General features: G+C 42.4%; 4 protein-coding genes across 12 annotated transcripts; all 4 read left to right on the top strand.

The window, feature by feature from the left end:
- The first annotated feature begins 33095 nt into the window (after nucleotides 1–33095).
- SIKE1 (suppressor of IKBKE 1) lies at nucleotides 33096–47524 on the top strand. Of its 3 annotated transcripts, none has more exons than XM_048498007.1 (6): nucleotides 33109–33249; nucleotides 33529–33697; nucleotides 33806–33911; nucleotides 38826–38968; nucleotides 41192–41305; nucleotides 45329–47524. In XM_048498007.1, exons 2-6 carry the CDS (start codon nucleotides 33539–33541, stop codon nucleotides 45446–45448), a joined length of 642 nt encoding a protein of 213 aa, XP_048353964.1. In that variant the 5' UTR covers nucleotides 33109–33249; nucleotides 33529–33538; the 3' UTR covers nucleotides 45449–47524. The 3 variants fall into 3 exon arrangements, with proteins under 3 accessions (XP_048353965.1, XP_048353964.1, XP_048353963.1); XM_048498006.1 differs by having other exon boundaries at nucleotides 33110–33276; XM_048498008.1 differs by lacking the exon at nucleotides 41192–41305 and having other exon boundaries at nucleotides 33096–33276.
- A 2459-nt stretch (nucleotides 47525–49983) lies between these two features.
- CSDE1 (cold shock domain containing E1) lies at nucleotides 49984–93861 on the top strand. 4 transcript variants are annotated; one of them, XM_048496211.1, is made up of 22 exons: nucleotides 49984–50118; nucleotides 54413–54800; nucleotides 55406–55565; nucleotides 57601–57750; nucleotides 61117–61315; nucleotides 61969–62078; nucleotides 62441–62533; nucleotides 62954–63051; nucleotides 63513–63594; nucleotides 64048–64176; nucleotides 64351–64476; nucleotides 64725–64937; nucleotides 71127–71267; nucleotides 71354–71512; nucleotides 73028–73135; nucleotides 73757–73932; nucleotides 75489–75601; nucleotides 80255–80374; nucleotides 80632–80810; nucleotides 83621–83784; nucleotides 88553–88685; nucleotides 92591–93861. In XM_048496211.1, the coding sequence occupies exons 3-22, from the start codon at nucleotides 55440–55442 to the stop codon at nucleotides 92636–92638; spliced, it is 2667 nt and encodes an 888-aa protein (XP_048352168.1). In that variant the 5' UTR covers nucleotides 49984–50118; nucleotides 54413–54800; nucleotides 55406–55439; the 3' UTR covers nucleotides 92639–93861. The 4 variants fall into 4 exon arrangements, with proteins under 4 accessions (XP_048352168.1, XP_048352170.1, XP_048352169.1 ...); XM_048496213.1 differs by lacking the exons at nucleotides 49984–50118; nucleotides 57601–57750; XM_048496212.1 differs by lacking the exons at nucleotides 49984–50118; nucleotides 62441–62533.
- Nucleotides 93862–96131: 2270 nt separating this feature from the next.
- Nucleotides 96132–108065, top strand: NRAS (NRAS proto-oncogene, GTPase). Of its 2 annotated transcripts, none has more exons than XM_048498057.1 (6): nucleotides 96132–96944; nucleotides 97886–98012; nucleotides 100351–100529; nucleotides 100868–101027; nucleotides 102229–102352; nucleotides 103726–108065. In XM_048498057.1, the coding sequence occupies exons 2-5, from the start codon at nucleotides 97902–97904 to the stop codon at nucleotides 102346–102348; spliced, it is 570 nt and encodes a 189-aa protein (XP_048354014.1). In that variant the 5' UTR covers nucleotides 96132–96944; nucleotides 97886–97901; the 3' UTR covers nucleotides 102349–102352; nucleotides 103726–108065. The 2 variants fall into 2 exon arrangements, with proteins under 2 accessions (XP_048354014.1, XP_048354015.1); XM_048498058.1 differs by having other exon boundaries at nucleotides 96599–96652.
- An 8658-nt stretch (nucleotides 108066–116723) lies between these two features.
- AMPD1 (adenosine monophosphate deaminase 1) lies at nucleotides 116724–139504 on the top strand. Of its 3 annotated transcripts, none has more exons than XM_048498336.1 (16): nucleotides 116724–116826; nucleotides 119456–119467; nucleotides 123668–123842; nucleotides 126200–126365; nucleotides 127211–127376; nucleotides 128116–128335; nucleotides 128769–128898; nucleotides 129984–130178; nucleotides 130923–131054; nucleotides 131168–131331; nucleotides 131908–132034; nucleotides 132920–133083; nucleotides 134527–134647; nucleotides 137893–138066; nucleotides 138197–138307; nucleotides 138973–139504. In XM_048498336.1, the coding sequence occupies exons 1-16, from the start codon at nucleotides 116805–116807 to the stop codon at nucleotides 139129–139131; spliced, it is 2238 nt and encodes a 745-aa protein (XP_048354293.1). In that variant the 5' UTR covers nucleotides 116724–116804; the 3' UTR covers nucleotides 139132–139504. The 3 variants fall into 3 exon arrangements, with proteins under 3 accessions (XP_048354293.1, XP_048354292.1, XP_048354294.1); XM_048498335.1 differs by having other exon boundaries at nucleotides 116747–116826; nucleotides 119453–119467; XM_048498337.1 differs by lacking the exon at nucleotides 119456–119467 and having other exon boundaries at nucleotides 116750–116826.
- The last annotated feature ends 3339 nt before the right edge of the window (nucleotides 139505–142843 follow it).

The following is a 142843-nucleotide window of genomic DNA, read 5'->3' as shown; positions in this document are numbered from 1 at the left end:
TTTTACAGGTCAGATTTTTCTCTTTCTCTCTAATATAGGACCTTCTTTTCTTGTCAGAATCATCATCAGCTACTTGATTTCTGGTCTGGGTTGCTCCTCTCCTGCTTGTGGCACTCATTTATTGAATTATATAAATTGATCTATAGTGGCTGGGCTGGGGGGGGGCGGATTCATTGACTTGCTCTGGGGCAAGAGGTCAAACAACCCTAAGTGCTACCCAGCTGTTTGATTCCATGAACCATGCTGTCTTAGAGCATATATCTTTACAATAAAATTTGGGGCTAGATATGTCATTGTAATTTGTTATCAAGCATCTTCTACAATTAGGTTATTAAAATATTATGTTCAGATCACTTGCTCTTGGACACTTCTGTTGATTTAGTTGGGTTAGAGGAAATGATTAAAGACTAGTATCAATAATTAATCTTAAAAATTATTCACCTTATTCCCTCTATCCAGTCTTACATGGGACCGAGCAAGCACAGGCCAACAGGAGGGATAAAAAATATAAAGCTTTCTAAAACATTCAAAAAACTGTGTGCTCCCCCTCCCCTCCATTTTGCCCCAGCATTTCCCACCCAAACCAACACATGATGGAGGTGGAGAAAGAGAGTTCCCACAGTTCTCTCTTTGCTGCATTTGAGGGAGGATAGTTTCAAAAGCTTTCTCTTCAAGTGTTTCTTCTCAGTATTTTAATCAGAGAGTTTTTGGTAAAGAGTCAGGTCAAGGCACTCTTTAAAAAGTGTAGAGTGTGTGGGACTGATGGCTCAAAACAGCAAATAAAAATATTGTCTATTCTGTTTGGGGGGAGGTCACAAAACTGCAGCTTGTGAATTATGCTGCCAATTTGTCCCCAAAGATCCATCACACAAAAAATGCTTCGCTGAAAGTTACTTTGTGGGAGAAAGCACTAGGGACTCCTGATCTCGAGCCCAAAAAGCGCCCTGCTCAGCTGGAAAAATGGGCCTAAGAAGACAACAGGAAAACATAAAGTACATTCTATCAGCATCTCCTCAATGCCATGAATTGCCTTCCCCTCAATGTCGAAAGTTGCCTTCTCCTTGTCTCCATCCAAGAACTTTGACCTCATATCCCTTCTCCAATAATGAGAGCACCAGACTCCTACAATCTTCAAACAATGAGGTTTTTGAAGTATCTCTGCCTCCATCTTCATTGGTGCTGGTCTACAGAAGGCACTGTTTTGTATTAACAGCAAGGATAGCTGTCTGTCAGGAGTGCTCTGATTATGTGTTCCTGCATTGCAGGGGGTTGGATTTGATGTCCCTTGGGGTCTCTTCCAACTCTATACGTTCTATGATTCTAAGGAGCTATGCCTAAGAAGCTATGCCCCTCTCCTTTGAGTTGGATTCAAGAGGCCTCTGGTTCCCCTACCTTCCTACTTGGGGGTCAATGGGATCAGAAGCCATGTTACCATTTTATGCATATGCCTACAGTTTTCACATCCAAGCAGCGTCCTGAACCATCAACAATGATACAATTTTTTAGGCCCATGACACCGGGCAAACAGCTTCTGTCAGATTCTAAGAAAGGTCTGGCTCAGGGTTCTGACACAGATTCTGAATGGCTTCTTATGCCATCTCCAGATTATACTGTTGGTGATCAATTACCCATATTACCAACAGAGGTCTTGAAATTATACTCTGAACAGCTAATCAGGATATCCAAGGTATATCCTTCTGATTTGATACTCAATGTCCATTACAACTCTAATATGGGTCCAGTAGCCTTCCCCATGCTCTAGGCCAGGGGTCCCAAATAGGGTGCCCAAGGGTGCCATGGAGCCCACTGACACCTTTCCTGACACCTACCAAATTTAGAACATAGGTGGGGCTAGAAGAGCCTTTTTCCCAGCAGGGCTTTTGATTGGTTGTGCAGATTAAAAGATATCCTGTTACAGAACTTTATGTGAAATGTTGGAGAGTTTCTATAAAAGTTGCATATAATCTTGATCCTTGACTTTTTGTGGTTGCCCCCACCTCCTGCACCAGCCATTTTGTGTTTGGCTCTGCATCCTGTGACAGCCATTTCTGATTATTTCTATCACTCTTGGTCAGAATTCTAATGGGACCCACACTGGCACAAAATGTTTAGAGACGTCTGATCTAGGCAAAGAAAGCCACAAGCTTGACACCTTGGGCAATAAAATCAGCTCCTCTGGAGTATTAGTTCTAAGGGTTGCCAACTTCATTGCCATAATGGGCCATTACCTAACGTTCCTGTGGAAATGCATGGCTGAGTATATCAACTTACTCCAGAAGACAAGAAAACTCTCACTGAGGTTTTACATGTGGAGAAGTCAAGCAGGATAAACAGCAGTTCAATACTTCTAGACATGCAGCTTGTTAGCTGTAATTGAGCCATGGCATCAGGTGTAGTGATAAGGTATCAGTCCTACTTATGGTCTTCTGCATTATCCAATGACACCATGGCTAAGGTTGAAGTCCTACCCTTTGAAGCAAAGGAGCTTGTCAATTTCCAAACAGATGCTGCATTGCACAGAATCGGTAAAAATAAGTTAACAGCAATTGGGTGCTGTGTGGTTTCCGGGCTGTATGGCCGTGTTCTAGCAGCATTCTCTCCTGACGTTTCGCCTGCATCTGTGGCTGGCATCTTCAGAGGAAACCACACAGCACCCAAGTGATTCCGGCCGTGAAAGCCTTCGACAATAGTTAACAGCAATGTCCGTAGGGATAACCCTATTCTGTTCCCATGTACAAGGAGAGCAATTCCCAGGGCACTTCTTACCAATACCAAAGACCTTGCAGATACCAGTCTATCCAGCAACAACAGCAGTAGCTGGACATAATACTTCTGGAGATATTCTGAACTCAGCTTCACAAAAACAGACTTTACACACACTAAATGTTAGAAAATCGCTACTTTTTATTTAGAACTTACAAAAAGACTTTAGGCAGGACCACAGTTTTGCTCTCTGGCTTGACCAAGGAAAGTGCCCTGTTATCTCAAACATGTATTGTTGAAGGCTTTCACAGCCGGAATCACTGGGGTGCTGTGTGGTTTCTGGGCTGTATGACCGTGTTCTAGCAGCATTCTCTCCTGACGTTTCGTCTGCATCTGTTGCTGGCATCTTCAGAGGATCTGATAGATCAGATCCTCTGAAGATGCCAGCCACAGATGCAGGCAAAACATCAGGAGAGAATGCTGCTAGAACACAGTCATACAGCCCTTATCTCAAACACTTTGCTCTGGGTTACTACTGCAGTTAGATTGACGTTCTTGGTGGCTGACATGTCCCAGTCAAAGCTCACTCCACAAAAGTGCAGGCCTCTTCAGCCACCCTTTTTAGCAGGGTTTTTTCAAGACATCTGCAGGTCTGCTACCTGGTCAACTCAATCCACAATCATAAAGGACTACTCCATTGATGTGGATTCAATAAACAAGGCAACTGTGGAGAAAGCAGTGCGGCAGTCACTTTTTCACTGATCAGCCCACACCCACCTTCTCAGAAAGTGACCTTCCTATTCTCCTATGTGGAACTGCACAGAAGTTACCAAGATGAAAATGGGATTGTTCTTACCTGTAACTATTGTTCATCAAGTGGTCTTCTATGTAGGTCCACATCCCTCCCTCCTTTCCCTGCTGTGGGCTACTTATTTTGAGGGCCAAGAGAGGACTTTCCTGCCTTTATCACTTGCTGGTTGTGGGTGGGGGGGATGCTAACACAAGACAGAGAGGAGGGGAGGGGAGAGCACTGCTAGCACTTCAAATCTTCTTAAAAGCTTTGGATTCTTCATCTCCACAGCTGTGACTGCACAGTCACATGCGTGCCTACACAGAAGACCACTCTGAGCAACAGTCACAAGTAAGTCCAACTGTTATAAAACCTTTACATTTCATTTATTGTTCCATCTTCACACAGGACACTACAAACAATTGTGTGGATGGTATTTTACTGGACTTCTTATAACATAATGCAGGATTTGTAATAATTTCTTCTTCTGATTGCTATCTAGCACAGGATTTTTTTGCCTGGACTTGCATGAACCCCCAAGGGAGAATCTCTTAGCATTGGCTGTGTTGGCAGCCAGAAGTGGGGATGCAAGTCCCTGGGACAAGAGCTTCCAAGGAAGGTCAGTCTTCCCTGCCCCTTAGATATTGCAGGTGGGACACCATCACTACCTGTATGGACCATTGCTGTCCCTAGACTTCAGTAATTGCCAATGGGGTAGTATAAGCCTAAACATCACCATGGTCACACCATAGCTGCACTGTCCCTACCACCTCCTTGCATTGGAGTTCTCTCAGGACAGTCTTTCCACTCCCTAACCACCTTCCATCTCCTCCACTGCCCAGAGTAGGGTGGGTCCATGCTCTGAGGGAGCAGCCTATATGGGCCACTCACACCAAATGTGGCCAGTGTCCATGGTAGAGAGATTTTTCTCCTTCCACTGGAGCCTGCAGCTGTGGCTGTCTTGAGGAAGAATGCCTTGGGATCCCCTTGTCTCTACCAGCAGAGGTCCAGGGCTCAACTCCCATTGAACATCTTGAGTACATGGGTACATGACAAAAGCCAAGTGGGAGCGAGGGCACTGGTTTCCTATGCTATCACATATTTTCCCATCAGAGCAATAGGCTTGGCCAAAAGTTTTGGTTCATTTCAAAGCAGCCAGTGCCTTCCCAGGTTCTGTAGAAGTGCAGCATATAGCTCCAGCATAACAAGCCTCACCATCTGCTATCCAGGTTTGATCTGCAGTTCCTTGATCTTCACTTTTCGCCCTTGCACTGGGAGATGAAACTCTCCTCCCACCAAAAGTTTTCTCAATTGCTGTTGGTATGTATCATCCATGAAGTTCAGCATTTTCAGCCACATCAAGGACAGTCAAGGCAACAATGAGATCTTGGACAGGGTCTGCTAAGCAGGGAATTAGGATCATAACCCACAGTGTGAGGGTCAATCAGGCCATTGTGGCCACTGGCTCAAAGGTATTTAGGAAGACTTAGTTGGACCTATAATTGCAATTTGAGGATAAGGATAAACATTGGTTCTTACTGTGGGGAGAAGATACACATTCTCAGTACCAGTCGTTGGGGCAGTAGTCCAGGTCTTCCAGGCCTGCTCCCACCATTGCCTCTGCATGACCTGCCATGTTCATCAGTTGCTGCTGCTCCTACTCTAGTTGTTGCAAGAGCACAGCTTGTTCTCCATCCTCAGTTTTTGTCAGGGTTACACCCACTCCAACCCAGTACCAATATCCACCAGTTGCCCTGACATCTTCACCCCTGTAACTGGGGCAGAAGGACCTGGGCTACCTGAATAGGTACAGAACACAGCCAGCTAGGGTGAGGTGCTGATCCCCCTCATCTCCTTCCCTCATACTTCATTCAGGTTGTCAAGTAACAGTCTTTATTCAGTCTTTCATAATGTATACACAAAGAGTTCTACAGTGTCCTGCCTGTCAAGGGAGCTTCCTCATTCTTGCTTCCAACAAGGCAATGTGGCCCCAGTCCAGTATCACTCCACCCACCCAGACTTCTCCAAACCACCCCCTTTTAAAGCCTTCCCTGGCATCTGGCTCCCCTGGGGATGGGGTTCATCACTACCTCAGTATTCCCACACCCAGTTTAAGCCCAGAGGAATGCTTTACCCTTATAGCAACAATGACAACCAACCATCCTCAGTCCACTCTGCTGGTCCCAGGTCATAGCAATCCCGCAGGTTTTTACTAGGGTTTTAGTCCCTCTACTGGGGTCAGCAGTTCCTCATCTGGCCCTGCCTCTGTCCTCACTATCTGTGCTGTCATTTCCTCTACAACCATAGTCTCCACCAGATTCTCCAGCTTGCTGCCAAGGGCCACCAAGCGATGGGGCCCAAAGTGATTACAATGTTGTTCCCCCCTGTCCTCCATTTTATCCTCACAAGAAGAGCCCTATGAAGTGCATTCAGAAGTCACTCTAACTGAGATTACCCAGTGAGTTTCTATAGCAGAGAGGAGATTTGAACTTTGGTCACTTAGATCCTAGTACTTTAACTGCTATGCTACAATGGCTATTAATGCTGCGGGTTATCTTGTAATAAGCAATCTAATTGCTTCTGGAAATGACATAGTAGCCTAGAAGGCTGTTATCCTTTAAATAATCTCATAAAACCCTACAGTCTAGTACAGGGGTCTGCAACCTGTAGCTCTCCAGATGTTCATGGACTACAAATCCCATCAGCCCCTGCCAGCATGGTCTCGTAAGACTTAATAGTGTTCTAACATTGCTCTGGTATCCTAAAAGCTGAGCCTTTGTGGCTAAAGATGAATTATCCAGCCTTGCGGAGGGGTGGGGAGAGCTGACCTCTTCGGTACCCTCCTGGACTTTCTTGAACACTAATCTTCAAATACCTGGTGTAGTTGCAAACTCTTTTCTTACTAGTGCATATTTTATCCAACGCTATAATGAAAATAATTTTTGCAACTTCCATAATATTCTCCCAGCATTTTTGGTATAAAAATAGCTTGAGTTTTCTTGAAAACTGTAATGCCTTACCCATAATCAGTACCTGTTTATTCCTGACATTTTTCATCACTACTCTTGTATGAAGGACCAGATTTAGTCATTCTGATTTTCATTAATTGATGTATTTAGTAAGAAGATAAATAAAATATATATCAGGGAGATCTGTGTACCTCACCCTGAACTAACTGAGGGGTGGTCAGCTCAGTGAGCTTATACGGGGCTGAAGGATAGGTGGGTGCAAAATGTCTTTGGTGGTCTTTTTATAGCAAAACAATTTGGGAAGAGCCACTGATTTTATTCATGTCATATTACAAGTATGACTTAAAATGGAGATAATTAAATATACTGAGAAAAATGTTGGAAATTCCTTAATTCAATACAAGCAAACATAGCATGTGAAATGTAACATAAATATACTGTGTTGGATCCTATGATTCTATTTTGCTAAGTCTTCCTTCCAGGGAGAAGGACTTCCTCCAGTGGAGAAAGACTTCTTTGAGTGAATAAAGGCATCCTCTAATGGAGAAAAAGTATTTCTTTGTTGAAGGAAGTCTGTCTCTGTTGGAGAAAGATTTAGTGGAAGGGAGCCATAGGATCCAACTAATTTTCAGTAAACTCCAGAGATTAGACCTCTATATAGGAAGCTTTTCCATTCATTGTTTTGTTTTTTGCTCTTTGGAAGCATTTAAGAAGAGAAGACGACTCTGGATTTATACCCACCTTACTCTTCTGTAAGGAGACTCAAAGGGGCTTAGTGTAAAGGATTCAATGGTGTTGATGGTGAAGTAACCTTGAGTGCATTCCACAGCCCGGGCGATGGGCCAGATGCATCGGCGGAGCCTTTATCTTTGCGCGGGAGATGAAGCCTCTGTTCCCATGGGAAGCAGGAAGGGGGGATGGGGTGACTGGTATTATAACCTGTGCTTCTGGCGGGAAGTGTCATTCCTGCCACTGCGTGTACTTGAGCTTTCTAAGATGTCTTAATAAATGGACTTTTACTCCCAAAGCCTTTTATTTCTGCGTCTATGGAATTCCTCACACTTACAAACTCGTTTTCCTTCCTCTCCCCACAACAGACATCTTGTGAGGTAGATGGGGCTGAGAGAGTTCCAAAGAACTGTGACTAGCCCATCAGGAATGTAGGAGTGGGGAAACAAATCTGGTTCACCAGATGGGAGTTCGCTGCTCACATGGAGAAGTAGGGAATCAAACCTGATTCTCCAGATTAGAGTCCCTCTGCTCTTAACCTCTTAAGCCCCACCCTCATTCCATGGATCCCCAATACCATCGGGGCTTATCCTTGGGATCCATGGGTCTTTAATATCATCAAGACCCCCTTCCTTCTAGGAAGACTGAGTTTAAGTGAGATGCCAATCTTGGGAAAAAATTGCTGCTTTTATCCTATTTATAGAAGCTGTATTTTGATGATTTTATATATGATTTTATGTTGTACACCGCCCAGAGCCCTTTGGGGATGGGACAATATATTAAATAAATACATACATACATACATACATACATACATACATACATACATACATACATACATACATACATCACACTGGCACTACACCATTGCTGTAGAAAACATCCAGACAATGTTAAAGAGGCAAACAACAGCATGGTTCATCAGGCTGTTACTTTCCCTGGTTGACAGCAGCTCTTCAGGTAGTAAAAAAGAATCTTTCTTGACTACAGTTACCTGAGAACTATTAAGGGGAATAATCTTCATGCAAAGCCATTGTTCATTCACTTCCTCCTCCTTTGGGGAGTCTAGGAGATTCCCTTTGAATCTGAACTCATCACACATTATGTTCTAGAATGGAGGACTGTTCTTTAATTCCTGCCTTACAGTTAACAAACAGAAGACCAGAGGCACAAAACCAAGTCAATGCACTGGGTCTTATGGGTAGGAGACTTTTACCATTGTAACCCTATGTATTACTCACTTGTAAATTCCAATTTATTCAGTGGGCTTACTGCCAGGTAACTCTGTGTAGGATTTCAGCCTACATCTGTTAAAATTGGTATTCAAATAGTTAATTAAAATCCTGTTCCCTCCAGCTGGATCTTCTCTGCACAATTGACCCTGCCTGCCAGATCCGGTAGTGGACTGTTTATGCCACTTTGGTAATTAACCACTATCAGCCTCATTAATGCAACATAAACCACCTCTCCTGCTTATTTATAAAGCTCTTGTCAAACATTTAAACGCAGGGCAAAATCTCAGGCCTTTCATAGCTACTGGGACTCTGATTGCTGGTGGTCACTTTTGTTGTTGTTGCTTTTCATTAGAAATAAAATTTAAACCATGTAGTAATCTATTGGTCTTGGCTAACCCTCCAAAAATCCATCTGTGATCTGTCATTTAGAAGAGGAAGGCTTGGACTTTCCTCCCACTACCCCCCATGCAAAAGACTGACATTTCATCTTAACTATGAATCATTGTTTGAAAGCAAGAACAAGACCTCAAATAGGCACAATTTCTTAGAAGACCCCCTCTTAACTTCCTTCTCTGTTACATGAGATATGAAGTACATGTTTAGGCACTGTAGTAGTAGTAGTAGTAGTAGTAGTAGTAGTAGTAGTAGTAGTAGTAGTAGTAGTAGTAGTAGTAATTTTATTTATACCCTGTCCACTCCAGCCAGGACAGGCTCAGGGTAGCTTACAAAACATAAAAGATACAATATAATGTACACATTCAATTTAAAATCACAGTAAAGTTAAAATACAATACAATAATCTTAACACTTCTAGACTGGTGCATTGCTAAGCGCACTTACTAGGGTGTAACCATTGAATTGAGTGGGATTTTCTTCCAAATATACATGCTTACAATGTCTCTTGACTCTATGCGTCCAGCTTGAGCCTGGAACCTCACTGTGCCAAGACACCACAAAAGTCCAGGCAATAGCGTTGTAGAGTTAGAAGCAAGGCAGCCAACTTTACATCCCAACCCTATGCATTTTTTCTCCCCGACAAGACCTACTGCATACAATGGTAGCTTAAGTCTAAGTAAGTGTGGATAGGATTACATTCGTAAACATCTAACTGGCAGATTTAATCAACAAAACACATTTTTATCATACATGTGTCTGTTTTTTGGGAAAGTTGCTAGATTTGCGGAGCAACCTCTTAAACAGCAAACTTGTGGTTAGTGATATGGTGGTAAATTATGAAATGCAAAAGATAGTGGTGATATTCCATAGTCAAACTGCCACACCCCATTAAGGCTGTGCAAAAATGAACTGCAGATTTATTTGTTTGTTTGTTTGCCTTAGGATTCCTTTGTTTCAGGCTCAAATCTACCAAAGGCATATGAGGACAATGCTCCCTCAGATAAATGCTATGACCCCATCTAAATTTTCAACATTTTTTAAAAAAATATCTGGACCTTCTTACATTGTAGATAAATATGGGAAAACATGCAACCAGTTTTTGTCCTGATTGCCTGTAAAAGGGGGGGGGGTGTGCACAGGATGACTAGCACTGAATCAATTAACTCTTTCATGACCAAATGTATTCATCTTTCCCACAATCAATCTTTCTTTCTTTCTTTCTTTCTTTCTTTCTTTCTTTCTTTCTTTCTTTCACTGTTTACAGTGACAAACAGGAAAAATATTAGGCAACACTCTGATGTGAGATTTAAACTATTTTGAGGTTGCCTCTTTGCACGTAGTAGGAAATTTGCCTCTGGACTAAATTAGATCATAGAAGGTAGGAACAGAAAAATGAACACCTAGTTTCACTCTGCCTGTTTTTTCATCATTTGTTGCAAACCACCTTGCTGGAACTTGCCTGTGTGAAAGAATGTAGGCCTCTGAATAACCACTGTGCTCTTGTAATCACACCTCCTCCAAAATCTAGGATTACGACTGAGGGACTGAAGTAGCAGGATGCTCAGGCGGGCTTAAACATCACAAGTTTTTATTACAGAATAAATTCTATACTTATGAGGCCAAAGTGCTGTGAGGAGGCATAATATCTAGGCAACCTTAACATCCACCATCTTTTCTTACAATATAGCAACATCTTTAGAAGGATTTAAAAACATTTGCTTCAGGAATGATTTCTTCTCTGAGGCCCCTTTTACACGGGCCAATAAACATGGATGTAGGACACAAAAAAACCCATGGGGGGGTGGGGGGAACAGAAGGCCAGGGTTACAAAACTGACCCACAAACTTCACTATACATTTCTCCACAAGTCAGGATGGAGTTCTCCCAATCCACCTCATCCTGCAGTCACATTGCAGTTGCATGGAACTTATTTTCCCAAGCATCACAGGCAGTGGCGTAGCATCAACAGGATGTGGGGGGGCGCCATGGTGGGGGCTGGGGCATTCCAAGGTGGGTAGTACCGCAGCAGGGACGCAGGGCACGCACGTGCCCCAGGTGCAGTTCCCCCTCACTCCACCCCTGTCACAGGATCTTATTCACATTGGGACTGTGGCATGGGGAATGGACTGACTCTCCCAATTTGTGGAGAAATACATCGTGTGGATCAAGCCTAAGAAGGTAAGAGTTTTTGTGGTTGCAGTGAACAATTCAATAAAAATGTCAACTTATTGTATAACAGGATTGAACAAGGCAAACTCCAAGCTGGGTAATATTAGGAAATGCATTAAAACTAGAACAACCTATATTGTAATGCCCTGCTTAACCTCACTTGGAATACTGTGTATAGGTCTAGTTCCCCCATCTCAAAAAACAGGCACAGAAAAACAGGCAACCAAGAAGGTTGAGACACTGGGCCCTTATCTATAAGGAATGTCTAAAGAGGTTGGGACTGTTCAGTTCGGCATAGAGAAAACGAAGTATTCAGCAAGTAATAAAATTGTATAATTCACTGCCAGTGGAAACAATGATGGCCATGAGAACAGACGGCTAAAAAAATGGGGATAAGGCAGATTTATGAAGGTATAAGAATTTATAACCACCATTAGTTTATTGTTGCCTTCTTGTTGCTTGTTAGATTTCTCTGAAATATTTGATGTAAAACAGAAGAGTTTTATATAGCCAGCCCTCAGTGGCTATTAGCCATAGTGAATAAACACAATAGTCAGAGGCAGCTAACCTCTAAATAACAATGCTTAGAAGGCAGCATCAAGGGAAAGCCTTAGCTTCTAAGCTGTTTGTTGGTCCGCTGGGCAACTCTGTTTACCACTGTGTGAAACAGAATGCTGGACTAGATTGACCATTGGTCTGATCCAGCAGAAACCTTTTTTGTTCTCATTACTTAGCGGTTACCTACTTAGTATTAGGATTAATTTCTCAGTGAGAAATTTTGAAGGAGACATTGTGAACCGCCCTGAGCCCTTCGGGGGTAGGGCGGTCTATTAAATTGAATAGATAGATAGATAGATAGATAGATAGATAGATAGATAGATAGATAGATAGATAGATAGATAGATAGATAGATAGATAGATAGATAGATAGATAGATAGATAGATAGATAGATAGATAGATAGATAGATAGATAGATAGATAGATAGATAGATAGATAGATGATAGATAGATAGATAGATAGATAGATAGATAGATAGATAGATAGATAGATAGATAGATAGATAGATAGATAGATAGATAGATAGATAGATAGATAGATAGATAGATAGATAGATAGATAGATAGATAGATAGATAGATAGATAGATAGATAGATAGATAGATAGATAGATAGATTGATTGATTGATTGATTGATTGATTGATTGATTGATTGATTGATTGATAATAATAATAAATCAAGAAACTCCCATTTTAGCCATTAAAGCACTAATTAATTACCATCCTTCCCCACAGCATTTGCAGCACAGTTCTACATTCTATCTTACAATCTTATGCCCTGATAAGAACTGAATATATTCCAGAAGTGATGGAATGTTGACAGCTGACATAATTCAGCTTCTGAAGTAGACAAATTTGACTGGCATTTGGATTTCACATTAGTGTTCCAACCCAGTATCCCTAATTCCAGTCATAGTTGTGATGGGGCTGCTTATGGTTACACTGGGGTCAATGAAAGACTCTGTTCAAAAACAGACACTCAGCATATTCATGTCATGAAGCTGCCTTCCACTGAGTCTAACCATTGGTCTACCAAGGATGGGATTCTCAACTCAGACTGGCATTGACTTTACTCAATGGGAAATACATTAATACATCACAGAATGAATCACAACAGTTTCAAAAGTCAGAATTAACTGACCTAAACTGCTGCTGTGATTTCTGGCTCCTGTTGGGAATACATTCCCTTTTGCATTGTCTTGTCACTTCTCTGAAAGCTTTCAGTCATCCAGTTACTTTGCAAACAGTATTAAAAACATGACTTCAGCAATGCCTCATCACTGATCAATAAGCACTGTAGACTCCTGGGTTTGCTAGCTTCATGATAGCATCTATTTCTGTTAGAATGCCAAGGAATCTCTAAGTACTTGAGTCTCATTGCTGGATCTCTGCCATAAAAATTGAACGTCACTGGATTTGAACAGATTTCGGGGAGGGGAACAGTTATATAATGGAAAGAGACAATTATGAGAGAGAACAAGCGGTTCCTGGCTAGCACAAAGGGTTGACCAATCTTCTTCCAAGAGCTGGTTACGTACAGGATATCATAATGTCTTCTGTTTTATGTCAAATATTCCAGAGAAACCTGACAAGCAGCAAGAAGAGAGAAATAAACCAGTGGTGGCTATAAATTCTTGTTCAATTTTCATATGCCTTGTTTGAAAGAAGTTGTGGAAAGGATCCATGAACTCTACTGGGGAATGGGTTTATAGTCTCCACATGTCTTATAATCTTTTGTGCATAGGAAAGCCAATTGTATCAGCTATTCACCCAATAGTCTGACAGGCAAGGACTCATCAAGCTCAGTTCCTATTGGGTTTCACCTGGAAATATTTGGCCAATAATTGCATAGGCATGAGAAAGAGAGCTGGTATGCCTTCTGTTTTCACACAGAGTCTTGTTAATGTTTTATGGGATGGCCATGACAAAACTATGTTACAATAAATCACATAACAGGAACAATGACTTGGCTCCTAATGTTGGGGCTGCAATGGCTTATTTTTTGTTTCAGTGTTGTAGCTGTCTCTGAGGTGAAGGTTTTTGTTTCCTTTCCTTTTATTCAGTGGGCCATGCGACATTCAGAGACTAGATGAGATTAGAACATCACAGCTGACATGCTTATCAGATGAACATACCTTGTTCAAACTCCCTCATTTACGTGTGGGGTGAACTTCTGATTAGATTCCCTTGATGTCCCCTAGCAAAGTTTGTATCAACCATAGAACCAAGCCGAGCATGGTAGTTCCATGGTCACTGCAGCCAGGGGCTAGATTTGCCCAACCCAACACCTAAGTGATCTTACTTCCTAGGAAACAGACAGCATCTCTTAAGATTATGGTTTGGGTCATGGGCAGAACAATCTTTGGGTCATGGGCAGAACAATCCTGTGGATTTGGCCACAGTGTAACTGTGGCACTGCTAGACCTTTCCCTAAAGGGTTTGGTTATGCAGCAGCTGGCAGGAAAAAAGAGAAACTTCCTGGGTTTCAGTGGCCACAGCTGTTTTAGTGTCCCCAGCAACAGTGCTGCAGCATTAGTTACACATGTTGTAGCAAGGCAGCACAGCTGATAGGAACAAGGCAGCCAGAAATAGCAAGTGTCTCCCCCCATATCATCATGGCTGAGCCAAGCGTCCGTCAGGCCCCAGAGCAAAAAGGAGTTTGGCCAGGGATGCTGGCTCACTATCAGCAGCACTCCCCTCCCCATTAAAGAGGTCCAAGTCCTGGCACAAGTCCTTGGGTGCCTGCCAGTATTGGCATGGACCCCAACATTCCCTTACAGTACCCCAAGCTGGCCCCCTGCTCACATGGAGCAGTGGGCACCATGCCTTGGAAAGGGAAGATATTGTCAGCAATCTGTACAGATGCAGATGGCCTCTACTTACTGTAGGCTGCACCTTCCAGCAAGATGCACACGTTGCTGAGGGCACCCCAGAGGCGTAGCTCCAAGGGGACCGGGGTGTGACGCACTGGGCACACACCCCTGTGGGGGTGTGGTGAGGATTTTCTGGGGTGGGGCAGGGCGGGGGCGGAGGATGCACCAGCGCAACAAGCTCTTTCCCCCCTTGCTATGCCTCTGGGGCTCTCTCATGCCAATCCCTCCACTGCCCCTCATGGTGGCAAAGCAGGAGGGAAACCATCAGACTGGTGCATTGTGTGGAGGCCTGAAGTTCCTCTGCCACATCCCCCAGCAGACTCTTGTCCTACATGTCTCTCCCCTACATCCCTTGTGACAGCAAACAACCCCTTCAGGTGCCTGGCAGGGGGATGCTGGCCTGGGTCATTGACTGGAATCTCAGAGAAGCACCCCAGTGGGGAAGATCAGGAAGCCACATTGACGTAGGCCCCCTCCCCACTTTGTCCTGAGGTTGGGGCCCAGCTGTTCTGGCACCTCTGTAGATCATCCAACAAGAGCATCCCCTCTTTGAGAACTGCCTGCAGGAGAAAGGAAGAAGTTTACAGTGTTGGGAATATTGTGGGGCAGTAGGGGGAGGGCCCCCATGCTGGGCCCAGGAGGTCGCCAAACCACTTACACTCACTGCACAACACCTTGAAGCTGCAGCTGCCCACTACCACATGATGGGCTCAATTCTAGGCATACCTTTTATCATTGCGTTCTCATAAGGGCTTCTCATAAGGGCTCTTCCTGGTCTACAAGGGCAAACGCATGTTTCAGAGCTGGCCCAAAGGAATTGTTCCAGTTCTACAGGGTAGACATGTTTGGGTAGTATGTCCTAGGGCAGAAATTCTCTCTGCTGCCATGTGCCAGAAAACATAGTGGCATGCAGTGGCAGAGCTGGTACTGGCAGTTGCTAGGGCTATGCTCTCATGCTCCACTACCAACTGATAAACAGCGCCTTCGCAGTGTTGGCCCAGTTAGGCTGCTAGTGGCTGTCATTGCCAGATGTTGATGCATCTGTGCCACCCACACACAGTGGAATATGTGCCTCTGGTCTTCTGTTTGTCAATTGTAAGGTAGGAATTAAGGAATGTGGAAGCAAGGCACTGTGGGCAGGCACAGAACCCCTGGTCTCACTTTACCTCCCTCTGTTCTCACAATGGGCACCAGGTATCAGAAGGAAGTCACACACAAAGGGGAGACCTCCACAGGGAACAGGGGATAGGTTAAGGGTGGGGGAGGCAGGACTATATCTGGACCACAGGAACCCAAGCCCCTTGGACCATATTGAATGGATCAGTGGAAGTTAGTCAAGAGATTATAAGTGATTGTAAAATTAACTAGATTCATAGATAGACATGGAAGTCATACAAAAGATACCAAGTAGTAAGTCTCAGCTTTAAAATCTCAAATGTAATTTTTATTTTTATTATGAGTCTTTTAAAATTGGAACTTCTGGTGGCAGAGATGGGGACTGTCTAATTTTGCAAGACAGCAATATGCAAATGGAAGCATCTAGATTCATTCAAATACATCTAAAAAGTTCACTCCCAGCTGATTCCTTGCTTACAACCAGCAACAAGAATGTGAGCTGAACCCCTTGAGTGTAATTATCAAAGACCTGGTTTTATCCCTGAATTTGCTTATCTGTGGATAGTCGGATGTCTGGATTTTTTAAAGAGCAAGTGGTAAATCACAAATTATAAAGCTATTTAAATCACCAAAGGGCTTTTTACGTAGATGAAAAGAATCTTCAATTCCACACTTACTTTCATGAACCAAGTGCTGCAAAATAGTTATAGAGGCATACTCTATTAGAATTTTATCGGAAACAGAATGGAGCTGTCAGTAGGCTTAACGCGCTGGATGTTTAATTAATCCATTTATCAAAGATAATGTTTCCCCTACCCTTTCCTTCCAGCCTGGTATCTATCTTGTAGAAGTTTGTTTGAATAATACAAGGAATATTAGACTAACAGCATGGTGCCATAAGAAGTTCTGGCAGATTTATCAAAAGTGGCTAATTAACATGAACAATGGGGCTGCCTTCTTAGGGTCACTGAGTAACATTTGCTACCACAACAAAACATAATCTTCATAAATAAACTTAGGTATGGCTTCCAAGAAATGAGAAGAAACTAAGGAGTGTATTCACCTTCTGTTTTCCATTAGCAATAAGCACGTGTACCTCTAAACAAATTAGTAAGAGCTTGTGGATGGAGCCACAGAAAGGGACCCAGTGCATATCTCTTTTGAAATTCTTCATTCCACCAGCTCTTCTGTATACTTTGAGGAATGTGAGTAAGTAGCTAGGGCAAAATACACCGTGTTGGTAAGCCACTAGTTTCTGACAATAATTTGGAGGTGATAAGATTCTGCAACCAATGTCATTACAAATTCTAAATGACACTAACAGGACCCTACTATCCATGTCCAACTGGAGGCTTAATTACATGTCATACAGTCCTTGAGTTATGACTGGGTCCAGCTCTGCCATGAGGACTTTCAATCAGATGTGCACTTTGAGTTTGCTTCTTCTAGCAGCTCAGTTCCCAGATACACAAGAACCCGATTCTGACTGGCACTGAGGCACATGGGAAGAAGGTGCTTCACCCTCACCCTTGCACCATTTTCTGACTTGAAATGGACAAAAAGCCACTGTTTTCTCTAGTGGAAAAGCCCATTAGTAGACATAAAGCCTCCAATGGAGTAAATGTTTGAGGTTGGGAAAACAGGGTAAAACGAAGGTTAACGTATTCTGTTCCTAGGCTCTGTTGTCCTGATCTGCCCCATTCATGAATTCCTTGTAAGAAACATACAGAACACATCTGATAGAAGGACCTTGTGATGGATGCACACACAACCCAAGTTCAACATAACATGTGAAATGTAGCACATCTTTCTTTCTTTCTTTCTTTCTTTCTTTCTTTCTTTCTTTCTTTCTTTCTTTCTTTCTTTTGCAAAGCACTCTTGGCTTTTTTCCTTCTTATGACAAGAGGAAAAAAGTGTAGAGTCGCAAAATATTATCCACAAATCAACTTAAAAATCTACTTCCTCTTCTTCTGCAATTTTTGAAATATTTGCTGAATATGTGGCAATACCTGATAATTTCTATATTTGGTATTAATACCTTCATATTTGGTTTTATTTTTTGACATTTGATGGTAATTTGGAAGAGCATTTAGAACCTAACAACTTATAAATTCTGACCATATTTGGAAAGCAACAAATTCTTTTGAATTCTCTAAATGTGGTTTCTCAGGAAATTTTCTGTTGTGCCTAGAAGGGCTTTTGAACTAAAATTATCTTTAAAAGCAGGCTGATGACACAGAATCAATGCATAATTTCAAAATTCTCTAAACAAGCCAAATTCAAAATGTCTTTTTTAAAACTATATTTAAGCAGCAACTTTACTGGAGAAACTATGTTCCAAATTTAAGATAGTTCAGAAAGACGTAGGCTTTGGATAACAGAGGTGGCAGTAACAGTTGTCAAATACAACAATATTACATATTTCCATTATATTCTTTTTATCCCCTGTCCAAAAGCTGTTTTTGAAAGTTGGGGAGATTTTAGAAACAGAACTGGTTGGCCCTGGCAATGTGGAACTTGCTTACCCACCAGTCATGGACACATTTGTAAACTATGAAGTTGCTTTATATGCAGTTTGAATTTATAATGTTCTTTCTTAATTATTTTACCCACAAAAGTGCAGAGTTACAGGGGTGGTAAGTGGATATAAATGATTCTGTTTTAAACAGCACTGTACATTTTGTAAGACAATGTTGCTGCATACAACAAACAGATATGATGACGAATTTCCCATGGAAAATCAGAACATGGGATTTTATGTGAGTTTTAACTAAAAAGCTGCATTTTAAAAAATCCTATCTGTTCAAATTGTGATGCTTTCACTAAATGATGTGCCCATGGGCTAGGGCAAAATACACCATGTTGGTGATATTTGGCTATTGTGAAATTGCATTTCCAGGAGTTCTAGGATAGCAGTTTTTCTGTTTAAAATGTAAGCTGCTTAGGAGAAAGACTTTGTCCTTTTAGACCCCTGTACACTAACAAAAAACTCTAGAAAGCCGTTTAAATGCTGCCAGTTTAAAAGTAGCCTGGAACAAAGAAAAATACTGTCAGACTGTTCAGAATTAAACCACGCTCCCAAATCTTTACTGGTTTATTTTTAGTGTTCTATCAGCAGGGCGTTGGCTACTTTAACTGAATAGGTTACTAAACTCTAGGATTTCTGCAAAGAATTAGTGGTCTGTTTCCCCAAGTGATGCTGAAAATAGTTTTTAGTTGTTCATTTTCCTTTTCTAGAAATTGAATCAAAAATCTCCCAAACTAGAATGAATGCCTGTATTTGACTTTTAAAGGCTCTTTTTGAACAATATACATGTGATCCTTTCCAGATTTTTAAAAAACATTCTGAAAGCCTGATTTTTTGCATGTTTCTTTGGGAGGAAATTCTAGTCAGTTCAAAGGGACACACTCCCAAATAGAAGCAATGCAATATGGTTACATGGTTTTATATAGTTTTTGGGGTTTAGCTCAGAGGTGGGATTCAACCAGTTCTCACCACTTCTCTAGAAGTGGTTACTAATTTTTTCTGAGTGCCGAGAAAGGGTTACTAAAGCAACCTCCCTGCCCAATAGGGACTGGAGGTGCGTGTGGGCAGCGGTGCCACTGTTTGAATCCCACCACCATCGGAACCTGTTATTAAAATTTTTGGATCCCACCACTGGTTTAGCTATGTGGTATCTTCTAGCTTTGTCACACATATGACTTAAGTCACTATTAGGTCCCTAAGGCTAAACAGCTGGCAATTATGTATAGTGGAATCCTGATGCCTTTTCTATCTTTTGGTTTTGTTTTATTTTAATAAAAGAAACATTGAGCAGAAGTGATTGGAAGGCAAGATTCTCAGCCTATTTCCTGAGCACTCTTTCTTCATTGTGAGTTTCCCACCTAAGAATTTTCCCCTGTGCAACCTGGCCATGCATTTCAATCATACTTTTTTAAAAAAAAAATGGTAAGTATGAAAGGAGTTAAGCATCCTCTTCTTCCATGTCACTTCTCCATTCAAAATCACTCCTTTCCAAAAAAAAATTGTTGCTTAAATTATCAGCACTTTTCCATTTTCAGCTTTTTTTTAGTCCACGAGGCTTTATTTATATATAATACTTTCTGCCATTTTTCAAACATCTTATATTAAAGCAGAGGATACACATTTGGGATGGGAATGAGCAGTCTGGCCTGCATACATTTTATATCAATATCACAAATTAACTGGAGCAAGAACTGCCTCTGTTTCCTTTTAGGGTAGACTCATTTTGCCAATATAATTGGGTACCAGTGCTAGGGAGAATGGGGCTGCTGCTGCAAGCTTTAAGAGTTTGAGTTACGGATTCTATCTCTTTCTCCACTTACAACATAGCATTGTATCAGGATGTCAATGGGATATAAAATGTTTTTACCAAATATCAAACCTGTCCATAGTCCCCTGAAATAGTTTTTTTCCTCTTTATAGTAAAAAATTGATGTTGATTTTACAATGTGTATGCCTAATAAAGGTTAACTGACTGACTGATTTTACAATGGAAGAAAGGACATTATCAAGGTTAATTATACTGTATGACCAAGTGAGTGTGTATGAGTTACACTGTTTGCCAGCTAGAACTTGCTGTACAAATTCTCTGGCCAGCATTATTAGACATCCCTCTTGGCTTAAGTCATATAATGGCTTAAATCTTTGTTAAATATATTTGGTTTATTACCAGCCTACTTTTTTTTTTAACCTAACATGTAACATTTTCCCCCTTTGGGGGAAAGCATTGGTTAGTTTGTTCCTATCTGTACTTTTCCTGCTGGGACAGCTCCATGCTTTATTTGACAAAATGCAGCCATGTGGCTAAAGAGTTATTAAAAGCATTAAAGCATTAACCTTTCATAACCCCATTTTTCATTTTGTACACATACATAAGTGTTTAATCGAACTAGAGTTAAACACAAAAAAACTTGGAGAAGAAACTTTATACATCCCCTCCAGTTTATACAAAGCCAGCATGATAAGAAGCCAAAAGATGTAGTGGGAAGACAGCGCTATGCAGAAACACTCATCATTTCATTCACCTTCTGTACAGCTACTATCATATTAAAAAGCCTGGCTTCTAGAGTAATTTCACATGGGTCAGACTCCTTTCTATAATAAATGATTTTTCCCTTTCTTTAAAACTGCTAGAGAAAGCATAGCTCCATTTAGAAAGAAAACTCTGGAGAATGAAGGAATGGAAATTAATCTTTTACCATGATACACAAGTCAATCCTAAATAGAGTTACACCCTCCTGAGCCCATTGACTTGAATAGAAATATATAACTCTGTTTAGGATTGACCTGCAATTGTATTTTAAGATGAAGGTTGCATGTTGGAATAAATGCACGGTTATTACTCAGTTGCTTCCAGGGAACATATCTTTGTTGGGCATTAATCACATTTTTGTGGTATTCCAGATTCAATTTTTGATTGCTTAGAAATGCCCTTCTCCATCACATACAAGCGTACAGTACCCCTTTGGTAGTAGCCAAATACTTTTAGTATGACTGCAAGGCAATTAAAGAATATTTAATTGATCATTTCCATTTAACTCATTAACTAATTAAATTCAAATAACTATGCACATTATCAAAACCTCACTTCACATTTTTGAGTTATTGTATAAGACATGTTAACAGTAAAATAAGCAAAATAAGCAAAAGTCATTAGTGATGTAAGAAGGAATTAGTTTCCATTGTCTATTAGGATAAGACCAGAACCAATACAACCTTTGAAAAGAAATGGGCACCTTTAATTTTTTTTTGTCACACACTAAAACTAAGCCCCAGCAATTAATCAGCTAAAACGTCATTTAATTACAATAACAATTAAAGCTTGCATCTGTAAAATAATGCAAAAATTCTGCTTAACACTTCATACCGTGACACTTACCGGTAATTATATCAATAATACCTCATATTTGTATACTTCACAAGCATATACCTGGACATTACCACAAACACATACAATTACTGTACTTTATGAATCTTTTTGAAAACAACAAAGAACAGAAAGTCAAACAAACTGCTGAGATGTCCAGGGTGAAGAAAGGTGGCAATAGGACAAACTGCATTTTCTTGAAACAGCAACCATAACGACATTACATTTCCCAGCACTGCTAAATGTTTCTTTCCAGTGAATTATTGAAGTATTTTGTATATTTTCCAAGTGTGGGCGCTGAAACTACATTGAGCAGGCTTACTTGAAAAAATGAGGACATTCTGTGGAGATCTGGAACAAGAACAATTCTTTGCTAGACTCCTGCATGTCATTAAAAATATAGATTTTGCTCACTATTTATCTAAACTATTTTTCTGTCTATAAAATATCCCTTTAAATTGGAAATTAATTCTCACGTCTGTATGGTTTAAAAAGAATGTCTTACTAAATTGGTTTATCATTTTAGAACTCCCCCAATACAATTAATGCCAAAACAATATTTGTTACATTTATATCCTACCCTTCTTTCAAAGAGCTTCAGGCAGTGGCCATAGTTCTCCCTTCTTCCAGTTTATCTTCACAACTATCCTAACAGGTTTATAAAGATATAACTCTGTTTAGGATTGACCTGGAAAGCTGTGACAAATCAGAATAGACACTACTGACTTTGGTAGACCAGTGATCTTATACAGCAGCTTCATGTGTTCATCATATGCATGTTTACTTTGCAAACTGTTATAAATGCTTTTTGGAATGCTAAACCAGAGCAAGTAAAGCAAAGTATATTGCTGAAGTCTTTCACGGCCGGAATCACTGGAGTGTTGTGGGGTTTCTGGGCTGTATGGCCATGTTCCAGTAGCATTTTCTCCTGACGTTTCGCCTGCATCTGTGAGTGGCATCTTCAGAGGATCTGAAGCAAAGTGTTTTGTAGGTTAACAGACGGAATAGGAGTATCTCCATGCCTAATATCAGGCATTAGTATTATGTTTGGCATCTGGTTGCACTGATAGATTGGTTTCAAACTGCAGGAGAGGAAATCTGAGAAAGGTTAGAACGCTTGCCGGGAATGTTTTCAATTTGAATAGACAAAAGAATAAGGTTATATAGATTAAGAATGACAGCTTTTTCCTCTCGATATTAAAATTCTGTAATACAATACATAATAAATTTGAGCTCTTGGTTACCTCCAATGAATTTTGTTCTATGTCATTTTAATAATACCAAAGCAGTAAGTAGTCACTAGGATGTACATTGATGCTAATTTTGTACATTAGGAATTTAAATTCTATAATTGATTTTCAAAAGACCTTGGAAAAATTTTTAGGATTTAATGTAATCAAACCAGAAACTATGTAAATGGACTGAAGCTGGCCCCCCCCACAAAGAATGTCATTGAAGAGGAAATAAACCATTAGGAAACCCCCCTTCACACACACACACACACACACACACACACACACACACACACACACACACACACACACACACACACACAGCATAACAGTGTGCTATTTTTGAACTGTGGGGTTATTAAAAAGCTTCCTGTTCACATACTCCTGAACCTCTATAGTCTAGTATGCTGTAGGATAATTTCTGTATAGTATTTAATGCTGAGATGTATGGCTACCCAAACAGGAAGCTGCATGTCTAGTCCTGAAATTGATCAGTAAGCAGAGGAGCATGGTATTGTTAATTCACCCATTTAATATTAAATGGGAAAGTTCAGAGAGAAAATTGAGATGGGCAATTCATACCTCAAGGCATCATTCCCAAGCTTGAAATATATAGGTCTCTCCTCCAGAATGTCATAATCTACTGGGAGGTTGTGTTGGCCAGTTTCCCTTCCTTTCTGTTTCCCTTTTTTCTTTTCTTGGAAATTCAATGTTAACACATTTCTGAAGGCTCTTTTTTCTGCCTGCCATGTATGGCACATGTCCTGTGCTAATCTAAAAGTGAAGTGTAAGTAAATGTGAAACAGTATATTACCAGCAGTTCAAAATATAATTCAGCAGCTACAGTGCACAAACTAAGAGGCTGTTTGCTGCAGGATGCCTTAGTTTTCATGCATACGCATTGGCATAATCATTGTGCATTAAAATCCAGCAGCATCCTTCTGATAGGAGAAGTACCTTCCAAACACTGATGATGGTGGAAGACAAAGCCAGCGCTAACAAACCTGATTCTTTATTGCAAGCAGAAGTGTCTTTTGTCTCCTGGACAAGGAGAAGGAACAGGAAGACGAGGGCTGGTCACATATTTGGTGGGTTCTTCACCTACCCCTTTGGCTGGTCATTATGACAGTTTGAAATGTGGACTGGCCAAGTGAACCAGAGAGGAGGCTCCTTTCTGGTCCAACCTGCACATTTACAGGGAGGAAAAATTGTAAGCCATCCTCAAAACTCCAAAAATTGGATGGTGGTTGCCAGAGAGAGATATCAGAATGTTGGGACTTTCCCTGGTGAATAGGAACAGTTGCAATATGGTGCTCACTGATCTAAATACTTTTATTTCAGTCAGTCTTTGAAAGAATGTTAATGAAGCTGTATTTGGTATTGCATGCCAAACGGGATTATGCATGCAAGTAGTTCAATAACTGCTGGCAGTGTGGCTTTGTAGGACCATACCAAATGTATGTAGCGACAAGATTAAGCTAAAGATACAAGCACAACATTTGTAATGTGAAGAATCTAGACAACAACTATTACATTATGCCCACAGCCCAAAATCCAAAACCATTAAGTACCGGTAAACAATACAGGTGATTTTAATGTAGAAAAGTGCAAAGGGCAGCACCAGTTTAAAAGAACAACACACAGAACAAAGCGAGAACTTGAAAGACAATCCTCTATTCCTATGAACAATCTATATATATTAAAAGCTAACAGTGTTTTTGTTGATGACAGTATACCTCAGTAACTGCTGGGCCAATTCCTCTGAAAATTCCCAGCCACTATAGTCAGCCAGGCGAGAGTATTTTTAGATGTTCACATACCTGAAATTTCACACCTGGCCCTGGTAAAACGCCTTTTTCCTGGCGCTCCATGGTGAAGGACATGCAGCTGCCTGTGTGTAACTGTCACCCCTAGAATGTTCGTGCTGCTTAGAATGTTTGCTCAGACAGCCAAATACGAGCAGTGGAAACAGTACATAGGCAGTCACTTGAGTGGAAGTGAAACACACACACATACACACGAGGGAGGGAGGGAGGGAGGGAGGGAGGGAGGGAGGAGGAGGAGGAGGAGGAGGAGGAGGAGAAGGAGGAGAAGAAGAAGAAGAAGAAGAGGAGGAGGAGGAGGAGGAGGAGGAGGAGGAGGAGTTTGGATTTATATCCTCCCTTTCTCTCCTTCAGGAGACTCAAAGCGGCTTACAATCTCCTTGCCCTTCCCCCCTCACAACAAACACCCTGTGAGGTAGGTGGGGCTGAGAGAGCTCCGAGAAGCTGTGACTAGCCCAAGGTCACCCAGCTGGCGTGTGTGGGAGTGTACAGGCTAATCTGAATTCCCCAGATAAGCCTCCACAGCTCAGGCGGCAGAGCTGGGAATCAAACCCGGTTCCTCCAGATTAGATACATGAGCTCTTAACCTCCTACGCCACTGCCACTGAGAGGGAGGGGTGGCATCAGAGGTGGGATCCAGCAGGTTCTCACAGGTTCCCGAGAATAGGTTACTAATTATTTGTGTCTGCCCAGAGGGGGTTACTAATTGGTGATTTTGCCACATGATTTTTGCCTTAGTTATGCCCCTCCTCTCAGCAGTAGCACGCAGAACTTGAAGCAGTCTAGCAGGAGGTGCACCGGCATGCATGGCAGCCTGCGCCTGCATGCATTTGTTTCCCGCCCAAGGACCAGTGCAGCGGCTGCGTCCCTGCCACAGCCCCGCCCAGGAATGCCCCGCCCCTGGAATACCTAGCCACGCCCCTGTCGTGCCACGCCCAGCCCCATTGGTGCTACATCACAGTTTGAATCCCACCACCATGGGAACCTGTTACTACAATTTTTGGATCCCACCACTGGGTGGCATGCAAGGGAAGAGAGAGAGGGAGAGGAAAGGGACAGAGGGGGAGGCATGTAAGGGAAGAGAAGTGAGAGAGGGGAGACAGTGAAGGGTGGCATGCAGTGGAGGGGAGGCAGGGGGCCCAGCATCTTGATATGACCCACCCACCCTAGCGGAGGGAAAGGGAAGGGAGGGAGGGGGAGGGGTGGCATGCAAGGGAAGAGAAGTGAGGGAGGTAAGAGAGTGAGGGGCTACATGCAAGGGACGGGAGGGAGGGGCCAGGCACCCTAGATTACCTGAATACTGCGGTTACAATTAAGAAAACCAGGCACACATTACTCAGGAGTAAGCTCGGTACAGCAACCGTGACATACTTTGAACGGCTGCGTCGCGCCCCTCAGAGGGTTTCCTCGGAAGCGACACCCATTGCCACCAACCAAACTTACTCCCAGGTAAAGGATCATGACCAGCCAGCCTAGATGTGTGGGAGGGGTGCCTTTCCATCCCCTCCCCAAGGAATGCAGGCACACACATCACTGACATCGCACAGTATCAGGCTGCGTGTTTGCATGAGCACGTACTGCTGGCCTCTGCAATTGATTTGCTGCTACTGTTCCTTTCCCATTTCACCACAATAAGCCACAGCAACGCGTGGCCAGGCCATGCTAGTACCTAATATTACTTAATTCCTATGTAGTTGTATATTGTCCATTTGAAGTTCCAAGTATCAAGATAGAGAATAAATAATGTAAGCTCACAGTCCAATTTTATAGCTTCCTCGAAGAAGTCTCTTTTATTGGCAGTCAATGCCTATGTGATGACTTCTAACTGTCCTGTGATAAGATTAATAACTTGGGATCTCTCCCATCCAAAACTCCCATCTAATTTGCAACTGGATCAACAGGACATGTTCCACGGCTTATACACATGTTTCATAGTCTTCATCACCAACAACATATATGGGGCTAGGCTCAGTTTAGGAAGGTAAATATCAAGGAGTTAGCCTGTATAACCTCTCCTCTGACTCACCACCTCATGTAGTGTTAACTGCAGTTAATACCTGTTAAAGGACAAAGAAAGAGCAAGCCATGTTGAGTTTGTGGGGATGTTAATTACAAATATAGGCTACATATGATTGAAGATTTGAAATCAGTAATTGCATCTTCAAAAAAATTAGTGACAATCAGAAACAATGTATATGAACTGACTGTTAGAAACAAATGAGAGAAAACTGACTGTTCAGTGAGAGACATGTGTTTTTGTTTTGAAAATGTGTGAAAGTGTGATGGAGGCACAATGCAAGAAAAGGATTTGAAGCTGCAGGAAATACATTGTCTTTATTAATTCATTAACATATTATGTAATTTCTTTTATTAATGAAGTATAAATTAAAAAGAAATTAATAGTTGAGGTGTCAAAAGTCAAATGGTGATTTTGCCAGGTTCTGAATGATTTTTAAATGGCAACAAGCTTCCATAATTAGACCAATCTGAAAATCTCATTGAGCAAAGTCAAATTAAACATCAAGGACACAAAGTATCATTGATAGTACCTTCTCTTAGCAAATAAGTAACAAAGAATCCAATCAGCATAACAGAATGTCAGCTTTAAAAACAAAACTTGAGTAGGGAGTGTTTACTGTGAAAAGGAACAAATAGGAATATTAGATAAGATGACATATTGACAAATCTCAGCCTGGAATTCATTAAACACTTTTTAAGGTGGTGTTTAAATAGATAACCAGGGCTTGTCAGGTCAAGGATAAGAGTACATGTGCCATGCAAATACACCAGTCCAACAGTCCAGACATTTACAACATAGTAGGGATAGGACACCAGGTATAATCCCATTAACTTGGTGGATTAGTATAGGAATGAATTCAATTTTTTGGGTGGGGGTGGAGGAAGATATAGTTTGGTAGAGTTCACCTTTGTAGCTCAAAGGCCCCTATCATGGTGCTTGTGAGCACTATAGTGCCCATAGAAATCTTTCCTGGCACTAACCAAGAATATTTGAAAATAGGTATGATTAGTTGAGGCTTTTGCCCAACAGGGCTTATGATTGGCTGTTCAGATTTAAATAGCATTGTTTCAGCAGCGGCAGCCACCACAATATTTGTTTTATTCTCCCTCACTCCTCTTTCCCTATGTATTTTTAAACTACACCTCTTCTCCCTTGTACTTTGGCTTCTTCCAAATAGATGTTCCATATGGTTGCTTGGTGTGGTTGTATTGGGCAGCAGCCATTTTGTGGTTGCCCGGCAACACCTTCTGTCAGAATTCGAAAGGTGCCCACAGGCTGAAAAGAGTTGGAGATTCCTGTGGCCATTTTCTAGAAAGAAGTTGGGTTTGCCCACCTTGAGTTCTCCTGAGATGAAAAAGAAAATCTAATGCAATCTGAATTAGTCCAATTCCTTGTGGAAATATGCCCAGAAGGTTATATACCTCAGTCTTCACTAAAATCTGAATAAGGTTCTGAGATTCAAATATAAGCCAATGAAGTTGAGACGAGAAGATGCAATCCTCCTGTTGAATGTATGCAGCAGCTAAGTAGCAGAGGGGAAATTTATTTTACTGGTTGACACATGAACACATTGTTCAGCCAAAAGCAGGTCTATATGGGCAAACTTTGAGCTAGCGACAGTAATGGGGGGGGGGGGATATACTGTACAATTATGCATAAGGGCATATCCAATGAAAAAAAATCTTTAAAAGTAGCATGGTATGCCATCTTTAAAAATTCTGTGTTAGAACAGCATGGTTGCACCACATTTATTATGGGATTGATGAGAGCTCCAGGACAAGTTCAGGCCTGATTTTACTGTTGTCTGTATTTGGAGTCCCAATACTGAACTGTGAGTAGCAATCTTTAAAAATATTGGTATAAGAAAATTCCAAATTGGTTATACCACTATTATTTCTTTATTTATACCCTGCCCTACCCCCAAAGGGCTCAGGGCAGCTTACAATGGCATAAAGCTTAAAATCATACATTTTATTGTTTATTTTATTGTTAAATTTATATACCACCCTTCCCCAACTTCCTATAAACTCCCTATAAATAACAATCAATAAAAACAATCATAAAACCATTTAAAACAGTCCAGCTAAAAATCCCAGATGGCGAGACATATTGTTTCTCCCATGGGAGGCTCAGTGGAGATATTGTAATTAGGAAACATCTGGCTGGCTTGATGGAAAGGCCTGGCAGAACAACTCTGTTTTTCAGGCCCTGCAGAATAGGGTAAGACAGTATGAAGAGTTACTCAGCAGCATGTTCCACTAGGCCGGGGCCAGGGCCATAAAGGATATCCCTCTGGCCTAGGACCACCAGTAGATTCCCCTCTGCCAAGCAGAGAGGTCTCTGAAAGCAATATTGGGAGATGTGGTCCTGCAAGTATGTGGGACCAAGGCTGCTTATGGTCATACAGATTAACACCAAAACTTTGAAGATGATCCGGTACTCGACAGGCACCCAGTGTAGATATTCGAGAACCGATGTAATACGGTCTCTGTTGGCTGATACTGTAAGCAGCCTCATGGCTGCATTTTGGACGAACTTTAATTTCTGGATCAGCGACAAAGGGAGGCCAGCATAGAGTGAATTGCAGTAATCTAACCTGGAAGTGACCGTCGCATGGATGACTGCGGCGAGGTTAGATTAGGAGAGATATGGGGGCAACTGCCTAGCCTGGCAAAGGTGGAAAAATGCAGTCTGGGCTGTTTTTGTGACCTGGTCCTCCAGCAAAAGGATAGAGTTCAAGGTCATGCCAAGACTCTTCACTGATGAGGCAGGCCCGATGTAGAGCCTCACTATCTAAGGCTGGCAATTGGAAGTTCCCCAGCCTCTCCCAGCGACCCAGCCACAAGATCTCCATCTTCGCTGGATTAAGTTTCAGTCTGCTTGTTTTCAACCAGTCAGTCACAGCTTCTAAACAATGCTGGAGAGCATCAGAGGTGGAGTCTGGCTGACCCTCCATTGTAAGGATGAGTTGGGTGTCATCAGCGTACCAATGGCACTGTAAACTGTAGCTCTGTACCAACTGGGCCAGGGGGCGCATGAAGATGTTAAATAACATTGGGAAAAGGATGGCTCATTGCAGCCACTATCTTATTTCTGACGGTATTGCCATAAAATTGTTCTTCTTCCTGTGGCTAGATCAGATGTGATATCCAAGTGACACCCCATCAGGTGTGGGGTGTCACTTGGATATCATGTGCAGTCCCTAGCCACAGGGGTGGGGTGGCAGTTTTGTGGCAGTGTACCGTCAAAGAATGGGGAGTCATGGAAAAGACAAGAAAAAACAGACACTCAACAAAAGTCCCAAACTCACCATTGTTTTCCATTGGGCTATACATAAATCTTTTGGTGGTATGAGTGACTGAAAGGGGCATTCCCAGGCTGAAAGCCCTCAGGAAGCTGAGTGTAGGCTCTTGTGATGGAGGAGCAATGGTGCAGTGGCAGCTTCTGCACTGGGGTGCCACAGAGCCGCATGGTGCCTCGCCACCAGTGTCAGTGGTCATCTCGATGGTGTAGGTGCCACATACACCATCTAGACTGGCAACAATACCAACAGTGGGTCACACCAGCTCCACCACCTACCATTGCTCTGTAAGGCCCAGCTATCACCATTTCAACCAACTTGTCTTAAATCCCCTGCCTTTATTTTCAGAAGAATCTTGATTATTGTCTCTACTTACTGGTCTTGCCTTGCCTCTTTGCTGTCCTCTTACAGCCATGCCATGATGGTGCCTGTTATAGCTTACAGGACTTCTTCAAAAAAATGAAAATTACCACTAAGTTAATGACACTGTTCAATTCAAAGCTGCAATGTATTTCTTTGACCTTTGTACAGGGGGAAAAAAGATCCTAAAAGTTTTCTGAGAAACATTCAGTTGTTTAGAAAATGCATTTTTGGTTGCAGAAAGTCATTCACAAAACATGAAATATTTGTACACAATCTAAGTCACAGAACTGGAAAACTGTGAGAGCTATCTTTCAGCAGGATATTTGCCATCAAATTTACTTAGAAGCTATTGCAGAAGATGACAGAACTGCAGAGTTAGTTTAGTTTATAATTTTTTGTTTACAGAAATGGTTAATTTGCCCATGTCCTAGTTTGTTGGGATACTAATGGTTTATAAGAAACATTCCTTACATCATCAAGCTCCCATGAAGGAGCCACACTCAAATAAATTTATTTAGAACACAACAAAATAAAGAACCATATTGGATGGAAGATAGTGTAAATCTATCAATGTCTGGTGGTTAGGGCTGCCAGCCTCCAGGTGGTGACTGGAGACTGGGATTACAACTGATCTCCAGGTGATAAGAGATCAGTTCTCCTGGTGATGGCTGATTTGGAAGTTGGATTCTGTGGCGTGAATTGAGGTCCCTCCCTTTCCCAAACCCTGCCTTCCTCAGGCTCATTCTCAAAATGTACAAGTATCTCCCAACACAGAAATGGCAATCCTATTGGTGGCAAAGAACCTCTTCATCACTTCAGCTCAAGTCACAGGTTTCCATAGGTTTTGCAGTACAATCCATTGTATACCTACAGGAGAATAAGCACAACTGTTCTCACAGAGACTTGAATTCAAGTAAATATGCACAGGCTCAGACTACACGTGGTTTGCTACTCCTTTATTCAGGGGCAGTTCTATATTACATATTTTTAGCCGTTTGGGAGCCAAGCTGTCCAGCAAAGGAGCAAGGATAGCATAGACATCAAGATGTGCAGTACAGAACTAATTGGTCCACTTGGCCATGGCAACAACCTTGGGATAGCGTAATAATCTATAGATTTGTGAAAGGAAAATGAAGGTGGGGAAATGGAGAAGAATCATGTATGTTCCCCTGAGCTTGTTACAGGAAGAGAAGAAGAGTAGAAGAGCTTGGATTTATACCCTGCCTTTCTCTCTTGTAAGGAGTCCCAAAGTGGCTTACAAACTCCTTCCATTCCTCTCCGCACAACAGGTAGGTGGGGCTGAGAGAGTTCTGTGAGAACTGTGACTAGCCCAAGATCACCCAGCAGGCTTCATGTGTAGGAGTGGGGAAACAAATCCACTTCACCAGATAAGAGTCCACCATTCATGTGGAAGAATGGGGAATCAAACCCAGTTCTCCACTGGTCTTAACCATGCTCTTAACCACTACACCAGTTTTCACCACTAATTTTAAACAGTATCTAAGTTGTGAGGGATGTCAACAGGCCTGGAGAAAAATATTCCATCTCTTCAATAACAGCTTAATGCATGGAAATGATTTGACGTAGTACAATCCATCTCATCCCCTCATTGTATTCATATGGCAGAGCGTGCATTCTGGTGGAGATTCCATTGGCTTTCTTCAGAATAAGCCCCAATGAATAAAATGGGACTTACTTGTGAGTACACATTTATGATTACTCCTAACACTTACACACAACTTATACACTGTTGCTGTAAGAAATTTTAAATGTTTTCTTCCACGAACGAGCTCAGGGAAACATACACGGTTTTCCCCATCTCTATTTGATCCTCTGTAGATTATTAAGCCATCCCAAGGTCGTTGTCGTGGCCAGACAGAAAATTGAACCCGATTCTCCCTCCTTCGAATCACTACACTGGCTCTAGCTTTCTCCAATAAAAATACGCTGAACGATTAACCCTTCCGGCCTGTGCCGTTTTCCCACCCAGAAAGGATCCCAGAACGGATCCTTTAGGAATCACGCACGAGAGATTTAAGGGGGGTGGGAGTAAATGGAAGTCCGAGCGTCCCTTGTTTCACCGAATTGGGAAGCGAAGGCACATGAAGGGATGTCCACGCACATGGCTTCACCCTTCCCAGTGCGCATGCTCGCAAAATGTTCAGTAGCATTCTGAGCAAAGAGATAAGTACTGACCCCCGTCACTTCCAGCTCCCAGTCGATTTCTTCATGCGCGAAACACAACTATGGTCACTGTACAGCACTTGCCGTAAAACATCAAACAGCCCATGGCTGGGTTAATGAAAGATTCCTTTACTCTCTATACTAGCAGGTTTGTCCTTGGTTGTTAAAACAGAGTTCTTTAAAAGGTTTTGCAAATGAAAAGGTAGTCAGTCAGGTTGATGGCCGTTCCTAACTCCGGCGTCCAATCTGGTTTCACTTCGAAATTAACGTCTAGAAATATAAATACTCTGGTCTAACTCTTCCCACTCCTTCGTGAAAGTACATATCGTGCCTTGTTCTAGCGTGTGAAAATGGTTCAAAATGGGCAGTTTCGAACTACCAGCAAAAAGAGTATTTTGCCAGAAATCGAAAAGGGTTCTGTTGAAGAGGCGCTAATGCATAGCCTTTGGGTGTCCCTTACTGGGCAACAGAACCGGGCTTTAAAGCGTACCTTATGTTTGACGCCTGGGCCGGGTCAGTACCGAGCATGCAACTGCCAGGCTACCTTTCGTGCTGCGATTTAACTGGGGAAAGAGCCCGGCGTAAATCAAAACAAGTATCCCATTAAGCAAAGCCGTCCTCCGCCACCGCTGCAACTCCACGGTGGGCGGTGCCTGTTAAATCTTTGCAATGAAAAGGAACCGGGGCGGGAGGGGGGGGGGCGCGCAGGTGGTCCATTTGCAATTTTGTCTTCGGTCCGTCCACTCTATCAGCAGTTGCACCGGCTCTTGCTCCGCACACCGACTACCCAGGTGAACCGGAAGCGTTCGTGGAGACATCACGGCGGAAACTGTGACGCTGTCTCTGCGGGCTCTCAGTGCCGCTTCCCGGCACCGCACACGGAAGAAGAAAGAGAGGCGAGAGGGCCGGTGCGCAGCAACAAGGTGGGTGCAATGGGGGTAGTAATGGGTTGTATGTGTTGTTCCCCACCTCCTCTCTAGAGCGCACGCAGGAGTGTGACGGTGCTGCTCTTGTGTGGCTGCTCAAGGCGTCTCTCCCTACAGAAACAGTGCCCTTTATGCTGGACTGAGTAGAGGGGTCAGTCCTTCTTATGTTCTAGGCTAGGGGTACAATCTTCCATCTCTCTCCCCTGGCACTTCTGGAGTTTTGAGTAATTCTTTTCTCCCATCTCTCAGTTCTTTGGAAATGGCCTGTACTATAGAGAAGATTCTGACTGATGCAAGAACACTCTTGGAAAGGTTGAAAGACCATGATAATGCTGCTGAGTCTCTCATAGACCAGTCCACTGTTTTGCACAAGCGGGTGGTGACCATGAAAGAGGCAGGCGCATCTCTTTCCCACAAGGTGAGTGTGGATCAGGCACAGGCAGGAAACAGCTGTAAATAGAAGGGAGGAGGGGAGGTATGCATTCTCTAGTTGTTAGGAATCACACAGAGTTCTTTGCTTTACAAGTACCAAGAAGATGCAGCTGAGATTAAAGACACATCAAAATACAAACCTCACATCCTGCTGTCTCAGGAGAACACACAGATCCGAGACCTGCAACAGGAAAACAGAGGTGAGGAATTTTGGTTATGATGCAGTTGTGAGCTGTCAGGGCACTTCTTGGGTGCTGTTGAGAGCCTCTCTCTCTAGACTGCAATTTTGTTGATTGTTGTGAACAAAAAAGCTTCACTTTCTGTAGGAACAGAACACAACTACAGGCAGGACACAACAATAGACAGGCCTATTGTTGTGATGTCAGGAAGTGCCTGCATGCAGCCCAGCCCTATAAATGTTTACTGGCAAGTGAGTTCCACTGAGACTTGCAGGGCTAATTCCTTTTGCAGGGCTGTTTCTCTTTGTATGCCACTTGTGGCCTTTCCAGCAGTTTCTCTAGTGCCATCTCATGGGGCTGTGTCAGATCTGTCTCAGCCCACTTTGAATTTATCAGCAGTAGCTCCAATCTGTTGATGTGGGCTCTCAGAGGAGGAGAGGAAGCTGCTCACATGTGTTAGCTTAGTCATTCCATGCTAGCTTGATAAAATTTGACATATCAGAGTTGCACCGTAGCCAAGGATTTTGTTGAAATTTTCTAGAGGCCTTCTAAATGTTAAAATTTACTTTGAGAATTTTTGAAATTTTCACTGAGGGACTGGGCCACACCAGAATTTGTTCAAGGTGACATGTGTTCATTCTTGTTGCTAATGAGCGAGATGTTATCAGCCTGCAACAGTCATCTTCATTTTATGCTTAAATTCTATTTCAAAGGTAACAGAAATGCAGCGGTAAATAATGGCCAAATGTTTATAGGAAATCTTCAAATTTTCCGGAATTTTTGCACCTACTCTGTGCACGTAGATCTGGTGAAGACTTTGGTTACGTTGATTTACTACTAGTAATTAGATCACTGAGAACATTTAATAACATCATTTTCATGCACACATGATATTTTTGATTGTCAACATTTTGAAAAATGTCAAAATCCCTTACTGTTGTACCCCTCAAATTAGCACAACGTTCACATTGTTATGTAGTTTAGGATGTGTTCACATTGTTAGGTAGTTTAGGAAATGAAGTGCCTTGGATCCACTGCAGCCAATTGGGAATTTCTGAGTATGTAAGCAGGCTGCACATTTTTCAGGGTAGAGGCACGAAACGTTCAGAGTATCTTCAGGAGACTCTCTTGATGACACTACCCAGGTTTGGTGACCTTTGCTTCTGGGTTCAATTTTATGAGTCACCAAAAGGGTAGGGCCTATCTCCCACCACCCCCTGAAGCAAAGTTCACTAAACCTGGGTGGTGTCATCAAGAGAGTCTCCTGAAGATACCCTGAAAGTTTGGTGCCACTAGCATTAAAAATGTGCACTCCACAGATACCCCATTGGCTGCACCTCAGAGCACAGAATCTGCCAGGCTCTTCAGCAACTTTTATGGTGGGAAAAATTCATTGTTTTTTTCCCACCATAGACTTCAATGGGGCTTGCTGTTATGCCCAGCTGGCTCTGTTCGGGAGATTTTATTGGGGAATGTAGAGGGGGGGTTGCTCTGGGTTGGGGCACCTATTTCCCGCAGGGCTGGTGATGTGTCTCCTGAAAGGAACCAGCCAACTTTGCTGAAGTTTGGATAGCTGGGCATTCATTCTGTGGGCATCAGGTTCACCTTCAATTGGATGCCCCTCCAACGCAAACTTCAGCAAAGTTGGCTGTTTCCTTTCAGGAGATTCACCAGCAGCCCTGTGGGAAATAAGTGCCCCCACCCAGAGCAAGACCACCCCAGAGCCCCCAATAAAATCTCCAGCACAGAGCCAGCTGGGCATAACAACAAGCCTCACCCCATCCCACACCTCCCATTGCTTTTTTATGATACTGCAGGGCCATGGAGCATGGGACGTGTGGCCAGGGGCATGAGCTGTGATGTGATATTGATTTTGGGGTGACAAGAGTGAAAATCAAGAGAATCCATTAGGATCTGTGCTTTTTACTAAATTTTTGTGCCACTGCGGTGCCATGGAATGTAGGATGTGTGATTGTTGTGGGGGGTGGCAAGCAGGAGCACTGGGAGACGAAGGGGGTGGCTAGCAGTGGCAAGGGGGTGGACTCCCTTCAGTTTGACAGAGAATCCACCCCCTCCTTTTTCCCAGCAAGTGCCTGCAAGCCGTGAAACTTTAAAGAGACTCTGGCTTGCAGGCACTGGCTGGCGAAATGTGGGTTGGACTCTGTCAAACTGCAGAGAATACACCCCTTTCCCCGGACAGCACCTGCCAGCCACTGTCAAACTGCAGAGAGTCCACCCCCTCCCCCTTTCCCCGCCAAGCACCTGCAAGCCAGGAATCTTTAAAGGGACTCCTGCTAGCAGGCGCTTGCTGGGGGAAGGGGGGAAGTGGTGGCATTCGAGGATCGTTTAAATGATCCCCAAATGCCACCAAATACATACAAGCCAATCCGATTACTTTCTATTTGGATCGGCTTTTATTCGGGCAAAATATATTCGGGCCAAATATGGCCTGAATAGGCTGTGATTCGGCCATTTTTGGTGATTCAGATATCCGAATCATCAACCCTATTTTTACCATTGCCTTCTTCTGTGCCGTACTGACTTGGGTTATTTGTAGTGGCACTGCTGTTATCTATGAAAAATCCTTGGCAGTGTCAGAGTCCACTGCTGCTGCCGCCCAGTAGCTATACATCCTCTGTTGCCATCACCATTGGAACTGTCTGTTTTCTTCTGCTGATGTGGCCATTGACCCTTGAAGAGGGTAGGCACATCTTAGTCTGGTGTCTCAGCTGTGACCATTCCGCAAGGAATTCAGCCTCTTGTTGGAGTCTAGATTCCTTACGGTGTTGCTCTCAACCCTGCTGACACACATGAACCCCCTCACCGTGTGAGGATGTGTGTCCAAAAGGTTCATAAGCCATTTGGACACACACACATTTAATCTTGCATAAACAAGATTAAATTAGAGGAGTACAATGTCTAAATAGCAGTGTCTCTGTAGTCTAAAACTATGCCTTACAACTTATAGTTTCTAGCCTGACAATCCTGTCCATATACAGATTGTCAGTACTAACACATCTGTACAAAAAAAGAACACAACTGAGATAGATGACAAAGGAGATTTTGTTAACTCTGGTGTTTTTTTGAGTGCATTTAGCAGCCATTCTTCATGGAATTGCATTTTGATTAAAGTTATCTTGAGAAAGAAACAATGTGAGACTGAAATGCTTAAGACTTGAAAATTGTTCAGTATTGATTGTGTGCAGATGCTTGTTTTTAACCCATGAATGAAATTGTTTCTTTACTGGCATCTGATTCAAATCCTTGACCTTAAGTCATTTTCTTCTTTGTTTCACTGCCTCCAAAATACAGTCTGCTGTTGAGTAACACACTCTTTGAAGCTGCTCTGATAATCCACTGAACTGATTTAACCTATCACTTATAAATACAACAACAACAACCTTTATTAGGCATTTAAAATAGGCTCTAGAGCGTTACCAGACATTTATGAAGTACAAATCAAGACTACATTCAAAACGCAGACAGAAAGACTGTATATAGCAGTATACATTACTTAGAAAGTTCTGTCACTTGTAAAAGAAATTTTGCTACTTTTTCCAAGAGCATGACATCTGTATTGTTTAACAGAAGCTCCACAACAGAATTGTCAGAGTCTCTTTCAGATTTGTCTAGGGCTGGCCTGGGAGAGAAATTCCTAATGCCTACATAACATGTATAAATTTAAACCATGCTTACTGGATTCTTTGAAATAAATTTCAGACTTCATGGTTTTGTGGCTATTAATGTTTCCAGTATATTGTCATTTCAAGGTAAGGGGAGGTAGCATAATATAGTCCAATCTTGTCAGATCTCGGAAGTTAAGCAGGGTCAGTACTTGGATGGGAGACCACCAAAGATGATTCTGCAGAGGAAGGCAATGGCAAACTGTCTCTGCTTCTCACCTGTGTTGAAAGCCCCTTGGGACTCTATGACACTTATGTATGTACATGTCAAATTCTAGAGGGATAGCCATGTTCGTCTTAACCTGAACCACAAACAGGATTATTCTCATAATGAAACAAATAATTCTTGTATAACTGTTTGTGTATTCATTAGCTTTCATCTGAAGTGGGCTCTAATTCACAAAAATTACACTAGAATGTTAAAAATGTCATTTTTAAGGTGCAACAAGATTCATGTTTGTTTGTTTTGTCTCTCTGGAATATAACAAATTATCTATGTTTGGGTTGATTAAACAGCTAAGTTATTGAAAAAGCAAGATTTAACCTTTGATATACAACACTTAAATTTTGCTGAGTGAATGAATATAAATGTACAGAATATAAAGAGTTTTACAATTATCATTCATTTGCTGGGCTCCAGATCATATGCGTATATGGGGACAGGTGTACTCCCCTTCCCACCATCGCTTGCTTTGGCTTCCCCTGCATGGCAATGGGGGAGATGCAGACAGTGGAGAGCAAGACAACGCTGTCTCCAGTCTCACTTGCTCCAGGTGGCTGCTGTCATGTCTTTGTACTCCATTTGAAAGTCCAAAGCCTGCCTGCACTTTGGATATTTGGGAGGCAGGGGGGATAATGTCTATGCAGCTCAGAAGTCACTATTGACTTTTTTGCATGGTTTACACCCAAAAATTAATTTTTAAGAAGATAAGCAAGATTTGATAAAAACCTGTACTGTAGCTGCAGCTTGCTCTGTAATGCGGATTTGGCTGCATACCCAGTGGCTAAGCCTTGGCTATTAAATATATACTGTGACAGATTGTGTATATAACTGTGCACATATTTGAGAATGAGTAGTGATTAAATAGGTCAATGTACAATGGGAAGGTTGTACAGTCTTAGTTGTGATGTTCTTATTCAGTAATTTTCCATTTCCAAATACTAGAATTCTTCCCCAGGTCAGCAGGATCTTTGTCTTTGTAGTCACTCCGTGGAGTCTGTGCTTGCCATTTGTTTCTTTATTTGTTCATAGACCTTTGGATCTCCTTGGAGGAACACCAGGATGCTCTGGAACTTATTATGAGCAAATACCGAAAACACATGCTACAGCTGATGATGAAAAGAAAAGATATAGATGCTCAGCCGGTTTTGAAAGTGCATCAAACTCAGTCTGCTGTAAGGAATTATTATATTATCTTCTCTTAGGGGGTACTGAGAATAGGAAAAAAAGAGAATTCTTGAAGTAGCTGTTTGGGGTATGGTGATCTTCACCTGTGAAGCTGCTGTTTTGTGTTTCCCTCAAGAGCCTCCTCTTGAAACATCTTTTTTCTAGTAGTGCCCTCAGCTCAGAAATGTATTTGTTTCCTAAATTACAACTCAGGCAGCAGGTACCTCCCTCAGAATTCTTAATCAAGCAAATGATCTGGTATGGCAACAGCTGTCAGCCATATTAAATTTTTGGTGACTTCAGCATTATAAAACTCCATGAGACAGCCAACAGTTGTTATAAATTTGTTGTTGTACTGTTCATGAAAATACATATAAGACCCAAGAGAGTCCTCTTCTTTCCCTTAAGGCATTTAGTGTGCTCTAACTAGTTCTGTCAGATTGCAACCCAGAGATCCTGCCTGGCCCTTTAAATTTTCTAAGGAGGTGGAACAACATGCCTGTCCTGTTCCTCCTCCTGCTTTTGCCTAACCACTTCCTCTTGCCTGCTGTAGTGAGCATAAATCTAACCTTATTTCATAGTTGGTAAAGGGAGCCAGTGCGGATATATGACCCAAGAACCAGCTGATGTTTGAGTTAAAGGCATGAGTATTTCTGAGCTGCAAGAGCCAATGTGATATAGTAATTATTGTCTTAAACTAGGATCTGGAAGACCCAGATTTTAATCCCTATTCCACCATGAACGTTTGCTGGGTGACTTTGAGTCAGTCACACACTCAGTTTAAATTCCCTTGCAAGGCTGTTGTGACAGTAAGCTAGAGAAGGGAGAGTGTTGTAAGCCACTTGGGATCTCCCTTAAGAAGAAAATGTTTGTTTCTTTTGTTTATACTGTACCTTTCTCTCCAGTAGAGGAGTATAAACATGGAATCTAAACAAAATTAATACAGTGTTCCTCACTCCAGGCAAGGGTGTGACTGCTTGGTCCATCTCCTGTGAGTTGTCTATGGTGAAATGTGGACTACAGTACAAAAGAAAGGGTGAACAATAACTTCAGAATAAGCAATTCTAAATGATAGCCTAGTATTTGTTAACGATATGGTTAAACAAAATGAATTCATATTAGTCATCAGTTATAGGTTGAATTTGTCAAGTGTCTCTTGCCTATTTATTTTACTTATTATGTTAAATTTCTATACTGCCCCTTCCCTTTTGGGCTTGGGGCAGTTTCCAACATTATGTACGCATGGTAAGTTCAATAATGATAATTAACTACAATAAATTAAAAATATTAGAAAATGTACATACATCTACTAAAAACAAAGTGGTGAAAATAACCAATTCCATTGAGCCCCTCTAGATCTTAAAGGAGAGGCAGATAAAATACACCTGTTATCCAACATGGGTGGTCGGGGATATGGAGGGGAGGGAGGCCAATGGTAACCGTTGCTGCCTCAACCATATGCCTGGTAGAACCGCTCTGTCTTACAGGCCATGTGGAATTGCATTAAATCCCACAGAATCCTGGTCTCATTGGACAAGAGTGTTCCACCAGGCTAGGGCCAGGGCCCCGGTTGAGGCCAGCTGGACTTCCTTTGGGCCGAGGCCACAAGCAAGTTTTCAGTAGATGATTGAAGTGTCTGCCGAGGAACATAACAGGAGAGACAGTCCCACAGACCCGTTGTCGCAGACCATTTAAGACTTTGTGCTATAGGTCTTCATTGGAAGCTGACATGATATTTTAAATGTTGAGACTAGGTGGGTGGGCCAAGGTGGCGGATAAGTCTTGAAATCATAACCTAGTAGTTTAAAAAAATATTCTATTTTATATATCTTGGCATATCACACACTAGTTGGATTCACAATTGGGCCTTATAGTAAAGAGTCAAATATAATTATCAGTGGTTCATTTTTAGTTTTAACTCCTTTGGCCCAGAATCTCAGTTTTTGGAGCTTTGCCTGGCTAATGATTCTCCATTCTGTAAAGACACTCACTTTCCAAGGTTTGCCCCTTGCTAACCATTTATATAGCCAGATATGAATGAAGTTTTCATTTACTAGCCTTTCTTAATGTTTCTTGCATGAGAATAGGATAAATGCCCTTGTGAGGCCTAGCTATGTTTCTCTTGTTGAGAAAAGCAACAAAATGATTAACAAAAAAATCTAGCATGCCTTGGTTTTTTTTTCTTCATTCTCTGTGCTGGGAGAATAACTTGTCCTAAAAACTGTTCACAGGAAATCGTGAATGAAATAGACAGAATCTATGAAATGGGAGAGGTGATGAGGAAAGCTGTACAAGCAGATAATGACCAGTACTACACTGTACAGGAAAAGCTAGCACAGTTGGAGGTAAGAGACAGGGCAGCTTTCAAGTGTGATTCAAAACAGCAAGAAATTCATGCTTGTATTTGTCACAGGAGAGTGTGGAAGCTTCATTCTCCTGTTCTGGCCATTGGTTAAAAGCTGTTGGCCCTTATTTATTTATTTATTTATTTATTCATTCCACTTTTATACCGCCCTCCCCCAAAGGGCTCAGGGCGGTTAACAACATAATACATACAAGTGGATAATAAGATAAAATACTAAAATTTATACAAGTTAAAATGCAGCGCTCCAAACTTATAAATATTTAAAACAGATGGCGTCTAACCTTTCACTCCTCTGACTCTGAGGGGGAAACAGCGGATCTCAGTTGTTAATGGGCACCTATCAGCAGCCGGCCTCCCCAAAGGCCCGGCGGAATAACTCGGTCTTACAGGCCCTGCGGAATTCACTGAGGTCCCGCAGGGTCCGGACAGCTGGTGGAAGAGCATTCCACCAGGCAGGGGCCAGGGCCGTAAAACCCCGGGCCCTCGTGGAGCCCAGCCGCATCATAGAGCGGGCAGGGAGCTCCAGTCGGTTGGCCCCTGCCCAACGCAGAGACCGACGTGGGACACCTGGGGCCAGACGGTCCCTACGGTACGAGGGTCCCACACCGCGTAAGGCCTTAAAGGTTAACACCAATACCTTGAAGACGCATTCGAACTCAACAGGGAGCCAGTGCAAGCGGTGCAACACGCGTGATGTGATCTCTGAAGGCACTCTCCCGCGGAGCACCCGAGCCGCCGCATGCTGGACCAGTTTCAATTTCCGAATCAGCCTCAAGGGTAGGCCTGCGTAGAGCGAGTTGCAATAGTCTAACCTGGAGGTGACCGTTGCGTGGATCACTGTGGCCAGATCCGCCTGGGAGAGGAAGGGGGCCAGCAGCCGGCCTGGCGAAGATGGAAAAACGCGAACCCGGGTTACATGGGCCACCTGGGTCTCCATGGAAAGAGACGTAATCCAGGTGGACTCCCCAGGCTGCTTAAACCGAGGGGCCGGTGCCAATGAGACCCCTCCCACACCGGGCGACTGGAAAACCTCCCGCCACGCCCACGGCCTAGCCACAGGATCTCCGTCTTTGCTGGATTCAGTTTTAACCTGCTCTGCCAACCAACCAGCAACCGCTTCCAAACAATGCTGTAGAGCTGCAGGGGCGGTGTCCGCCCTCCATCGACAGAATGAGCTGGGTATCATCAGCATACTGATGGCACTCCAGCCCAAAGCTCCGTACCAGCTGAGCAAGGGGTCGACATATAGATGTTAAATAACAACGGGACAAACAGCCCTCCCTGAGGCACACCACAGTGAAGCTGGCACCTCCGGGAAGCTTGGTCCCCGCACTACACTTGCTGACTCCGGTCCCGAGAAACGAGGCAATCCATTGAAGGACAGTACCCCTGCACTCGAAACGGCCAGGCGGTGGGTCAAAAGGTCGCGGATCAACCACATCAAACGCCGCGGTGAGATCCAACAACACCAGCAGCGCCGATCCGCCGTCGAGCTGTATACGGAGCGTATTCTGTGACGGGCGACGGTGAACAGTCTCCGTCCCATGCCCAGCACGGAAGCCGGACTGGAAGGGATCGAAGGCCGATGCGTCCTCCAGAAAACCCTGAAGCTGCTCCAACACCACTCTCTCAATTACCTTCCCCAGAAACGAAAGATTCGAGACGGGGCGGTAATTGGCCAGATCACTAGGATCTAAAGATGGTCTTTTTAAGAGTGGGCGGACCACTGCCTCCTTCAACCCACCCGGGCAGACTCCTTGCTCAAGGGAGCAGTTGATAATAGCCAACAGGTGGGGTCGTAGCTCCTCCCGGCATGCTTTAATAAGCCAGGAGGGGCACGGATCCAGAGGACAGGTAGTAGGTCTAACAGCAGCCAGGGCCCTGTCAACATCGTCTTCGGAGAGCAGGGAAAACTGGGCCAAACGAAGGCCAAAAGACGGCAAGGGAGCCTCCAGTTCGCTCATTGTCTCCAAGGTGGCAGGGAGGTCCTGGCGGAGCGACGCGATTTTATCTGCAAAATAGCTCATAAATGCCTCACAGCTGATAGCCAATTGATCATTTTTTGAACCCTCTGATAAAGAGGTAAGGGATCGAATTATACGGAACAGTTGCGCTGGGCGAGAGCTAGCAGACGCGAGAGAGGAGGAGAAGAACACTCTCTTCGCCTCCTTCGTCGCCATCTCATAGGCCTTCATAAGCGTCCTATAAGATGTTCGCGCAGCCTCGTCACGAGACTTCCTCCACACTCGCTCTAGCCGTCTAAGCTCCCGCTTCAAACAGCCGTAGCTCCTCAGTGTGTACCACGGAGCCAGCCGAGAGCTGAATTCGAAGAGGGCGTCGGGGGGCAATAGCCTCAATGGCATTTGAGAGGCGGACATTCCAATCCGCTACTAGTCCATCGAGGGTGCTGGCGGGTTCAGGATCCCGCAGAGCATTCAGGAATCCATCAGGATCCATAAGTCTCCGCGGGCGAGCATAAATTCGCTCGTCTCCTAGACAGGGTGTTGCAGCATGCTCATCCAAGCCTTCAGGGCATAGTGGTCAGACCATGGCACTCTGTCAATAGAGGATATGACCACATCAACCCCTGACCCAAAGATCAAATCCAGTGTGTGACCGGCCTCATGAGTGGGGCCAGAATTTACCAAGGAGAGGCCCAGCGTCGCCATGGATGACACCAGGTCCGCAGCCACCGTGCATGAGGTAGCGTCGACATGGACGTTGAAGTCCCCCAGGACAATAAGTCTGGGGTACCGCAACGCCCAGTCCGCCACCACCTCCAGCAGCCGCTGCAGGCCGTCTCCCGGGGCGCTAGGCGACCGGTACACCAGGAGAACAGCCAACCTCTCCGATGCCAACCACTCTAGGCCGACACACTCCATACCAATGATCTCGGGGACAGGGATAGCCCTAAAAGGGATAGAATCTCGGACTAACATCGCCACGCCACCCCCCCGGCCCTGTGTTCGCGATCGGTGGAGGCACGCGAAACCTGGTGGCGTGACCTCGCCTAAGGCGACGGTCTCGCCTTCGCGCACCCAGGTTTCGGTGATACAGGCCAGGTCCATCTGCTGAACTCCAAGAAAATCCCGGAGGACAGCGGTCTTATTATTTATGGACCTGGCATTTATCAACACCAAAGACGAAGCAGGGTGTCTCTGAACCCAACCACCTTCGTCCCTTGGGATAGGTCGGAGGTCAGAAGGCGATCGAGCATAACCATATCTCGTCCGCCTTCTCTCATATGGCCGCCGCCTACCGCCATACCTGCCCTGTCCCTTCCCTCACAAGAAAAATGGCAGTGTGCCTTGCTTTATCAAGTCAGCAGTGGAGTAGTGGGTTAGACCTCTGCTACTGAAGTCAAAAGCACAGTAATGCAGTAGATTAGAAAAATGTTATTAGGAAACTTGAATCACAGAACGCTGGGGCTGAACTAGACAAGATGTTTGCTATGAATCGGAGTCTGGCTTCCTCCTGACCAACTCTAAGCATTTTGCAGGCAGTCAGCACCTGTTGGGGACTAAGTTCCCAAATGCATGGGTTCCTGATTTGGACCATGGTGTGCGAGGAGGGAAAACACTTCAGCTCTGCCCTCCATGTGCCATTTTCCCAACGCAAAACTAGCCTGTTGGAGAGCTGCATTGGCAATTAGAGATAGTTACAATGGTGTGACATCTGGTCTGCAGAGGTCTTGCTAGTGTGGCCACATGCATCAATTTGCCGGCCCTGGAGAGTGGAGGAAGGACTACCCCAGCAGTTTTGAATTTTACTCCAATTTGTTAAAGTAACCAAATTTTAAATGCTGCAACAGACTGTTGATTCAATCAAACACTTCCTAAAACTGGAGGTTGTTTCCCTCCTTCCCCATCTTGACTGTCTGCTGGAAGAAAATTCATCAGTCTGAAAATCAGCAGGGTCATTCTTATTGCAAACAATCTCTAGTTTGCTTTGCAGCTGCTGTCTTCACCAGTATATCTTAAAATTGTTCTCATTGGCTTTGCAGCTGGAAAACAAGGAATTGCACAAATTGTTGTCAATCAGCAGAGAATCTATTGAAGTGCGACAAGATCTGCTGCCTGATGATGCATCTCAATCCACAGAACAACTGCCCTTGAATACTTGATCTCAGAAACTGGAAACTGGCTTGCAGGAAAATGTGCAGTGCTTTTCCAAGGTGTTCTTTTATTCTTTAATCATTTCCTCTTGTATATCATTCCAGCTATTATAGACTTGTGTCCTTTGTGTGCTGATTAGGAAGTCATGCCCTCTGCTGGCCAAGATTTGCCTAGCATAGTCACATAGCATTTACATTCCTAGCACACTCTCTTTCCCCCACCCATTTTTAGAACCTCAGCTATGGGCAGTTGGATCAGCTTTGGCTTTTCCTTTGCAAATGGAATTAAATTATTTTACTTCAGCATAGCAGTAAAATAGTCTTACAACATGATATACATTTACTGATTTCAGCAAGTCTTCCTTTTGAGTAAAGATGGTTCACTATAAATCGTGTAGCTTGAATACAACTTTCCAAATCATCTGCATCAAAGTGTTGATCAATATAGAAGATTTTTACAATTTTCCTGTGAAAATACTCTGAAATGCTGCGGGTGTGAGCCTTTTCCTACAGCAGAAAGTTTGCTGCAGATTTTGATGTTTTCATACACAGTGTATATATGGCTACATATTATTAAAGTTACCTTAGAAATATAAATCTAAAATCCTTTGGAAATCCAGATTAATGGTTTCAAAAGTTACCCTTTGTGAGCAACTAATGCCAAAGAGTTGATTTGCTTTCTGCTGGGATTCTGATGAGTGCTACATGAGAATTTCAAGCATTGCACCCTTGACTTGGAGAAATGCCTTGTCTTAATCCTAAACATTTTAAGGAAGACATTCCTAAGACACATTTGATGGCAAATGTTAAGCAAATTAGTAATCAATTGGATGGGAACCAGCAAAATCCTGTCTTCATTTGTAGCTGCCTGAGTTTAATGGCTAATGTTTTGGAACTGGGGGTAGTTTTTTGCTATCTTCTCACATGTAGACTTGCACATCTTCATACCTGGAGGATTCCATGATTGTTTTCACTGTTCTGCTTACAAGAAAGTGAGATGCCGCATGTCTAATCTGTGTGATCATTTATTTGTCTCTGCTCTCCTTGCACACTCCCATCTTGTATAGCTTGTTGCTATAGTGTTGTAAACCCCAAAGAAACACTCCCCTGTTTCCAACTCCCTACTAAGTACAGAGGTGTTTAAATTTCCTGTTTCGCCATTAGTAAAGTTTCAGACTAAGATCTGTGAGCTTCATGCATGTCGTTTTTACAGCTGTCGATGCTGATCTGAATTTGAGGCACAAAGATAAAATAGCCATACTCCCCCTCCCCTTGTTATATTCCTATCCCATGGATATAATGTGAAGGACAGTTGGCCTCATTCTTCACATTCATTTTTTTGATGTCTTAAAATTCTCAGACACAATTTTTGCTTATGCCACCAAGACTGCAGATGACCAAGCTACTGCTTCTGTGCTCTATGCAAATGTAGCCCCTTCCACAGGACAGGCCCGCTGCTGACCATCCCTTTGCAGAGTTAAGCCTTAAATATATGCCAGCAGTGCCACCTTGAGAATCAGACAAGTTTTGTAAGGAGCAGCAACATGTGCTCAGCCTCTGAATATGTCCTGGGTTACACTGTAAATATCAATAGGATGTTATGATGCAAATATGTGACTGGTTGAGGTGTTGATGTGCTGTGTGTCCTGCCTGCCACTCTGATCAATGGGTTTGAAACTTTACCTCTCAGGTTACTCAATATGGATATTGGCTTATTATTTTCTTGAAATAAATGTTCTGAGGCAATATCACAGGCTGTGGCCTTCTATATTGGTGATAATTTCTGGATACAGCTTCAGCTTTGAATAGATCACTGATTACCTGCTTTGATGGTTCCAGATATAGTTCTGTGTATTTATCTGGAAGTCAAGTTAAGTCAAAGTAGTACTGTGCTTTCCATATGTTGAAAGAATTTGTTTACTTTGAATGGCTGGCTAGTGAAGTAATTCTGTCTGGACTGTAATATGTCCAGACATGAGTTGGTTTAGTTTAGTAAAACTAAATTGTATTGCACCTGGTCATTGTCACAATAAGGGTTAAAAGAGAGGTTTTTGTTTGCCATGCATTAAACAATTACAAACAACAGCAAGCCTTTTAGTTCATATTTATTATATTTTTGGTAATAATACATGCAAAGCCATAGTAAAAATTACACAGCTAATGCTTAGAAAGACCAAAACAGCAGCAGCATAATCAAAGCTCACCTTCTAATTGCTGCTCCCTTCTGGTAGGAAATGCCTTCATCTACCAGTGCAAGTTGTGAAACAAGGCTTCTTGGAAGACTTCTCCAGGCAGGGAGTTTCAGAAAGTGTGAGTCCCCACAGGGAAAGAGCCCTACTTTGTGCCATGTAAAGATCAAGCAGATATAATATCCCCTGCAGCGTAAACAGGGCATAATTCACACAGCTTCAGCATCCATAATTGAATTTAGTCCGAATTTAGTCAGTGCAAAACAGGTTGCATGTGCATGTTGGAACTATTGTCTAGCAGGAAAATGGGTTTCAACAATAACAAATGTGGAACATCTTTTTCCAGTGCTGCAGTAAGCCATTAAGTTCTAATTTTCAAACACAGCTATCAATCCAAGACTCAGTGACAGACCAACCTTGGAGAAACTGACGGGACATATCTGGACTTTTTGTAGCAACTTAATATCTTGGCCCATCCAAAATATTTGTTTCTGGGAGCCACTGAGGAAATGTCCTTTTCCTCTTTCAGAAAGTTAACATACAAATGATTTCCTTCTCTTCAGTTTGTTCTCACAGACTTTTCTTGTAAACAATCTGTTGCTTCCTTCTTTCCACCCATCAAGTTTGTCTACATTCTTCATAAGTGTGCTGCCTGTAGCTGAACCACACATTGTAATTATTAGGCCTATTCTGGAGTAGTGTTGCTCCTGTAATTTGGAAAACAGTAATTCAGTTAATAGTCCAAAATTGCACTGGACTACTTTACAATTATAGTCATAATGGCTTGGATCTAGAGTACAGCACAGTAGCTTCTATTTATGGAAGGGATCTTGTGACTTCTTTCTTGTGGTGTTCACTCCTCTGCCACCCTGAACCAAACCATCCTAAAAGTTAATGGATCCTTGAGCAGCTTTTTAAGGCAGTACAAGGAGCTGCAATGTGTAGCTCATCAAAGCCATTGTTTATTGAGTAAAAGCTATACTTATGAGTCACTGTATCACTAAGATAGCAATCCAGATAAAGTACCATGTATTGGTATGGCCCTTAACATCATGATCCCTGGCACCCCAACATGCCCAGAAATTTCTCACTGGCACCAGAAATGGGTTTGAAGTTTGCACCTATATGTATTTTCTGTGCAGGTGTACTTCTTGAACAGGGTTAACTGTCCTCTGTGTCATTTTGTTACTGCAGTTTTGCTGTTTGGAGGGCAGAGAGGAGAAATGATAACACAAGTGTCGTTTCACATATATTACATTGTTTCAGTAATCTTTACATGAATACTGCAGGGTAAATCACTGTTATTGGCTCTATAGTGCAGGCTGAAATAAGAAAATAGGAGTGTATGATTCTACTGTTGCAGTAGGACTGGGGAGACTCGCATTCTAATTCTGACTCAGCCAGGAAGCTTGCTGGGTGATTTTGGACCAGTTATTCTCTCTCAGCACAATCTACATCACAGAGTTGTGGGGTAACCAAAGAGGTGGAGGAGGCCATGGGAACTGCACCGAGCTGCTCAAAAGGAGGACACCATGTACATCTAATAAATGAGCTCAGTTATTCTGGAGAATAACACTTGCTGGAGATATCTTTTTTAAAATATACATTTAGCTATTAGCTATTCTCTAATTCTCTCCCTTTTGAAATAAGAGGTGGCCTGAAGATTGTCATTCACAGTTCGGACATCAACATCTGATATGTTATATATGTTCAGATCATATTTTAAAATCAGGTATGGAATAAATATCTCAATGTTGGAAGCTGCCCTGTGCCTGTGAAGGGAAGGGCAGCATATTAAACCAATAGATGAAATGAAACTTAATTTTAGTAGCCAATGGCATGCGGCTTTCAACATAACTTTTTGCACCCATCAAGAATTTCCAGCAACAGAAAATTGGGGGGTTGGAGAGAGTTTACTTGCAAGAGGTAAGGCTTTGTTGGTGGGGAGAATTAGAAAACATATATTTACCTCATGGAGTATGTTAATGGGAGGACAAAAATTAGATGAATTGAGGTTAGGGCTTTCCTGCTACCAGGCTCCAGTCCCTTTAAGTGCAGCATATATGACAGCCACTCAACAGGTGAAGCTGTAAAGCCGGGTTAAGTTTCTCTGTTAAATAAATTCCTGCTTGTTATGCTACTAATGGAAAAGTGCATGAGCCTTGCCAAAAGCAAAGGTAGCCATTCTAGGGTAGGACAGTTCACGTGGACGTTTTTACACCCGACAAACGGGGCAAGGCTCAAGGGATTCTGCAGCACCTTTGCTACCTAAAAATGCGCGCATGCGCAACACACCCATACTCAGCAGAAACTCCTTAAGCGCTTATTGTCCCAGTCCGAGCCTGGCGGCGGTACCTTTTCTGCGCACGCGCGAATCCACCTCCGCCCCATTCCTCTGCCCGCGAATCTCGCGAGAAGCCGGGATTTATTCCTACGTGCTGTGCCGTGCTGCTCATGGCGGCGCTGGAGCGGGGGCGCTGAGCTGTTGGGGTAAGTGAGATGCCTGAGGGAAGGCCGCAGCCTCCCGTGTCCGCCCTGGGCGGCTCTGAGAGCGGCAGATAACGGGGCTGTAGTGGTGTGGGATGTCTTCTGTCAGTAGCCCGGTGGCCAACGGTCTTCAGTGGGGAGGACCCCTCCCCCACCCGCTCGCCCGCCGTGTCTGCTCCTTTTTTACCGACGGGCATAAAAGGGATGGAAGGAGGACGCTTTTGGATCCGGGAGGTCATGTCGGGTTTCCTGAGTTTTACCTCCCCGTTGCCTTAGTCGGTGCAAAGAGAGCGCGCTGGTGGGCCCGAACCCCATAGCACTACGTTTCCCGAGATGCACTGCGAAAATTGCTTTGCCGCAGGGGCCGCCGGGGGATTGAGTACAGGGGCGCGGTACTTTGGATGGTATCGGAGACGGAAAGCACTACAGTTCCCAACGTGCCGCCTGTCAGATGTTGGGCCCCTGGGCTTTCTGGGGGATGGAGTCTCGATGTCTTTTACGGCGTGGAGCAAAGGCCGTGATGTAACTACTTCTCCCAGCATGCAGCGTAAAGATGTGGGGAGGGGAAGAGTAGGTCAGTCTTCCTTTGTGTGAGGGGGAGCAGCCGCCATTTTCCTGCTTCCCCCCCACCACCACACACACCTTTAGTCTGGGGAGAGGGGCAAACAGTGGACACGCCCCAAGCGCCGGAGGGTGGTAACTCCCCGTTGGCATAAGCGGCAGTGAGGGACGCCCAGGGCTCACGTCTTCGCTGCCGTCAGTGGCTTTAGGGCTCGAAGCTGGGTTTCCGCATCCTTTGCTGTTCGGAAGCGGACCCCTAGACTTATCGCCCCTCAGTAGCAAGAGCCACCATCTTGCAGCCTAGGGACCATGTGCTGTGTCTGCTGTCTTGAATCTGATGCTGCGGTATGGGGTGGGACAGCCAGCCATGTTTCTTTTCTCTTATATGTTGATGGAAAGGATAATAGCGTTTATTCTCTGGCAGGATTTGTAGGTCTGCCACAATCACTTAAAGAGATCTGGAAGTTTAAAACAATTTTAATTATACCTTCAGGTTTCAATGCAAATGTTTTTTTTTTTAAAAAATCCTTTAGACAATTTAAGCACACCATTTTAGTAAAGCACCTTTTGTCATGGCAGATGATAATGTCTGAATACAGTCTAGACTCTAAATAGTTACAAAAATAAATCATTTTTCCATTTGTTGTTCTATTGGGTTCTGCCTTGGTTTGACTCCAAAAAATGATTGTGTACTCAGTGGCTTACTAAGGATGCTAATGCTATACTTTTCAAACCAAAATTTAGGTATTGTGTTTTCATTCTCACTTCCATGATGTGATATAATTATTCTGGCGTTGCATGTAGATTCTTGTAATAAAGAGTATTAAGTTTACACGTTACCAAATACCATTTGTGGAATTGCATTTCTTAAATGCCTCCAGCAAAGTTGTTCAGAATTTTTTGTAGGAGACTCTGGAAACACAGTAACCAAGAATGTTGTTAAAGTTACAGTGCCATAATGTGGCTTCCATGTATTAAACCAACTTTGCAGACATATATTTTTTAAATTACTTATGTGTCTGAGAAGAAAAAATAAGGACAACTGTTAACCTTCTCCTTACTGTCATTGAGATAATCCTTTGTGAATTCATGTGTTATAGCCGAGACTGCTGCATTGAAGGTTTGGCAGCTGCACTGGGTGTTTACCATTGGGAGGAGTATTTATAGCAGCTGAGCTGAAAAGTAAGGAATTTAAAGCACAGACATACACACTGATTTCACTGAGGTTCAGACTAAGATCTTTGCTGGTAAAACAAATGACTTTCTATAATAAAATATATGAAATATTTAAATTTCACCTTAGTTAGACTGCAGTGCTGTGCACAGTTTATTTAGGAATATTTGGACTTGTTGAACATTATACAGTCAGTGTGTTGTAGTTGTTGAGAGTGTTGGACTAGGATCTGGGATGCCCAGAATCAAACCCCTGTTCTGCCATTCAAGTTTGCTAGGTGATCATGGACCAGTCACATACTCCCAGCCTAACCTATCTCACAGGATTGTGAGGATAAAACAAAAAAGGAGAACTATGTAAGCCACTTTGGGGAGAGGAACATGATACAAAGCAAGTAAATAAAAATAAGGAAACATGCATAGTATTGGGTCATTAGTTCATGTTGGATTCACTATATGCTCTGTCCTCCCCCCCTGCTGTATAAGGTCCCAAACATCATCGGGACCCATTATTCTCTTGGGAGGGTTGCATATGTGTTTCGTGGGGTACTGTTTTAGAATGTAAACTTTTAAACTTTCTATATGTTTTTATATATGATAGTATATTGTTCACCGCCCTGAGCCCTTTGGGGATAGGGCGGTATATTAAATCAAAAAATAAATAAATAAAAATAAATAAATAAATAAAACACAAGTCCTTTGATTAAGTTGCTATAGTGTGTTCTTACAGAAGTACTCAAAAAGTATTTTTTCTAGATTTTATTGGCGAGAAGGAAAGTTGGGTAGCCTCCAGTTTGTCCTGAGTTTGGGTGTTGGTAAAGCATTTAACTTTATTGTGTCATTTTTGCTCCAGTAATATAAAGTACTTTCTACTGTCCCCTATTACATTTTCTCAAAAAAAAAAACCCTCTGAAGAAGTTAGAGCTTAAGGGAGAGTCCAATAGTATAGCAATAATCCTATAAAAACTGAAACAATTCTCCCTCATTCATTTCTGTTTCCCAGCTCACTAGCTCTCCTGATCAGTCCTTTCTCTATGTAACAATCTTAATGTGCCCTCCTTTCCTTGTGACTTAACACAGTACACATCCACTGAGGACTGGCTGTTGAGAGAGCTCTTCTAGGAGTGAGAATCCTTTGCTTTTTACTTCATCCTAACTATGTATCGTCAAAAATGGTACACAAGCCTGAATTAATGAGCAAATAGAAAGAAAAGAGATCAATTTGATACTAGTGACAACCTAATCCAACCGTATTGGACTATACAATATAAAGCATTTTGAAGTTCTGTAGTACATAGAGTCTGTGGGGAATATATAAATCTTTGAAATTATGTATAAGTAATGACTTTCACTTGGGCATTGCCCTACAGTTTCAGGTTGAAAAGTGGAACGAAATGGTTACATTTCAGTTCTGAAATCTTTTGAGTGGGAATATTTGGTTTTGGCCAGCAAATTGTAAAGATTGCAAAATATGAATAATCAGCATAGTTACGCAGGATACACAAGGCAACAAACCAGCCACGATTGGTTTCTCCATGACAGTGTCATTTTATTTATTTATTTAGAACATTTTTATAGTGCTGCTCCAGGAACCTGCCCAAGGCAGCTTACAAAATAAAAGTAGTAAAAACCAAATACTAAAATATTAATTAAAATCCTGTGGTAAAAACACCTGTCCCAGTATAAAAACGTAGGTCATAAAAACAGACCACAGACAACTTAAAATAACAGTTTGCATGCTGGAATAAAGCTAAAAATCACCACTTAATTAAAAGTCTGGGTGAAGACAAACATTTTGGCGTGGTGCCTAAAAGAAAGCAAAGCAAATACAAGATAAGCCTCAAGGAAAAGGGCATTTTACAAGTATGGTGTCGCTGATGAAATAGCCCCTGGTTGCCACTTACCTATCTCTGAAAGCAAGGGCATAGAGAACAGGGCTTGTGAGTCAGGTGGGTCTTTCACAACAATGTCTGTGAGCCATTTAAGGGTTAGAAGAAATAAAACTTTGAGTTATGCCTGGAAACAAATAAGTATCCAGTGCAAATCTTTCAGTACTGGGGTGACACTGTCCCTGTATCCTACCCCTCACAATAGCCTGGCTGCTGCATTTTAAATGAACTGAATTACAGCTTGCCTATGTCAAAATGTTGAGGTCAGCTGTTTTTCAGGAAAGCATAATTGAGATGAAATTCCTTTTGTGATAGAATAAATATGATTTTGAATATTGTACTTGAAACATGTTTATGAATTATTTGAAACTGGGGAGAGCCCTGGCTATTGTTTAACCATCGCAGGTAGTCTGGATAAGTAATAACGAAGTTTGCAGTAGTTGAGATCTAACATTGGAGTTTGTTCACTGGCTGTGGAATATACTGTTTTTAGCTGGTGTACAGTCTGTGAATAGCTAAACAGAATTTTTTAAAGCGTTAATAACATTTCTAGAGCCAATTGTGAGAGGCTGACTCTTCTGCTAGTTGGGGTGAGGCTGTCTTGTGTCAAATGTCCATAGCACATCTGTAAGCCAGTGACATATTGAGTTTACTTTGTTTGTTTCTTTCTCCAGTATGAAGTGTAACAGAACAGAATTTACCACCTGAAACTGCTGCTTCAAGTTCAGATCAGGAAAGGAACATACCACATCGTAACAACAAAACAAGACCAAAGAAGAGTAAACTTTACACTGAAGACACAACACTTGATCTGAAACAAGAAGTTTGTGCCTACTCAACAGCTTCAAAAGAGCACGTCCCAACGCTGCTAGTAGTCTTTGTTTTCTTCAGTGCTGTGCTGAAACTGCCCAGCACCAGTTATTCCTTATTAGGTTGATAGATCACTTTTCTCTTGCTATCTCTTTTTTTAACAATAGCAATCTTCAAACTTTGAAACGTGTGCTGAAACGAAGAATCGGCGAATATACTACTGAAAGTGCAATATTAGAATATCACTGCGAGGTTGGTGCATGTGCTCTGTTTAATAGCAGCATATTGTTTTAATGGTAGTGTCTGAGAGAACAGTTGTTTTGTTTAAATCTGTACTACTGCTGTTGGTCAGAATGTCAAATATGGCTATGGCACTCCTCTTAAATTATTCCAGTGTTTCAACATTACCGTTGGTTGTACTTGTTGAGCTAATAGAGTACAGTTTTTTAGCTATCTTTCAAAGCTTTCTGCTACTATTTTCCAGTTTCTCACTTCCAAAATCAGTTTACTCTAATGCTATGAATCTGGTCTCAAACTTTCTTCATATCCTTTTCCCAATTACTGGTATCTGTCAGTGAGTCTCCATTTCATAAGCTGGTAGGCTAAATGTGAATTATCTGCTGTTGTAAGGGTAGCAAAATTGATAGTAGCCATGGGTTCATTTAGCAGTCAACTTCTTTCTCCATTTCAGAACCCCTCAAGTAAATAAAGCTAATAAATGCTTCCTTAACTAGCACATCGGTCCCTTCTTGTCTAAAATGTTAGGAGGCTGCCAGAATGGCAGCTTTTTTGATGACGCTGGATAAGTGGCAGATTTACATTGACAAGGTTGTCTTGTTTGATTTTGTTATATGCAGCATTATAAAATTAAGTTGAAACAGGCGTAAAAATATGGCAAGCACCTGGAAAGAATTTGTTGAATTTTCCATGCCGTCTTCTCCCCCTACTGCATACGTTAGTGCCAACCTGGGCAATGCATCTCCAGTCGGACTGAATTTATCACCTTATGGCCAATCAGTAAGTTCTTTTGCCATATTAGCAATATTCTTAAAGGTAAATCCAAGCTAGCTCAGATGGTGTGATGCAACAGCCTCCTTTGAGCAAGAAATATGTGGCCAGTTTGCCAGTTATTAGCAGAAATGCCTGCTCATTTGGGGGCCTCTTACCAAAGGGAGGCATCTTGTAAACCTACCAGAGTGCGGTGAACAGACTAAAACTCTCTACTTTTGATAGTTGCAGTTTGAAAGTCATTTCACACTCTTCCCCCTCATTCCCAATCATTCTCTTCATTGGTCATTGTACCAGGCCTAGTTCCTATAGCAGGGCAATTGGTTACCTCTCCAGCTGTTCTTAAAAAAATAAAACCAATACAGACAGAATTTTGAAATTCTGCTGTCACTTCTGTAAAAAACGTAAGGATCCATATTCTTGAAATCTGAGTTATCTGCCTTTGAGAGTATTTAACAGAATCTCCTGATCTGTTTGTGGGAACTCCACCTTTAGCTGGGACATACAGTTAATAACTAGTTAATTGAGGCTATACCACCACTGTGCTAAATTAGCAAAGAAATGGTATGGTGAGTTTAGGAAAGAACTATTTGATTAGTTATGTTTATAGCTTAAACTGATACCATGTGCTTTCTCTTTAATAGTGTGGCAGTTCTCATGACTGGTATATTTGAGTAGGAGATGACTTAAAGCTTTCTAAGACTTGTCTAAATAAACAATAAATAGTTACTGCAGTCATGACCATCTAAAACGCGAGTCACGTTTCTCAAAATCATTTTTTAAAATAGCTGAGGATGTCTGAAATGGGACTTTCAGTGTAGTATGGGGTGGAGCTATCCCTTTCTTGTAGAGCATATACTCTACATGTACAGTTCTTAGGTTTAATTCCCAGCCTGTCTAATTAAAGATGTTAGGTAGGAAGAGTTTCATCTCCAAAGCTTGGAAAGCCACTGCCAACCCAAATAAACACTGGCTAAATGAACCAATAGTCTGACTCAAGGCAGCATTAAATATGTAAAATAAGGATTGTTCCAGGGTATAAGATTTTAAAATCTCCTTGTCTTCAAAAACTAAAAGTTACCCATTAATGTGATATTTTCCCTGCATTATGGCTTTGGCATGGGACAAAAGTTAACTAGCAACGGTCTGTAAATATGAGTGACATACATTCAGTAGAATTTACACTTCAGATAAATTGTCCGCAGCATTTTTTCTGTTGAGTTCTACTCTGTGCAATAGCATATGCCTAATGTGTTTAATAAAGCTGTGGTAGATCTCATGCCTTCTGTGAACTTGCTGCCACTGTTGCTGAAATGATGCTAAATTGAATTAAGGATCAAATGTTGAACTGATCACGCATTAAATTCAGGTGGTATGTTGTGTTCTCCAAGTCATGAGAAGGCAAAGATAGAACTGTCTATCTTTCAAAGTCTGGAAGTGTTGCGAAAGATAGGTTAGCTATCTTAAAATGGAACCTTAGTATATGAATGTGCTTTCTAGAAGGTTTGTTGAATATGCCATGGGCATAAATCCTTGAGCCTCTTACTCAAAGCCTTGGCTACAAAAAAACAGAACCTGTGTAACAAGAAGCAGTTTTTTCTGGCTCCTACTTAAGTACCTATTATTACTCTCTTCAGAGTGAAGGGTTCTGTTCTCCATTTAAAGTGGGAAAGAGAGAAATATAACACTGTCATATTTGGGCAAGTTCTTGTTGTAGTGCAAGAACATGTATAACATGACAACCATTGACTTTGTCTACTGTGCATATTTTTCTCCAGTGACATCTCTCCCTTATTACTCTTGTGCAAGAGTCAGGGTTCTGGTAGTTTGAGTTATCTCAGACATTATTGGAGAGGAATTACTGACCTAGAAATAGAGCTTTCTCATACAATTGATGCTGTAATCATATGAAATGCGAAATTTGGATTGACTACTTTTCACTTCCAGCCAAGTCTCTTGAGACATGGAATTTGATAGTTACTTGGATGTATTTTAAAGATGTGCTAACTATTGACTAGTTATACTGTGTACTATGTTATCACAGCTGTATGAGATGGAGAACCATTATACTGTGTCATCAGATCCTCTCCCCCCTCCTGCAGCTCCCCTTCCTTCTCATCCTTTACCTTTCTCTTCATCTTCTACATCATCTGGGTCTAAAAAACAGAAGAGGACCCCCCTTTATCAGAGATCTGTAAGTCAGGGTGTCAGTTAACAGACATGTCATCACAGCATGGTGATCTTAGCTGTTAACTCTTAATGTACTTTTGTTCTCACTTCTAATGTCACAGGTATTAAATCTCCGTAACAACTTACCTGATAAAATGCCACCTGAACCAGCTGGAAATGTTGCTGGATTCTCAGATTGTGCATTCCTGTATCTGTTTCAGAAACTTAATGTTTGTGTGTGGTGTCTGATGGGTGGGGATTGCCACTTTATTTTATGCCTTATAAAATGTTGGTTGAATTTATTTTTTTCTGCTTGTAGCAAAACTAAAGTTTAATTGGAAAAATGATAACACAGATCTAACAGAGAAGCTTTCCTTGATGCATTTACAGTATGACAGGATCTCTGACCAACCAGCTTAAGAGTTGTGAGCATCCTCTCCAGAGGGATTGCTGCATTTCTAATGTTGCCAATTTTGTAATACTGTATATACTCGGGTATAAGCCGACCCATTTATAAGCCAAAGCACCTAATTATACCACCAAAACCTGGGAAAACTTATTGACTCACTTATAAGCTGAGGGTGGGAAATGCAGCAGCCAGCTTCCCCTACTGAGTCTCTGATGGAGGTGGGCAGGGGATCTCTGCACCTTGCTCCTCACTCCCGCTGCCATGGCAGCTAGAGCAAGCCTGCTGCAAGGCTTTGACAGTCAGGGGGAGGGAGGGGTGTGCGGCACCCCGCTTCCCTTCTGTCGGCATTTACAGTAAGCAACTGACTCTGTCTCATTATGCAAACTCACTACACCTTCCCTTCGAGGAGACTCTGCCTACTCGCAGGAAAGGGAATGGGCAAGGGAAGCGGCCGCCTCTGGAGCTCCACGCACGGGTGTCCCACGTTTCCCGTTTCCTAACAGCATCACCTCAGCCAAAGAAGTGCAGGAGGTGTGTGTGTGTGTGTTCGCGTGCACAGGGGGGATGCATTTTTCCCAGGGCAGAGCGCCGAGGGCGAAGGCATCCCTTTCCCTCTGCCCACTTGGCTGGCTGCCTCCTCACCTTTCCACCAGCAAGGATCAGAGGAAGCCACTGGAGCAAACCCAACAGACGACTTGCTTTTGCAGGGAGGGCTCCTCTGGGCAAGATCTGGATTTTTTTCAGGGCAGGAAGACTCCCTGCAAAACTGAATTCGCGGATTTTGCTAAGCGCACCAAGCCTAGGGACCTATCAACATCTCTCCTCCCCGCCCTGGGCTCCCACGCACTAAAAGTTCCATCGCCCTGTCTCCCAGGGGAAGGGGAGATGAGAACTCGCGTGCCCACAGAGAGGGCTCTGACTGCCACCTTGGGCAGGAGTGCCTAGGATTTGCAAAAGGAGGCAGGGCTGGGGGGGTAGGATAATCCCGCAGAGGATTAATAATTTGCATATTCAGCAAAGGCTCATGGGTATGCTATAAACAAAATTTAAAATTCATTTTTAATTTTAGTTTTATACCTTGTCCATCCCAAAAGGGCTCAGGGCAACAACAACATGTTAAACCTACATTACAGGTAAAAATTATAATTTTAAAAATACTCACCATAACTTTAAAGATAGCCCAAAGGCAGGACCTGTCTGATAGCAACCCAGCTATATTAATATATGGAGCCAGTATGGCTTCGTGTAGCCAGGGCTTTCTGGAGCACTTGCACCCATGCTCAGCCTGGCAGGGGTGTGTGGCCACGTTGGGCCATTCTGTGCCCTCCACCTGGTGATGCCAGTGAGGCAAAGCCTCCCCTCTCTTGCTGTGGGGGTCTTTCAAAGTTTCCTCTCTTCCATGGTGGGAAAAGAGGGAGCTGTCAGATCTACCAAAGCCTTGACTCATGTATAAGCCAAGGAGGGCTTTTTCAGTACAAAAAATGTGCTTAAAAACTCGGCTTATACGCGAGTATATACGGTATGTTAATATGTTTCTTTCGGGTGATTTAGGATTTGGGGAGGGGGAAGAATTTACTTCAGAGATAAAAAGTTCCCACTTTTCAACGTGACATATTATCACTTTTGAGTCTCAGTTTAAAAAGCCTCTAAAGACTTTTTCAGTCCATAATTATACATGCTTACATGCTTATCCTCTTGATCTCATCTGGAGTTACTCCATAGTTAGTGTGTTGAATATTGCAGTTTTTGACTTCAGACTCTGACTGTGAACTTCATATGCAACATTGTTCTTGAAGAGTAGGTCAAGAGCTTACTACAGCTGATGACATAGCTGTTTCTATCAGATTTCAGTGCAGTTGAGCAAATGATCGGCTTAGTCATAAAACCTGGCAGTTTTTAAAGTTTGGGATTTTTATATCTCTGTGGTTGTTCAGCGTAGCAGAAAATTGTTTTTCTTAAACAGATACACAGGGAATTGCTGCATGCGTAAAATATAATATCAGAATGCATGATTTTGGCAATGCCTTGTTTTGAACTTGCATGGTGTTTTCAGTTGTTGCTAATAACACCTTAGGGGGGTGCCCTAATAATAACTGTACTGGATTAATTTTGTTAACAAAGCTGTTGTAAAAGTCCCATATGATTAAAGACTTGAAGACTGTTTTATCTACATGTTGAAAAGCTATGGAATATTCAACATTAGCCATTCATCTGTAATCATTTCTCTCCATTTTATGGAGTTGACAGATCCATTTCAGTTGCTGAAGGAACTCTTGCAATGAATGAGTATGGCAAGTGACAATACCTGGCAGTCCCAATGTTTTGTAAAATTTTAAGGGTAGTGTAAGGACTGAAGCAATTGTGGAAGTCATTTTGAGGTTAAGTTTGTAATATTTTGGCTCTGGTTTTCAAATATTTATTTATTTATTGGATTTATTATGCCCCCTCTTCCGGGCTCATTGTGGCTCACTACATATCTATATAAAACTTTTAATAAAACATAATAGAACCAAGTGACATTTTAAGTTTCCAGTTCAGTAAAATTTAAATAAACGTTCACAAGAACAACACCAAGGGGTCCTGATAGAACTGACTAATAGAGTTGGTAATCAGAGATTGGAAGGGGATGCAAGGTGGTCAGCTGTAGCTGCCTCAACCATATGCCTGGTGGAACCACTCTATCTTACACTTGATGACATGTGTAAGCAAATGCAGACAGTATATAGACTGATTTTGATTGCAACATGACACATATATAGTAAGTTGAGTTACCTGTGTGAGGTTTGTTAAAGCTGAGTTCTGCAGCTGATGGCATGTATTTCATGTACCCTATGCCTCAGTAACTAATAGAAGTCAGTTTTCTTGTTTGATAGTTTTTAAACATTAGTAAACTCAGTAGTAGTTCTTCATTTTATTAAGTAAGACTAACAAAGGACTGGGAATTGCTCTTGCAAGAGCTAACAGTTTTCCTTTTGGTTTCAGATGAGCTTTGATCCAAACCTCCTCCATAACAATGGACACAACGGGTACCCCAATGGTACTTCTGCAGGACTGCGTGAAACTGGGGTTATTGAGAAACTGCTGACCTCCTATGGATTCATTCAGTGTTCAGAACGGCAAGCAAGACTGTTCTTCCACTGTTCACAGTATAATGGCAACCTACAGGAACTTAAAGTAGGAGGTAATTAAGGGACTGGTAGAACTTTCTGAATTTGAATATGTAATTTAGTTACAAAGCTTAACACCTTTTCCTGTTATGGAGACATCTGTATGTAGCCAGTAAACTGTTCTCTTGCTATGGTATTACTCCTGAAGTGCTGCCTGGTTGAAGTAGTGTACTACAGAATGGTTTTCAAACTGTGTTCCTTGGGTGTTTTTTGGGTCTCCTCTTTGAGACAAGCTTCCTTGCATGTTCATTGATGGTAGATTAGTTTGCGACCAGATTCAGTAATGGTAGACCGTGTGCAACTGCAGGAGCCTGCAAGTGTGTTCTAATGGACCACTTGCAGGTTGTCCATGGCAGAAAGGTCAGTGTGGAAAATGTCCTTTAATGGTAGAAAGGATAGGGTATAAATGCTGTATAGAAGGAGCTGAGGTGGGTATGATACATGATCAGAGTCTGTTCCTGACTGAGGTCGAAAGAAGGTCTTTACAGTGGTTGCAATCTGTTTATAGACATGTTTTCATGGCATCTGACAAGCAGTTTTGAAACAAAGCTATTGGTTTTGGTCTACAGAAGTGCTGCCTAAGTAGAGTTGTGTGTGTTTGTCAATGCCCATTTTGTTTACACATAACTGAAAACTAAAAATTATTTTGGCTTCAATTGTTTTACAGATGATGTCGAATTTGAAGTCTCTTCTGATCGGCGAACTGGAAAACCTATTGCTATTAAACTGGTGAAGATAAAAACAGAAACATTACCTGAAGAGCGAATAAATGGACAAGTTAGTGGATGTGATGTTTTATTTTTTCTTTTCCCTCAATGCATGCCATTTGCATCTGCTGTGGTCAAACAGACAAGGACAGAGTTAAGTGTAGCATGCCTCTCCTTAGTTACACATTTTTCTCAAATCAATTTTAATTTTTTCTTGTTTTGGCAATACATAAAACTGGGGTTTTACTTAACCAAGAACAACTCTTACAGTTCACATAAGTTCTGTAAGATTTAACCTTTGCAGCATGACGTACTATTGTGGGTTACCTGTAAACTGCATCCCTGAGTGTATAATAGAAGATAACTAACAATCTGTGATGCGTAATGCTGCCTCTGGAAATAATTAGCAATGGATTTTTTTTTGACTGGTAGGTTGTGTGTGCTGTTCCTCACAACTTAGAGAGTAAGTCTCCAGCTGCCCCGGGTCAGAGTCCAACAGGGAGTGTATGCTACGAACGTAATGGGGTAAAACTTATGTATTTACTTAAAACTTTTTGATTGATCCTCCCTTGTAACTTATGCTAAAATATAAAATATTTGTTAGAGTAGGTAGCTAATACTGTGCCTGATTTTTGAAAAGTTTAAATGTAAATTGTTAATTTTGTATTCATTAAACAGAAGTTCATTAGAAGAAATCTGATGTTTCTTAAATTTATAATTCTGAAATATTTTCAGAAGTTCAGGTTAGAGCTAAATGAATTAAAATATTGAAGTAGAAAAGTTAATGGCTGCTAATGTGATTACTGAATTTTTTTAGTTTCATAAAACTACACAATACTATAAATAACCAGTATTTTCTCAAGCACTAAACTTCAGCAGTTAAAAGAGTCTATTTTTATTCTTGTGCTAGCAAAATATTAATCCTGAATCAATTTCCCCCCACAGGAAGTATTCTACTTAACTTATACCCCAGAAGATGTTGAAGGAAATGTTCAGCTGGAAACTGGAGATAAAATAAACTTTATTATTGATACAAATAAACAGTAAGTTGATAGTTTATTATGAAATAAATTACTGCATAGTGATTTCATGTTGTCTTAAGTACTAAAACTTTCCAGAAACTAGAGTTTCCAAAAACCAGGGCTGTTGCTTTAAGGTGAAACTTGCTGTTCAATGTACACCGACCTCTCAATCATAGTAGTGTTGCTAAAGGTACTATGGTTTGGAATTGTTATTAAAGTTTATAGTTCATTTGTCTGCATCTTCAAAACTGATGAATAGTGAAACTCAGTTTAGCTCTTTATTTGGGAGCTTTTAAAAAACATCTGAAACTGCCATGGCATCTTTCAAGTATATAAACTGACATTTCCTTGCTGAAATAATGTGTCACTTAAGGGGGGTGGGGGCTTGGATATACCAAATATGTATCCATTAAGAATTGTTGTCTGTAGCAAAAATATTGAGAAATCTTCTTGTCCTCCTTGTATTTTTTTTTCCTTTCTAGTACTGGTGCTGTAAGTGCTCGCAACATTATGCTTTTGAAAAAGAAACAAGCTCGGTGTCAAGGAGTAGTTTGTGCCATGAAGGTAACTAACACTTTGCATCTTTCACTTGCGTCTGAAGTAACAGTGATAACCCATTCATTAGCCTAGAAGAGAAAAGTGCACAAAGTCTACACTTTTGGTAACAGTGTTCTTCCTCCCAATTCTAAAATATTTAGAATGATTTAAACTATTGAACTTCTTTAAGCATTGAGTTTCTCCTCTTTGACTGCCTTTTTTTGGCCATCAAACCACAACTGACTTATAGCAACTCTGTAGGATTTTTTTTGGAGGCAGTCTGAGTATTCCTTGGAGGTCTCCCATTGAAATGCTAGCTAAGGGTGACCCTGCTGAGCTTCTGAGATCTGATGAGGTCAGGCTTGCCTGGGCTATCCAGGTCAGAGACTGCCAGCCTCCTTAAACTTTGTTTTAGCTAGGGTCTGTTAGGTGATCTGTGCCAAGTTAATGTCTTGCTAAATATTTGTGTCCTTCTTGCAGGAAGCCTTTGGATTCATTGAAAGGGGTGATGTTGTAAAGGAGATATTCTTTCACTATAGCGAATTTAAAGGTGACCTAGATGCCTTACAGCCTGGTGATGATGTGGAGTTCACAATCAGAGACAGAAATGTAAGACCAAATTCCTTAAAATCTAATTCGGGGAAGGGTGGTAAAGAAGTTTAATAAAATAAATAAATAATAGTAGGTTAATGGCTTTGGAAGCAGCCTTAAATATTTTATTAAAAATTTGTCTGTGAGCAACATGCAACTTCCACATAGCTGACTGACTGGCTTTTCTTATAGGGTAAAGAAGTTGCAACCGAAGTAAGACTTTTGCCTCAAGGAACTGTTATTTTTGAAGATATCAGCATTGAACACTTTGAGGGAACAGTAACCAAAGTAATTCCAAAAGTACCCAGCAAAAATCAGGTAATTGTGCAACTCATTCAATTTTCAGCTTTTTACATGTAGTGTAGTTTGATGTTCAACATTGTGATAAATGGTACTGAGTAAAGGGAAGAATTTGGAAAAAACAATTTATATGGAAATCCTAAACTTTGTTTCCATTCACTGTGCACCCTCTTCCATTGTGGGTACAGTGCTCTGCAATATTATGTATTTCTTTGGTGCTGTTCCTGTTCTAATTTCACTTCTCTCTGTTTAAATCCTATGATCAGAATGACCCACTGCCTGGGCGCATAAAAGTTGATTTTGTGATTCCTAAAGAACTCCCCTTTGGTGATAAAGATACAAAATCAAAGGTGACACTTTTAGAAGGTGACCATGTTAGATTCAACATTTCAACGGACCGGCGTGACAAGTTGGAACGAGCCACTAATATTGAAGTTCTTCCCAATACTTTCCAGTTTACTAACGAGGCTAGAGAAATGGTAAGCATTAAGTGTTCTCTGTAGGGAGATCGGAGTAGAGTATGACTTTTGTGTGGTATTATAGTCATATGTTTCTTACGTTCTTGAATTGCAGCTAAGCTTAGATTTGCAGCTAAGCCATTACTACATTCCTGTAATAATGAGTGAGGTAGTGGGAATTATTTTGAATGTTTAGCACACTGCAAATCCCTTGGCTTTGGGAAGAATCATATTCCCATGAGGCAGTGATGTATCTTCAGCAGCAAAGAGTTTTAAAAGCTTCTTAATAATGAAATTTGAATTCCCAACCTATCTTTATATGGTGGCCATACCTAAATTAAGATAGTGATTGCCCCAGAGCCATGTTTTTGTGACTTCTTTTTGTCAGTGGTTGATCTGTTATTGCATGTTTTCTTTATTGTTCCAAACAATTGTTGCCAGGGAGAAATTTCTTGCAAAATGGCTGTTAAAATTTTCAGCCATTTCTGATACTCATAAATAAGATTGTTTCTGGGTGGGTTTTGTAAAGCATGTAGGGGTTGCCGACGCAATTTTTCTTTGCCCTTTTTAATTTTAAAATATTTTCATGATGTCTGGCTTATAGGCTTCTAAGCCTGAATGAAGGGGATGTATCTTCAGCTGAAGATGTAGCAAATTAATGCTTGAAGACATTAGTTGTAGCCTTATTAGTATAATGTAGTTGCATGATGCAAGTCTCAACTAATGGAATGCTTTGGGTGTTAAAAGCAACTTCTGATCTGATGATTTATAGTGGGAGCATTCTGGAAATTCTAAAACTAAATTATTCTAAAATATTCTAAAACTAAATTAGAGGGAATTTGGTTGCCATATCCTTTGATCATATATGGAGATTCTGTCATTGAAGGAGTTCCACTGCTGATCTTGTGTCACAGGAGGGCTGCCTGATGCATCTCATTAGATCTGTAAAGGTCTGGTGATATCCATTCTGATGTAAACTTTACATCTCCCCAAAATCTGAAGAGTATCCTTGTATCTTTAAAGCTGAGGCCAGAACATAACAAGCTGTGTTAACAGAGCCCAAGAAGCTGAGTGTGCACTTTTGTCCCCCCCCCCCCCCATCTTTTTTGACCAGCTATATTATTACAGCAACTACATTTGCTACTGATCTGCTACCAAGTCTAATTCAAAGTGTTGGTTTTGACCTTGAAACCCTTCCCTGACTTAGAGGCTTTGAAATGATAGTGTTCTCCAGTGTGTTCCTACCTGTGAATTAAGATCACAAGGAGACACCTTCTGACTGTCCCATCAATCAAAGATGCTCATTTGGTGGACATACAAGAGATGCCCTTTTCAGAAGCAGCTCCATGATTACGAAACAGTGACCTGGGGGGGAGGGGGTGTGCACCTGGTCCCCTCACTTACACTCTTTAGGAGGCAGTTGAAGACCATTTTATTTAGGATCAATTTGGTTAAGTTTACTAGCAGTCCTGAATTATGATAATAACTTTTTGGTTTTTATTATTATCACAGAACTTTTATTAAGCATTGTTACATATACTAAACAATCTAAAATACTGCCTAGCCAGTTAGCCCAAATATACACATCAGAAAGTATACTGGCAGGGGCTGATGGGAATTGTAGTCCATAACATCTGGAGTGCCAAAGGTTCGCCACCACGGGTCTATCTCCAATTTCATTCGGGCCACCAGGTCTTGCATTTCTTTGTTGCATTGTTTGCATTTTGCATGTATTTGTGCCTTACCCATAGGCAGAGGAACTTCATTGAAATATTCCCAAACTGGGTTTCTTTTATCCTCTGCTGTCATTGTAGACTTTCTTCTCCGGGGAGTGAATAATATGATAAACTTCAGCTATACTTACAAAAATCCTAAGGCTTGTGGAGTATTCTACGTGAAAGGTTTCACTTTCATTTGTATTGCTTGCCTCTCCCTCCTCACACTTAACTCCTTGTGCAGACTACTCCACTCTAAACAATCTTCTCTTAATTAGACTTTTTGAAACTTAAGAGATAAAGGGTTGATACTATGCAGATTTTTTCCCCTAAGGAATGAGTCTTTTCCTCAACTCTGTATGTTTATTTTATAACATTTTTGGTATGAAGAGAACGCATGTTATCTCTGCAAAGACAAATTCATAGCTTTGAGAAGTGCAAAACCAGACTTCTGTGATAATATCTTCTAGATGGAAAAATTGCCCAAAATAATCTTGCAGAAACCTCTGGAAGAGTATGGTATTGCTCCTGCAAGAGGACATCCGCCTCCTCCTCAAAGCAGCAGCATTTCCAAAAGATGTCTCCCTAGACATTCTGACCTTTGCTCCCAGGGCTATGGTCTCCACCAGGGCCTCCTTCCTAGTTCTATGGCTCCAGGCATGACAGGCAGATTTATACTTTAAGAATATTGTGACCGCATGCCCCTTCCAGGGGGGAAAAAGTGTTTGGCAAAGGTCTTGGTCGGATTCTGTCGAGTCCAGAGATAAGAACAGGGTCATGCCTCATAGCCTCAAATGCCCACCCCTTAGTAGCCATTTCTCTCCTACAACATCCTTCTCAGATTTTGCCAGGACCCCAGAAAGCCATCATGGAGCCATTCCTGTCAGCAGCCTCTTAAGAGACCCTTCAGCAGAAAGTTCACCCACAAGGCAGACAAAACAATCCTGACAACAGAAGGTAGGGCATGATGCCAATCCCTGCCAGGTAGGGGGCAGATTAACAGCTTTCACCCCCTACCCCACCCCCAATGGGTCGAGTCCTAAGCGAACAGTTGGGCCATCAAAGTAGTTTCTTCAGGTTACAAAATAGAATTCGAATCCTACCCCCCCCCCCCCACGACATACTGGTCTCCTCTCTCTCTCTCCCAGAACCCAACCAAGAAATCTTGCACCCTGTACACAATTCATCACCTCCACAGACCATAGGGAGGAGAAGGTGTGTATTCAATCTTTATTGTACCCAAACGCAACAGGGATTGGAGGACCATCCTAGACCTCCAACTACTAAACCACTTCATCAAGCACAGGCACTTTTGAATGGAAACTCTACACCCCAGGAGTTCCTGACCTCCATAGACCTCATGGAGGCGTTCCTCCGCATCCCTATCTTCCAGGGGCACAAAAAGTTCTTGCGGTCCTGCATCAACGCCTGTCACTATCAGTTCAAAGCACTGCCATTCGGCCTCTCTTCGGCTCCTCACATCTTCTCCCAAGTTACTAGTGGACCTGGTAGTCCTCTTGCACCGGTCCAACGTGGCACTCCACCCCTACTTGGATGACATCTTCAACTGATCTCTCTCCACTGCTCGGGTGGAGAGCAACACAATCAAGGTCCTGTCCTTCCTGCAGGCCCACGACTTCCTGGTGAACTGAGACAAGAGCTCTCTCGTTCCCACCCAGAGACTGGAACATCTGGACGTCATCATCGACACCTCAGCCAATAAGTTCTTTGTTCCACCCAAAAAGATAATCAGAATCAGGGAACTAGTACTTCAGACCATTCGCGGCAGATCACCCTCCCTCATGGCTCTATCGTCATTCCTGGGCCTAGTAAATTCCACTTTAGACGCTCTCCAGTTGGGGAGGTTTCATACCAGAGCCTAGCAACAGCTGTTTCAGGATGACATCTCCAACAAGTGTCACCATTCCATCAGCCTTCCCAGACAGGTTGAGACGGGTTAAGTGCATCCTGACATGGTGGACCATGCCCTCCAAACTGCGGCAGGGGAAGGCTTACTGGATCCTACTGCAGGTCTTCATGGACGCCAGCTAGTGGGGCTGGGGAGCCTCACTGGAAAATTACCCAGCATAGGGCCTATGGTCCTCGAAGAAGTCATCTCTTCTGATCAGTCGCCTGGAACTGAGAGCAGACAGTCTTCCTTGCTGTCTCCACCTTCCAGGCCCATCTGAAGGAAAAGCACATCCTGGTCAGGACAGACAATATTGACACTAAGGCGTACCTCAACCACCAGGGTGGTGGTCACTCTCCTTGGCCCTCCACCAAGAAGCGTCAAAGATCCTAAGGTTAGCAGAATGGACTCTCCTCTCCCTACACGCGGAACACATTCAAAGGACAGCCAACCTCCAGGCAGATTGGTGAAGCCACCAACAGATATTGGAGGGAGAATGAAGCCTGAAGGGGAATTGTTCACCTGGATAGCCCAACAACTGGGCACTCTGGAGGTGAACCTATTCACCACCCAGAACAACACCAAGACCCCAAGGTTCATTTCCAGATACTTCCACAAGGAGGTGGGGCCATGGACACCCTGCCCGCTTCATTGCCAGAGGTGCTTCTTTATGCATTTCCGCCACTTCTGATCCCCAGGTTCTTGAGGAAGGTGTCCCTCTCTTAGGCGGAGGTCATAGTGTTGGCCCCCAACTGGCCACGAAGACCCTGGTTCTCAACACTACCAACGGTTGTCTATTTGACCACCTCTGGAGCTTCCCACACCATGGGACAGGTTGCACCAACCTCCATCTTCCACCCAGACCCCGCCAAGTCGAAGCTAACCACCTGGAAATTGAGAGGCAATCCCTCCTAGAAACAGGCCTCTTCGCCAGCATCACCCACACTATGCTCTTCTCCAGGAGACAGTCAACAAACCAGCAGGCATCCATACATCATCAGGTTCCTTAAAGGGGCCAGAGCCGGGGAGAAGCCCCAGGTCTACCATTTCCCGATGTGGAGTCTGAATATGGTCCTCAACAAGTTAATGAAGCCGCCCTTTGAGCCCATAGCTCACATCTCTATCAGCATGCTCCGCTAAAGACAGTGATCCTGGTGGCCATTATCTCAGCACAACACGTCAGAACTCGCAGCCCTATTGGTACATCCAGACTGCATCTTCCACAAGGACAAGATCATCCTCAGGCCCGACCCCAGCTTCAGACCCAAGGTGGACACCGTTTCACTGGGAGCAGGAGTTGTGCCTCCCACCATTCATACCAAACCCAAAGCTTCCCAAGGAGGTGCTATGGCATAATCTGGACATCAAAAGGTCCTTGAATACTCATCAGGACCCAGCCATTCCAGAAATCTCAAGTCTCTTTTTATCTCTGAATCTCTCCCAACAGGGGGAAAGCAGTTTCCAGCAGCACCAGCAGCCATAGCCTCATGTTCTGCATCATGGAGGTGTACAGGACCATGAAGCCGAAACACCCTCCGGGCATCACAGCCCACTCTGTCAGAGGAGTGGCAGCTAACACTGCCCTTTCAAAGAACATGTCCGTGGAGGAGATCTGCAAGGCCGCTACAAGGTCCTCCATTTCAACCCTCATCAAACATACAAAATCAATCTCTTTAGCTCTTCCAATTTAGCCTTTGGGCACAAGATCCAGCTACACGTTCTGTCCTCCTACAAGGATGGCTCACCCAACTAAGGGGACACTGCTCTGAGAGGTCCCACAGGATGTCCTCTAGCTCAGCGGAGAATGACCATTGGTACTTATCTGTGAAGGGTCCTTCTCCTCTGAGCATAACAAGGACATCTTGACCTCCCTTGCCACCGTTTGCCTTTCTCTTTCTTGCCTTTCATTCCACAGTTACTAACAGCCTGTGACCTCGCAGTTAATCTGTGCAGTTCATTAATGTTATCCTTCATTGTTCCTCTTCCGGTCCTCCGTTATAAAGTTTAAATTAAGTTAAAGTTAGGTTTTTGGTTAGTCCTAATCATTTTAGGCTACTACTTCTCAGCGTCTCCACATTGGAGCAAAGGGGGCAGTCCCTCTCCACAGGAAGAGGAAGAAATTTAATTTCCTGCTTCCCCAGTGGGACAATGGGAACCACCCACAAGATGTCCTTGTTACACTCAGAGGAGAAGGACCCTTCACAGGTAAGTCCCAATGATCATTCTTTTTTACTTTCGGGCAACAATGGCCACCGCAGTCATTTGTGGACAGTTAAGACTTTTTCAAAAAAACAGTAAGTGTGATTTTTTTTGGTGGACTTATTTGCAAGGCTGAACTAATCTAAGGAAATGGCAATCCTGACCTCATCTGAAGAATCTTGTATTGAGAGATTGATACACTGTATGGAACTGACTAAATGTCTTAATTCCTTAAAAGTGTAGGACCAAATTCTCAGAATGTAGCAAATTTGCCTTCTGAGTCAAGGGAGACTTGTTTGGTAGCTAACGGTAGTTATTGTGTGTATATGCAACAGATTTTCTAAGAATTCTTCACTAATTAAAATAACCTTTTTCTTATATCCATAGGGTGTGATTGCAGCAATGAGAGATGGCTTTGGTTTCATTAAATGTGTTGACAGAGATGCCCGCATGTTCTTTCACTTCAGTGAAATTCTAGATGGCAATCAGCTTCACATTTCAGATGAAGTAGAATTCACAGTGGTTCCTGTAAGCAAAACCTTGATTTTTTTTCCAGAATTTGTGCACCATTTTATGTTACTTCACTTAACATTTTCTTGGCCTTTTTCTTCTAGGACATGCTGTCTGCTCAAAGAAATCATGCTATAAGAATTAAAAAACTTCCCAAGGGTACTGTTTCATTTCATACCCAGTCAGATCATCGTTTTGTGGGCACTATAGAAAAGGAAGCCAGTTCTGCCAAATCTGCCAGTCCAAGCAGAGGCAAAGAGAAGGTAACAATTGCACTGGTGCTTTTTCTCTCCTCAGGGCAGACAGAATTTTTTTGAAGCATCAGACAGCCAACCCCATCTGTTTTTGTATGTTTTTATAGTTAAATATTGTAAATATTAAATGATTCTAATGTTTTAATGCCTTGTTTGTCCCCTTGGGGGACCCTGTATGGGTGCAAAGGCAGCATATACATGCTTTGAGTAAATATATTACCTGAGGAAGTGCTACATCTTGATTTGCATCTTGGAGGCTCAGAATACCAGGTGTAACAGTTCGGTTATTTTGAAAAAGAAGCATATTTCTAGGTAGGCTCTCATCAGGTGTAGAAATATTGACACTAGTGTTGACCAAGAACAAATTGGGGTGCTTGATAGTTGATTCATGTAGTCTTACCTCAGGCAAAGTTGCCTAGAGTACGCACAGCCAGTTGCAGATACTTTGCATGATGATTTAAATTTAAATCCCTAAGATATTGGGCATATGCCCTTCATGTCAAAGCAGACTAAACCATCAGCATCTAATGAAGCTTTGGTGATTGTGTCCATAATGGCTTTTAAAGAATGTTCAGAAGCTGGCATGGAAATAAATTAGTAGAAGGGTGAAGAACAAATACCTCAAATAAAATGCCAAACCACATGGGTGCATCAGGCTGAAAGGAGTAGAAGAAGAAGAGTTGGATTTATATCCCCCCTTTCTCTCCTATAGGAGACTCAAAGGGGCTTACAAACTCCTTTCCTTTCCCCCCTCACAACAAACACCCTGTGAGGTAGGTGGGGCTGAGAGAGCTCAGAAGAACTGCGACTAACCCAAGCTGGCATGTGTTGGAGTGTACAGGCTAATCTGAATTCCCCAGATAAGCCTCCACAGCTCAGGCAACAGAGCAGGGAATCAAACCTGGTTCCTCCAGATCAGAGTACACCTGCTCTTAACCACTACTCCACTGCTGCTCCTGAATACGCTAATAAATGCTAACTATAATTCCTGGGATGGAACTAGGCGCATCCTTTGTCAATACACAACAAAATTCTCTTTAAACAAGAGGTCCTGAAAATAGTGGGTCTTAACAGGTAGATGGCTTATGCAGTGTGTTGTGTTGGTAGACTACATGTACATTAAATGAGTAATCAGAGTCCTTACCAGGAACCCTTGTTTAAAGCTAGCGAATTATGGAAATGACCATGGGTTGTAGGGTTTGGATTGTTTGTTCAATACCGTATAGATTTCCTGCTTACAAAACTGAACATTTGGGTCACGAAACACCCAGAGTCGATTCATCTTCACATTTCCTTTATATTGAAATCTAAAAAAATTCAAAATATTTTATGTTAATCATGCAGTAGTTGCAGGGACTCTTACAAAATATAATACATCATGTGTAAACACTGAAAAGCTAGGTTAATTTTCTTGCTAATTAATAAGCTGTTTTTGCAGCTCTGGCTACTGTGCCACAGTTCTGTTAGTGACTAGACCAACATGAGTTGGATGGTAATTAGCTTCACTTCTTGTGTTTCTTTTAGGAAGCTGAAGAGGGAATTATTGCTTATGACGACTGTGGTGAGAAGCTGACCATTCCCTATCAGGCCAAGGATGTGGAAGGATCTACTTCTCCCCAAATAGGAGATAAGGCAATATAACTATTCATAATATCTGCATATTGCTGCTTGTTTTAGAAGTATTCTCATACTCTGTTTCCCCGAAAATAAGACTGACCCTGAAAATAAGACTTGGCATGATTTTGGGGGGGATTTTTGAAAGATGCTTGAAATATAAGCCCTACTCCAAAAATAAGCCCTGCTTACAGATTCCCCGGTGCAGCTAATCTGGTCACATGGGGGGCGTAAAATCATGGAAAAAATTAAGACATCTCTTGAAAATAAGCCCTAATGCATCTTTTGGAGCAAAAATTAATATAAGACCCTGTCTTATTTTCGGGGAAACATGGTAGGAATCAAAATCTGCTTTGTAGAAAAATGAGATATCTACTAAATTAATTATGATTTACTATGTCTCTGCCTTATTGCCTTCTAAGTGTTTCAGCACAGCATGTAGGGAGAACTTATGAATGGTATAGGAAGGTTTGGAGACATTGGCAGTACAGTGACAAATAAGATGGGGCATTCTGAAGAGATTCAATACTGCCAAGGTTATGGTAGTTTCAGTGAGTGAACAGTATAGTGCATGAAATCTCCAACTCTGCTAAACCATTACCTAGTTCAGTCATTGTAACATGTATTCATTCCATGCAGGTTGAGTTTACTGTCTGTGAAGTGAAGAGAACTGGGTTACAGACAGCTACATCTGTCAGAATGCTTGGTAGGAACTACAGCTCAAAAAGGCTTTTGGGATATGTGGCAACTCTAAAAGATAACTTTGGATTTATTGAAACAGCCAATCATGATAAGGAGATCTTCTTCCATTACAGGCAAGTGACTGCATTTAGGAGCTACACTGCACATTGCACAGCCATAACAGCATCTAAATACTTAACAATGCTGGTCACTAGAATTCCTACACTACTGTTTGAGGCTCCTAGTGTCTACCAGCAATGTTTTGAAGATCCTTCTTAACAGTGGAAGGAGATCTAAGTGGTGAGCTGCTTTACATGTAATGTGAAGCAGTCATTATGTAGACCCTCAGTACTCTGGTTCAAGCGTGGGCTCAAAACTGTGTGGCATATCTGGAAATATACAAAATTCCAAAGGGGAGATTGGATAGTATCCTGAGAAAAGTGGGGCCTTGCTACCCTTATTAGCTTATTTCTCTCTGTTAACTGAATCCTCATTGAATTCCCCTGGTATTTATGGGTGTGGCTGCTCTTCCAGTTGCCCATCATCACAGCCTGATGCAAGAAAACCTTTTGCCTTATTCTAATTTCCATGTTTGGGTTGTAGAGGGCTCTTTGTAATGTTACTATTGGGTTAGTGTCCCAGCATCTAGATTTTTGCATGCAGTGGTTATTGCACTTTCTTCTGTGGAACAGATTGATTGGGTGGGGAAGAAGGTAAAACAAGTTCAGATCTTCATGCCAACTAGCATAATATTGCTGATATAAGGCTACCCTTAAGCCTAACAAAAAAAGAACTTGAGAACTTTTTCTTATAAAATCCTTCTTTATAATTATAGTAAAGCTAGAAGGAGACCCACAAAATTTACTTGGACACGTCTTATTTTCCTCATTTATCCTCCTCCCCATGCTGTTTTATCTTTTTCTTCCAAGAGCACCCCCATAGCTGTGCTCTTTCCCTGCTTCCTTCTCTCTCACCTATCCACCAACAGATTTCCCTTCATCTGCCCACCCAGTCTTCAGTTTTCTCACCCCCTCACAGCCCTTTTCTCTCACATTCACCCAACTCCCTTTTTCAGTCCCCTTCCCCCTGTTTTGGACTGACGGAAGCTTAGGTTTGGAATGCTTGGCAATACTGTGGTTGTTGAGCACACGATCTCAGAACGGCTTTCAAGATCTCAATGGGCATTCATCTCAAAGCAAAAAAACACTTCTATTATTTTGGGATTTTTAACCTAAATATTTTTTTTGTATTTCAGGTTTTTCTGTAAATCTGTGGCTTCCCTGTGATAGTTAAAAATCCCTTCTGTGATCCATTGTGTAGATATGTTAGTCCACTTTAAAGGGGTCAGTTCAGAATTAGATACTGTGTTATTGTGTAGACTTAATGTTAATAGTGGATGTCACCATTGGGCGTGTTTGCAATGTAACCAGCATACTGGGTTTCTGAGGCAATGATAATCATGTCAAATCAGTTTGCAGTTGGAACTATTGCTCCATGTATGCCTAAATAGTAACAAATGTATAATACATCTAGATGAAGAACGCAGGGGAATTAATGAATTCAATTTGGCACTTCTAGGTATTTTTCTTTAAACATTTAGTTCCTTAAGCATCATCTTCTTAACACTGACCTGACCCTAATTGGTGCAAATCATTAATACAAATGGACTGTTCCTGTTATCTGTTTGCAGTGAATTTTGTGGTGATATCGATAGCCTGGAACTTGGAGATATGGTTGAATACAGTTTATCAAAAGGCAAAGGAAACAAAGTCAGTGCAGAGAAAGTGAACAAGACACATACAGGTAAAATTAAGCTTTTCTTTTAAGCTAAGAGTTGATCTTCAGGGAATGCAATCGTGATTATTCAGTGGATGTTAGCTTCTGTCTGAAACTGTATAATGTACTAGAAAAGTGATAATTTCTTACCCAAAATACAGTGGAACCTTGGTTTTCATTGGTTTAGGTTTTCATCGATTTTTTCAGTGAAAAATTTGTCTCGGTTTTCATCGATTTGCCTTTGTTCTCATCGATTTGCAGTAAGGTGCATGGGTTTGTGGAGAAAAATCACCCGGACAAAAAGCTGTTGCAGGCCGTGTCTGCAACTTGTTTAATGCCAATGTCTTGCCCCATTTCAGACAAATCTTAAACAGGCGTCAGAAACAGACCTCTTTGGACAGCTCTCTGGTGCGACATTGGTCCACTGGCTCTGAAGCTGGTCCTAGTGTTATTGTTTGTTACTCTTTTTAGCATTAAACATTGTTTATTCACCAAAAAAATGTGGTTTTGGTATTTTTTTTTTTGAGTGCCTAGAATGGATTAATCGGATTTACATTGATTCCTATGGAAAAGTTTGCCTTGGTTTTCATCGGTTTCAGTTTTCATTGATTCTTTTCGGACGGATTACCAACGAAAACCGAGGTTCCACTGTAATTAATCTTTGAAGGAAAATTATAACTTCCAAGAAAAGACTAGAAGTGCCTTTCAAAAGAATGTGAAGGGATCATTTCCAAAGCGGTTCAAACAAAATGTTGCCTTAGTTGCAGTACGAACAGAAGTGGGACTGTTGGCAGCATACTTAATTTTGCTAAAATCAGGTGCTAAAATCTTTGTGCACAAGACTTTAATACTTAGGATTAAGCAGCCATGAAATAGAAATCTACAGTCTCTCTCTTTTTTTTTTTGCTCCAGTCTGGTGGTTTTGCCCCCCCCCCCCCCCCAAAAAAAAACCCCACGTTTGGTTTCTATTTAAGCAAGTGTTTCAAGAAAGGATGGTGTAACTTTAGTGGCTTAAAGATATAGGTTACAAATGCACATCTTTTTATATATAACACAGATGTATTTGTTTAGATTACAAATCACAAGTTCAAGGAAGAATATATTTAACAAATTACATTGTCATTGTCAGGAAAAATGCTTTTGAAGGGGAGTAAAATTCTGTAGCATTGGTATAGCAGAGAGATGGGTATTTAATGACACCGGTTAATTAAAAATATTATGGGCTGGATGTATCCCCCCCCCCCTCCAAAGGAACACAGATACTTCCATCCTTTATTTCTGCAGTTGTCCCACTGTCCCATTCCCCAGGGTCAACTAACCTTTAACAGCTTTTGGTGAGTACTAGATGCTGTAGAAAGGGGGTGGTAAGAAAGATGTGTCTATAATTACAGCTATACCAACAAAAATTAGAGCAATACTTGTGCAGTTGACTTTGCTTTTCTGTGAGCAGAGTTAGACTTGCAGTTCTTTGGTTCTAGCCCAAAGTAATTGAAATCCAGAAGATTGTTGATAAATTTAATATATGGGATGAATGTCAAAGGCAACTTCAAATGTCCTCTAATTAGGACATTTAGAGTCATACTTTTCTGTATTTTTGTAACAGTGTGCTCAAAGTGCATGATACACATTCTATGTATTTGCGACAATCCTGTGAAATAGACTGTTTGGGGGCTGAGCAATGGTGACTTGCCTAAGGACACTTGCTGAGGTCTTAGATCAGGGGTGGGCAATTATTTTTTCCATGGGGCTGCATAAGAAACAGAAAAGTTTCTGGAGGGCCGGGCCAAAAGGCAGGGGGCCAAGGCAGCCAAGGCAACCTGCTTCTGCAGGGCTTTCAAAGGCGCCTCGCTCCCCAGCACGGCAGGGGGGCCAGTCAGGGTCATCCGGCGGGCCGGATGTGGCCCGCGGGCCGTATAATGCCCAGGTCTGTCTTAGATGGTGGTCTACTCATTGAGGCAACTTTTTAAATCAGTGGTTCTCAACCTGTGGGTTGCAACCCCTTTGGGGGTTGAACGACCCTTTCATAGGGGTCACCTAAGACTCTCTGCATCAGTGTTTCACTGTGCTATGCTTTTGAATATCCCTCTTTCTTTGAGGACTTTGCACATGTAAGAAAGTGGTTGACTGTAGTCCCGGAAGAGCCAGAATCAAATATTATTAAACACATACTACTTTGAGAGTTTTGTATATTAGAGCTGTAAGAATTGGGCCATTGAAGGGATTCTGAAACCAAATGCACCGGAGTTTGGTCAGCCCAACCCAAACATGATTGTAAAACTATGATAGATTATTTACAAGTTGTCAGTATTTGTATTATTTACATTGTAAGCGGATAGCACTATTTGGTTTAGAAGTTTCAAGGAGAACTTTTGTATGTTTGTGAACACATGACTTTTTGTTGTAAAGATTTACAAAGCATTGCTGTCTCAGGACAAGCATGTTAGCCTTCAGGGTGTAAAAGTGATTTGTCTGTAAATGCCTCTGAATATTCCAGCCATAAATGCGGGTGAAACATTAGGAGCAAAATCTACTAGACTGCAGCCACACAGTCCAGAAAACCCACAACAGCCAAATTATAGCATCTTTGAGTTTAGAGGTTTCAGTTTAGGAGACTGTTTCAATATTGACAGCTGCACTAAACAGATTTTACCCAGACATTGTAACAGTGTTGATTCAAGAAAGGAATTTAATTCATTATTCAAAAATGTGTCCTCTGACAAACTACAATGGAATTTTCTTGGGCAGTCTGAGCACTCTTAAATTAAAGCAGCTATTAAATGGAATAAGGTACTGTTTAACTACCTAGTCACATGATAGTACATATTCATATTGGTTGTCTGCTTATGTTGGGTGGACCCCTGTAAACATTGCAATGGACTTCAATGAGAAGGGAGAAAGAAACAAAATCATTCCTCTGCTTCCCTTGGGAGGGTGATGTCATCTGAATTTGCCTCCTCAGTACCAATCCCTCTCCCCCCTGTCCTGCATAAACTTTTTTGGTTAAGAGAAGGATAAATGCTACTTAGCTAACAAGGAGCTTCTCAATCAAACCGTATGTTTTATTTGAACTTCTCATGTTCTTAAATTCTCACCGTTTGGTGGGGGGGAGAAGAAGAATATGTAAGCAAAACATAACAAATATGTTTATCTGGACATACAGTGATATCTACTGTCCAGAAGAATTTTTTTTAAATACTGTTACTTTTTCCTTGAAGTGCAATTACTGGGGAATTAGACTCTTCACCACCAGTGAGTGGACTTTCACATTGGCCCCTTCCGCACGGGCCAATAAATGTGGGCTAACCACGGTATAAAACCCGTGTGTGGGCGGGGGAACTTTGCATGGATCCTACTCCGAACTCGAGTCCACTCCATGGTCCACCCCCCAGGTTTTTCAAGAATTGCATTATCTGTGATTCTTCTGGTTTAATGTGGGGCGGCTGAGCAACCGGCTTCCCCGGAAAGCGCTTTACTTGGACATGTTTCCCTTTTTTTTTTCCAGACCCTGGCTCTCTGCTACGTAGCTATGGACGGGCACAGGGATGGCAGCATGTCTGTGGAGGTCCATGCCTGCCAGGCTTCATAGCTACGCAGCAGAGGGAGGAGAGTGGGGGGGGGGAGAGAAAGCACCTCCATGTGAACGCATGTGCCCCAGCCAACGTGCTCGCTTACCACAGGATGCCCAGCCATGCAAACAGTCCAGGTAGTATTAGTCTGGGGGTTTCTAGCTGCGTAGAATCTACGTATGTATAATGAGGCAGCAAAACTGCCCCTGATCAATAAGTTTACATGTCCTACATCAGGCTACTCTGGCAACCTATAAGCTTGAAATAATGTTTGTATAGGCTGCATGTGTGTGAAAACCAATGTGCAGAGGCCTGATCTTCACAATCCTTCCTGGAATTATCATGGGACAGTAAACATTGAATCCTGTGCAAATGTTGCATTCCACACAGAGGTTGCCTGGTAGAGTAAAAAGATTACATTAGCAAATATCCAGGTCCATAGCACATAGATCTTTTTTTTTTTTGCCTTATCTAAATTGCCCTTGTCTCTTTTCCATTTAAAATATTTATTATTGACAGGGAGAAGTTTCCCATTCATAGGAGCTGATTTCCTCTTAACTTAAGTAGCTCTAGGATAAGTATATGTAGATTCCAGGATCAGATAGTTCTCAATCAGTCATAATTCAGCTTAAGATAGTTTTGTAGTTTGGGAATCCAATGCAGCGCATAAGTTTCCAGAATGAATAATTACTTTATCAAAACCTTAACCGCAAGTTCTTAACATGTTGAAGTAATTATGCTATTATTTCATAGTAAATCAGCCACTTTAGCAACATTTGAATGGAAGTTAGAAATATAAGCTCTGAGACAAGTAGGAGAAGGGTTGCTGGCAAAAGTTGCTATTGAATAATCTTCAATACCATAGACTCCATTTTGCTTTCTTTCTATGCCATTTCTTCCTTTCATGAGGAGAACTTGTGCTTTGTGGAGGACTCTGCCTACTTTTTCCTCCCATCTGGTATTTCACAACATTAATTTTGAATGGAGTAGGGGAGATGACAATATCTTGCATCACCTGTCTGGTTCCGTGGGATCCAACCTGTTAGAATAATTATAACGTCCATGTGCAAGTTTCCTGATGAAAGTTTGTATTACGTGTTACTTCATTTTGTAGTGAATGGCATCACAGATGAAGCTGATCCGACTGTTTACACGGGTAAAGTAATTCGCCCTCTCAGGAGTGTTGATCCCACTCAGACTGAATACCAGGGAATGATTGAAGTCATGGAAGATGGTGAGTAATGTTTGTTTTTTTCAGTAGTATTTTGGTTCTTTTAATTAAATGGTTTGGTACCTTACTGATTTTCCTACTAGAAATGTTGGCTAAAATGAACCTTGCATTTTGGTAACACAGTAAGCTGATATTTATTATACTTAATGTTTATATCCTGCTTTTCAGCTCTATTAGGGCAGAAGGTACAGGATGTATAAGAGCTGTTAATTCTGAACTCTGAATGACAGTACATTGTTCCCTTGTGTTCCCTTCTTTAGGGGAAATGAAAGATGAGGTCTATCCCTTTGGAATTGTTGGTATGGCGAACAAAAATGACTGTCTGCAAAAAGGAGAGACTGTAAAGTTCCAACTTTGTGTCCTTGGCCAGAATGCACAAACAATGGCGTGTAACATCACACCTTTCCGCAGAGCTACAGTGGAATGTGTGAAAGATCAGGTTGGTAGTTGGTTCTCAGACGCTAGCACAGCGATGGCGAACCTATGGCACGGGTGCCAGAGGTGGCACTCAGAGCCCTCTCTGTGGGCACACACAGACTCCCCCCCCCCCTCCCCCACATCTAGGCTGGCCTGGGCCGCTGGGCTCGATTATTACCATTAAACCTAAGACCTCGTTTTGGGGAAGCAGTGTAGGTAACCCTGTTAAGTGCTGTTAAACCCCACTGATTTTCATGCAACGAACTGAAGCGTGATCCTTTACCTGGGAGTAAGCTCGGTTGCTGGCAATGGGGCTTGCTTCTGAGTAAACCCTCCTAGGGTCGTGATTCACCCATTCGAAGAGTTGCATGGTTGCTTCAAAGCAAAGCCAATGACTACCACCAAGCTTACTCCCGAGTAACGCACGCCTCACAGCCAACCATTTTTTCTAAACCAAAATCTCAGTATTCAGGTTAAATTGCTGTGTTGGCGCTTTGCAATAAATAAGTGGGTTTTGGGTGGCAGTTTGGGCACTCGGTCTCAAAAAGGTTCGCCATCACTGCGCTAGCAGGATGGCCTTTTGGGGGAAAGTAGCATGAAACCAATTCTGATGTGTTACAAGCCTAAGATATGTAAGGAGCAAACATGAATATGCATAGTGAACCATGGCCATCACCACTGGTTTATATTTTTTGATCCACACTGCAAAAGATCATGGAGAGATGCCAAATAATAATAAGCAGATAGCTTATAATAGTAAGCAGGAGCAGCAGTGATATAGTGAGGTGTACTCTAATCTGGAGGAACCAGGTTTGATTCCCTGCTCTACCGTCTGAGCTGTGGAGGCTTATCTGGGGAATTCAGGTTAGCCTGTACACTCTGGGTGACCTTGGGCTAGTCACAGTTCTGAGCTCTCTCAGCCCCACCTACCTCACAGGGTGTTTGTTGTGACAGGGGAAGGGAAAGGAGATTGTAAGCCCCTTTGAGTATCCTTGTAGGAGAGAAAGGGGGGATATAAATCCAATTCTTCTTTATCTGGATTACAAATTATTCTGTCCTTGTCAGTGTTGTTTCAATTAATGTCACTACTAAATTTCCCTGAAGTCTCTTATCACTGTGCTTCTTGGTAACAGAAAATAATCTTTGTTTTCTTTGCTTTGTAATTATAGAAAAAAATTCTAAGACTTCCCTGCCTTTGACTTGCTTTCTGTCTCTCTGTGTGTGGAGATAATGTGGCAGGAGAAGAAAGTTTTATATATACCTTTTTTGTTGTTGCATGTGACTTATGGTGACCCCATAAGGCAGGATATATTCAGAGGTAGTTTGCCATTGTCTACTTCTACATAGCAACCCTGGCATTCCTTTGTGGTCTTATATCCAAATTCTGACAGGGCTGGCCCTGCTTAGCTTCCAAGATCTAACAAAGTTGGGTTGGCTTGGGTTATCTAGATCAGGGCATGCATACCATAGAACACCAAAAAGAAAATAAGTTGGTTCTAGATCAAATGAAACCTGAATTCTCCCCAGAAGGTTAACTGATGAGGCAATTGTATTTCGATCACGTTATGAGAAGACGAGTCACTGGAAAAAGCAATAATACTAGGAAAAGTTAAAGACAGTAGGAAAAGAGGACTACTCAATTTGACATGGATTGTCCTAGCAGAGGAAGCCACGGCACACAATCTGCAAGATCTGAGCAAGACTGCTAATGAGAGGTTGTTCTAAAAGACTTTAAGTTGAAGGTGACTTGATGACACGTTTACAGCCCAATCCAGAGTGGGATGGCTGAAGAGAGTTGTGGAGGTGGCGTGGCCCTATTCCAGTAGAAATGCCCTCCTTGGGGCACTTAACCCGGTGGAGGGGCAAATCTTTTGGCAGGTGACCACTGTGGCCTCCTGGGACACTTCAATGTAGCACTGTTCGCCGCATCAGCACCCTAGCACCACTGGCTTAGCTGGAGTGTTCTGGAGGCATGGCCAGGGGCAGAGCTCCCAATAGCCGGCTTCCACCCTGTCATTGCCTCTGCAAGCACCATGGCTCTGGGCTCCAGCCTGTTGCATAGGTCCATGGAGCGCTATGGAGGGCTTTCTGGCAGCGTGGTGTTTTGCTTTTCTTTTTTTGCCTCCGGTGCCACCAAAAAACCCTCTGGGGGTGGTGGGGCAGCATAGCAGCAGTGCCATCCCGGCCCTCTGGGCTTCTGGATTGGGCTGCCCTACATGCAGTATGGATGTTAAGGTTTTTCTGCACAGTTAGAAGCCTAACTTGGTTTCAATCTATGTAATTGATCTTTTGAGGAAGAGAACTAAGTTCCAGTAAGGCTGAATATTGTTATTCTACAATGTACTTGTGTTTAGATATGAGGGCATTCGCTATATATCAATACAACATTATGTATAGTGAGTTGTGCTTATTTAGAGGTCAACAGAACTTGTACCTTTTGGGTGTAAAATAGATGAAGTTCTTTCTTGAGGAAGAATGAAACAGTCACAGTGTCAGAACTCCCCTGCATAGACAATGAAACATTTGAAAAGTTCAAAGATTTTATTGCTGATGACGGGTAGAAAGCAGAAGACTGTTCTGAGCTCGTCCCTCAGAACTCCTAGGAGGCTCAACCGCAGACTCCTAGAATCCTTGCTCCAAATTTATTTCATTTTCAGTCCCAACAAAGAACTACATGTGTTTCCAAAATCATGAAGGTTGTAAACTGATAAGAAATTTGAGAGTGCTAAATTGTGTGTTATAAGCCGTTCCTTTAAGCTCTACCTATTGAAACCTTTAGTGCCTTGAATTGTGTATCTTTACTTTAAAAGGCATTTTCCATTGTTCCTGCAGTTTGGTTTCATAAACTATGAAGTGGGTGACAGCAAAAAGCTCTTTTTTCACGTGAAAGAAGTTCAAGATGGAGTGGAACTGCAGGCTGGTGATGAAGTTGAGTTTTCAGTCATCCTCAATCAACGCACAGGAAAATGCAGTGCCTGTAATGTGTGGCGTGTTAGGTAAGAAATTGATGATATTTGAATTGTTCACTTGCATTCCCCCAGGGAGCAGCTTGCAGTCTTATTTTGAGCAGTCATAACTGAAATCTGACACAAGTTCTCTGAACCTATTATTAGGGAAGATGCAACAGTCTTGACAATCTGGCCAAACCAGTTTGGCTATTTTCTGAACTGGGCATATTTCAGGGAAGCTTTTTGTGTGTGTGCTGCTCTTTGGTTGGGGCACTAATACAGTTAGTATGTCTGTAAGGGTATTGGTGGTAGGGGTATGCACTTCAAAAATTGTTTTTATTCCATGTTGGGAAGGGCATGATTATTGTTTTCATTAAATATGAAGCTTGCAGGCAGCTGGAACAGGGAGGGAGAAAGTGGTTACACCCCAAGTGATCTGTGGTACATGGGGTCTTAAAACTTTTCTATGGCCTGATCAAACAGTGACTCTTGGAAGTATAAAGCCCCCCTTCCAATTCCAGATGTTTTTATATTTAGTGGGAGAGAAATACAGAATTGGAAAATTTGGGGATAGCTTTTCATAATATCAAATATTATTGTCAGGAAATACTGGGTTTTTTAATCCTTCGGTAGTATCCAATTGTACGCTCTTAAATGGTATACAAAAGTGACTTCTAATACTGGGAAGAGTCTGTTGTGGGAGAAAGGTTGATCCAGATCTAACTTACAGTCCAGTTCTTGTATGCTCATTCAAAAATAAACCCTATTTCATGCATAATATTAAATTGTATATGTTGCAATTTTTAACCTGTGATTATGAGATCACAGTTCAGTGTATGTTTATACAGAAGTAGTATGATGTGTCACGTTACATGGAATGACTTGAGTTCTCTGTAAATAGCAGCAATATCTGACCTGTCAAATTTTTTATGTTTTCAGTGAACTAGGGAGGAGTTGAAATTAGTATATCTGTAGCTGTGTTTCACATGCTGTTTGTCGGGGAATGGAATAAGATGAGGGTGGCTGTCTTGGCCATCTCTGACACTTTGGATACACTTATAGTGTAGCTTATTGTCTGGAACCAAGATGGAGATTTCTTTGTTCCAGTTAAGTATTGTATGTTTAGGACATAAGAAAGAATTTTCTTCTTTAAATTACTACTATAGCTCACTTTTAGTACTGTAATAACTGTGCCATACCTGAAACTGACACTGCTGTGATATAGAAGTGGAACAGCAATAAATTCTATGTTGTTTTCCAAATGTTGAGGTAGAAAATGAAGAGTAGGTTCAGTATCTTGCATTGCTGAAGACAATAGCCTGCTTAAGAAAGTAGCTTGGATGGTGTGTGTGAACTAGTTCTTCAAACAAACATCAGCCTTGGCAAATATTGGCTTGGATTCAAAGATCTATTTTTGAAAGTTGAAACACTTTCTGCACCTAAATTACAATAGTTTGTATCCTCTGTTAGGAATTAGTGATATACTATCAAGGGACAGAGAGATGGTGACATCCACACTTAGCAAGTGGAAGTATTTCTACATGTGTGAAGGCTCTTTCAATCCAATCCACAATGTATGTATTGTGAAACAGTACATTTTAGACTCTAAATCGCACCATTTATGTGGATTGTTCTGCACCCAGTAACAGGATTCCTATTGCATCCCATTTTCTGCCAACCTTTATGCCTAAACCTTTAACAAAATATCTTTGCGACTTCCCCATAATGTGATTTGTAGTTAATTTTTTATACTGTCGTCCTAAGCACATTCACTCTGGAAAAAGTTCCACTGAGTCTAATGGAGCATATTTTAGTGTGTAGGTTTTCGAGTACACCGTTCTCAGTCATTTTCAACACAAAATAGGTTGCATTGTATTCTTTAGCTTGACCAACTGCCTTGTCGATACTAAGAATTGTGGGACAGTCTTAGCTGCGCTCATTTCTCCAGGGTTGGGAACAGAAGGTAGCCATTGAAGAGGGAATCTCCACACACCACTTATTGGTGTGTGGGGTCCCACAAGGAGCTGTTCTCTCTCTGATATTGTTAAACTTCTATATGTGTCCTCTTGCCAAGCTGATCTGAGGGTTAGAGCAAAGATGTCATTTATACGTTGATGACACCCAGCTTTATCTGTTGATGGACGTCCAACCAGACTGTGCCCTAGATATTTTGACCAGCTACCTAGATGCCATGGTAGGATGGTTGAAAGATGGAGGTCCCAAACCTGGCTACCTGTCCCAAACAATGGCCGTTTCCGCATGGCAGCGGAAACGGCTGGGTCGGCGCTTCTCGCGCCGACCCGAAGACGCTGGGACCGTCCGCAGGGATGGTCCCGGGAAGAGGCGAGCAGCCTTCGCCGCGGAGCGCCGGCACCCGCACGACCCGGCTTGTCCCTGGGCCTCTGGCGCGTCGCGGAGGCCTGGGGACCGACCCCCTGGCAGCCTGCCTCGGCGGCGCAGGGCAGGGGGTTGCGTGTCCCAGGCCTCGGCGACACGCCGGAGGCCCAGGGACAAGGTGAGTGCCGGGTGGGGGAGTCGAAGTGAAGCTGCTGCCGTTCGCTCAGCAGCGGCTTCACCGCGGCGTTTCCCCAAAAAGAGCGCTAGGAAGCGCTCTGGGGAAACGCCGGCTCCAGGCCGGGCGGGCGGCGCGGCTGCGCTGCAGCTGCGCCCCTCGTGCGAATGGCGGCCTGGAGACGGTGTTTTTACCGTCTCCAGGCCGTCATTTTCTGCCCATGCGGAAACGGCCAATGATTGATGCAGTGGTCATCTCTAGATTTGACTATTCAATTTGCTCTATGCAGAATTATCCTGTTATCCTTATATGGAAATTCCAGCTGATTCAAAATGCAGCAGCACAGGTCCTTACTGGGACTCTGTGGAGGACATATACGCAACTGGGGTTCTGCCAGCTGCATTCACTCTTGGTGGAGTACTGAATTAGGTTCAAGGTTTTGGTGCCTACCTTTAACGCCCTAAATGGTTTGGGGCCATTGTATCAATGCAGTCACCTTTCCCAATGTGTCCCCTAAAGAGCGCTGCTATCAGCAAGTAGCAGCCTACTAGTGAAACTGTTTGCTTTTTCAAAATACAGGACACCTTCACCGCATTGTACAGTATATCATCTTGCATCCTTTTATTTCTTACTACTGCCATTTTGAGCATAAGAAATGGAGACACTCAGGCTTTTTGTATTCTCAATACATATCTTCCTTGTCATATATTATTGGCCAAAAATGTTTATGAGTTGTTTAATAACAATACTGCTTTGAGTATTCCAAATGGTTGTTGTAATCTGAGTGCATTGATTCAGAGGCTAACACGATGCTGCTTCATACAAACATACATTTAGATTAATTGTACCACATCACTGTCAAGTACCATAATATTCATTTTTAATATACATATTCACAGTATATCAGAGAAAATTGCTTGCATTCTATTGGCATATTCCTCCTTTCCTTACTGGCTAGATTCCTTCTCTTTGTGCACTGCCTCCTGTTTCTTTTGTGTGTTCCTTGAACAGCATGTGCACAGCCTGCTGTGTGTTTTAGGAAGATGTGTTACTCCTCAATTTTTTTTAAAGCCAGGATTATCTTGCATACTGGAGGTGGGAAGATTTCCCTCCCCAACCCCCTCCCCCCAATTTTGGAACTTTCTACATCCTCATGCACCATTTTCAAAACAAATGAATTGTCTAAATGCTCTTTCTGAGAGTATTTACTACATGTTGGAAAGGAATTAAGCATTGGGGTGCTGTGTGGTTTCCGGGCTGTATGGCCGTGTTCTAGCAGCATTCTCTCCTGACATTTCGCCTGCATCTGTGGCTGGCATCGTCAGAGGATCTGATAGTAGGAAAGGCAAGCAAGTGGAGTATATATACCTTTACTCACAGGTATATATACTCCACTTGCTTCCCTTTCCTTCTATCAGATCCTCTGACGATGCCAGCCACAGATGCAGGCGAAATGTCAGGAGAGAATGCTGCTAGAACATGGCCATACAGCCCGGAAACCATACAGCGTCCCAGTGATTCCGGCCGTGAAAGCCTTCGACAGTAAATTAAGCATTGTTAAGTCTTTTCTACTCTTTGTAGTTATAAGACTTGTTGATAGTTAAAATCTTTGCTTTCAGCATTTTAATTACTGTTGCAGTCACTTGTTACACCTTTTCTTTTTGTGCAACCAGCACAGTCACTAACAGAAATGCACTTAAACTAAAATCTGATATACTTATTAGGAGCAGGTGTTCCTGAACTTAGGGATGGGAGATGAACAGTATTTTGAAGAAAACCGATATTAAGGGTTACAAGACCAGTTTCTCATCTGCATACCGTGTTTCCCCGAAAATAAGACAGTGTCTTATATTAATTTTTGCTCCCAAAGATGCACTATGTCTTATTTTCAGGGGATGTCTTATTTTTCTGTGTTCTGTTCGTCGGGCATGCTTCCAAACAAAAACTTTGCTACGTCTTACTTTCGGGGGATGCCTTATATTTTGCACTTCAGTGAAACCTCTAATGTGTCTTATTTTCTGGGGATGTCTTATATTCGGGGGAAACAGGGTAGCAACTTTGTAACCTGCACATAACCTATTCTGTGCTTGTTTGACTTTGTAGTATCCTTACCATAGTAGGATTCCAATACATTCTTGCTCTGGCACCTGAAAACTCACATTTATTCATGTCGATTCTGGTAAATCGTACTAAAATGTCATGATTGTTTCTATCATAAGTAGTTACATTGCATTTTAATGTTACTTGAGTTACATATGTGTGCTTACTTGTTCTCCCAGTAATCTGATCATTTTTTATTAACAGTGAAGGCGCTAAGGCTGTAGCAGCTCCACGTCCTGATAGACTTGTTAATCGTTTAAAGAGCATTAATTTGGATGATGCCAGTGCTCCTCGTCTAACTGTTCTTCGTCAGCCAAGGGGACCGGATAATTCAAAGGTATGTTAAAAGAGCTGTGCCCAGTTTGTGATATGTCATTTGAATGACTTTTTTATTAAACATTGAGTTTAGCTTCTGTGGCACACTTAACCAGAAGACTGCTGAAAGCTCTAGTGAATGTTAGCGAGCCGGCCTTCAGAAACGGTATCTGAGAGAAGGATCCCAAAGTATGGTAGAAACTTGTGTTTCTTCAGAGGCAGTTGCCTTCTTGAATGAGGATAGTTTCTCAGAGTACTTGTGTGAACTGAACATGAATGTGCATGGATTCTAAAAGATAAACTGGGAGCAAGGTGAAAGGCTTGGATATGTGTATAGCAACATTACCATCTATGTAGGATTTTTTGTTTGCTATAAGCCAAGGATTTTAAATCTGAAATTTGTGCAGTTTTTACCCAAAGGAAAGACAACCCTGAATGCAAAATTACCCCCTTAGCGAAAGAAAAGACAAGGTTATATGTAAAAGTAGATGGCAGTGAATGTAAAATGACCCCCTTGTAAAAAATAAGTAGTACTATGAGAGCTTTTTATTACATAGTAAATAATGTAGACTACAGAAGAAAATTATTCCTTTCACTTTTGCACCCTTTTTGCATTGTAGCTGTTCACAGAGCAAATCAGATCATGCAGTTTCAATTTATAAAATGGCAAGATTTTGGCTTTTTTAAACCTCACCCTCCACCACATTGAATTGCTAGGCAAAATCTCAGATAAATTGATTGCACCTGCCAATGCAATCCTAAATATAATTAACACTTCTAAATCCATTTAAGTTAATTAATCTTGGATGGTGTAAATCTCTCTAGGAACTTACTGCCCTCTATCCCACCTTTCACAATGCTTCCTGTAGGCAAGGAAGTCACACTTCTTCAACAGAAGGTCACCAGTGCAGCAGACCATTTAAAATTAACTACTTGCCTTGTACTTGCTTGTCTAAAATGTCCACAAACTCATAGCAACCACATCTATTGTGTTAAGTTGCTGTAAGCCAATCATTTTTGAGTTTCTCTCCGGGGAAAAAAAAGATGAGCTGGTCTGGTCTGAAACACAGTCTGGTCTAGTCTGTAACACAGTGGACAATGGAAAAGCTGCTGGGGAACTCTATTCTGATACAAAAGCATGGATCTGTAGAGGAGCAAATCCATCCCCACTATTCCTACCACTTCTTACCATGTGCTGGGCAAGGAGCTGTTTTTAAATTTGCCAGTGAGTCCCCTTGCAAACTCAACATCCTGTTTGTTGCTACACTTCTCTGCTACCCTGTTTCCCCTAATATAAGACATCCCCGAAAAATAAGACATAGTAGAGGTTTTGCTGAAGTGCGAAATATAAGGCATCCCCCGAAAGTAAGACATAGCAAAGTTTTTGTTTGGAAGCATGCCCGACGAACAGAACACAGGAAAAATAAGACATCCCCTGAAAATAAGACATGGCACATCTTTGGGAGCAAAAATTAATATAAGACACTGTCTTATATTCGGGGAAACACGGTAGTTCATGAGTTGGTACACTTTCTCCAAAGCGCTCCCCACATGTAGAGAGAGCAAAAGACCTCTCATATCACTGAATCTGTGTACCAGAGTAGAAGATGATCACTTTCATTTTTTAGTAAATGCAGTAATAGCAGAATCCATAGGAAAAAAGGTAAAACGAAAATAAGAAGAGATGAATGTAAACAAATGCAGATAAACAAATCTGGTTATAGAAGGAAATTGGGATTAAGAAGTTATAGGTTTTAAAGATAGTTTGCACCATATTGGTTCAAAGCAGGGAATTTCACACATCGAGATCAGTAAAAGGAATTGGGCAGAATTGTGTTTTAGGGGAAGAGATCTTCCTGCAGCTGAATGTGGTAGAGCAACAAGTATTGTATATACTTGTGTATAAGTCAAGTTTTTCAGCACATTTTTGTGCTGAAAAAGCTCCCCTCGACTTATACATGAGTCAGGTGTATTTTAAAAAATATTTTAGGGTTTTTACTTTGTCAGCCGCCAGGGGGCGTAGTTTTTAGGCTAGCAGCACCAAAATTTCAGGATATCATCAGGTGACACTCCTGCTGATACCAGCCAACTTTGGTGAAGTTTGGTTCAGGGGGTCCAAAGTTATGGACCCCCAAAGGGGGTGCCCATCCCCCATTGTTTCCAATGAGAGCTAATAGTAGATGGGGCTATCCTTTTGAGGGTCCATAACTTTGGACCTCTTGAACCAAACTTCACTAAACCTGGGGGGTATCATCAGAATAATCTCTTGCTGGTACCAGCCAGGTTTGGTGATGTTTGGTTCAAGGGGTCCAAAGTTATGGATCCCCAAAGTGGGTGCTCCCATCCCCCATTGTTTCCAATGGAAGCTAATAGTAGATGGGGCTATCCTTTTGAGGGTCCATAACTTTGGACTCCCTGAACCAAACTTCACCAAACCTGGGTGGTATCATCAGGAGCGTCTCCTAAAGATACTCTGAAATGTTGGTACTGCTAACATAAACATTCCTCCCCTGACAGGTTGTGTGAATGTCCCTTCTAAAATGACACCTGCTATGTGCAATTTTAAAATATGTACACTAAATATAATGAACTATTCTTTTAAAAAGCAGGGTAGTTTTGAGTCACAGTGAACAGGCATGTTCATTCCATTGTTTAAAACCCTTCCTTACAAAAAAGCTAAGGTTTTTGTACTTTTAAAGCTATTATTGAGACCATATTGTTCTTGTTGATCCTCTTTTCCACTTACAGAGCTAGTTTACTGTTTTTCTTTGAAATAAATATTCAAAAACATTTAACCTATTGATGCCTCAATTAATGTACTTTGATTGGTATCTATTTTTATTTTTGAAATTTACCAGTAGCTGCTGCATTTCCCACCCTCGACTTATACCCGAGTCAATAAGGTTTCCCAGTTTTTTGTGGTAAAATTAGGTGCCTTGACTTATATGCGGGTCGACTTATACACGAGTATACATAGTAAAATCATAGGCATGGATTTAATGAGAATCAAAAACAAAAAGATAAGTCTGAATAAATTAATAACCCTTTAAGGGCGAGGGTGCAGAAAGAAGTGAAGAACTAGCTGAAGGGTTTGATGGAGGCTTGTTGTGTAAATAGATTTATGGGAGAAGGTATGAAAGAGGAAGGACAGATGAAAGAAGATTACAGTAGTTGGTGATGACTAGGATAGTGCTTTATCAGAAGGAAAGGCTGGGTTTTTAGAAACTGACTGGGAAGCAGCACAGTTGACAGCAGATTTGAATGCTGGGAGCAAAGAAAGCCAGGACAGACAGCATGCCTGGTCAACAGGATAAATATTGGGTGGCCTTGACTGATACAAAGAATAATTTTTGGGTGAATGTGGCTATCTGCGAACTGCAGAGAATGTACCACTGGACTAGAGAGATGGTCATCAGTTGCCTGCCTCAAAGCAGTAGGGTGTTCAAAGTGGTGAACATAGAGGTGAGACTTTAGGTTTGGCAGTAAAATATGTGATTTTTATTGAGGGCCATTTCACTGAATTATACATGGAGAATGCACTGTTGGACCACATGAAATAGTGGGGTAAAATGGGAGTAAATAATATGCTTTAGGAATTTGGAGGGGAAAAATGACTTGCCATAACTTTCTGAAAATTGGTAAAGGAAGCAATTTTGTAGAATAGGTGAGATAATGTCCTGCTTATGGACAATAAAGGCGGAGCCAAGAGGAGGGTATAGAAAGCAAGGGAAACTAGTGGGAGGGAATAGAATCAGACTGCATGCAGCACCATGCAGAATGGTCCAATTCACTGAAGTGTTTATATTTCTCATAAAATGTACTCAGTAGCATGATAATATTGTGGTTTTGTACCCTATCTCAGCTTTGAACTTTTAATTGTAATTTCTAGTTCCAATTTAAACTTACAAATTTGCTTTCAATTTACAGGGATTTGTTGCAGAGAGAAAGATTCGTCAAGCTGGTGTTATCGACTAACTGGTCACAAAGCAAATAACTACATATGAGCAAGTGGTGGGATCTGGTGAAGGGTATTGAATATTCCTGTATTCATCCCTTCCAAATGGGAAGGAGCTATTACACCAGTTTTAACACCTTCCTCATGTTATGTTTAAAAATAAATTTATGAAACAGTTTTAAAATATGCACAGTTGCATCCTGGAGAACCTAAGGTGGCGCCTTATAGTATCACATTTTAGAAGCTTTTTGAATGGTGCATTTAACGCAACTGGTAACTGCAACTCTACTTTGCCTCTTTAAGTAAACATTATTGAAAGTTCTACTCTGGTAGACCTTATGAAATTCTGCACTGAAAAGATATATTTTTCCTTAATTTACTTCTGCCAAGGTCTTATGCCTTAGCTCTCAGTTGCTTTACCCTCTCCAAGATAGGGGAGGATAATTTCCTGTTCATTCTTCTCCAGTTTTGAGGACCATATGAGGATGAATATTGTAACTCTTTATATAAAATCCTGTATGAGCACTCAAACAAGTTCCTTAAGTTGATGGCCAAATGTTAAAATGTTTTTTTTATGTCTCACCTAAACTTGACTCCAATTAGCAAGCAAACTTCTTCTAGAGCTCATTGAAAGTATCTTCCAGAGTAGATATAGTTTTGTTACCTGCAATCAGCATGTGTAGTGCAGAATTTCATAAGGATGAGGTGTGCCATCAGTGTGGTAACTTAATATTTAAAACAATGCACAAATTTGCTGCTGCTTAGAACACTGCAGCTTCTAAACCCAGTTTATTTTACTGATTAAAAAAACATTAAAAAGTTGTGCCTGAAGTGAATACTTTTTTTTGCAGCCAGCACCCAGTGTACTGTAAAAGAATACTTAGGCTTTCCATAGCTGTATTGAGACTTTCATCAAGGTGAAATAGTTGATGTCTGTGTGCTTTTTTTTTTCTCCCTCCAGGCCCTTCCTCCCCCCGCCCCGCCCTTTCCGCCACACTTTATCAAGCAAGCAAACTGAATGATTGGTCTAAGTATTACTTTAACCAAAAAGATCAGGAGTTATTTTCTTTGAATAGAGGGCAGTACTGTCTTTTTTTCTCCCCCACGTTACCTCTATTCTCAATTTAGGGTTTTTTCTTCTCTGGGAGATGCATTATCTTTGTAAAACAAACATTGCTTTCTCCAGTTTTTCTGTTAATGGCAAAGAATGGAAATAGAATAAAGTTTTACTGATTTTGAAAAATTGCCTTGATTTTGTAACTCTTTATTAAGCAAAATCTACTGTCAAAAGTAGCATCATAGGACTAACCTGTTTCAGTATTCTCAGAAACCAGTCTATTCCCCCAGACACTGATCTCAGGACCAGACTTCACCCATGCTGTCAAGGTAATCAGCCTCAAATAAATTTAGTAAAAAGTAGTTAGCAATAAAGGGGGTACAGTTTAAATGGTATGAACTTCACAGTTGGGGATGCGTACTGAGAAACAGTCTTTCTTCCTCTACCCAAAAAGTAGAAGAGCTATGGTGGTCCTTAGAAAGAAAGAGGCAGTTAGACTCATTGGCTTTTTTAAAAATGAAATTGGATTATTTTATACAAACGTTAATTTAAATTTGGCTGGACACAGATAAAGTCTGAGCAGAGTTGTTGACAATCCCAAAGAGTTGTTGACTATCCCAAAGAGAGTCACTTTGCCCTGTATCCAACTGTGCAGTTCCAAAGACTTCAGTGTACTTGTTTTTATTAGACTTACCACAGTGTTGCCCACGGAGCTCCATGAAATTTTATTCTCTGGAGACCATGGGGAGTAAAATAGGGATCTGCAGTGGAAGGAGGAAATCTTCAGAAAACATGTGCCCTTAAATGTTTGGAGACTGTTGGATACAGGCCACTCTGCACCAAGTTTTTTAAGTCTTTTCTGAAATGCCTACATATTTAAACAAGCAAACCATCTTCCAGCCTTTTAAGTAGCCTTAGACACTTTCAAAAGCACTTATTGGAAGTCGAGTTGTCTCATGTACACTTGTATATAACTTTCTAGATTATAGCTTTGTTAATCTAGTTGGAAAGATTTATGCAATGTAAAGGGGCAGCTCTTGAAAAGAGCTCTGGACCGGTGACAGAGCAGGTAGTTTATTCCTCACCTACAGCAAATGCCAAATAATAGTAAATAAGTACATAACTTTGTCTTGGTTCTTATAGCTATGCATACCCTCATTTTATATTTTGAATTTTTATTTTTAATAATTTTAAATTATATACACACACACAAACCAAAATTGAAATAACATAAAAGAAAAATAACGATATAATAAGATAAGGAAGGAGAAAAAAAACATCTAGGAAAGAAATAAAGGAAGACGTAGTTTCTGCCTGCCTGCATCTACTGACCTTGGAGTAAACAAGAGTTTAGAAACCCTACCAGAATTCCCCAAACCTATCTGTCAAATTATGGATTCCCAGCACTGGGGAGGTGAGAGAAAGAAAGCCAGCGAAAGTCACTTCTCAGTGAATGTAGCCAGGAGCTCTAATCACAAGCTCCTGAGACAAGGTGCCATATTTCGAAAGCTCTATATTCGGAATTTTAAAAAACAATTGCAAGAGATTCCCTTGTATATGTTAACTTGATTTAATGTATCCTCTGCCTTATTTGGAATATAAGGTTCCAACAGCTTAATAATGCCACTAAGTCCTGAAATAAGCGACATATATAACAAATGCAAAGAACTAGTAACATGCTAGAAAAGGATCCCCTCTTTTCTATCTGATTTAAGAGAGAGGCTGCTATGGACCTTTGCACAACATTTCAAGAAGCTATTGTATATAAAGAAACAATTCTGTTTTGCTAGCCCATGGCAAGGAACAGCTTAGAAAGACAATTGTGAAAGAAGCTTGGGCTGGGCTTGTATTTGTTTTTACTAGGGCATAATTCTCAACCTATCAATAAAAGCAAAGGCCATTGCCTAGTATGGAACTTCACTCAGAAAATGCCTTATCTATGGACTTAAACAGCAGAAAGGCCATTGCACAAGCATGTCTTATGCTAGGTGAAGGGTAAAAGTAGTCTCCTGTGCAAGCACCAGGTCATTACTGACCCATAGGGTGATGTCACATCATATTTGCAAGATCCACCAGACCACGGCCACATGGCCCAGAAAACCCACCAGAACCAGTTGAATCTGGCCGTGAAAGCCTTCGACAATACACTTGGTAGACTGTTTGCCATTGTCTTCCCCAGTCATTTACCCCGCGTCCCCCAGCAAGCTGAGTACTGGTTTTATTGAGTCAATCCATCTAAAGTTGCTGTACTTTCCATAGCTCAGAGGTGTAAATCATGTGCCTGGAATAAAGATAGGATGGCCAGCTCTGGGTTGGGAAGTACCTGGTAATTTGAAGGTGGACCCTGAGGAGGCTGGGGTTAGAGAAGGGGATGAAGTTCAGTGGGGCATAGTATATTATATAGTCCTCCTTCCGAAGTGGTCATTATCTACAGGTGAACTGATCTGTCAGCTGGAGTCAGTTGCAATAGCGGGAGATGTCCAGCCACCACCTGAAGGCTTAACCCTACATACAGAACACTGTTTCTATCCCCCAGTATTTATTTTCCATCTTAAATTAGTGTTCCACAGCAGACCTGGGGGGGAGGGGGGATGCTTAATATCCTCGAAAATAAACTAAGCATCTTAAAGAGAGTTGAAGTCAACCGATCAGAGTGGAGTAGACAGTAGCGTGCAAGATGAACTCAATGATCTATAACAAATGAAACAAGCTTATCCCCTCAGTTGCTTTATGTGTAGCTACCTGTCTACCATAACATAAGTGACAGGAGCGCTTATTGCTCCTACAAGCTGCCGTAGTAAAAGTTACGAAGCTGACTATCAAGGATCAGGGAGATTTTTACGAAAAGAGCAAGAAACCGCAGAAAACTGCACTAGCCCACGCGTTCGTAACTCCGCCCACCTAACTAGCCACTTCCGGCGCTGGGAGTTGACGTTCCTAACACTTCGGAAGCGGCGTTCCGGCGGCAGCCGTGGAGGTGAGAGAACTTCCCTAGTTAACACGTGGGGTGCAGGTGTGGCTCTTCATTCTTGGACAAGACCTTCGAAGGTGAAGCAGCGGGCGATGCAGTGGAGCAGCGGCCGGGAGGGTCGTCAGCCCCGCCCGCTCTGTCCCGCGCAGCCTCTGTTTCCTTGCGCCCCTCGCCACTCCGGGGAGACGGGCACCGATCAGTGAACCAGATCTGTGCCACCTGCTTCCTACCGACCCGCAGCAGTGCTCTTCCTTTGCAGGTTGGCAGCGTGAGGGCTTGCTGTGGTGTCGCTGCCAAGGTACCTGCCTTTGATGCGGGGAAATCCACTGTAGGCGTGCTCCCGCATTATAACTTTTGTTTAAGGGAAAAGATGAATAACTTGCTTGAAGCGTTACTTGCTTTGCTGTTTGCTTATTTTTATTCGCTACTTTAAATGTTTTGAATCTGCCTTCGTTATGAAGTCATTTGATTAAAAAAAACATCCTAGTAAAGCGGCGCAGTAGATAAGCACTAGGTTCTTCTCCCGGAGTTGCCCCACTAGTTCTTTTTGTCACATCAATATTTTGAAGGCAAATGTTATAGTAATCCTGAGCTACTACGTCTGTTATCTTTATAAGAGGTTTGGGTAGTTTTAGTGGTACTTTTTCGTATTATTCTCACAACATTCCTATGAACGCATTTAGGCTTGAGTGAGTTGCCAAGATCACCTGGCAAGTTTAATAGCAGATTTGAACCTGAGTCTCGTCAAACAAAACATACTGTGCAGTGTTGACCAGGTACTAGAGTGAACTGAGTCCAGATTCTTGGCCATCCATGAATCTGCTGGTTGCCTTTGCTTTGCTTTGCTTTGCTTAATATATAGTTGGCTATTTAGCTTATGACGAAACTATTGAAGTGTTTTCTTTCCTTCCTTGTGTCACAGCTGGAGCCCTGTTCACAAGATACAGTGAATGCATGTACAGTCTTTGTGCAGCGTACGCTTGATTGTTGAGTAATTCTCTGTTACAGTCTGTGTCTGTATAGCTGAGCGTATGATACCAATCACCATTATACAGGTCCCTTGTTTCATTTGTAAAGTGAACTCTTGGTTCTTTCTTACTGAAAGATGTATGCATGTGTTCACTGTAACATATGAAAGAGCTTTTATGTATTGTCATTAGCAGTGATGTTTTCCCTCGGGTTTGGTTTGAGGCTGGTAGTTTCGTAGCTCTTACTACTGTCAATCTGTGTTCCCATCAGGTCCCTGAGGAGGGCAATGACCGAGTACAAGCTGGTGGTGGTGGGAGCTGGTGGCGTTGGAAAAAGTGCCTTGACCATCCAGCTTATCCAAAATCACTTTGTGGATGAATATGATCCAACAATTGAGGTGAGCACCTGCAGGCAGTTTCCTTCTCAATGACATATTGAGTATATGTGTGTGAACCATTTTTTGTATGTTTGTTCTGGGTGGTTGTGCCTAGACTTTTGAATTCTCTTCCTACAGAAGGATGGTGTGCTCCCTCCTTGCTGTCTTTCCATCATCAGGTGAAGATGTTTTTAGTTTTTATTTTGGACAGCATTTGATATCTAGATCTTAGTAAGCAGTAATTTAGTTTCTGAGGGTACATTTTGTTTTGGTACTGATTTGTATAGTACTTAGTTATTTTATTGGGTTTTATTGTGATTGGATTATTATATTATATCAGATTTTATTGTATTTGGTAAAACATTTTAAATATAGACCATAGAAAGGTGGAGTGTAAATATTTTAATCAATAAGTAAAGACCACCATGCAAGAGGTAGATAGAAGTTAGAAATTAAGTATGATGAAGTTAGAAATTAAGCTACTTTAATTCTAGATTTCACAAACAGATTTTAGAGAAGTGGTCCAAAAATTGGCAAATTTACAGATCTTCAGAAAATTTTAACCTTTTATCTGACTTCTCCAATGCCACAATGACTTGAGTGTTATGCATTTGCTAAAAAGGGATAGGAAAGCAGTGGGGTAGCATTTGAGGGTTAGCTGCAGGTAACAGTGAAGGTTGCTAGTTGCAATGTTCTTTCGACAGGGGCAGGGAGGTCATCCAAGTCACAGCCAACTTCTGGTGACACTGTGGAATTTTTAAGGCAAGAAACATTCAGAGTTGGTTTGACACTATCTGTTGCTGTGTATCAACCCTAGTATATCTTGGCAGTCTCCCATCCAAATACTGACTAGGGATAACTGCTCAGCTTCTGGGATCTTTACCACTTGATCCACAAATAAAATTTGTCCTCACTGTTAAAACATTCTGATTGTTATCTGCTATTAAAGCAGCTTCTGATCTTGATCATATGATGGAATTCCATTTCCCTGGATCACTAGCATGTAGCATCATTAAGGATCGCTAAGTAGCAATATAGAATGAAGGTAGGGTCATGCATGGCTGTGTTAAGGTTTCATTCTTTCTTAAACAATAAGCAAGTGGGGGTTAGCGCAACATAAATGAAAACAAAGTAAGTGCACTGAACACAGCAGCAATGGCTGTATAAGGTAGGAGTATTTACAAGGTGAAAAACCTTTAAAAAGTATTCAGAGCAAGATCCAGAAATTCTTAAGTGTCAACTAATCGATTTACAAACATAGGTGCACAAACACACCAACAGTGCTGCATAATAATGATGTTCTTTCAAGCAATCAGTTTAAAGAACTCAGTACACTGAAGAACATGAAAATTCCTCATAAACGATTGTTGGTGCACCTTGTGAGCTTTTGTACATATGTTTGTAAATAGATTAATTTACACTTAAGAATTTCTGGATCTTGCTCTGAATACTTTTTAAAGGTTTGTAAATATTCCTAACTTACACAGCCAAGGTTTCATACCCGGCAGACAAATATTTTTGCTGATGCATATTTATAAATTATGCTTAGATTGATACATTCTTCGGAGAAGGGACTCCTGAGGCAGAGGGTGTTATAAGAAAAAAGGCTGAGGGACATGGAGCTTTGCAGAGCTTGGAACACTTGACATTTTGCTCTGATTCCATGTTTCATTTTTGAAATTTTATCAAACACTTCTGTCTTCAGACTTTTTTTCTGCAACCAGAGGAACTAGGAAAAGTACTTAGAATGAAACAGTGTATTGTCGAAGGCTTTCATGGCTGGATTCAACTGGTTGTGGTGGGTTTTCTGGGCTGTGATACACCTCTGAAGATGCCAGCCACAGATGCAGGCGAAACGTTAGGAACAAGATCCACCAGACCACAGCCACACAGCCCAGAAAACTCACCACAATCAGAATGAAACTTTGTTCCAGGGCTCTATATCTGTGCCAACGTACATACAGTTACCATATTGCATTATGTAACAGCCTACTTGTTGGTTGTGCTTCATAGAACAGTTTGGACACATTGCCAACCTCTGTATTCTTGCAATGGAAGCCTTATTTGTTCCTACAGTGGATGATTTGTACTGAATCTCAGCTGATCTCATTCCTTGTTTGGCAAGACGTTTTGGCAAGACGTTTTGTCGTTCTTCCAGTGGATGGATCTGTGCAGGCTGCATGAAAGTGTGTAGGATCTGCTGTCAGGAAGTATTCATTGTTCAGAGAACAGTAGAAAGTACAATATGGATTTGAAATGCTGTCAGTTCTTGAAATGGTGTGTACATTCCCGGTGTCAGTGAAAAATGTTATGAATGGGATTCTGGTTAGTTTTGACATTACTCTTGTGTTCCCTATAGGACTCCTATCGGAAACAGGTAGTTATTGATGGAGAGACCTTTTTACTGGACATCCTGGACACTGCTGGGCAGGAAGAGTATAGTGCCATGAGGGACCAGTATATGAGAACTGGTGAAGGCTTTCTTTGTGTTTTTGCTATTAACAACAGCAAATCATTTGCAGACATCAATCTTTACAGGTAATCACTGCTCAGAGGAGACAATGCAGCGGGAAATGCAGTCACATATAAGTGCCAAGTACCACCTGCAATGGTCCTCAGTTAGACTTTTAGTTTGTTTAATTCAAGATTAATCTCAGTTTTGTAAACACACAATTGAAATCTGCAGAGGGGAGCTATAGAAGCAGGAAGAATGCTGTGGCAGGTATCAAGACAACGATTGGAGAGGGACTTACCTGGGGGACTAAAATGTTTGTGAGGGCAGTTGAATCTTTGCACTGTGTGTTGGATTTGTATAATACCATGCCAGATTGAAGCATGAAGGTTTTTTTTTTCCTTTCAATGATCTCTTCCTCCAGAGAGCAGATTAAGAGAGTGAAAGATTCAGAAGATGTACCAATGGTATTAGTGGGAAACAAATGTGACTTACCAACACGGACAGTAGATACCAAACAAGCTCAAGAAGTAGCCAAGAGCTATGGGATTCCCTTCATTGAGACATCTGCCAAAACAAGACAGGTAACTGATTTCTGTACTTTTGTTCTGCATTTTCTCAGGGAAATTGTTGTCATAACTTACGAACATTGACAAATTGATCAAAGAAGTATCACCATGTAGAGAGTTTTTGGAATCTTCCAATTAGACCTGCAGACTGTTGCTAAAATTAGTTTCATTGAGCTCACAATGTTATCAAGCAAGATCAGGCGTATTTCTTGTGAAGTGAGGAACGGTGGGAGATATTGTTTCCCTGCAACATGGTTTGCCCAATCAATCATTTCCTCTCCTGAGCCTTCCTGTCCCTGCATTGACCCCCAAGAAGGCTTTTGAAGCACTTGGGCTTTATGTGCCTATGGAATTTATGTGCCCCAGTCGTGTGTGCCTTAAATTTAATAGCCACGGTGCAAAGGCTTGCACCTGCTCTCTTTTCTCACACTGCCATGGTTCCATGCCAACATCAGAAAATTGCTCAAATGCTAGATTTTGTGTGGAAATCCTGCACTTTCTTTCTCCCAATTTTGGGGGAGGCAGGATGTTTTCCTCTTTTCAAGGAGGGTGAAAGGAAAGATTTTTCTGCTTGGGGGTTTCTGTAGGTCAGGGGTGTCAAACATGTGACTTGCGGGCCAGATCAAGTCCCTTGACAGGTCTTATCAGGCCCATGAGCCATCTGCGACTACCCCCTCCTCACTCCTGATCTAGCCTGGCAAGCCCACCAGCTGAGGCAGCCACACACACAACCCACGACCAGCCAAACCAAGTCACATTTATGTCCTATCTGGCCCTTCTAACAAATCAGTTTGACCCCCCTTCTGTAGGTAATGCTGAAACCTCTCACTTGTTTGCGTGGGATAGTTCTAGGTATTACTAGAAGGAATTATCTGTGGCTAGTCCTGTTTTCACAGTTGTATTGATTGCATACTGCAGTGGTTGGGTTTGGAAGAGAAGAAATATGCTGTTGAAGGAAATAATTTCAGCCCTTTCTTTCTTTCTTATGGAATTTGATAGGAATTTTGCCAACTGAACAACAGACTGAGTTGTTAAGCTTTGCCTCACAGTTGCTGAGCTGCCTTTTCTACTGTGTTGAGGATACTTCCATGTCTATATTTCTCATGAACCAATTTTCTACATGATGGGGGAAAGTAAAGCAGTTCATAACATTAGATAAGGATGTGTGAAGAATCCAAGAGAGCCTGTCTTTGACCTCAGTATCCTACTTATCTAGGGTGTTGAAGATGCGTTTTACACACTGGTGAGAGAAATTCGCCAGTATCGGATGAAAAGGTTGAGCAGCAGCGAAGATGGGAAACAAGGGTGCACAAGGCTCTCGTGCCTGGTGATGTGATCAGGTGGGACTGGACTCATTTCATTACTAACCTTTGTTAGGCCAGCCCCTTTTAAAATCTCTCTTTTGAAGGGAACATTCTCTGAGTGCTATTTCTTAATTCCTATGAGAATGAGTCTTGTAAAATAAGTATAAGAAGCTATGGGTGGCCTGAATGCTCCAAACAGTCTGGAACAAGTGCTGAATCTGGCTGAGATAATAGTGGTAAGATGTTACAATACAGAAAAGGAAAATGAGAGATTTACGTGGATTATTTCTGTATGGTAAGAGTGCCTTGTTAAGAGGGATTGTGGGTATTTACCTGTGAAGAAGAAGGAAGAAGAAGAGGAGGAGGAGGAGTTTGGATTTATATCCCCCCTTTCTCTCCTGCAGGAGACTCAAAGGGGCTTACAATCTCCTTGCCCTTCCCCCCTCACAACAAATACCCTGTGAGGTAGGTGGGGCTGAGAGAGCTCCGAGAAGCTGTGACTAGCCCAAGGTCACCCAGCTGGCGTGTGTGGGAGTGTACAGGCTAATCTGAATTCCCCAGATAAGCCTCCACAGCTCAGGCGGCAGAGCTGGGAATCAAACCCGGTTCCTCCAGATCAGAGTGCACCTGCTTTTAGCCACTGCTCTCAGCCACTACGCCACTGCTGGTCGCAGTCAGAGGTAAATCCGTAAAACAGCTTGGTAATAGATTATGTGGCCCCTCCCAAAATGGGTGATGAGTGTCATTTCATAAATTAACTAAACACTATGAAATGGATACTAGCTCTCCTGCGTTTCTTGTGGGTGAAAGCCTTCTTTGGCCATGTAACAAGAGCATTTCTGGGGGGTTTTCAGAGAGCCAGCATGGTGTAGTGGTGGATTCTAATCTGGAGAACTGGGTTTGATTCCCCACTCCTCAACCTGAGTGGCAGAGGCTTATCTGGTGAACCAGATGTATTCCTGCACTCCTACATTCCTGCTGGGTGACCTTGGGCTAGTCACAGTTCTTCAGAACTCTCTCAGCCCCACCTACCTCACAAGGTGTCTGTTGTGGGGAGAGGAAGGGAAAGGAGTTTGTAAGCCACCTTGAGTCTCCTTACAGGAGAGAAAGGTGGGGTATAAATGCAAACTCTTCTTCTTATCTCCATCCATCAAGTCACATCCAATGTACAGTATGGCCCCAGAGGGTTTTCAGGGCAAGAGACCAAGAAAGGTGGTTTGTCATTGCCTGCCTCTGCGTAGCAACCCTAGATTTCCTTGGTGGTCTCCCATCCGAGTACTAATCAAGGCAGACCTTGCTCCAAGGTCTGGTTAGATTGGGAGTTGATACTGCATTGTGGAAAAAAATGGGGTAATGAAGTACACTGTTTTCCTTCTTACACAGTGCTAACATATACCTATTTATTTCAGCTGCCTGGCAAAAAACACAACACTGGAGATTGAATCTTAATTCCGCTATGCTGCGTGCTTTGATGACATTCCGCCATTTTCTTGGTGCCCATTGCCCTGGGTTAAATTTTTCTGTCATCACCTGAAGAGACTGTCTCTATCTACCTCTTTGCTCAGCTGAGCAAGCAAAGAACATCTCCTTTGTTAAAATGGTGGGATTTCCTTCACTCTCTTTTTCGCGGATCGATTCAACTTGTGCAGCTGGTTATGTGTGAAACAACAGAGACCTTGAAAAATGATCTTTCCCTCACTCCAGTTTTCCTTCCTTCCAGAGAGAGACTTATCAGGCTGTGTTCTGAAAAGCCATTACTTAACACAGTCTTGCTGGCAATGCTGCATGTAACTCTTCTCCTTCGTATGCACCGTTTTCAAAGGGGGAAGTACTTGAAACTTGCTCAATGTTGAGTTGCATAAAATGTTTCTACACCACATCCACTTATTGCATCTAGTTTGACCTCTGTAGTCCTTTGCTTTTTTGTAATTTAAAAAAAATGAGAGAGAGGAAGATCTTTGCTAACCAAGCACCTGTTTGGAAAGGCAAGCCAGAGTTGGACCTTACATGGGCAGGTTGCAGTGTTGGCTTCTGGCTGATCCATCCTGGGCATAGAAGCTGCTTACCCACAGGCAGGTGGTTGATCTATCTGCTGTGATTAACTGGACCTCTCTAGGGACTCAGCAGAAGTCCTTTTCCCTGCAGCACTAAGATTTTTTTAACTGGAAGCAAAGGATGAAAGGTCAACTCTTCTTGTATATACTGTAGCTTCTCCCCAGACATAAGTTTCTGCCCCTAGGACTTCTCTGCCCCATTAACAAAGGCACTTTGATGTGAAAGAACCAGTGGGGGTGTCTGGCATAGCTGGCTCCTCCCCCTCTGGTAATAAATGCATTCCATTTAGCTTTTCTACTGTGCTTTAAGCCATTGGTGCTTCCTACCAAGACCAACTAACAGCTGTGGATGCTACTACAGCTTGCATATACTCCAGCCAGTCATGGTTGTGTCAGGACTGTGTGTTGAGGGGTGAGTTGCCCTAGCTTTATGTGCACTTTTAGTTTTGATTTCGCCCTTCATTTCTTGACACTTTGTCCAGAATGGCCTCTCTAATCCTTATTTGTTAATGTATCTGGGAACATTTGGTTAATGTTAATATGTTTTTGAGAGCCATTTCTATGTCACTGCTGTGCAGTAACTCAAAAGAGCTTGAGCAGAATAGGGAAGAACCTGTATTTAATAGTCAACCCCCACCTTAATGTTGCTTGGAGCAAGAAGTTACCTTACTGTTTGTTGCACATGCCACACTAGTGGCTGGATGCTTTAAAAGCCTGTGTGCTCCCAGGCCAAGGTTTCATGTGTGAGAACTGTTGCTTTTTCTTCCTATAATGCCGACTGAATATATAACTACTAATTGTCTGAAATATGTAGGATCTGAGAATGAATTTCTCATGACTGACACCACTCTCTCATAACTTTGCAGCAAGACGTCGAAAAATACTGTACTGTGATGATGAGAGGTGCCGTGAAAGCTCTGTGGAGCATGCACCTGTAATTGCTGTTTCCTGTGTACAAATTGTGGCTTCGTGTTGCCCTGAAAGATATGCACAAAGTCGGGGGTTGGACTGCAGTGGAAACAAAATCTAGATATTAAACCTTTCCCTGGCGATTCTGTTACATGGTTAATTTACTGCACAAGCTGAAGACGTAGGAGCAAACAACTGTGTAATCATAAACCTTAAATGATACTAGGCAAGTGTTTCCTAAAAATAACTTTGCTGTTGTCTAATATGGCAGTGATCTATCATTTCTAACAAATCTGTGCCTGAATGTCAGCATCCAAACTGCATTATGTGAGGAAATGTAGTTTTATGGCATTACCTTACATATGGATTAAATCATTACAATTTAGGCTTAAGACACTCCGCAGGGCTTGGGGGTGTCCACTAAAAAGCGTTTGTTTCTGAGCGGTTAAATTGCATGAACTGGATAAAGCTCCTGCTCATGTATTTTTCCCAGCCTATGTGAAAAAGGAATTTCATTGCTCCCCTAACCCCAGGTCAGGGCTATTGTGTCTAGAACAGGCTGATCCAGCAGATGTCTCAGTGAGGAAAGGTGTGATAATGACCAGGCTCTCCTGCAACCATTCAAGGCACAGGAATGCTGCTGGGGAATGCTGGTGGCACCACATTCAAATGTTGGCCTTAAAAGATGTCTGTGGGCATCTTCTCTATCTAGCACATAGCACGTTCTCTCTTCTCATGTTGTGACTTCAGGAGCCTGGAGATTAAATGTCATATTTGGCTGTGGTTTCTGCATGGTAGCATGTGTTAACACATTTGAGAAGCCCACATTAGAATATTAGCCGGTGTGACAGCCAGTGTCTGGCTTGAACAGAAGATGCCTCTTTCCTGTGCATAACTCTTGTACAGATGAAACCAAGTCTTCACGCCCCTACATGCTGCAGCATAGTGGACCTGATATCAGAAGGCTTGAATATGGACATGCATATCTGTGCTGGGCCTTGTGCAGTCTGCAAAATACAGGAGGAGAAATCTTGTTGAGAGAGATTTTGTTTTTTCCCTCTAGAAACCTGGCATTTTGTTGTGTGTGGAGGGTGCTCGGATGGCTGTTCCTGCCAGGCCAATGTGTATTTGAGCGTAATATCCAAAGGATATACTTAAGAAATAATCCATCAGTAACCCATATACTCTCTCAGGATCCTTGTACTATAATATGCTAAAGCACAGTCTCTGAGATTAATTCTGGATGCAAAAGGCAGCCCTGAAAAAAAATGCTATACATGTTCCCAGTTGAGGCTCCTTAGAACAAGTGTCTGAGCACCTTTCCAAGCCTCTGAGCACCTTTGGAATTGTGATATGGAGTGGGGCACAGCCTCGGTATGACTGCTGCAGAGGGCAGAGCCAAGCACAAAATATCTCGGAGCGAGCCTATGCATCGCTCTAAGAGTAACTCTTCACTATTTCAGGCAGAAGCTCTATTTAACAGAATGCCTTTTAAAACGAGCATGTTGTTTAAACATATTTTCTTGCATAGACACAGCTTAGCTTCAGTCACAAAAGGATTCTTGTTCTGTGGAGCCAGCTGCTGCTGAAGCAAGTTTTTAAAAATCTGTCAGATCTCCAGTAGGCAATCAAAAGCCCTGCTGGACAAAGCCCCATGTAGCACTACCTGTTTTTTAAAAACACTTGATGGGCGCCTGGAAAGATGTCAGTGAATGCCATGGCCTTAAGGAAACAGCTGATTTTTTACTTCCTTTCACAATTGGGTAAAATAAGGCCTGCATATAGGAAACCTTTAACTCAAGCTGAGATCAGATAGATGTAATTTTCCTCCTGGCCTTCATTTGGGGAGATTTCTCAGTTGATACTACTAGTAAGACTGTATCAGTAGTATGGTTGCAAGTGCCTTGTATACTGAATACTCTTAACATATTGTCTGTTCTGCCTCAAGAGGCTTAGTTGACCAGAAGACAACAATATGGTGCTCTCATTTATTAAACAATATCAAGTGTGAAGCAAGCTACTGATACTTGCATTTTCCCCAGACCTAGGTCAGTGGTTGCATACGAGGTTGAATGCTTGTGAAAAAAAATTCCAGCATATGGATTGAGAATGGTTAATGAATGTGAGGGCTGAGATGTTTAAATGTAATTTTTAAACTTTTTTTGGGGGGGGTGTATTTTACTTGTGCAAATGAAAGCCCCTTTGCACTTTTAGAGTTGTCCATCTGAATGTATATGATGCAGAAACTAACCACTGCCATTTTGTACTTCAGTGTATTAGTCAAGTAGTAAAACGTAGGTGTATGTGCAAATTACAAGATTGCGTTTCTGGTTCCAAATCAGTCAGGCTGTGACGACGATGACATGTAATTCTGTGGCAGCTAATAGGAGGATGCCCGAGCTACGGGATCCTAATCTATGTGTTTCCTTCTGTCAGGAAAACAACGATTAACCTCAATATCAGTCTGGCACTCTTCCTTCTCTCCCTTTCTCCATCACCAGAGGTGATGCTCTTGTTATGCAGCAGACTGTTTTCCGAGGGCCCCAAAGCGAAACACCACAGCTAATAAGGCAGTTGGTTAAGACTTGCTCCTGTTCTGTATGTATGAAAAGAGGTATCCTTCCATTGTGGTTGCAAGGCACTTGATGGACTTGGATTGCAAGTCATCACTATTAAAGGTGGACATGTTATCAAAGGATTAATATCAGTTCAATTGTAATGTAATCCATTTCTCAAAAAGTCTGTTTTTAATGTTTCAATTTTGGTTTTAAAAAATCCTCTGAAAATTCTGTGTGGTGTGGGGTTTTTTTGTGGGGGGAGTGCAGTACATGCTGTCTGCTTACGTATACTAAAAATTGCATACACTTTGTGTTCTAGAATAGAATTTTTTTTGTTACCTCTAGAGTTTGCTGGCAAATGAGTGCCCATTGAAATGCTTGAGTAATAATACAGTCTAGAGGACCTGATCTAGTCTGAAGCCTGCATTAATTATTTTTAAGCGGAGGCTGGTTTTGTGCTGCTGTCCAAAGTCAGGAAACTGTGTGTGAACACTTGCTGTTTATATACCTCACCTCACATTTGCTTTGTTCAAGCCATTTAGAATGGGAAATATATCTCCAGTTCTTTTGCTGGTCACACATCCTGTGCTGTCTTTGCTGAGGTGACTTTTTTCAATCCCCTTTCCTGAATGATCCTTCATAGTGGAGCTGGGCGAGGGCTTCCCAGTTTTACAATGAGTTCCATGAGCAAAGATACACAGAAATTTTAGTTTTTCAGTGGTTGGAAGAAAGTATGTTTTAAGAGCACCCAAAATTGGGTGTGTGAATGAGCAATATTTCCTCTTTTCTCAGGAGCTGAGTCAGGGAGGATAAAGAAGGTCTATTTCTTTAAAAGCATGCAGGGAGGGCAGTTAAATATTCCCTTTGGTGAAATTCAACCTTTCCCAGCTTTACAGATTTCTGGTGTTGGAGCTTGGCTAGGGGAGAAATACTTCAAACACTGGAGAAGGGCCTTGCAAGAGACAATCCTCTCACCTTGTGCTCTGTTGTTTGGAAATACACACACAAGTGTGCCGTTTTTTCTTCCCATGAGGATGAGGGGGCTCTTTTTGTTGCAGTGGGGAACACTTGCATTGGGTCGGTGCATGGTTGTTTTTTCCTGAAAATAAAGATGCACCTTGGATCCTAAGACAAGGTGATCTGCAAAATGAGTATGATGGCTAATGGAGAGAAGAGTTTTTCACACTCGAGCAACCAAGCAAATACTTTTATCTTAGCTATCCCTTGCAAGCCCTGCCCTGGATAGCTCCAGGCTAGCCTGATCCCATTCGATCGTACAAGCTAAGCAGTTTGGCCCTGGTTAGTTTTGGGATGGGCAACCTCCAGCGAACACTGGTCTGAACTCAGTAGCGGTGTTTTCTTCTCCGTAAATGCTGTAGCTGGCTAGTCACTTTGAAGGTCATGCAGAGAAAATTTGATCTCTGAGTTATTTGATATGGCCATACACAAGTGTAAATTAGACAAGGGCAGCTGTTTATGGGAGGCGCACAAGAGCATGTCTTGGATGTGTGACAATTGCATAGCAGAGCCTATTTTCAGGGAGCATGTATCAACGTGCTCTTGATATGTAGCAGCACAATTCTCACATCCATTAAAAGATTATTGTAAGATCTGTCTACCCTTGGAACCCCCTGCCCCCGTGTCTCTGCCTGAGTCACTATTCTGAACATATCTCCTCTAAGGGCAGAAAATTCAGCCTCAGAAGTGATTCAGTAATCCAAAAAATACCCTGTTTCAGGTGTGCAGCAGAATTGCTCCAGGAGACATTGACTGAAAAATGAGGCAATGGCCAGTTTCTGTGGCTGTGTAATTTGTCCTCACTGGAAACGCCAAAAAAAATGTGCGTTTGTGTGTAAATTACTGGTCATACAGTGTCATACACCCAGTCCAAAGGGAGGGGGTGGTTAGAACAGTGGCTGGGGATGGAGCTGCCATGCTATCTCCAACGAGGCAATAGGCAGCATGGGAGCCAGAGAAGGAGAAAACCTTTACTCCCTCAGGAAAGCCCATTATGCAGAGTAACTTCACACTTTTTGGTGGAATAAGTCTGCACTGCTGGGAGAGGGCATTCCCAGCCTGAAAGAATACTGGGAGCCAACTAATATTGGCTTTGCCTCTAGGAAGACCCCTGAACACCCCACCCCTTTGGCTCTGCAGAGGCCAGCGTCTGGGTCTGGTTGCCACGCATCCACACAGTGGCCCAACGCCAAGGTTATTGGCCCACAATATCTGTGCCACTTTGCATGGCACAGTGGGCACGGACATCAGCCAAGTGCTCCCTCCACTTTCAGTGTGGCTTCAGCCCCTCCCCCTTGGATTGCATTCATAAAGAATGTTATACTTAGTGGGAATAAAGTCCGAGGAAGCTTCTGGTATAGTTAAAGTGCTGGGAAAATTAATGAAGAGAGTAATGTCAAGGAGGGGGAACAGAAGCATATTAATGAAAATCAAGCAATTTTAACACAATACCAAACTGCTGTCACATTTGCATAGAATTCCTACTGTATTGGAGTGTTAACTTTTCATACACCATAACCTATTTCATCAGTTGCACAAGTACATTGCAAAGGTGGTAGCTATAAGGTTGGTTTTGTTTCAGGGTGACAGCTAAAGTGCTTTGCCATTACCTGCCTCTGCATAGAAACTGTGGACTTCCTTGGTAGCCTCCCATCCAAATATTAACTAGCACCAACCTTTCTTAGCTTCTGAGATCTGATGAGATCCCGCTAACTTGGGTTATCCTGGTCAGAAATATACAAGGAATGTAGTAGAGCCAGGCTTATGTGTAGCTCATGCAGGATTTTTTTAGAAGTAGCAGTGGAATATACCACATTCTCTCCCAAAGGAAGTTAAATTAAATTGCTATACAAATTAAGCATATTTTAAGATTTGTTTCTGGGGTAGAGGGCATGGCTTCTAAACACTCTGTCTAGAAACTAACTGTTATCCAGAATGTTTGGATAAAGAGAACTGTTTACATAGTGGAAGCTGGCATGAATTTATTTATGTATCAGAAAATTCTCCTGATGAGCCCCATATCCTCTCCCCTTCCCCTTCTCTTTTTCTCAGCCATTCACCAACCTTCAGTTTTATTTATTATTTATTGACTTCATTTATACTCTACTTTTCTCAACAGTGGAGACTAAAGCAACTTATATTGTGCTCCTCTTTTCTTTTTTATCTCATAGCAACCCTGTGGTACAGATTAGGCTGAAAGTCTGTGACTGGCCCGACATCACCTAATGAGCTTCCATGACAGACTGGTGATTGGAACCTGGGTCTTCCAGGCCTACTTGGAAGCCCTAACTGCTGCACCACATTGGCTTCCATAGGGTGGCTGCTGCTGGACAATAGCAAGCAGCCAGGCCTAGGTGAGTCATGTGTATGGAGTAGTACCAAGGGACCAGATGATTGCTGTCAGGTTTGACCCAAATGAGTCCTCATTCAAAGGCCAGAACAACTCTGGAAAGGGCCCTGCTCCTTCTTCTGCCATTTACTGGCAGAAACCAAGCCTAGAATTTGTGATTGCCTATCAACAACTTCTGAGGGCTTTTATTTCTTAAAGTGATAGGTGCTCCTTTTTTTGTTCCGAGTTTTTAAAAACTCCACAATGATTGGGTGTTGTTGTTGTTGTTTTTAAGATTTCAGATTTCTCTGCAAATCTGGGTTTTTTTTTTCAGGTTTATAGAAAGAGATTCAATAATATTTCATGAAATACTTCCTTTAATTTGGAGAAAATATCTATAACATAAGTAAAATTGTTCTGTATCTCATGCCTTCTGACTGTGTGTGCGGGGGTGGTAAAATCATGTTCATGGAGATGCTATGCAAGCAATATTGTGTAACCATTACAATATGTAGTTTTCTCTGTGTGCTGAATCTTTGTAAATTCTGTGTTCACACACCATAAAGAAGCAGATGCCTTGCTTAGGGTTCTTCCAAAGAACTTCCTTCACACCAGAAGACTTGGGAGCTCAGGATGTTCCTAGTTGTCTTCCTGTTCTCAGAGAATGTGTACACTGTGTGAACAGCCCTGGTCCAAGTGGAAGCTTTGGCTGCATGTGCTGTCAGCAACTTCAGCTTAAATTTCTTCACAGGCCAAGGCATGCAGCATCTTGACAGAACCTGTGCGAATGAACAGCTGGAAAAAGAATTCAGATGCTGAAGTTGTAGGAAGATTCAAGTGTATATGTGGAAATAACCTCATCCAAAAGAGGGAAATTTGGCTTAAATGGGGTTCTATTGCTGGAACAGAGTCAATACATACCCTGTTTCCCTGAATATAAGACATCCCCTGAAAATAAGATGTACTAGAGGTTTTCCTGAAGTGCGAAATATAAGGCATCCCCCGAAAGTAAGACGTAGCAAAGTTTTTGTTTGGAAGCATGCCCGATGAACAGAACACAGAAAAATAAGACATCCTCTGAAAATAAGACATAGCGCATCTTTGGGAGCAAAAATTAATATAAGACACTATCTTATTTTCGGGGAAACACGGTAGCAAAAGTAGTCACTCATATCTGTGAAGGCTTCTTTCCTGCTGATTTTACTCATGAAGCTTGAGGTGGTAAATTTGTTCTTTCAGATATTAAAAAAAAGCTCAGGAGCCCCCCCCCCCCAAAAAAATAGCAGAGATTTGGATGCAACATGTTATTAAATAAACATATATATTTTTAAAAAAAATTAAGATAACCTGTACAGCCTGAAGGTCACTCTTGATTTCAGATGCAAATTTGGCATTCAGGGCAGAAAGATTAGAAATATTTAAAGGCAAAGATGGGGCAGTGCCTCTGTACTGGCTTTTGAAAATGGAATTTTCTTAACTAGAGAAGAAGAGTTTGGATTTCTAACCTGCTTTTCTCAACCATAAGAAGTCTCAACGCGACTTATACACTCCTTCCTTTCCTCTCTCCACAATAGACACCTTCAATGGTGTATTGACGGGGCGGCGGTGGGTGGGACAGAGGAGGCAGATGCTCCAGGTGCCACTTTAAAGTGTTAAGTGAGGGGGGCATTCAGCTGGTCTCCTCTTCCCTCCTCCGCAGGTGCAAGCAACTGTATTGGGCTGCAGAAGGCTAAGCAGGTGGGCTCAGAGGCTCACTCCCGGTCCCACTGTAGAGGTCTGCAGAAGGTTGAACAGTCTGGCTTACTGCTGTGCAATTGGAGGGATGCAATTTCAGTATTTGCCCCCAGGTGCCATTTCCTTCAGGTACACCACTGGACACCTGGTGAGGTAGGTGGGGCTGAGAGAGTTCTGAAGAACTGATGAGCCCAAGGTCACCCAGCAGACTTCATGTGTAGGAGTGGGGAATCAAATTCAGTTCACCAGATAAGAGTCCGCTGCTCATGTGGAAGAGTGGAGAATCAAACTCTGTTCTGTAGATTAGAATCTACCACTCTTAACCACTACACCGCACTGGCTCTCCAGCCCTAGAGAGGGTTGACTGAAAGGCTTGCTTAAAGGAGCAGGAGCTCCTCCTCCTCCTCCCTTTGCTTTTACACGGTGTGTATGTGTGTAAAGTGCCATCAAATCACAGCCAATTTATGGCGACCCATTAGGATTTTAGAGACAAGTGACTAACAGAGGTGGTTTGCATTTCCTTCCTCTACACAGCACCCTGGTATTCCTTGGTGGTCTCCCATCCAAGGACTAACTAAGACAAACCCTGCTTAACTTCTGAAAACTGATGAGATCAGGCTAGTCTGGGGCATCCAGGTCACTAGGGCCCACTGTGCAGGGAGTTCTTTCCGGGACTTTTTGCTCCTTGGTGGGGTCTCCTCATATTTCCTTGTTTACACATGAGTAGATGCCCACTACCTGCTGCTTGCCTGCCCTGACATCTGGGTCACTCCCTGTTGATCACAAGATTGACAGCTTTTTAAAAAAGCTTTTAAATTTTATATTGTCATTCTTCCTTGGCACGGCCTGGGTCCCTCCCTCTGTTGCAGTGTTGGAGAGCTTGGGAGGGAGGGAGGCCAGGTGCAATCATTGGCAGTGAGGAGGATGCCACAGCTAGGCAAGCCCCTGCTCCCTCCTCTGCCCCCACACACCAAGAAAGCAATAGGAGGCTGGAGAGGGAGGAAGGGAGGGTTGGAAGAAGAGCTGGGAGTGCACAAATGGGACTATATTGATATTCTCCACAAGATCGCAAGATTGCTGGCTTTTTTTTTGAGCTCTTTAAATTTCACATCGGTATTCCTCACATTATTATTGCTCAGGCTTGCTATCATTAATCTTTGGGGGAGGGGGAAGTTGGCTGTTGATCCCCTGGAAATACCTGCAAGGAGTTGGGATGGGGGAGACTGGAAGGAGCGGAAACCCCAAGCAAGGGAAAGCATCATGGTTTGCTCGGTCTCAGGAATTGCAGGACTTCCAGGATATGTGGCGCCACAAGTGTGAGCACATATGCAATTAAAACTCTGCTGTGAATGAAACGCTCTGTCCCTGCCCATCAGAGCACCAGTGTATAATTGGCCTAGGACTGTTCAACAGACCAGACAGTGGCTTTTTATGCAGTTACTGCTTGTGATACAACTGTGTGCTTTCCTGCAGTTCTCTGTTCAAAAGAGAAGTCTTCTGCTGCAAAGTGTCCCCGACCATGCTGATCCAATCCACCATTTTGCCTGCCTGCTACTTCTTTTCTTTTCCATGCAACTTCGGGGGAGGTTGCCTGCCACCTTTTTGTGGGGGTGGGGTTTCTTTTTGCCATCTTTGGTATGTCAGTAATTCAATATACCATCAATTTCACTGGTAAATTGAGCTATTGATAGACCAGCAGTATGAAAATAAAAATAACTGTGTGGCCAGAAGAGCTTTTAGGTGAGTGGACGGGGAGGGGGGAAGAGCAAGAAAACCCCAAGAGAGAATAATGCATTCCTTTGCATTCCCTGCGAAGGCAAGGGAACCTTTGCATTCTCTGCGAACTCAAGGAGAAAGTTACACTTTACCCACTTTTGTAAACCCACTTTTGGTGAGTTCAGGAGTGGGAGCAACCAATGTGAGCAACAAAGAATCTGACTTGAAGGGAATGTATGCTCACTGAAGAGCAGACCACAAATGCATAAATGGCCACCAATAAATGTGTTGGGATGTCTTGGGACTGTAGAAACAAGGGGTTAGTTAAACAACTGTGGGACACACTGTATGGTTGATGGACTACGTTTGGCTTGCTCAGAAGTTATGAAGACCTGGTTTATATTGTAGGCTCTTTGGAACAGGGATCCTCTGAGCCATATTCTATGCAGTTACTATTATAACAGATTTCTGAGCTTGGTTTGAAGTGCAGGTAATCATAAAATGAAAATTGCCCTCTTGTGAAGTATCAGATCTGTGGTCCCTTACAAGGAATACAGTCATAGCACTCCCCAAAATGATTGGTTTTTTTAGAAAGCAAATTGTGACACATCAACAATAACATGGCTTATTGCAGGTGTGTGTGTGTACTGAAACAGACCAGACTATTAGTCCTGACATGAGACAGCTGTGTTGCTCTGCATTATTTTATTTTGACATAAATTCCAGGACTGATTTGCTGACTCTGTTTCAGAGGCAGGCAAAAGGTAACTCAGGCATGACCAGTCATTCTCCAATTAAAAATAGCTTTCTGCCCCTACTCTAAAGCTGCAGTAATCCTTACCCTATCCTTCCCTATAAAGCTGATGCAACAGCTTCTCTTTTTTTTCCTTCCTTGCCAAGGAGAAGGGGGGCACGTGTATTTATGCCTATATTTTTACTGAGCCTCAGAGAACAGCAGTCCTACTAGGCCTATGGTTGAGGACAGTGACATTAATCCATTCCTTCTCTTTTCCCTTTTGTGGATTTCTTTGTCCTAGTATCAAAGCTGCATTTACCTGTTCTAGGGAAAACAGAGGTAACTGTATATTTCCCTACTACAGAGCAACTTACAGTTTCAGATAGTGATGTTTTGCTTTGGGAAAACATTAGAAGAAAGGTTTCTGCCCCAGAGCCCTGCAGACCTAGTCTGAATTGCTGTAATTGTTATTCAGCCTGCCATTTTATGACAGGCTCTACCTGCGGAGCCACCACTTTTTGACTGATAGCTCCCATGGTATGTGAAGGAAAATTACTTAGGTCCCAGAAATGTGATGTCTGTGCTCTCCCATGGTCTATTTCATCATCAACAGGTCCAGTATAAATGGCTTGCTACTTGGCATTTTAACCATTACATGACGCTGGCTCCCCAGTGTTTGTTGATATTGTAAGCTATCTTGTAGCCTGGGCCAAAATAGCTAATAGCTCTGATTTTGAATGCTATTTTTATCGCAGCAACTATTTATATTTGCTACTCTTGGCTGTATTCATGCACTGCTGGGTATTGCACTATAGTAATCATGGATTTCCTGGACTGTCTCATGTAAACAGGAGAATCCAGTTGTAAATGACATCCTGTGTTGTACGGCTGCAGCCTTACTGCCAGGCAGCACCATGTCTGCCACTGACCTGAGACTGACTTCATAACACAGTTTGAGAAAGTCAGAAAGGTTCTTAGACAGAATGCAGCAGAGACACCTGTGGAAATCATCCCAGGGACTCCTGGGCAACTCAGTTGGGTGGGTGGGGGGAATGCCTGTGTGAATCTGAGCTCCATTTAAGGCTTAGAAAACACTGCCAATTAATACCGATTTAATATCATACTTTCTGGCCATGGTCCTGGCAATATGCAGCCATTTGTGTGATCTTGGAATTCTACATCACTCTCCATGAACCCCAGAACCAACAGAGTTAACCCCGATGTACAGCTTCACCTGTTGCAACTGAGACTTTCTCCAGCTGTGGCTTTAAATAGTCTGTTACTTCTTTCTCCACTCCTTTTAGAGAAGGAGAGTTGGGTTACAAGAGCTGAGTGATAAATAGTAAAATGAGTGCTGGGTAGCTGTGCAGCTCTGTTCTTCCACTTGCCAGCCCTACACTCAATTCCTCAGGACTCCTCTGAACTGATAGGAAAAATGCCGCAGGTGAAAGTGCCAGGTAGGTCTAATTCTCATCTTGAAATGAAAGTTAGCCAGTTAGCTTAGGTAGCTATTGCAGCCTTCCAGTAAAATAAAGCAGCTGCCATTTCCCCAAGCTTAAGGTATTTGGTCAGAAGGAAGCTCCCTCCTTTAAAAAAATGTGTTAAAAAAGTGGAAAGAATGAGAACTCAAAGAAAGGACTGGAATGGCCATTAGCTGTGGAAAATGAGTACTCTGAGTTGAAATCTCAAGTGAACGGCTGCTACACTGCAGATATGAAGTTAGTTGAGCAAGATCTCAATCCCAGTTCTGCAGAGCTCAGCACACAAACAGTGATAATAATACAGAAGAGGTGTAAAAGAACATAGGCATATGCTCCAACATATTGATTGTAAAAGGTTTGTTCCAGTATCATTTGGAACAAAATAATTGGCCCTTGATTCAGAGGGCCTGCATGTTATTCAGACATACTCAAAAATAATTCCATCTGAGGCTTAAATATAACTCCTTTTGTCTACAAGCACATGCCCTCAGTATCCCTTCCAGAACTATCTCATGCTATTGTGAGCCAAAATGGTAAAATAGTCTAAAAAAGCCTGGAGCAGAATAAATCAGATATTTTGCAATAAAATAATTAACATGTTCTATTAAATATACACATCCTCTCTGAAACTGATTCCAGTATAAAAATCAGAGAAACAGTCTTTTTCCTCCTGCATGCAACAAAATTTCCTGAAGAAGGCCAGACTGTTAAATAATTCTATACTAAAACCTGTCTTTTTTTTTTGCATAATATTTCAGTAAAGGTGCTTAGTAATAATCTAAGGAAATAGGTCAATCATTTCCCCCCCCCCCCCAATACTGGTGTGCAACAAACCTGTTCCTTTTACATAATAATAATGAAAAATAGCTGCAACTAATGGCCAAGGACTTATACAATAATCATGCCCCATAAAATTTTGCCACCTGCCAATCAGAGCTGCTGACTTATTCTGAGAACAATGCTAATAATAAAATATAGCACAAGTGAGCTGTTATGATACTTAAAATAGTTTGGTTGTGGTATAGTGGTGGGGTGCCAGGTCTGATCTGGGAAACAAAGGCAGATTTTGGCATAGCGCCTGGCCAAGAATGGGATCTGGGAAGGGAATGGAGGGATCTTAGCAGAGTGAAATACTATACAGACCACTTTCCAAAGCTGCCATTTTTTCATGTAATCTGGAAATCAGATGTAATTTTGGGAGGTATTGACAGGCTCCACAATATTAATTATTACTTAGGGGCTGGTGTAACTTCGGTCAGTAATATGCTAATTGCATTCAAAAGGCTTGCTGTAATCTCCTACTGCACGTGTATCCCAGTGGGTATAACCTCAAATTAACAACGGTTTAACATAATATTTCTTTCATCAGTATGAACTAAAGTGTACAAATGAAGTTTCCAAAAAGAAGTTTTAGAACTTGGACACAATTTTCATCAGAAACAAAATGCACTTGTACAAGCCCCTCACAATATTTACAAAACAATGCTGAAAGCTCATTGGCCTTCACCTCATCTTAGCTTCAGACAAATGAAACAGTTTCAACGAATAGCTTCTTGGGCAGCCCAGTCCAGAGGAGAGCGCTGAATCCCCCTCTGGAGGTGGTGCACCCCTGGACTGGGGTGAGTGCCCATTCCACCAGCACAAGGGGAAAGGGGCAACTTACCCAGAGGGGCAACTTACCCAGGCAGCTAGATTAGTAATGAATAGTGGCAAACAGGAGGATGGATGATGGTTAGTGCTGGTGGTAGCACAGTACCAAGGAGAGAGGGCCAGTCATCACCACCACTCAGAGAGAGGCAACAAGCAGTGGCAGCTGGAGTTTATCCTCCTCCTTGGAGGCAGCAGCTGGTATTTTCAGGAAGCTGACCTCAGCAGCTGCCTGAGCATGCTGACCTGTGATACTGCTGTCTCTCATCCACAAGTGTATGCCCAAACCTTGGTGTGCAAGGGTTCTCTCCACTCATTTCAGTAAAGGGGGCAGAAGTATTAGTTGTGTGTGAAAGTAACAGTACTACAGTCCCTATACATTGGTGTAAGAATTATTGGGGTCACTCCCTCTGGCCCTATATTGCTCACCCTTGTGTGTTCATTCAAAGTTACTATTTGCATATTATCCACATAAAGTTACTATTTGCGTATTATCCACATACAGAGACTCCCACAAAATGGAAGATCTTGAATTGTGCATATAGAAGCACATACATACTCCAGCTCCTCTATTGATAATATCACTAAATGCATGGAGATGGGAGGTGCGGTTTGAACCCAAGTGAACTTACTGAAACCGTTTGGGATGATGTAAATCCCAGGTACTGCTTTACAGACCATGGAATGTGGAGATAGGATTTGAAGGGCAGCAATCCGAGAAACAAAGAACAGCAGTGAGGAAGCCTGAGCAAACTTCTTCAACTTTTTTCTTAATTGTTAGCATTTCTTGGAAAGATGTCCAAAGCTGTGGTATACAGTGTGTGTAAACAAGAATTCCGGAAACACTTGAAAAATATAACTGTTCTTTTCTCTGTATATATATGAACAACATGCAAAACATTTATCCTGTGAGTAAACTTGGAGATCTGATCACTTTTTTTATTTTAATCTAAAGCAGCGGGGGAGAAACGTAAGTATTATTAGGCCTTTGTTGTGCCTTCTGCTTCCCTGTCAAGCAGATGATCATTGGCAATGTCTGACAGACAAATGATCATGACAGCCCAGAACTGTGCATTTCTCAGCATCAATTGCCAAGAACAAGAGACACATCCAGAAATGTGCCTGCATGGAGTATGGCAGACGGATGCTGTCAAGGGTCAGAGAGAGAGCACTATCCTTGTGACTTTTTTAAAAATACAGAGAGAAGCTTTACACATCCTACATCATACCTTTCAGAAAATTTCTTGTGAAATTCCAACGAGGAATGGGATGATACTCTAGATGAACCCTATGCAAACTTTACCATTGCCATCATAGACCCAGCAACAGCTATAGTGTCTTATGTTTGTCAGTCATAAATCCACAAATTGTTCCAATTTCTATATGTAGAATTGATCCAAGTTCCAGTTTCTATATGTAGAATTGATGTATCCATATGAAACTACATAATCCTAAAATTATTATTGGAGAATGAGCAGTAAAACTCCAGTCTTCATGACACTTGCTGTTGATTGTTCTGGGAGTAGTATAATTATTGTCATCAAGAAAAAGTCCCTTACAGAGACTTTTTAGCTTAAATCCGGAAGTTTTCCACCTGCTCAGATGGAGCAAGGGACTAGGGCATTGCCTTTGTTCCTTTAAAACCACAGTTTTTCACTTTCCCTTATAACTCTTTAGCCAGTAGCTGTCCTTTCCAGCTGCCACTCTGTCTTGTCCAGTTTGATCATCAGGGATTTAAGCAAACAGATATAGTACACAGTCCTATGCTGACTTGTTTTGAACTGACATGGTTGTATACTGGTGGTTGTGTGCTTACTGTTCATAGACACCAACAAGCTTTTCAGAACCAGACTAATTACTTCTATGTCCTTTATTAAGTTGCAGTACATCAATACAATCAATATAATCCGATTTCCCCTGTCCCTTGTTTTACTCAAAAACTAGCTGGAAAAACCTGTTCCTATAAAGTGGATCCCACCAGCACCTACATGCTTGGAAAATAGGAAGGTGGTGAATGCTGGCTGAAGTTTCCTGATGGTGCTCTCACCCAGACCTGAGGTTGTAACACCTGATTCTAGACCTGTCCACTTCTCAAGCGCTTGGTAGATCCCTATACTTAGATTTGAAGACTGGGCATTGGCAAAGGTTGCCCTGCTGAGAAATGACTGTCTTTCTGGGCCACCTGGCTGAGCATGGATTACTTTGCTAAGCAGCCTCTGTCCCTGAAGAATTTGCTGCCAAGATGGAACTGAGTGGAATCAGTGCCTGCTTGGAAAACTTAAAAATATTTTCTATAAACAGGTACTAGGAGCTCACAGCAGAATGACTAGATTCCTCCCCCTTATTTTCCATCTCCTATGGGCCTACTATCAGTGGTGGTGGCTTTCGTCCTGGTTTACTCTTCATGTGCATTGTCTGTGTGGAAAGTGGCATTGCATGCATCTGTCACTAGCATGGCCTTAAGCATCTCTATTCCATTGCCATGACACCTCTGCCCATCCTGTTTATTCCACTTGCATATTATCTGATGAAGCATATTGTGTTTCTACGTCTTTCATATCCATCATCAAAGCAGCTATCTCCAGACAGCAGACTGGTTGTCTAGTCCCAGCATCTCTCTCTCTCTTTCATTGACAGCCTTTTCAATTACACTGCAGCTGCAATTCCAAGCCTACTTACTTCAGAATAACTCCCATTGAACTGTGTGATTTACTTTGGAGTAAGCATGTATATTATTGTGAATATAAGAATCTTGTGCAAGAAGTTGTTTTGGTGCCACTTCATGTTAACAAATATCATAAACTGTAGGGATTCATACCAATCCATAGTAATCTTTAGTCTTGCATAGATGTGTGTGCGTGAGATCTTTTCATCTTTGCAAATGTATGAGCACAATCCATCATTGCAAGCTGCAACAAGAAACCACTATGTGACAGCTTCGTCCATTCAGACAATGAGAAGTCTGCTGTTTGGGAGTCTGCCGCTATGGTTGCCTAAAGCTTAGTACACTCTGGCCCAAACCATTTGTGATTCCTGAACTTTTCTATGAAATTTTCACTCCAGAAATAAGGTGGTTTTCTGTAATTAATAAAGAAGAAGAGGGAGGGAGGGGTGGCATGCAAGGGAGGGGGAGGGGAGGGAGGGGGCCCGGGATCTGGACATGACCTACCCACTCTAGAGGAGGGAGAGGGGAGGGGGGAGAGGGAAGACTCTGACCTTCAGAGATAGGGTTTACAATGTCGTCTGAGGAAATCCCATACAGGTAAGATACTCCTTTCTGAATCACATGGCTTCTCATGAGCTTAAATCCTACATGTTATGAGTCCTTCCTGTTATGAAGCTGGCTGTTTAGGGCCAGTTCATAGTTCTAGCAGATAGGGCCAGGTCAAGGTATTTGGATACCTCAAGCAAGGTACACCCACCCCCTCATGGGTGTGTCATTACTGGCTAGGTCCAATACAGGCCCCTTCAGGAGCACTAGTACAAGCCCAGGAGATGAGGTCTGTCACCTCCCATAATTCTAATGATCCCATCAGTGTCCTCCTCATTGTAATTCCCCAAGCAGACATTTCAGTGGCTTGGCCAGAGAACTGAATTCTTGGTAACTTATGCTACAATGATATCACATATGCTTGTTCAGTGTGAAAATCTAAACTCATCTGCTTCTATTTTGCTTTTTCTCTTACTCTTGTTGCCGTGTCATCATAGTCAGGGTCACAAATATATCCAGGATGCAGTCCAACTAGAACTGTCGAGCAGAGACTAAGTGGAGCTTGCAGGTCTTCTCCATTCCATCTTGAATCTCTGCATCCGCTGTTTGTCCTAGGTCACTGGAATCGCCAGCTATACATGGATCTTGAGTAGAAGTGCTGATAAAAAAAGCCTTTCCTAAAACCTTGGGGAAATACTGTCAATCAGGGTAGCTTCTACTGAGGGAAATTGATTGAGGGCACAACTTGGTACAAGGCTGCCCTGTACCCCTGCCCTGGGCTCAATCCTACAACTGTCAAATCACACCCAGAGCTGTGGTGCAGGTTGGTCTTCAGTTCCATGGAAATTATCATGCATTTGGAAATTATTTAGATTCCATGGTATCAAAGAACATGAAGACTCTAGCGCTTTTCCAGCATTAAGTTTCTGCCCCTGGGATCACATGTACGAAGAGAAGGTGCTCCATGTCAGTGGTTCTCAACCTCTCATATCTGGTGTCAGCAATCAGCCTATCAAAGAAACTTGGTTCCATCATAATAGAAAAAAACTTTTTGAGAAGTTCCCTTATAATTTACATTTTAAAGGCAAAAAATTGCAGAAACACAATGGATAACCCCTGGCAGGTAGAGGTGGCACATCAAAGGCATTTGCTGGAAAGGAAGGGAAATGGGAGTTAAGAGAAACACTGCCAAGGTTTACTACTAGCATGCCAAAAGGTGATGAGGGATACCAAGTAAGGTGCACCTCACACTTACAGGTGGATATGGATATTGAGGAAGAGAGAATGTGTCCTACTAGTGTTACATGTGTATGACTGGTTAAGAACCACTGTTCTATCCAATCCTCTACTGAGGGTGAAAATACATGCATTGTGGCACCAGAAACTGAATGCCTGAAAAGAGCTCCTATGAACTCTCAAAGAAGAGGTCAGTGTGAAACAATTCCTTTCTCTTTCCATGATGGCACCAGACTAGTCTATTATTATCATTTATTAAATTTATATCCCTCCCATTTCCGGCCCAGGCCAAGCTTAGGGCAGCATACAAACATATTTAAAACATTCCATGAATAAAATAACATAAAACCTTAAACAACTAAATGATAAAACCCATATGGCAAACCACTCATAACCTATCATACCCCAAACCAGTCCTCACTCAAGGAACTGTCTGAGGGTGACTGAGTTCCTTACTGTGTGATAAGAGGGACAGCACAGAATGACATTAGCATGTTGGTGGACAAGTGTCGGGAGGCCACAGAATTGGAATGGGTGACCTCCACCAAAAGCCCAGTGGAACATCTCTGTCTTACAAGCTCTGTGAAACTGTTTAATGTCCTGCAGGGTCCTAGTGTCAGCTGACAGAGTTCCACCAGGCTGGAGAAAGCCCTGGCTCTGGTCAAGGCTAACTGAACATCTTTGTGGCCAGGGATCTAATGACCTATTGCCTTCTCCCAACAGAAACTGATGATGCCATGCGCTCCTTTGCTGAGAAAGTATTTGCTTCAGAAGTGAAAGATGAAGGTGGTCGACATGAAATCTCCCCCTTTGATGTGGAAGAGGTCTGCCCCATCTCCCACCATGAAATGCAGGAGCATCTGATCCATCAGGAGACCACAACTGACACTGACAAACGGTAAAAATGGAGCATTTCCGTGAGGGACATGGAAAATTGGAGCTGAATGGCCAGAACCAGTAAAAAGCACAGTTAAAGCCAGGAGAAGCCACAGTTGTATAACCAAAGCTTTATGAGTAAAAGATACCGCAAGGTCCAAACTAGAGGTAGTTGAAGGAATTTTGATGTGTAAGACAGAACATCCAAATCACATTCTTCTTCTCTCTCCATGGAATTAAATATAGAATAATAATCAAATAAATAACAATATGATGCTTTACACCCAAATTTGTTGCTTGAGGGAAGGCCCTCACCAAACCCCTATCAAGCTCTTTTGATTGAATGGTAACAAAATAGATGATGCAATGTCAGAAGGAGAGTAAGCTGATCATGTTGCTTGGTCATGCTTCAGATGTACTCACACACAAGGTGGTCATGAATGTGGAAGTGACAAACCACCAAGTAAGCCACAGTAACATACACTACAGCAATATGGAGAGATGTACGGTCAATTAATCACGTGATACTCACGCAAAGTATCCAGGTTTCAGGAAGAACTCCCCACTGCCTGATTGCTAAACATGGATTCATCCTGGCTCTGGCGCTCCCTCTACCCTTTATCACATATTTTTTAAGAACCTGCATGAAAGTGCATCTTTTTAAAAAACACATGCCGAATCCAGATCAGTGGGGAGGATCGGGGTTTGAATCTAGATTTGTTTTTCCCGCAAAGTGCGCACAGCCCTTTTTTTTTTGCTTTGCGCCGGCGGAGGCTATGTTGAAACGTGGCTGCATGGAATGTGATTTCTATGCCAACTGTAATCTAAAATTACACTTTTGTGCCAGCGCAGCTGCGTGTGTAAAGAGTACCAAAGCCACCCATAAACATATCTTAGTGCGAAAAACAGCTACCGTCCTATCCACACATTTGTGTGGCGACGTAGCTCTGAAAAAAAAAAGTTAAAAAAAATCCTGCCCCAATACAGCACAACAGCCAATCAGGACAAGGAAGAAAGAGCTGCTGAGCAGATTGCGTATTTGATCGTGCAATCGTGGGGAGTGCTGCACTGTTTGAAAGAGTGATAGACATAGATGTCCTCATCACACACATGCTGCTGTAGGGAGAATGAAAACATGATAAAAAGGTGCCGTTTCTTTTGAAACCTGGTTGTTTTTGGATTTAATTTCTCAGTGGGGAAATGGCCTAAGTCAGGGGAATTTCCAGCACAAAGTTTCCAGCCTATGCTTGCATTGGTTAATCCTACTAGAAAAACACCAAAGAATCCTATATTTGAATATCCAGCCTAAAATTTAAGCCAGCACTCTTGTAACATTACTGTCCCCAGGTTGGGCCTAGAGATCTCCGGGAATTATAACTGACCTCCAGAATACAGGGATCAGTTCCTCTGGAGAAAATGGATGCTTTGGAGGACTGACTCTATGGTAATATACCCATCTAAAGTCTCTCCCCTCCCCAAACCGTATCCTTTCAAGGCTCTACACCTAAATCTCCAAGAATTTCACAACCCACAGGTGGCAACCATAGCACAGATTTTCAAAATCTGAAGCAAAGCATGTCCAAGGACAATCACTTTTGCCTTGCTTTCTTAGTAAATGAATAGCACGCAACTTATTCTAAGCCTGTTGTCTTTCTTAGAGTGACACGACTGTAATGGAACATTCTAGTGGGATCATAGAAATGACTGGTTGGGGGCTCTGTGCTATGAGCCAATTTGAAATCATTATCCTATGCAGTGTGAATGGAACTGTGCAGTGTAAATGGCAACTTTCCCATATCCCTTCTCCCACAGTTTTCTTTATCTCTAAAAATTGTGCCATGGGGAGAGATAATTGGTCGGGGGGTAGCAGTGATCAAAGAGAATCAACAAAAAAATCACCCTCCACTTCTTATCCAACCAAAGTACCTACTGGAACAAAAAGGGAGCTTATTATCCAAGCCATGGTCATGTTGCTTTGCCTAACCATCAACATACACTCTAATTCCCAATATTAATGCTTCAGGCCAGAGTTTCTGAGCAATAGGACTTTGTTTCTGTGGCTGAGAATTACTGCTGCTTTACCATTTGCATGCTGCGCCTTTTTGGATATAGAATGCATGTTTAGTGAAGAGAACAGAAGAAGGTACAAGCGAAGTCAGACATCTGTCTGACCATGTGATTTTTATCACACTGCCCCCGTCCCAAATCTTGAAATCACAGGCTTTGGTATAATAGCCAGGAAAGGTATAACAGCCATGGGAAGTATATGACCACCAACATTATGAGGATCCTATTATTATTTCTAAATTGTGTACCCAAACAGTGCTGCCCGAGACCTGAAGTTGCCTTTCTTGCCTTTTTGTTTGACATTCGTCATAGGAAGAAGAGACTTCTGAGGCTGAAGACCATTGCCTTGGTTCTTCCGATTGCTGGAAAGTCTTCAACTAAACTGTCCACTATTGATGAGGTCATCTCTACCTCAGCTCAATATCAAGCTGTGCCTAAATTTCAGCGTGTGCAGATCACAGGAGACTATGCAGCAGGGGTCAGTAGCTGGAAGAGCCAAGCCATCTCTTGCCAGGGCAGAATCAATTTTCTCATCACTTCTTCCTCCTCACTAGATTGTGGGTGTCTGGTGGCATAACAAAGACTAACAAAATTTATCATGGTATAAGAATTTGTCAGTTGATAGCTTACTTGACTGTAACAGACTAGTTGGATGAAGGGAGCAAGCAACACTGTCAGCAAATGTGATTCACCAAAGCTTATGCTAAAATAAATGTTGTTAGTCTTTAAGGTTTCCACAAGACTCTTTGTCAATAAATCCCTATGATACTGATGCAGCGATCTACACATTGTCTGAAATCACTGAACACTTCTAGCCCAGAGGAATACAGCCAAGCAATGGCAGAGTTTCAAAATGCCGCAAAGGTTCTTCTCTTTTCACTCTTAACTGGATTGGTCACCATGGCTAACTGTGTCTGTAGTTTGAGTGACCTAACCTGAACCTGGGAGAAATAAATCAAACCCTGATATGGATTTGCTGGGTCAAGGGATATTGATGAAATAGAAGTGAGGCCATCCTAGGGCTTAAAATAGCTCTAGCACTTGGGACTGAAGACAGCCCCTGATCACTTTTCATTGCTGGCCAGTTCTTGAGAGAGATGGCTGTTGAAACATACTGCTGCATTCAGTCCTTTACGGAGCAATATTGTTTCCTTGAGGCTCCATCTTCATCACTATGGTTATTCCCCCCATGGCCCCACCCCATGTATGAAACTGCAAGCAGAGGTCATGGTAGAATAATCATGTTTAGCACACATAATTTTTGCATGCTCAGTTGTTTTGTCTTTACTATGGATCTATGAATTTAGCAAATATATCTTTCAGGTGACAGTGGAGGACTTTGAGGAGGTCTGCAGAGGTTTATATCGTGCTCTGTGTATCAGAGAGAAGTACATGCAGAAATCGTTCCAGCGTTTCCCCAGGACTCCAGCCCAGTTCATGCGCAACATTGAGAATGAAGTATGGAAGCCCAATGTTGACCTACAGCCAGGTAATTCTAGGATTATGAATGCCCATGGTGGCTGAACACTGGCTTGGGCAACCTATCCTGCTTGTGGGTATACCCTTGGGGGGTGGGGAACCTTCAAGAGTCTGGGAAGGTGGATTCATCATCTGGACATTCAGTGGCTTCTTCATATAAGCAATAGCCCTGCACACTGAGAAACTGTGTTGGCTGGAAGGCTCCAAGGGCAGGAACAATAAGACGTGTCTGTCCCCTGTTTCTCCTCACTGAACCGGCTTTGACGCTTGATTGGCTAAAAGGTACACTTCGATGCAGGTTCTGAAAAAATGCCGGGGGGGGGGGGGGGATGCACGCCAAACCTTGATGAAGCCGTGTTTGGCACTTGAGCTGTGGGGAGTTCTGATTAAAAGTGTGATTTATCATGTGAGTATCACGCAATTAATTGCCCGTGGGGAATCGCCCATGTAGGCCTTCTCTTTTCCCACTGGGGTGGACAGACCATTTCAGTTATAGTGTAAGATGCCAGTGGGCCACCCCCTGGAGGTCCACTAGCAGCATGGAACTTGGGGAGCCATGTCCAAGGAGCTCTGGCAGCACTGCATGTGCTACATGACTCAGACCTGGCCAATAATGTCACTAAGCTCAGACCTAGCCGAAAAGAGATATGAGGCAGGACGAGGCCATCAATGAGACTCCAGGGCCATTTTAACCTCCCAGATAGCCCTGTTTACTGCCTATCACTATTGTGTTTCTCCTCTTGATTCAGTGTTCACTCCAGCTATGAAGGATGGTGAGGATCCTTTCCAGACTGACAATCTCCCTGAGAATCTGGGCTACCATGTACAAATGAAGGAGGGTGTTGTGCATGTCTATGCTGACAAAGCAGCAGCTGCCAAGGGTGAGCCCAAGGACCTGCCTTACCCTGACCTGGATATCTTCATTGATGACATGAACTTCCTGCTGGCCCTTATAGCTCAGGGCCCTGTGTAAGTGTCATAGAGAGTATGACCTTTCCTCACAAAAACAGGGCAAGCCCAAGACAGGCAGGAAATAAAAAGCATCCTGCCCTTGATGGACAAAAGCACATAAATGACATAGCTTTCAATTTGCAACCCAGTACTGACTATGCTTCTGCTCAAGGTGGCTTCTGTATTCCAATGGTGGTATTTCAACAGAAAAGAACTAAGAACTGAGCAGTCCTAGAGCAACATACCTATTTCTGCTGCAATAGATTCTTCTAGTCATCCTGAAGTGTGGTCTTCAGTAACAGGGGCATCTCTAGCTTGCAAAGGAAACAAGAGTGCTGGTGGTTTTGGCAGACACTGTTTGCACTGGTGAGCCCCAGTGAACTTGCACTGTTTGGTTTATTTTGTGGAAGACTTGTGTGTTTGGCTATGATATTTGCTTTGCTTCTTATAGTAAGACCTACACACACCGTCGCCTCAAGTTCCTGTCCTCCAAATTCAAAGTGCATGAGATGTTGAATGAGATGGAGGAGCTGAAGGAGCTGAAGAACAACCCTCATCGGGACTTCTACAATTGTCGGAAGGTGGAGTATCTGTGCAAGGATTTGCCTTCTTAGGCTAGAGCACATACTCATGCCCATGATGCAGAATAGTTGAAGAACTGCTTTAACTACAACCTGTAACTAGCACAGATAGGCAAGCATAATGATGGAAAGATCACCATTATAATGGGGGAGAGAAGAATCGACGAATTAGGACAAGAGCTTTCTTTGAATAATAGGCTCTTTGGATTATGCTTGCCTATCTTTGGAGCCTTGTCCATCAAAAAAACCCCTCACATATGTCCTCTTCTTTATAGGATCTCATGATTTTTAGGAAATTTACTTTAAGAAGACACAGAACTGATATTATAATAAATAATATAAATGTGTATGGTATTTCACATAGTAAAAGAAGACAGGTCCTTACCCTAGGGTACTTACAACTTCAATGAAAAGAGTAAAACAGAGAGAGGAGGTAGATGGAGGCAGGGATTGAGTTAAAAGAATCAAGTGATGTGAAAGACTTCTGAAGACCCTAGAGAGTTGCTGCCAGTCTGAGTAGACTCTTTTAAACTGGAGATGCTGGGGCTTAAACCTGGAACTTTGCTTATGCAGGAGAGTTAATTTCTACCAAACCAACACCAAAAGCTGTCAGACCAACCTTTGAATGTTTATGTGCTCTTGTCACTGATCCAGAGGTATATCAATGTCTACCATTCCATCACGACTTAGCCCTGAGACCTACTTTATCTTACTTTTGTTGCATTTCCCTCAGTGCCTGCTGTACAATTTGCCTTCTCCCGTCCTCCAAAAATGGCAAATACTTGTCATTTTTCAAAAGAAAAAGCAGAATATGTCAAATACATCTAAGCAAAATTTCCATTTACATGATTAACAGCATAATCATATACAGCACTTCTGCAGCTTGTTCATTGATTTCAGTAGGTTCAGACTGTGGTGAATGCATACAACTGCACAGTTGCTCTCATCATGTAGTTTTCTAATGGGATTATTGTAACCTCCCTGATCAATGTCTCTTGCAATTGCTGTAATAGTTCTGGGACAGTTCAGGGTGAACATGGAAGTATTTGTCTGGAACCTGGGTTGACCTTTGTCTTTTCTGACAGGTGGACACACATATCCATGCTGCAGCTTGCATGAACCAGAAGCACTTGCTGCGATTCATTAAGAAATCATACCGGACTGATGCTGACAGGGTGGTGTTCAAGTCCAAAGACAAGACACTGACACTCAAGCAACTCTTTGAGCAGCTGAAACTTCACCCCTATGACCTGACTGTAGACTCACTTGATGTGCATGCAGTGAGTTCCACTTTCCCTTACCCATGTTTTTTTGCTCCTAGGTGTAGCTAGTCTTTCTGTCAATCTCTGGTTCAGCAAGTGTTCTTTGCACTTTTCCTGCACCCATTCACTTGGTGTCTACCATGCTTAGGTGAAAACTTTTTAAAAGTATATTGGATTGTTTCTCTTCTACACTCTGATGGTGCTTATCACTGATATTGATTTGTGTTCTATGGGCCTGTTTCAGTTGTTATGCTCTGTTATATTATGAACAGGGGACCCACAAAAATCCACAAGAGGGAGTGGATTTCACCTCCCAAAATCTCACCTCCCAAAATCTGTCCCATCTATGAAATCTCAGGTCCTTTAGACAAATTTCTCTCCCCTTCTCTTTAACTTCATATTCCTTCTGGGGAATTTCCAGTCCTCATTAGGTTGTTTTTAAAAGGGTATGAAGGGACACCCAGGAACAGAATTGTGGGGGGAATATTTGAGCTACCACAGGAGGGAGAAATCAGAAATCTGTCCTCTGTGAGAGGAAGTACCCATGGAAATACTGTACTGGATCCAACCCTATATTGTCCCGCATATCTGGGGGATTCCCTGTGTATGTAGACACCTTATTTACTCCTTATTTGTGAGTGGCCCAATTCTGCATCTTTTGTCATCCATACAGGGTCCAACTATTTAATGTCTTCTGTCTTGAGAAGATTTTAGAATATAAATATTTCAAATAATAAACTAATGTGTTGTATTATGCTACAGGGTCGTCAGACCTTCCAACGTTTTGACAAATTCAATGCCAAGTATAATCCAGTGGGTGCAAGTGAACTGCGTGATCTTTACATCAAGACTGAAAATACCATCAATGGTGAATACTTTGCCACAATCATCAAGGTTAGACAATATGGTATGCAAGCATTTGTGTCTGCATGGCTAGAATTTGAGGATGAGACCAGTTCCTGGAAGTACATCGGGTGAAGGTTATCCCTTTTCCCTCTGATTCCCAGGAGGTTGGCTCTGACCTGGAGGATGCCAAGTACCAGTATGCAGAGCCACGACTCTCTATCTATGGACGTACACCAGAAGAGTGGCCCAAATTAGCCAGCTGGTTCAATCAACACCGTGTTTATTGTCCCAATATGAAATGGATGATCCAGGTGCCCAGAATCTAGTACGTATTGCATAGAAAGAATGGGGACACTTAAAAGTCACACATCAGAAGTGCCACCTTAGCTGAATATTGATAGAGTCTAGGATGTTGTGGGTTTTCCAGGTTGTATGGTTGTGTTCCAGTAGTATTTTCTCCTGACGTTTCACCTGCATCTTTGCCAGCCACAGATGCAGGCAAAACATCAGGAGAAAATACTACTGAAACACGGCCATACAACCTGGAAAACCCACAACATTCTAGTGATTCTGGCTGTGAAAGTCTTTGACAATACATTGATAGAGTCTGTATATCACATGTATTAAACAGCCAACTGCTGGATTATCTCTAATGTGAATTCTCTATTATGTGATCATGAAACAGGGCTATGCAAAAAGATAGATAGAGCTATTTGAATTCTCAGTGTCTCACTTTGGTGCAATGGATATCAATCTGGAATGCAACTGCCTCCAGCCTAGAAATGGGTTAATTACAGTCCAGGGTAGAAAGCAAAGTTTGACTCCACTCTTCTGAGTCTCCAGTTGCTTACTTTTTCTTTTTGTATTTGACTGAGCTGGAATGTTTCTGTCTTTCTCTCAGTGATGTGTTCAGGTCTAAGAACTTCTTGCCACACTTTGGGAAGATGTTGGAGAACATCTTTGTGCCAGTGTTTGAGGCAACAATTAACCCACAGAACAACAAGGAGCTGAGTGTGTTTCTGCGCCATGTGAGTTCTGCTGCTGTGTGGGGAGAGATGTAGCTCAGATCCAACCTTTGTGTCAGAAATAGGTCAAATATTTAGGAAATACATGGGAGGAAACACAACTGTTATGTCCAGAACTTCTAATTGAGGCTTGGGCACCACATCTTTAATCAAAGGAAATCAATGATCCATCTCATCCAATATCCTGTCCCCAACAATCCCCTGTTGCAGATGGTACACAAGAACAATAAGGAAAACCTAGGCCATTTATGCATGTATGGTCTACCCCACAGTGAGTGTACATTCCCTTTGGGACAGATTCTTGATTGCACACAGGTTTCCCCTTCATCCCAAACTCACAGGGAGGCAGATCAGAGAAGCCTCGTGGCTTCTAAAACCTCCAAAAGTGTGACTTTTTCTGACATGCTTTGGCTTTGTTAGTCCATTCCACATTCCCCTGCCTTCCTGCCCTTTCCCTGCCCACCCAACAGCAGTTCCTACCACGCTTCAGGCCAGCAGACCAACCCAAAGGGTTTATTTATTTTGTTTAACAAAAATAAAACAAATAAAGCAGCAGGCAACACAGAGGAAGTGGTGGGAAGCAGTTGCCTCAGCTGGGGACAAACAGGGGAGAATCCCATGTTTAAACAGACAACCCCGGGAAAACCCCACTGTTGAGTAAAAGAGCCACAGCATAAACACTGGATGCATAGTAGGTCCTAATCTCATATTGAATTCTAATCCTCTTTCCCTACAAGAAAACTCCGTGGCAAAAGTGGATATCCAAGCCCAATCGCAGTACAGAGTCACATTAATTCTAGGGAAAAGGAAGTGCAGGTATTCTTAACTGTATTTGAAGAGAGGAATTTGTTTTAGACTGTTCGTTAGAACCAGTTATATGATTTGCAGATTACTGGTTTTGACAGTGTAGATGATGAATCCAAGCACAGTGGACATATGTTCTGCACCAAGAGCCCTAAACCAGAGGAATGGAACTACGAGAAGAATCCATCCTATTCATATTACCTATACTACATGTATGCCAACATTATGGTGCTCAACCATCTCCGACGGTGAGTCCCAAGTTTTGGCAAGGGGGTTGCTTTTGGGAGAAAAACTGTGATGCTCAAATATCTCATACTAACTCTTTGTTGGTGGGAAGAGTTTTCCTAGATGCTAGATGCTATCTACTAACCCCAGCAGTATAATATGTTACTTCCCAAACTCATTGGCATCAGTCCGTTCCCTTTATTAGTCCCACCCTAGTAAGCACTATTCCAGGCCCTGCTAGATTTATACTAAGGACAAAATTGGTCTATGGATTCAGATGATAATTTATTTAGATACTGTTATACTTACTTTTCTCCCCAAGGAGAACCCAAAGTAGTGTTCGGCACCATTCTTCCCTCCTCTGTTTTATCCTCACAACAATTCTGTGAGGTAAATTAGGCTGAGAGTGTTGCTGAAGGTCACCCAGCAAGCCACTGTAGTACAATGGATATTCAGACATGGCCCTTCCAGAACCCTCGTCCAGCACTTGAACCTCTACACCACGCTGGCTTAGGTCAGAACTGCTGAAAGTATCTCCCTCAGATATTTATATATTTTAGTCCCCAAGTCAAGTGTGGTGATTATACGCCCCAATAAAATAATATGTGTCTGTTTTTTTTGAGATGTGAATTAGCCTAACTAAATATTACATGTAGATGGATGCCTGGAATTGGATGGCTAGCCTGTTCTCATCAGACCTCAGAAGCTAAGCAGGGTCGACCTCGGTCAGTATTTGGATGGGATATCACTAAGGAAGTCCAGAATGACTACACAGAAACAAGCAATGGCAAACTACCTCTGTTGGTCTCTTGCATTGAAAACCTTATAGGGTTGCCATAAGTCAGCAGCAACTTGACTGTACTTTCCACCACAAGATGGATGCAATTACACTCTGAAGGCTGCTTTCTAAAAGGAAAAAAAAAGCATTTGAAGAATGCAGTTTAGAGTGATGAACTTGTGGGTGGACAGTGTACTTCTGTGTTCTGATGCTTTTCTGCCTCCCCCAGTTATCTCCACCCGTGGCAGGAACACGGTGAGGAGGGGCAATTTGGGATGAAGAAGCATTCAGAATTGCTTCTCCCAAAACTGTATTTTATTTTAATTTTGGTAAAAGTGGCTCTTAGGATTTCATTACATGCATCTGCAGGGGACATTTAGTTAGCTTCTCCGTTTCTGCGGTTTCTCCATTTTTGTAGTTCTGATATTTCTTATTGTTTGTCGACACCATAAAACACAGGAGAGGCAGAAGGCAGCACAGTCTCAATAAAGCTTTTGCAAAGTGAACAAGTGAAATAAGGTCTCCCTTTTATTTGTTAATCCCTTGTAAATGTACTCAGAATGTATCCTAGTCTGTTGGCTTCTTCCAGAGAAGCATCTTGCTGGAATTACCTGATGGCTCCTTCCATAGATAATATTAAGTGTATCAAATTATGGGGACCTGCATAAAGGCTGCCTTTTTTTTTCAGGGAGCGTGGCATGAACACTTTCCTATTCCGTCCTCATTGTGGAGAAGCTGGTGCTATCACCCACCTGCTGGCTGCCTTCATGACTGCAGATAATATCTCCCATGGCCTGAACTTGAAGAAGGTGAGTTGAGCATGGAAAAAATACTCACCTCTGATGCCTTGTTGAGACCCTGGCTCATTCCGCACATGCAGAATAATGCACTTTCAAGCTGCTTTCAGTGCTCTTTGAAGCTGTGCGGAATAGCAAAATCCACTTGCAAACAATTGTGAAAGTGGTTTGAAAATGCATTATTTTGCGTGTGCGGAAGGGGCCCCTGTCTCTTTATGCTTATATGGTTTCCCTTCATACTACCCTCCAATATCAGGCCCAGCTCCTCATATGGAAATGCTTAGTGGTTTTTTTCTTCTCACAGTATGAAAAGTCACACTGACTCATCTCTGAAGTACATAACATTGATCTGGCCAGCAACTTCTCTGAACATCTGTTCATGTCCCAAAAGATGGCAGGAAGTCTTAAGACCTGTCTTACTTGAATGCATCATTTTCCAGAAGGAACTCCTCAGTACTAAGATCTTGCCATGCATATTTACCTGGGTGAGGGTGCATTACTAGGAAACCAGGGCTTGGAGCTTGTTGGTGTTTCTGACTAGGAATAAACTGACTAATGAAGAGGGCAAACAACAATGGGGACTATCTTGAACATGAAAACAAAGAGATTCCATCTCCCATTTAGAAAAAAGCAGGGAACTACAGAGTGTAAGATTTTTCTCCAGTTTGTATGTGTTCTTGTGTCTAAATGTTTAAAATGATTGCCTTGTATGGGGGAAAGGGAGTTGATCAGTTTCAAACAGAGCATTGACAAGATCAGCCTTGGAAATACAGAATTAAAGAAAGGGTCTTCTTGAGGTCTGTGAAGAAATGGCTTCTCCTTGCCCTCACTTTGAGGTTGGAAGGGAACATTTTAAACATTTTTCCATTTCTCTGAGCAGACTGCCAGCCCCACCCAGCCACTCTTTAGAGGTGTTTATGCAGGTAGTGTGAGACAATGGGATAGGTTAAGCCCCCACCTGCTCCAAGCAGATATTACAGATTTGGAGGATTTAACATACTAGAACAGGGGTAGGGAACCTGCGGCTCTCCAGATGTTCAGGAACTACAATTCCCATCAGCCTCTGTCAGCATGGCCAATTGGCCATGCTGGTAGGGGCTGATGGGAATTGTAGTTCCTGAACATCTGGAGAGCCGCAGGTTCCCTACCCCTGTACTAGAAGGACATCAGGAAGAGGATACCTGGATCTTGCAAGAAAAGATTCCTTGACCCAAACTGACCAGGTCAAAGTGGGTAGGGACTGGGAATGTATAAAACTCTTGGGAGCAGGGAGGGAGTGGCTCTTCTGGTTGGACCATTGAAGGGGGAAGAGTTCATGCCTGATTCTGAAGGCAGCAGCCATTTTGGGCAATGTGCTTACCCAGGAAACTGGCATGATCTTCCAAGTAATGGCAACACTGAGAGATATGTAATATTCTAAGCTTAAGAGCCTGCCCTGTTTTAACAATCGATATGTATATGGTCAAAGGGACAGAAGAATGGCATTTATCCCTCATTTCTTTTGATTTCCTTGCTCAACCTGGTGCTGTGCTGAAATTATGCTTGTAAACATTTTCTTTTTAATAAATACTTATTAATGTTGGATACTTGTAGCAGTTATGTCTCCCACATATGCCTCTGCTGTCTTGGACATGCTATTTTAAATGGAGAATGCCAGGGGAAAGGCTAGTAGTTGGCAAGCAGCTATTCCTCCAGGGGTGCACCAAGCTGTGAACCATCCCTGTGGTACTCAGAAGAGGGAAGTGGGAGACACAGAGGCTAGATCTCAGAGATGGAAAGGAAGGTGGGGGGCACTCACCCTACCCAGTGGGAAATTCCTACAAAGGTCAGGTGGTGACAGCAGTTACCCTAGAGAAAGAAAGCCCCTTCCAGGAGAAGTTGGGAACCCCAGGGAGCAGGCTGGGTGAAATAGGGCCTGCAAGTCAAACCAGACCTGTCTGCCACAGGGCTTGAAGAAATGAAACTAAAGACTGCAGATTTTGAGAACTGAAGCCTGGTGGTCCTTTTAGTCTAAGTCTAAGATATCTAGCCAAGACCAAGGAGAAAGAGCTTGAAATAGGTACAAATCAGAACACCAAGAAGAGAGCCGAGGATCTTTTTTTTTTTGCTGCTGCAAATAGGATGAAGCTGACATCACTGAGGAACCTGATTAAGCTAAGGAAATTAATTTGTACTTCAAAACGCCATAGGATAGGGAACAGTCAAGTTTACATGGACAGTTTTCCCTTAACTCAAATGTGTTTATGATTTTATGTTAGCTATTTAAAAATATTAGTATATATGTTATTCATGCTTTGTAAAATGTTCAGAAACAAATTGACTTTGTTGCATGTACCTTGGTATCTGAGGCTTAGTTTTTCACCCAGTGGTTAAAGCCATTCCATTCAACCTGGAAAAAAAAGATTGTTGAGTGGAGGCAGCCAAGGCGCATTCCGCATGGGCCAAAAGCAGCGGTGTGAAAATGGTGTAAAATGTATTTAAAACGGTATAAAAGGGTTTGCACCATTTTCACACCACTGTTTTTGGCCCATGTGGAATCCGCCCAAGAGAAGAAAAAAGACTTCTACCTGGTGGTGGTGAGGATTACAAGAACAAAGGAATAGAAAGGGGGCTACAGAAACTGGTTTTGTTTGCACCAAAGACTACAACTCTGAGGCCCTTTCCGCACTGCAATGGTGCGGGGGTGCGTTGGCATAAACAATGCCGATGCACACACACCCCAGGACCGTTTGCATGGACGGTCCCGGGAGTGCAGCAGGCAGCGGCGCAGCCTTCACACAGGCTGCGCCGTCGCCGAACACCTACCTTGTCTCCTGGCTTCCAACTCATCGCAGAAGCCAGGGGACACGCCCCCGCAGCCTGGAGTGACAGCTCTGGAGTCACAGGCCAGGGGGGCGTGTCCCCTGGCCTCTGCAACAAGCCGGAAGCCAGGAGACAAGGTAGGCGTTCAGGAAAGGGGGGGAATGGCGCCTTCCAGCTGCTGCCGTTCGCACGGCAGTGGTTGGAAGCCACTGTTTCCGAAGTACCTCGCTCAGGGAGTGAGGTTCGGAAACAGCAGCTTCGTACCGCTCAGGGGTTGCAAGGCCACCGCCGCTGCGATGCAGCGGCGGCGGCCGTGCAAACCCCTCCCCAGGGACGCTGTTTTTAGCGGCCCTGGGACGCTGTATTCTGCCCATGCAGAAACAGCCTGACTTTGACTGGCAGGATGGAAAAGATTGTGCCAATGTTGCCCTGAGCCCTTGTATTTCTCTTTACAGAGTCCTGTACTTCAATATCTCTATTTCCTAGCACAAATCCCCATAGCCATGTCTCCACTCAGCAACAACAGTCTCTTCCTAGAATATGCCAAGAACCCACTTCTTGATTTCCACCAGAAGGGTCTGGTGGTGTCATTGTCTACAGATGATCCCATGCAGTTCCACTACACCAAGGTAGGAAGCTGAATCCTCAACTACAGTATTTGTTGGCTCCAAGAGCTGGCGTGAAGGACATCATTTTTTAAAGCTTTGGCACTATATTTCACCTATTTCCACCTCACTCTCTCTTGCTCCTTCTTCCCAGGAGCCCCTTATGGAAGAATATGCTATTGCTGCCCAAGTCTTCAAGCTCAGCACTTGTGACATGTGTGAGATTGCACGCAATAGTGTCCTGCAATGTGGCCTGTCTCATGAGGTATAGAATTCACATGGGTTATCTCAGGGACGTACAGACTCTTTTCCTAATGTAGTGGCTAAAGAAGTACTGAAAGCCAAACAAAATGATTTTTGAGCGAGTCCAGTCAGGTTCTCAAGTTATGCAAATAACTGGTGGTTGTGGGCTGTGTGGCCGTGGTCTGGTAGATCTTGTTCCTAACGTTTCACCTGCATCATGTGCAAGAGCAAAGAGTGACAATGAAAACAGGGTTCTGGGGCTTCTGCCTGGGTGAGTGTTGGGGAGTCCTTTCTTTCTTCCATCCATCAAAGGGGGCTGCAGCAGTGACATTCTAGGAGCTTCCCCAGTTGCTCAGAAGATTATGCACAAGTTGTGGAGGTTAAATGTTAAAAAGAAGTGGGCTCCCATTGATTTTTAAAATGGCACTCCCTGCACCTGTTGTGTGGCTGCCGGAATGCAAATGGGTCCAGATACCCTGGAGCCCACTCACCAAAAAACATACTGTGTAATTTGGCTCTGAGCAAGGAAATAGAATGGAAAAATAAGGCATTCCTAGTATTAAAGTGGGAGCTGATGTAAGAGAGAAGTACAGACAGTGGGAGATACGCCTGTGAGGATTTGAGAATGCTGACAGGAGCCCAGAATTTTGCAAGAGGATTAGCTATCATTTTTTTTTACTTCCACAGGAAAAGCTCCATGTCCTGGGGGACAATTACTTGGAAGAGGGGCCACAGGGTAATGACATCCACAAGACCAATGTGGCTCAGATCCGTATGGCTTACCGCTATGAGACATGGTGCTATGAGCTCGACCTGATAGCTGAGGGGCTGAAAACAGTTGAATAGTTTCTCTTCAGTGATGAAGCCTGCCATGCCTGATCCTTGCTGGAAACCCAGAGCAGGCTTGAAGAAGAGAAACCACCAGGAGCTGCCTTCAACACCAGGCAGTTGGAGGGAGGGAGGTAACAGGGCTGTTGCTTCAGATTACACTGATGAGGAATATAAACAGTGTGATGTGCTTTCTGGGCTTTTCCATAGTGCAAATAGAAGTGTGTCCAACAGCCTAGGGAACAGTTTTTGCTACATATCTTACTGCAAGTCTGACAGATATGCCCATGTAAAAATACAACTCAAGAGCTCTACTGCTGTCTTGAAGCCTTGGTGTCACTTGGTTACGGCTTTTAGAAAACTGGAAAATACTAAGGGTCACAGTAATTCAGATTGCCTCTTGACAGCAGTTTTTCTACCTAAGATCCCCGAAGTCTAGTAGTTAGAGTGCCCCCCTCCGGCCGGCTGCTCCTCCCTCTTTGCAACCTTTTAGCTGTTCTCCCCTGCTCTCCCCTGTAAAGTTGTCCACCTGTCATCAATCAGAGTCTGTACCTTCTTCACTGTGGCTCACCCTTTGTGGAATGGGCTCCCTGTGGAGATGGTGGAGCATCTTTGGACATTTTATTTGCCATGGCTTTTAATGGACTGTAAACTGGTTATCTGTAGGGGGGATAGGATCATTTTGAGTTTTATGTTATATTTACATCTGTTCTATGAGAGGCATTTAGGCTGACAGAAAGTAGATGGCTCTAGGTCACCCCACTTTGTGGTAGAGGGGAGAACTGAACCCAGGTATCTACTTTAAAAATAAAACATAACTAAATGAATAGCAATGTAAGAAGAAGAGCAAGTTTTTATACCCCACCATTCTCTCCTGTAAGGGTCTCAAAGTGGCTTACAATCACCTTTTCTTCCCACAACAGACACCTTGTGAGCAGTGACATAGGTATAGATTTTTTATGGGGTGGGCTCAGTGACTGAGCAGCTGTTCCGTTCCATGCATTGTTTCAAGCAAGCTGGACATGTAATGGGACGGGTTTAAACCTGTGAACCTACGTCCCTGCTTGTGAGGTAGGTGGGGCTGAGAGAGTACAGAGGAAACTGTGACAGACCCAAGGTCACCCAGCAGGCTTCGTATGTAGGGAAACAAAACCAGTTCTCCAGATAAGAGTCTGCTGCTCTTGTGGAAGAGTGGGGAATCAAATCTAGTTCTCCAGAGTACATTCAGCCACCCTTAACGACTACACCATGCTGGAAAGCTGATTTTGGTCTCCACTGGGGAGAAATGTGGAGTATTAATAAAGTAAATGAGTTCATGATCCCTGGAAATTATACAGAGTTGACTATGATAAAAACAGAAGTAAGATTGATTTGTGGAAGACATTTTTTGAACACCTTTTTTTTTCTCCAGGAAAAGAAAGTGTACCAAAATATATTCTGTCACTTGTAAAAACAAAAGAAGAACTTGTGCCTCTTGTTTCCTGATGTGAAGCTTGATGCACAGCAACCATGATGCCTACACAGGTGCATATTGCCACCTACTGGCTGCTGTTGTAATTATTCACACAGGATTCTCCCGGTATGTTCACTTGCTAAAAATGTCAGCATTTCAAACTGGAAAGCCAAGGATATTAGCAAATGCTGGGGAGGGGCTAGTTATGATTAATGGCTTTAGATGACAATAAAAAAGGAATATTTTTGGAGAGGGAACTTTCCCATTGCTGGTGCTTGAAGAAAGAGGTTCCTGCCATCCTAGCTACAATTTTTTTAAAAATCGTCTATGTTATCTAATTAAATCATAACCTGACTGGGATTCTCTGTGAGTCACCAAGACAAAACAAGGTTCAGTTTAATGAAATCAAAGGGTTCAGAATTAGGTACAATGGATCCACAACATATTTTAATGCAGGGGTGGGCTGCACATTAGGTGACCAACTTAGCCCAATATAGTATGGTGTGCCAAGTGCTGAACATCTCCATGTTTTTGCAGTAGGCCACAAAAGAAGGAGTTTTTCAAACCCCTTTTGTGCCACCACTTATAACTGGTGGGCTGTGTTTGGCTCAGAGGTCACAAGTTATCCCAGCTGCTTTAAAGTCCATGGAAGTTGTAATCCTTGGAAGAAAAGCAGTAGTGCAGCCAACACAGGCAGCTGTCCTATTGCCACGAGCACTGAAAATCACTATGCTAAATTCCTGGCATACACTCCAGTCATGTTGCACTATTTGGCAGGAGACAAATGAGCTTGTCATTTTCAAAGCTAATTTGAAAGCAAAGTGAAACTGGCTCAGAAAGACCAAATCCAGAAAGTAAAATACTCAAAATACTGGAACATCTGAGAGATTTGACTGGCTTATCAGAGAATTGGTCTTTTGTGGTAGGTAACACTAAAACCCTAAGGTCACTTATAATCTCTCTCAACCTGATCTGCCTCACAGGCTTGTTGTAAGGATAAAATAGAACGGGGGGGGGGATGACATAAGTCACTTTGTGTCCCCAGTGGGGAGAAAGGCAGGATATAAAATAATCAAATAAAACAATCAGGCACTGTTGATTTTGGTTAGTAGGTAGATTTCATGATTTCTCCTCTTCCCCTTGTGCTGGTGCTCGTGGAAATGATGGCAGGTAAGTGCTCATAGAAATTCATGTCTCAATAAGCCACTTATTTCTAATGCACCACAGTCCAGTGTGGGCCTCCCTTAGGACTGTTGCCAACAAGCAGGCCTTTATGAACCGTAGCTTCAGAAACGTCTTTGAGAACTGTTATTCTAAAGAATGAGTAGTCTTGCTGACTAGTCATATGTTTGCCATTACAGTGTGACATCTCACACCCTTGCTCTAAATATCCAGTCCCCTTTCACAACATCTACATATAACAATGCTTTGGAGCCATTTGCTTCTAATTGGATTTTCCATTTGCTAACAATCTGTATGTCAAAATGACACCCAGTTTCTCTGTTCCCTGATGGACTCTTAACACTTAAGTGTTAAGACTATAAGCTTGAAAATCTGCTAGTCCTAGTGAAGTCCTCCTTTTCTGTACTTACACACAGGTGTGGGACACTTGATTCAGTAAAGAAACCACTGCCTAATATTTGTAGGTAGGAACTGTGCCATTTCAGCACCTGAGGATGAGTTTGCAGTGGGTGAGTCCACAAGGTGTGTCACCTGTGGGTGTGGGGAATGAGATTCCAGGCTGTTTCTGGCAGAGGAAGTTTTATTTAAATAATCTCAGTTTTGGCAACAAATGTAAAATACATCTTGTTGTGTGTCTCCTGTAATTGCAGCCATTTTTTTAATCTTGAGTAGGATGAAGCTGTAAGGAGCTACAGTATATCTAGTACATTTCAGCTCAATTTCTTCCCTGGACTGATCTCTTAAATGTTTAAAAAACATTTTAAAGGGGGGATATTTTTGTCTGCATCCATATTTTCAAATTATTTACTATCACACCAGTTATAAGTGTGTAAAATGTGAACCCATGAATGATCTTGAGCTGTCAGAAAACTAACTTGTGAAAACTGCAATAAAATGATTAGCTTTCTCAGCAGTGGTTGCATGCTGAGAGCAAGGTAATGGGAAATTCCTTACTTGTTCTTGTCAGAGTGCTTTATGATATATTTGCTTCACACAGTGACCACATCATCATCATCCGGTGATGAGTTATAGTTGCAGTCCTTTTCAGGTAGCAATCTGGGGAGACTGAACACATGTCCCAGAGATGGGAGACAC

This window comes from Sphaerodactylus townsendi, linkage group LG05 (assembly GCF_021028975.2).
Source record: "Sphaerodactylus townsendi isolate TG3544 linkage group LG05, MPM_Stown_v2.3, whole genome shotgun sequence".
In the NCBI taxonomy this organism is placed as follows: domain Eukaryota; kingdom Metazoa; phylum Chordata; class Lepidosauria; order Squamata; family Sphaerodactylidae; genus Sphaerodactylus; species Sphaerodactylus townsendi.
Note: the sequence above shows the minus strand (reverse complement) of the source record. Positions and strands in the feature narration are given on the sequence as shown.

Bases quoted from the DNA above. Each gene is read 5' to 3' on its own strand.
- SIKE1 (XM_048498007.1), top strand. From the start codon at position 33,539: ATGGCCTGTACTATAGAGAAGATTCTGACTGATGCAAGAACACTCTTG. The intron at 33,698-33,805 runs GTGAGTGTGGAT...TTGCTTTACAAG, and splicing joins GCGCATCTCTTTCCCACAAG to TACCAAGAAGATGCAGCTGA. The intron at 33,912-38,825 runs GTGAGGAATTTT...ATTTGTTCATAG, and splicing joins CCTGCAACAGGAAAACAGAG to ACCTTTGGATCTCCTTGGAG.
- NRAS (XM_048498057.1), top strand. From the start codon at position 97,902: ATGACCGAGTACAAGCTGGTGGTGGTGGGAGCTGGTGGCGTTGGAAAA. The intron at 100,530-100,867 runs GTAATCACTGCT...CTCTTCCTCCAG, and splicing joins GCAGACATCAATCTTTACAG to AGAGCAGATTAAGAGAGTGA. The intron at 101,028-102,228 runs GTAACTGATTTC...CTACTTATCTAG, and splicing joins CATCTGCCAAAACAAGACAG to GGTGTTGAAGATGCGTTTTA.
- AMPD1 (XM_048498335.1), top strand. From the start codon at position 116,805: ATGCCGCAGGTGAAAGTGCCAG. The intron at 128,899-129,983 runs GTGGAGTATCTG...CTTTTCTGACAG, and splicing joins ACTTCTACAATTGTCGGAAG to GTGGACACACATATCCATGC. The intron at 130,179-130,922 runs GTGAGTTCCACT...ATTATGCTACAG, and splicing joins ACTCACTTGATGTGCATGCA to GGTCGTCAGACCTTCCAACG.
- CSDE1 (XM_048496211.1), top strand. From the start codon at position 55,440: ATGGCAAGCACCTGGAAAGAATTTGTTGAATTTTCCATGCCGTCTTCT. The intron at 61,316-61,968 runs GTAATTAAGGGA...ATTGTTTTACAG, and splicing joins ACAGGAACTTAAAGTAGGAG to ATGATGTCGAATTTGAAGTC. The intron at 71,268-71,353 runs GTAAGCAAAACC...TTTTTCTTCTAG, and splicing joins TAGAATTCACAGTGGTTCCT to GACATGCTGTCTGCTCAAAG.